This window comes from Anastrepha obliqua, chromosome 1 (assembly GCF_027943255.1).
Source record: "Anastrepha obliqua isolate idAnaObli1 chromosome 1, idAnaObli1_1.0, whole genome shotgun sequence".
Classification (NCBI taxonomy): Eukaryota; Metazoa; Arthropoda; class Insecta; order Diptera; family Tephritidae; genus Anastrepha; species Anastrepha obliqua.
The window spans coordinates 49,962,607-50,077,497 of NC_072892.1; the positions used below are offsets into that span (position 1 = coordinate 49,962,607).

Sequence of the window (114,891 nt, forward strand, 5' to 3'; positions counted from 1 at the left end):
AAAAAAGTTTATTTTTTTGGTTTCATCTATCACTTCATCTTCATCACTTCAAAGCGTTTTTTGAAGTTTTGAAAAACTCTTCGCTCTAATAAATTTCTTCTCAGTTAATTGCTGAAAATTAAATATTTCGAAAAAACTATTTTTTTTAATTTAACGTTTTTGAGAAAATTTTGTTCTAGAAAAAATTTCATACTTTTGTAAAAGTTTAATTTGATTTGTTAAAAAAGATTTTTTTCCGCTTTGAAAAAAACCCCCTCGAAAAAATGTATTCTCTATTAATAGTGGAATATGAAATGCTTTGAAAACACCATTTTTTTTTTTAATTTTGTTTGGTTTTCAGAAAATTTTGTTTTGAAAAAATTTCATACCCTTGAAAAAGTTTTATTTTATTTGTTTAAAATTTTTGAAATTTTTGTTTTGTAATTTTAGAAAAACACCTCTTCGAAGAAATTTCTTTTATCTTTTTGAGGAAAATTTGGTTTTGAAAAAATTTCATGCTTTCGAAATTTTTTTATTTTACTTTATTTCTTCAAAATTTTTGAAAACAAGTTGTTTTATAATTTTCGAAAAACACCCCTTTGAAAAAATGTTTTCTATGTGTCATAGTGGTATTCCATTAACTTTTAGGATTATAGTCAAATACTTACAAATATCTACGCTTTCACAAATAGCAACAATAAACAAATTTCCTCAAAACCAAAAAATTTACTTTTTTTCTAAAAAAATTCTAAACAAACAACGTAATAAATTTAGAATTTTGTGTTCACGAAAAAACAGTATTGTTTTTATTGTATTAACTGAAAACCAAAATGTTGCAAAAAATCAAAACAAAACTAAATTATTTTTTTGTGTTCATTTGGTCCATATGTTCCATAAAAAGTTGATATGGTAAATAATATGCAGGGTCTGATACACGCAAATTTCCATTGACCATTATAGTGACAAAATTATTGATCACCAATTCCAACACGATTTCAAAATCAGAGTTGGAATGAGTTGTTGTGTAGTGTACTTCTGAAAAAATGAGAAATAAACAAAATAAATCTAAAAATTCGAATTCTAACTTTATCTTGTGTATGTTCTTATTACCTTTGAATTTTTCCAATGAAGCACCATTCATTTAAAATTTTCCAAGAATTTTTTTTATCATTTCGCGTTTCTTTCCTTTTTCATTCGATTCCAACATTTGTTCATAGCCGAAAACATCGTTTGCAAACGCATTCATTTCCATATAGAATTGGTCAAAGAAAGCATTGCTCAATTGAATTGAAACATTATTTTCATAAATACTTAGGACCTTAACTAATGCACCTTGGCACATACCTAACGCAGATATTCATCGCGACCTTGACATCGATACTATTGATGAAACAATACAATGCGCTAGCAGAAGACACATAAATAGACTATTAACGCATACAAATCCTATGATGAGAAGACTACCAAATAAAGAAAAATCTACCCAAAGTCGGCTTAACCGTCAAACACCAACAGATCTTGCAAAATCCTTGTAATCAATTGTCAACTAATCGTATATGTCATTGTTTGTTAACCACTTGTTTTTAAATAATATGTATATATTTCTTCTAAATGAGCTTGGGGGCATTGGCCCTTCAATATCACTCTCTTTTTGTAAATCAAATTACTTATTGTCTAACGACAGGTGTAATATTTTATGGAAGAAATAAAAAAAAAAAAAAATTTCATTCGAATCATTTGAAATTTCTGTATACAATAACGAAAAATTCAAAAAAAGTTGTACACATAAAATGAATGTCGATTCGAAACTTACTTTAATATAAGAATCGAGCAAGTTTTGTTTTGTACAATATTTTGATTTTTTCTTTTTTTTATATGAAGAAAATATTTAAAAGAAATTTTTTTTGCTAAAAACCTTCCCCTAGTGGATCCCTATAATATGAAAAAAGAACGAATAAAATTGGCCTCGTATCGGCCCAAAAAATGCGTACAAACGAACATCATTTCATTTTTATATATATAGATTTACTTATTAAGAATGACAATTTACAAAAATACCATATACTTAGTAAAGCTAGCTTTAGCTTTAGTTATGTCCAAATTAGTCCATTTGGAACAAAACTTTCGCTGTTAACTACACTCACTCTCACTGCAGTCGATTCACATTCGCATTATAACTGTAGAGTTGTAGAGTCCTATAGGTATGTAGGTTCGCTAGTTGGAAGAAATCATAGAGCTAGATTCTACATGATTCACATGCTAGATTCTACACGATTTTCAAAGTTCTACAGTTCCATTTTTGAGAGACATTTAAAAAAGTCTAGAATCCCCAACCAAAATTCCAAATAATCAGTACAGCAATTATCATGATTTGCGAATAGAAAAAAAACGGCTTTCACATATATATTAGTACAGAAAACAAACTAGTTTCTTGTGGAAAAAAGCTAGTCCGTTTAAAAAAACCTAAATATACAGTTTGGCTTAAGCATGACCAATATGAAAAAATAAAATACCTCGAAAAACATATATATATTATACCCTTTATTGGGTGCTGGGCCGAATTCCTCCGCCAATGTGTCTTGATATTTTTCCATAAATGGAGGGACCTACAGTTTTAAGACGACTTCCAATGGCAGACGCTTTTTATGAGGAGGTTTTTCATGGCAAAAATACATTCGGAGGTTTGACATTGTCTTCCGAGACGCGGCCGCTATTAAAAAAAACTTTTTCTATTATTTGATGTTTATGCACGGAAATTGGAGCCTATGCATTCCTGAATGGTAGTCACGCGCCAACCCATTCCACTACGGCGGTCTCGAAAAACATAGTAAATATTACAAAAAAATTACCATGCACTCACTTATGCTCGCCAGTGTACATTTACACATGAATACAAGGAGCTTGTAATGGTTTTGCGATACTAGATTTTTTATTAAGACTGTGAGTAGTTAGAGTTTTACCAAAGCTCAAAGAGGTAACTTTTAATATAAAAAAGGGGCGTATCCTATTCTGGTTCAAGGGATGCATCTTCTCTATTTTATGCGTTCTCTAGTTCAACAAAATACGTCTGACTATTAGTTGTTATTGTTGTAATAGCTAAAATGCATGCTAACAGAAATTTTTTTTAAAATTCCGCTAGAAAATTCTTCTTGAACGCATGGTTATCTCATCTAATACTGTAATTTTCATGAAGTATACGCCAAATAAGTGGTGCAGCTTTTAATCGTCGAGCGACTTCAATGGTAATTTTCAAAGTGTTGGCGGCAGATAAGAATTGAATAAAATAATTAAAACTAAATGCGTCATAATTTTTGCCATGGAACAAATTTTAGGGTTAGCGTCAAGAAAAAAAATATTTGGACATCATAATAAATATGTTTTATAATATAAAAAGAAAGTAAGTTTCTTACTGTGAACTGTGTAGATCTCATGTTCAATACTTAAAAACTGTCCGTGGGTTCTCACTACTGCTGCATTTCTATTTCCGCCTACTTATACACACATACATACGAGGTGTGTTCAAAAAGTATCGCGAATTTAGAATTTTCGCAGGTTACGTATATTCGAATATCGATTTTTTTGTGGTGATATGTTGGTACTCATATCTCTCACTCATGCCGATGAGTTCGGCCATTTTGAATGTTCAGTTAAATGTTGACAGCTGCTTTGCTTGCACGTGTTACGACTCGTCTTCGATTTTTACCTATTCAAAAAGATGGATCAAAGAACCTGTATCAAATTTTGTGTGAAAAATGAAATTAACGTGTCGCCGCAAAATTCGTATCAAAACTGCTCAATTTCAACCAAAAGCAGCATCGCATGAACATTGCTAATGAGATCGACCAAAATTTGCTCCAGATGGTCATAACTGGGGCAAATCGTGCGTTTATGGTTATGACGTGGAAATCAAAGCTCAATCATCTCAATGGAAGCTGCCGCACGAACCAAGACCGAAAAAAGCGCGCCAAGTTCGGTCGAATGTTAAAATTTTGCTTACCGTTTTCCTCGATTGCAGGGGCGTTGTGCATTATGAGTTCTTGACACAGGGTACAACGGTCAATAAGGAATATTACCTGCAAGTTATGCGCAATTTGCGCAAAGCAGTCCGCCAGAAACGCCCAGATTTGTGGAAGAACAAAAATTGGCTCTTGCATCACGATAACGCCCCTGCTCACACATCGTTGCTTGTGCGCAACTTTTTGGACAAAAACAACACACTAATGATGCTACAGCCACCGTTTTTCCCAGATCCGACCCTCTGTGACCTTTTCTTGTTCCCGAAACTGAAGAGGCCCATGAAAGGACGACGCTATGCTACGATTGACGAGATAAAGACGGCATCGAAGGAGGAGCTGAAGAATATAAAAAAAATTATTTTTTGAGTGCTTCGAAGATTAGAAAAAACGTTGGCACAAGTGCATAATATCTCGATATTAATGAATAAATAAATAATTTTTGAAAAAAACACAAAATTCGCGATACTTTTGAACACACCTCGTATATATATATATATATATATATTAGCGTGGCAGTTATTTGACCTGTTTTTTTATATACAATATTTTTTCGCGGGCTACCCTCCAGTTTGGTTCCATTCTATATAAAAATGACCTCTGTGAAATTTGGTGCCAATCGGATAGGGGAAAGGTGTGCCCCCGAGCCTTTCAATATGCAAAATTTACCCCAAAATGACAAAAAAAATTAATTTCATTAAAAGTGTGTTTCTTATTTTACATGAGTACCTATATATACAGCGTAAATAAGTAGTAAAAGAATTTAATTGGTAAAGTATATTAAATTATACATATATAAATTGAAGAAGGAAATTATTATCCATACAGTATTTAGCATACATATATGCATAAAAAAAAGAAATAACTCATTGAATAAAATAAAATAAATATTAATTAAAAATCTTTATTTTTAGGTATAGTTTGTTTATTGCTGTCTGGGAACTTCGGTCGATAGTCACTTACAACTTGGAGCACGTACTGCATTTGTCGCTCGTTTTTTGTATATAACTTATTAAAATCGTCTACTAGTTTAACACCTCTCTCCGCCGTATCATTTGTTACTTTAAGTTTATTAACTACTTTTAAAGCTTGGCCGAAATCTTCATGTTTGTGCCACCGGGCAGGATCTGTGCACAGGAATTCGTCATTTATGTTAAATCTTGCAAAGAATCGTTTTGTTTTGTTGGAGACAAATTATTCAAGTCCTTGCTTTAATAATTCAGGAACTTGGCTTGTTTTCACGGTTATCCTTTTAATACTTTTTTCACATTCAGCATCATTTTCACGATTCAACGCCTTTACCATTTTAATTTTTGATTCTGCCGTCACATTTGGGTCAAAGAAGGCCAAGGCGATGGATTCAGGTGATAAATACCACAAAAGATTTTTGATTTTTTGTAAAGCCAAATCGTTAACTGTCGGGTATTTATAAATTTTGGAAAGAACACTGAAATCCAAAAATGGTGCTTTGGCTGCAGAAGGTGCATAAAACCACGCTTCGATATATATACAGATAATTAAAATGCAAATATCACAAATTGCATTTTCCTCACGCAGTAATAATTTAAATTCGTCGCGAAACATGAATATCTTAAAGCAATAAATAGCCTTAGCCATCCACAAATGTTTTCTGATCTTCTTATTCACGATTCCGTTTTTAAAATTATTTACATTTATTTTAGGCCAAGCAGTTTGGAACTTTTTTAAGATTGGTACGGTTGGGTCGGTAGTTTTACCCATCTTCTCCTCGAAAACGGCTTTTAAAATGGTTTCGTATATGTGATGGCGGCAAGGCAAATATAAGAGATCTTTTTCTAGAAAGCTTTCAATCAAAACACACGCACCATTAAAAGCGCCCGTATTAGAGGCAGTAGTGTCAAAAACCAATGCTTTTACGTAGTCCTGAAGGCCCCATTCCGCAAGAGTTTCTCAAACAGCTGTTGTCTGTTCTTTTCCACTCCCTGATTGCAATGCAGGTACCCCAAGAAGTTGATCAGCACCGCAATTTGAAAGAATAACAGGAAGTCGGTCTACTGTCTCTTTACCTGTTAGTAATGGCAGTAATTTACTATCCCAATGTATCGTAGCGGCAGGCAATTCCTTATCCTTAAAGATATTTTTGATTTCGATAGTTTTCTTTTCGCGGAGTTTCTCACGAGAATTGAATGAATTTCTCCACATCTTGACCAAGGGCTTCAAGTGTAGCTATAAGAATATGAACTGCATTCCTGTCACTGGTCTTGCACTTATCCAAAGCAGCAGCAAGCTTAGGAGTTGTTATTATTTGTCGTCTTCTTTTTTGTTTTGCTGGTACAGACAATTGTTTTGAGCAATGCGGAATTTCCTCTGAAGCACGCGCTTCTAAATCTTCTCCGCTGCTTGAACTCGACGTCATCAGTATATCAGATTGAGCTAGAAATAGTATTAACAATATAAGTACGATTTAGTTCAATATACATAAATATTCATGCTAAATAGGTAGCTAGAGAAGAACTTCATTATTGCTTCGTTCTTTACTCTTCTCCTCTCGTAATTTTCGCTCAGAAACTCGAGTCTCTTTCGCACTTAGCTGGTAATCAATTCCATACATAAACCCCGGGCGTCCTTTCATCCGCTAATTGTTTAAGAACTGCTTATCTTCTTCAATGGATATGATATTCAATGCATTGGCGTGTGCAATATCGAAGAGATCCTCGAGTTTTTCAACGAATTCTTTTTCTTTTTTCTTATGATCCATCGTTCTTGCAGCATGAAGTTGAAAAGTTGCCGCCACTGCTGATAGAGACCTTCTAACTTTGGTATACAGTTCTTTAGTTCTTGCGTCGGAATTCGGGCTTTCTCACAATATCTCATCACTTCCCGCACAGATATTTTCATTTCGAATTTCAAAATGTGATCAGTTGATAAGTTATCTCACATATTTTAACTTCCGTTTTGTTTTTGTAATTCAGAAATTGAAGAAAAATGGAAAATTTTTGACAGAGTTGTCAAAAGGCAAGGGTCGAACGACTTGGTAGATTCTGCATTGAATATATTTTTTTTAAGCGTAATAATTTGAATTATCATTGTAATGTGATAAACTAAGTGCCCGGCTACTTTACTTACTACTAGTACTTATACTACGAATTTTCGGGTTTTTTGAAATTTTGAAGGCCCGGGGGCACACTTTCCCCTTACCAGATTTACTTCAAACTTTTTTTCCACCATTTTTATATATAAAGGAACCAATCTGGGGGGTAGCACCAATAAAAAAATAATCTTGCAAAATAACTGCCACCCTAATATATATACATGTATTCATGAAGAATTCACACTGTGGTGTCGCGAATAGTTAAAGTTATGAACTTGGATACTTGAACGACGCAGCTATATGAACGTAGTGCGCCTTACATGCCAAAGAGATGCATAGGCGCACGCATACATATTAATCGCATATTTTCGTCAAGAAGGATCTGCACGTTGCCACTGTCCATATAAAAGCGAATAATTGCATGTTTATGTTACACTAAAATACCAAAATAGTGTTCAAGCATTAATAGCATGAATTGTACATACCGACATACTCCATTAAGCATTGACCACTACTTTTGCAACCAAGTGGCACAAAAATGGTAACAACACAGGGGCAGTTGAATGTTCCGCTTTTGAGGCTTTTTAAGTAGGTAAGTGGTCTAGAGATCTACATATGTATTTGTATGAGTTGCCCTGCAGGAAATCTAAACTAGTCACAAAAATTAAATTTCTGAACTAATATACGAGGTCGTACCCTTGTGTGATGACTACGTCTTCTATTGCAATAATTTCGAAACGGACTGAAAGACGATGATGGAGTTTTTTTTTTAAATTCAATAAAAAAAAATTATTGTATCACATTGAATTCATCAATTGCTGAGAGAAAAAAAAATTTAATTCAATTTGTTCCAATAATCCACATTCCAGGTTTTCCAGACTGCTTTTCTAATGATTTTGGAGGCTGTAGATTATCTCGAAAAAAAAAACAGATCGTAGATCTGGACTCATTAAAATTAAATTCTTAACCTTCACTATACTGTCGTTGTTATCTGTAGAAGAACTAAATTGAATAAACTCCACCTAGATTAGACGCCAGGGCTTTGGGTCTTAGGGAGAAAGTGCATTGCAGATGAGCTGGCAAAGCAAAGTACGACAAAAAAAGATTAATTTTGGGAAACATCATATTGGTATGTCATGTGCCACTTGCTAAACTGCTTATTTGAAAATATCTATGAAGAAAATGGATGCAAATACGTCTTATTGGATTTTCAGTCAAGCGTAACCGAAATATAATAGAAAACAATCATGGAGCGTAAACTCTCTGATAGAGGAGAGAACAACCGCTGTCTTTGGAGCACTAACAGAGTATTTGTATTTACTAAGCCATCGCCGTGTCTAATTGGCCAGTTGCGTGTAAGAAATGGTTCAATTCCTAAGTTCGTTAGAAGCATTTAAATTCGATACCAAGGCGAATTGAGTATCGACAGTTACTTTATTTTTCACGATTTTGACAAATCTGACGTCAGTTCAGTTCGCAATACAAAACAAACAAAAGTAGAAAAAATTAAATGTTCGTGAAAATTTGTGCATGGCTTAGTAATATTGTGATTTGTGAGATAAAAACTAATCAAACTAATGGAAACGAAGTGCCGTGTGTTAAAATGTGAAAGCACAAATTAATATAAAGCCTCCAAATGCAGTTTTTTACGTTTTTATGCCGAAGACGCCATGGTTAGAAAGTGGGTATGTGTTCGTGTAATTTCTTGTGTTTGGTTGCTACCATTTCTTTCGCCTACTCGTCTTCTTCACAAACAAGTAATTCCCCTTGCTTTTGCTTGTTTATTCATCCGATCTTACGACACGGCGAATTTGGAAGGTGCAATCGTTATTCAATCATTCTTGAGTCGATACTAGCTAATTTTTCTACAGGGTTTTCATATAATTACATATGCATATGTTATGACATATATTTATCCCACTATCGTCTATTGGTGAGGGGAACTTTGTCTGCCACATCACTTGGGGATTCGGTTGTGTTAATTTGTTTCCGTATATCACAAAAAAAATCTTATCTGCAGCCGAATTCTGCACAATAATTTCACACATATTCACACACTCGTCCAATCAAACGTTATTCAGACGGCAACGAAGTGTCATTGGTTAATTTTTTTCGAATATCACCAACAAATCTCATTTTTTTTGTAAACACACCTCTAGTGAAGTCAACCTATAAGCTTATTTTGTCAAATTCGCTCAGAGCCGAATAACGGTCTGTTAAAGAGCTCCTATTCTCTCTCTACATTCTCTACACCGTAATTATTAAGGCCTTTGGCAGAAAAAAGAATGCCCCCTACTGCTATAAAAGAAGCCAGCCATACTTCAGAAACATTGAGAATTGCTTAATGATACTCACTAGTTACAGAACTTGTCAAAAACATTACTTCTTCTATATATATGAAGTAAACATATTTTAAGGGGACCCGGTGGTCTAGAAATTTCATAAAATCGAGTTTTTGTTTTTTCGATATTTTGAAAGTATAGTATCTTAAGAGTATACTGTGAAATTTTCATGCGAAAATTCCCAATATTATAGCTTCTACAGCCATTAACTAGGTAGCGAGCGGTCCGTGTGCTTCAGTACCTCAAACTTAAAACTCATTTAACTCGAAACGACTTTTTTCGGCCTGATGTTGTAAAAAAAAGGACTATTCAACCTAACCGAAAAATTTTAATATTTAGTTCACAACATCAGTGGCTATCGTACTAGAATCATGTTATTATTTCAATTATTTCGTAAATTTTTCATAAAAAAACTAACAAAACCGCGCCATTTTGTAATTTTTTTTTTATTCTGATAACGGGACATAGCTCCAGTTGTACTGATTTATAATTTTTTTGGTTTTTGTGTTTCAGATAAATAGAAGAGCCAAAATAGACAACACCATCCAAGTCCAATTTTTCGGGAGGGTCAACTTCACTTTTAAAACTAAAAAAATTAAAATGTGAAAAATTTAAATAAAAAATTTAAAAATCGTTTTTAATTTTTTATTTTTAAAAATACCAGAAAGTACCATAAATTTTCGAGCTTTAGACCACCAGAACCCCTTAATTAACAAATAAGTAGATAAGCCGAATGGGTTGGCATTTTTCTAATAGCGGTCGCCCCTCTGCCGTTCGGAGTCGGCTTGAAACTGTAGATCCCTCCATTGGTGGAACATACTATTTATATTGTATATATATAGATAAAACCAAACCTCGGTACAAATTCGTTTTATTTGTCTCTCTACCGCCTACAACTCTCTCCGAAATACTCTAAAAACTAGTAGGCACATAACTAATACATTTTTCTTTGAAGCTGTGGTATCATTTGCTTAGTTTTAATTTGAAAGTTTTTGTTAAAAAATTTATAAAGAATTTATGTTTTTTATTAACAAACAAAAACAAACTGATTATCCTAAACGAAAATAGTTTAAGAGGATGGCTACTTTTAAATTATTTCAAATGTTTTCTACCACACCACATGCTTGCAAGCCTTTCATGTAACTACGATTAGCAACATGGTAACTAGTTCTTGCTTAAATACTTACTTAAACTTGATTTCTTTACAAAATATTTACATACACAAATTTATTTGCCAACTATAATATACACATGTTCACATGCCTGTATACTCGTACATATGTACATACATACGTCTGTTTGTGTGAATAGTATAAAATGAATAAAATTCCAACATATGGCGTCAAAGATGTGAACGTGCAGCGAATACTTGAACTTGTTGATGTAATGTAATTTTGCTATGCAGTAATCACACTAATACCTACATAAGTACAAGTATGAAAGTATATATCAGAGGTGTTTACGTAAAGCGAATATGAAAGTGAGGCAATACATATGTATGTATGTATATGTATAGGAAAATACAATAAGTAAATCTTGAAGGAGCAAGCTTAGATGATAATTTAGTTTTTGTAGTCTGCCCAATGGCCGACACTTGGACTTAAAAAATCTTTTGTGTTCCACGAAACTTATATGTATATATAAGTATAACAGTTTATACTCAATGTTATTGAGAAACAATAATTTATGTTTTAGAAATAAATACCCTCATACGAGAAACAAAGTACTAATTGGCTTTGCACTTCATAAAAGATCAAGTATACAGTGCGTCACAAAAGTTTTGGCACACTCGAAAAATCAAATTTCTCAGTGCTATAACTTTTCTTCTAATGAAAGTATAAAAAATAGAAAACGCTATTTCCTAAATGTATTTACTTATTACGTATCTTAGGTGTACAAGCTCAACCTTGAAAGGTAATATAAGGCACTAAATTCACATCAAAAAAGTATTGGCACAGGTAGCGTAATCAGTTTGCTCCATTGTAGCTGTAATGCGCTAATACTTCGTGGGTCCTCCTTTAGACTGAATAACGGCCTGCAAACGTCTCTTCATACTATTCACCAGGTGAGATCGTAACCTCCGTTCCAGAAGATGCAACATATGCTCAATAGGGTTGATGTCCGGCGATTGGGGGTGTTTTAAGATGTTTGCAATGGTATATCCACCACTCCTGCACAAGATAAGACGACTGTTTTGGGTTATTATCTTGTTGAAATTGCCAAGTTGCCCCATTAAGGCCCAGTTTTTCGACACTTGGACTTAAATTTTCTTTAAGAATGTCGCGATACACATGCTTATCCATTGTCTCATCTATGAACACGAGCTCATCTATGAACACGAGCTTTCCGACACCAGAAAAAAAGTCGGGCTTATTTAAATGCCGTTTAGCAAATTCTAGCCTCTTTTTCTTATTTACATACCTTCGAAATGAAGGGTTTGCGTCGAGGAATCCGGCCATGATACCCAGCCTTATATAGGGTATTCCGAACAGTTTGGGGGTAGAATTTGCATGAATTTTGCAGGGTCTCGCACAATTTGACAGCCGTAGTTTTTGGATTTTGTGCTACCGTGGACACTACAATTTGCTCCTGTCGTTCGGTTAATTTTTTTTTTGCGGCCAGATCTGCTCTCCGGAGCTATTTTACCAGTATTGCAATAATGCATAACGATGTTTCGAACGCTGGACCAAGATTTATCGACAAGTTTGCCAATTGCGCGATAGGACTATTTTTCTAAATACAGTTTTATTATTAATTGACGTAGTTCTAGGGAAATTTCAGCACCACGGCCCATTTTGGTCTATGTCCGTTGAAATCGTGATCAAAAATGATTGCGACCGTATGCAATTCCTAAAACGTACGAATAAGTAAAAAGCAAGAGTGAACATAACGGGAGTTTACCGTTACGACGCCAAAAACATAAGCTAACATAAAGAATGTGCCAATACTTTTTTGATGTAAATTTGTGCCTTATTCTCAAGGTTGAGCTTGTAAACCTAAGTATGTCGATATTAATTTTGTTTTATCCAAATACCTAATAAATAAATACATTTAGAAAATACCGTTTTCAATTTTTTTATACTTTCATCAGAAGAAAAGTTATGGCACTGAGAACTTTGATTTCTCGAGTGTGCCAGTACTTTTTTGACTCACTGTACAAAGGTTGTAAGACAGGACGAATTGATCACAAAACTGCATTCTAAAATTTTTTAGTACCCTTCTTTCCACAACTAAATCTTAAAAGCCCATTTTCGGGTGGCTTGATGTGTCAAATTCATTTTAATCTCATAAAGGCTCTTTGAAAAGTGACGTATAGATGTTAGTAGTGAATAACTTCTAGACGGTACCTTTTTATGTTATCTTTGAAGTTTGTCAAGTAGACAGATGTACAATTTTACACTATAGAACAATGTATTAAAATTATTGAAACTCATTGTGGAAATGGTCGATCTTTAAGAACCATATATCGCTAAATTTGTGATTTTTTCGGTGGAAATAATCATCCGAATGACAATTCAAAGGCAGCATTTCAATAAACTGGTTCTGTCAAGATAGATCAAAAACTCGACGTTCTTCTGAGATTATCGCTGCTGGAGCACAAAATGTTGCTGAAGAACCTTCAACATCGATATCTCAACGCTCTCAATAATTAGGCATTCACGATTGACTGTTTGGCGGAGTTTACTTGTAGCCGTGCTCATGGTGGACATTTTAGATTAGATTAGATTATTTATGACGCTCGCACTTCGACCTCATGGCCTTTTGTGCCCTCTATTCGTTACAGTACCTCATCCTGACCCCATTCCCTTATTAAACTCAAGATGGAGCTGGGTTGGATTGAGCGTATATGCCTTTCTTCTGGCTACAATTGGCCAAGATGTCTCAACCTTCTGCGCGCTATAGTGCTGCATTCCAGGAGAAGGTGCATTGGAGTCTAGTGAGATTGGTCGCAGAAACGAAAAGTAGACCAAATCTCAATCATGTGCAGATGACTTCGCAGTCTGCAGTGGCCTGTGAAAATGCACGTGAGCATTCTCAGTTTATCCTTGTGGAGGGTTATGAGTTTTTTAAACCTCTTTTGATTATACCCTCCCTGTATAGATTTCGCCTAGCTTAACGTCATAATTTGGTGTCAGCTGGCCTCTCTTAGTCTTAAGTCTTCACTCTTAAGCTTCTCCTTGATTGTAGGTTGCCCCATAGCAAGGAAGGGCTCGGATCCTTTTAAAGGTGAGGCCGCAGCTCCTCTCACCAATGCATCCACTATTTCGTTTTTCGTTCCCAGTTATACCCCGTGTTCTGGGTCCCAATTTAGCCGGATGTATTTGCGCGTTCAGTTTCTCGAAGGACCAAGAAAAGATTTCATCTCACAGATAGGACCATGAGTGCCGCCTGACTGTCACTCAGAATGACACAGAATGGCAACTAGCTCCCGGTCTAAGTTTATCTCCGTACATAGACAAATGGCATACATCTCTGATTAGCAAATGCTTGAAAAACTACCCATCGGTACAGAGCGCTAGGTTCTGGGGACGTAAATTCCAGCGTATACCAGGGTACACTCCTGGAATTTCTTTTCAAATGCAGGTCTACTCCAGTTTAAATTGTTGTTCAGTTCCATTCTGAACTTCTTTTCGAATTTGTGCTGAACATTTAAATGGTGTTATTTCACACAAATAATGGTTCAGAGCCGTATTTTGATTGAAATAGTGAAGCCTGAAGGAATCCAAATATTTATATGTTTTATTATAAAACAACATGTAGGCACGTCTTTTGAAGAACTTATATTATATATGACTACCATTTGGTAGCCTCGTGTTTGAAACCTACTATAAAAATATGAAAAAACCCAAAATACCTTTTTAAACAATTATCGAGTTTCCTCTAGAATATGTTTTAGTAGTGCTACTGATTGTATCGCTGCCTTCTAATCAGGGCACCAGGTGGATACCGGTTATGCCGACTTTTCTAAAGCTTTTGATCGGTTTCCCATATAATATTAATTAAAAAATTAGCCTGCATTGGCTTCCACTCAGCCTTCTTGAATTGCATCTCATCCTACTTGCTCAATCGCCATTGCTAAGTTGTCGGCGACAATGTTAGGTTGTTGTTGTTGTAGCAGCATAAAAATTCCCCATACTTACATACGGGGAATCCTGCTGGAGTGGCAGTCCCTGGCCGGATATAAATCCGGGTCGTTTCGCTAACGTACAACCGACTGTCGTGGAAAAGGCGACAATGTTAGGTCTCTTCCTTTCGTTGCTTGCTCTGGGGCTCCGCAAGGTAGTATTCTGGGCCCGCCTTTTTTTTTTTTTTTTGATATTTGCTCTTGCTTCTCGTCAGCAAGATTCCTTCTTTATGCAGATGACGTTAAGATTTATTCGGCGACCACTAGCGATTCTGAATTGATTTATTTAATAATAATTTCATAATTTCATTTCTTTTCGGAAAAACAGGTGAATAATCCTATATTTGTCTGTCATTCTTGATTTGATCCAAGGTGCTGTGAACTATGCGGTGCTTCTTGAGAGGATTTTCTTTAATATTCTGGGCAGAGCTATGCATAATTCGGAATTCTTCCATGTTGGACGCTCAAAATCTCTTTATGCTCAAAATGCTCCTATATCTGGAGCTTTAATTGAGTTTAAAAATTTTAATTATTGAAATTTTTGAATATCTATATATATAAAAATGAAATGATGTTCGTTTGTACGCATTTTTTTGGGCCGATACGAGGCCAATTTTATTCGTTCTTTTTTCATATTATAGGGATCCACTGGGGGAAGGTTTTTAGCAAAAAAAAATTTCTTTTAAATATTTTCTTCATATAAAAAAAGAAAAAATCAAAATATTGTACAAAACAAAACTTGTTCGATTCTTAGATTAAAGTAAGTTTCGAATCGACATTCATTTTATGTGTACAACTTTTTTTGAATTTTTCGTTATTGTATACAGAAATTTCAAATGATTCGAATGAAAATTTTTTTTTTTTTTATTTCTTCCATAAAATATTACACCTGTCGTTAGACAATAAGTAATTTGATTTACAAAAAGATGGAATGAGAGTGATATTGAAGTTCCAATGCCCCCAAGCTCATTTAGAAGAAATATATACATATTATTTAAAAACAAGTGGTTAACAAACAATGACATATACGATTAGTTGACAATTGATTACAAGGATTTTGCAAGATCTGTTGGTGTTTGACGGTTAAGCCGACTTTGGGTAGATTTTTCTTTATTTGGTAGTCTTCTCATCGTAGGATTTGTATGCGTTAATAGTCTATTTATGTGTCTTCTGCTAGCGCTTTGTATTGTTTCATCAATAGTATCGATGTCAAGGTCGCGATGAATATCTGCGTTAGGTATGTACCAAGGTGCATTAGTTAAGGTCCTAAGTATTTATGAAAATAATGTTTCAATTCAATTGAGCAATGCTTTCTTTGACCAATTCTATATGGAAATGAATGCGTTTGCAAACGATGTTTTCGGCTATGAACAAATGTTGGAATCGAATGAAAAAGGAAAGAAACGCGAAATGATAAAAAAAATTCTTGGAAAATTTAAAATGAATGGTGCTTCATTGGAAAAATTCAAAGGTAATAAGAACATACACAAGATAAAGTTAGAATTCGAATTTTTAGATTTATTTTGTTTATTTCTCATTTTTTCAGAAGTACACCACACAACAACTCATTCCAACTCTGATTTTGAAATCCTGTTGGAATTGGTGATCGATAATTTTGTCACTATAATGGTCAATAGAAATTTGCGTGTATCAGACCCTGCATATTATTTACCATATCAACTTTTTATGGAACATATGGACCAAATGAACACAAAAAAATAATTTAGTTTTGTTTTGATTTTTTGCAACATTTTGGTTTTCAGTTAATACAATAAAAACAATACTGTTTTTTCGTGAACACAAAATTCTAAATTTATTACGTTGTTTGTTTAGAATTTTTTTAGAAAAAAAGTAAATTTTTTGGTTTTGAGGAAATTTGTTTATTGTTGCTATTTGTGAAAGCGTAGATATTTGTAAGTATTTGACTATAATCCTAAAAGTTAATGGAATACCACTATGACACATAGAAAACATTTTTTCAAAGGGGTGTTTTTCGAAAATTATAAAACAACTTGTTTTCAAAAATTTTGAAGAAATAAAGTAAAATAAAAAAATTTCGAAAGCATGAAATTTTTTCAAAACCAAATTTTCCTCAAAAAGATAAAAGAAATTTCTTCGAAGAGGTGTTTTTCTAAAATTACAAAAAAAAAATTTTAAAAATTTTAAACAAATAAAATAAAATAAAACTTTTTCAAGGGTATGAAATTTTTTCAAAACAAAATTTTCTGAAAACCAAACAAAATTAAAAAAAAAAATGGTGTTTTCAAAGCATTTCATATTCCACTATTAATAGAGAATACATTTTTTTGAGGGGGTGTTTTTCAAAGCGGAAAAAAATCTTTTTTAACAAATCAATTTAAACTTTTACAAAAGTACGAAATTTTTTCAAGAACAAAATTTTCTCAAAAACGTTAAATTAAAAAAAAATAGTTTTTTCAAAATATTTAATTTTCAGCAATTAACTGAGAAGAAATTTGTTAGAGCGAAGTGTTTTTCAAAACTTCAAAAAACACTTTTTAACCAAAAAAAATAAACCTTTTTTCAAAAACAACAGGAATGATAACATTGCCTAACAATTTCTGCACTTTTGCACAGTCTAAAGAGGCATTGATACAGAGTGTATTTCCAAACATAGTTCAACATTACAAAAACCATGATTGACTCAGCGAAAGAGCAATTTTAGCTGGGAAAAATAAGGACGTCAATGATATAAATTCAGCTATTTTAGATCAAATACCTGGAGACATAGTTGCGTATAAGTCAATGGACACTATTACTGATCAAAATGAGGTCGTAAATTATCCAACTGAATTCTTAAACTCACTCGATTTGCCAGGCTTACCACCTCATAATTTACGATTAAAAATTGGAGCACCGATTATTATGCTGCGCAATAGTAATGTGCCCCGACTTTGCAACGGTACCAAACTCGCTGTGAAGAAGCTAATGGGTATAGTTATCGAAGCAACAATTTTGAAAGGGAAGTACAAAGGAGAAGACATTTTGATACCCTGAATTCCACTGATTCCGGCGGATTTACCATTCGATTTCAAACGTTTGCAGTTCCCTATTCGCCTTGCCTTCGCTATGAGATTTAATAAGGCGCAAGGACAGTCTCTACAAATGTGCGGTATTAATTTAGAATACCCAATTTTTTCTCATGGACAATTGTATGTAGCTTGCTTACGAGTTGGCAAACCATCGTCATTATTCACGCGAAAGATGAAAAAACCAAAAACGTTGTCTACCAAAAAGTGTTACAATAAAGTTCGAATGAAATTGTATCAAAGAATTTGCTTTGTTTCGTATTAATTTTATTCTCTTTCAGCAAATCATTGAATTTATCGTCTAGCGAAGCGGGCGAGGGTACGCTAGTTTATTATAAATAGTTTAATTGTATTTCCGTTTTTAATGCCATTAACCTGCCTTAAAATATGTCCACTTAGCCTAAAATAATCTATTATTATTCATTGGCTTAATAAATAATTAAATAAATAAAGAAAATATAGAACTCCCGGTCGATTTCTATAAAACCCATTTAGAATGCTGGAGACGTCAAGTTAGAGGTATGTAAATACTTAAATACCTAAACTTTTAGTTCTGAATTTAATAATTCTCGCTTTTTAAGGTACTAACCGCATTTATTTGCTTACTTAACTTCAAGCCATGCACTTGGCTTACTTTTGAATTTTAATTGTTTTTTAATTTAATTTTATTTCATTTAAGAAAACAATTTACATAAATTAGAGGGAATTACTCTAGTTATTCTGACATATTTCTAACTAGATTTAACCCGCGGCCCCGCTCGCGTAGGAGTAGTTTTGAGGGATTTAGGATATGATATGTATATATATTATATAATTTCACAGAAAATAATTTTTTATTAATAACCATAATATTACAATACCCGGCATCCGTTGCTATGCCTCGTTGAATAAAATCAAAACAACCAATCAGAAAAACATCAAGAAAAATTATTTTTATTAATTTTCTATCTCAAATCGTTTTTGAACTTTGCATTTGGGTCATAGTTGAACAGCTTATGCGGATTACACAGACCGACAAAATTTAACCAACATTCAGACCCAGAAACCAGACTATATATTTCCGAAGGTTTATGATGCGCTGAATCCATCGAGATATCCTAACCTAAAAGTGCAAAAAACACCGTTTTGCCCATATTTGAGGTTATGTAGCCTTGCAGATGTTTTCTTTCACCAAAATTAAAGGATGGCATCTTTAAAAACAAGCCTTCTTTTTTCAAATGGCGTTTAGTTTGCTCAAATATCATTTTTTTTCGCTGAGATATCGCATTTTGAAATTTTCATGTTTCTAAATTTTCCTACACCTGAAAATCAATTGAGATAACATAGACATGATAGAGTCGATTACTAATTTTCTTGAATTGAGTCTTATTTTTCTTAAAATTTTATCTCACACCATAAGTGTGCTAACTCACCAAACCCCTACACTATCTAACCCACGGGTACCGAGTCACACACAGCCCTAACCCCTAGAAACCACCCCTACCATACCGCAAGCAGGCTAACCCACTTAACCCTGGAGACAGTGAGTTTAGTCACATATCTTTCTTGAAAAAAATCTTATTTTTCTTGATGTCTCATAACACAAGTAGGCTTAACCACTTAACTCCTAATCCACCAACCCCCACGTATCTCCTAATCCCTAGAAACCATCCCTACCAAACCACAAACAATTTAAGCCACCTGACCCTAGGGAAAGCGAGTTAAGCCGCATATTTTTCATGGAATGAGTGTTATTTTACCTGTAATCTCACACCAGAAGCGGTCGAACTTATTAAACTTCTAACTCACCGATCCCCACCTACCCTCTAAACTCCAAATACCACATCTACCTACTAACCAGGTGGTTAGTGTCGTGCGGGGTACCTTCACATGCCGGACATGTGTTTGGTATGTCGGGGTCGATTCTGGATAAGTAGGAGTTTAACCTGCTACAATATCCAGAACGTAATTGTGCCAGTGTGACACGTGTCTCACGAGGAAGCTGGAGTTCTTCATCTGCTGTAGGTGGCGATTGGACTCCGATTACGACATTCACAGGACAGGAGCTTAAGAAGGTGGTGACTGTCTCCCGGTGAATGTCGTTTATTGACTGTCTAAATACTGTCAGGTCCAGTAGATTGCGGTCAGTTTTGTCCTGGATTTCGTCAGCGTAGTCTAAGAGACGTCTCGTGACGTGCCTGGGAGGCGACTCAGGCTCAAGCAGATGTCTGCAGGGGTAAAACCTGCGGTAACATCCCAGCAGGAGCTGCTTGCTGAGCAGTTTGTTATGCTCCATGACTGGGAGCATTTGTGCCTCGTTGTGTAGGTGCTGAACCGGGGACATCAGTAGGCAACCGCTCGCTGTCCGAATGGCAGTATTTTGGCATGTCTGAAGCTTTGTCCACTGCGTGTCACTAGTTCCAGGCGACCAGACACGCGTTGCATAGTTTAGAACCGGCCGATCAATTGCCTTAAATGTCGATAGCAACAGTTCTTTGTCTTTGTCCCAAGTGCTGCCGGCAAGCGATTTGAGGACCTTGTTGGTTTTGGACTTTAGTGGCAATTGCGGTTGTGTCAAAGGTTACACCCAAATTTTGGGGTTGTTTACTGTCGGTATTGGTGTGTCATCGACTTTTACCTTAAGGGACAGTTTGACCTCCTTTGTCCAGGTGGTGAAGAGGGTCGCCGTGGATTTAGTGGGGGAAAGTTGGAAATTCCTCGCAGTGGAAAAGCGAGAAAGGTCGGTGAGGTAGTTGTTCACTTTGGAACACAAGCCATCGATGTCATTGCCCGACGCCATTATCGTACAGTCGTCAGCGTATGAGACCAGGGAAACTCCCGCTGGTGGTTGGGGGCACTTCGAGATATAGAAGTTGAACAGCAAGGGAGAAAGGACAACACCCTGCGGTACACCTTGCTTTATCTTCCTCTGTTTTGATGTTTGATCTCGAAAAGTCACTGACGAGTGACGACCGCTCAGATAGTTTGCGGACCACCTCTTCAGCCCTGGCGGGAGTGTCGACTGATAAATATCATCTAGTAGCGGGGAATGGCTGACTGTGTCGAAAGCCTTCTTCAGGTCCAACGCTACTAGGACAGTCCTCTCGCAGGGGCGGTTTTGGTTAAGCCCGCGATTTATCTGGGCGTTTATGGCGGTGGGTGCAGTGGTGGTGCTATGCACTCGTCGGAAGCCGTGCTGATGTGGGGCTGGGGCCAGGTGTTTCATGAAGAGTGGGAGTAGGAGGGCTTCAAGTGTCTTCACTACTGGGGAAAGGAGAGTTATCGGACGATAAGATTCCCCTTGGTTGGCGGGTTTCCCAGGCTTCAGTAGTGGGACCACTCTCCCTGCTTTCCACTTGTCAGGGATGATGAGAGTGGCCAGGGACAGATTGAAGACCCTTGTGAAAAATCCTATATTACTTCCAAAGGTCCCAGGTGCTTCAGCATCAGCGCGTTTAGTCCGTCAAGGCCAATGGCATTGGATGTTTTCGATTTGTTGATGGCCCCCTGAACCTCATCACCGGAGAAAGTAAGTGGCGCACTGTCGTTCGTCAGTTTATGCAGCCTTCTGGTAGCACGACGCTTGGATCTGTCGGCCGGAGGATGCAGTATAAAATCCGGCTAAAATAGCTCGCGCATCTCTTCGGGTCCGACGAAGTACAACCGTTGAAGGTGATGGTCACCTTGTCGTTGTGCTTCGTCGGGTTCGACAGGGACCTAACGGTGGACCAGAGCTTACTCACCCCAGAGGTGCTCAACCCATTTAATCCGCTTGTGTTGGCTACCAGTTGGCGGATCTCCAAATTGATATCCCTTAAGCGGGGATCCCCGGGATCGGCCTGGCGTAGGTGGTTATGTGGTATATTGTTTCTGTGTATATTTGGCGTCTTCGACATTTGTCGTTAGTTAAAATCGGATCTTTGATTATGCATTTTTGATAGCTTTTGGTGATTACTTGATCTTGAACGGTGATTATGAATCCTTCCGCTTGAGGATGAAGATCTCTTCTATGAAGCCAAGGTATAACTGTTCATTTTGTCAATACTTGGGTATTCTATAATGAATAGTTATACCTTTTGAAGTTTGGATATTTGGAAGGTTTTGGAAATCAATGAATTTTCTTCCTCCTTCTAGTCTTGGTATTGTAAGTCTTTGTGTGCATGAGTTGGGGTGAAGTTTTCTATATTTGGTAAATTGTCTTCTTGTTGTTCTTTCTTCCTTTTTTTGAGCCGCTTCAACTTGCACGCTTTCGCTCTTAAAAAATAAAAGCATTGCATTTTCCAAAGCCAGAAAAAAGTCAGAGTAAATAAAAAATTATAAATAGTTTTATTAACAGGCTTATTAAATGAAAAATATATATTTTGTAATAAGCGTTAATGCATACATATACAAGAATTGATTGTAATAAGATATTTTTGCAAGGAAAAAATAAGCCCGTGAGGTTCTGTACACTAGACAGGGCTAGTTTACTGGGGCGGCAGCCTTTGGTGGGGAAGACCCGAGTCATTCCGGTAACACAGAACCGGCTGCCATGGGAATGGAAGTCAATAATAACACTGTGCTTGGATTTTCAACTATTGTTCTAGGGTTTTGATAGTTGATCTAATATAGTTGGGGTCTTCTGAGTTCAATAGCTTTTCCAGTTTTGTCAGATTATATCGAGTTTTCGAGAAAACACATTAATCAATTATACCTGTGGAAACTATATATATAACTTGCTCGTTTCTTCGTATATTTTAAATGCATACAAATTTAAATAGTTAAAGTTTCAAAATGTATAGTGCAAAAATTATAATGAGCTCTCAACGCTCTGAAGGGAAATTTTCAAAGACCGTTTGTTTACATTCTAACAAACGGGGGCGCCATTTAAAGTCCCCAATTAAGTAAGATCAACAATAAAAGTATTTGATGTGTTGACGCTTCCAATATAGAACCACTGAGGTAGTTGTTGTGGTGGCATTCCAACAGAAACGCATGTTGTTGTTGTAGCAGTTTGTCAAGCCCTGGCGGACGCTATGAAGTCAGCGGCCAGCGTCATCAATCTCACCTAACGGTATGCCCAAGAAACATGTTGTCTCGACGGGGTGGATTCAAAGGCACAGAGGTGTTAGATGAGTGGGTAACAAAAATTACTTGATGAACATGATGCTTCATGCTCTTTAACAAGAAACATACACGCCTCACTATATAGGTGGTGTTCGGGTGACATCAGAAGTCATCCCGTCACAGATCTGAGTACGATTTCGGGCGAACTGTCGAAGTTGACACCCAGTAACTTTGGGTTGTTGAAAGTCGAAAAGGGTTTGTTTGTTTGTTTAACAGTATCATGGACTTGTTCTTATGTCCTCGTTATAAACAGCGTCATCGTAGATGTAATAGGAAAAGAGTGCTAGGCTCCATGCATAACAATTGTCAGAGTTTACTTATCCTCCTCTGTTTAAACGTTTGATCTTAAAATATTACGAATGATTGCCAATGACACGGATAATTCGCCGACCACCTTGTTGTTGTTGTTATATGAGCATGAACATTATCCATACGTGAACGGGGAATGTTGCAGGAGTGGCAGTCCTTGGCCAGATATAAATCCATAGGTAGAGTGAGGTGATTCGTGAAAAATGCAAGTAGTAAGACGTAAAGTGTCTTCACTTCTTGAGAAAGGAGAATATCGGACGACATGACTTCTCTTGGTTGGCAAGTGTTTTTGCTTTCCTGGCGGTGGTGGTGGGCATATACTTCAGGACCGGGGTTGAACTAATGCTAGCCCGGATCAACCATGCCGCTAAATGTTGCTTCAGAGTCGAGTGACTGACTTCACCGAACTAAACAGAGTTAGTCCACTTACGTGGGCGCTCGTGGTTAAAACAAAAAAAAACATAATAAATATCACGAACATAATTTTAAGTATGTATGTACGTCCACAATAGGTGATATATTATCTCCGATGATAATGGAGAATGATTAACTTTTAAACTCTACACCATTTCTTTCCAGCCTCGGATTTTGATGCGGAGAGCGTAACTCAGCTTGCAGTGAAGAAACAGTAATTTTATTTGCATATGTATTTATATGGATGTATATATACACTGTTCTTTTCATTGCATAACTTAACAATTTGGTTCAGTTGCATTTTAATTATAAAAAATGCCACCTTTCATTATCGTTTATTTATTATAGGATCACTTTAATTTCTCAATAATTCATTATTATTTTAAGTAAACTCTCGGCGCCGTAAGGTAAAATCGAATAAAAAATCGTATAAATTATACCTTAGGTATGTGTTTACAAACATGCCAAGATAGCTGACAGTACGAAGCTAATACCAAGGGTTACATAACCTGTCAAGTAGACCTCAGTGATTTTAAGAAAACGGCCAGTATCCCATAATAAATGGCGAACGCCGCAGCAACTGTGAAAAGCCAATGGAAAGGCCAAGGCAAACTTAAGTGCAACCAAAGTCGCAGAACCTAAATGCAGACCCTCAATAATAGTAACGTAGTGCGAAATATCATGCGAAGACATCAATGCACCCAAACCCAAGGCCCAAGCATAGCCGGTCAACGCAAAGCCTGTGCCGCGATGTGTAATGGACAACATTGATGTCAACTGTGGCTTATAGATGGTCAAATGTGGAGATAATTCACGTCCAAGACGTTGATTTTTCTCGTCAAATGTTTCCGTCTGAATCGCTTCACTTGCAGATACCACTTTCAAAGTGACTTGACGAGCCGGAACAGCAACCTGCATCTTTTGAATGCCTTGACGCAAGGCAGACGAACGAATAAGCGAACGAGTTATGGCATACCTGTATAGTGAAATGCAAATAAATTTACTAATATCAACTATTATTCACTGTGCTTACATTTTTGCAACTTTGATCCAACTTTGCTCAAATCTGTCTGTCCACTTTGCCTTTGCTGTCAATTTGATTAATGCTTGTTCTTCTCATCATACTAACCACCGTTCACAGTGAACGAAAACATTGCTGTAAGAAGAGGAGCCGCACTTCTGATCAATGATGCCATGCCTGGGAAAAAAATATCAAAAAAGCAAAAACTTACATGTTTTCCCCTTTTTCGAACATGAGAATCGTATTTTAGAACACTTTAACAAACCAATTATACAAAATCAAATAAGAGCCCGGACTGAACTCTACATGCCTACACACATTTTATTAAAATTAGTTTGAACTATCCGAACTTAGGTAATTCTTATTTGCTTAAAAATTTCTGTTATATAGGAGGTGGGCTCTCCAATACCAACCTACATTGTTTCCAACCAAGTTTTTTTGAATAGTATTCATTTTTGCTCGAGTTATCGTCCGCACGAACACGGTACGAACTTAAAAATACAAGAAACTACAGTCTCGCTACGTTCTTCTGACGAAACTAGGAAACTTCAACAAACAAAACTAATTGCTTCTTAATTTTTGTAATTGGTTTTTACTGGGTAAATTTTCGTAACCAAGTTTTGTTAACGAAACGGACCAGTACTACAACTTGTGTTTATACCTTTTCTCCTACCGCTTCTACAATAAATACTTGAACGACATTCACCATGCTAAGCCCGATGATTAAATTATACAGATGAAGTAACAAGAACAGTACAAGGTATTTGGCACTACTTATTGGAAGTGTGTAAAAAAATATTACCCTTTTTCGCTATTAAATGCGCAATTACTTTATTTTTTGTATATGTGATTAAAAATTACTTCTGAAGATATTTCCAACTATGAAAAATAACTAATTTTAAGTATATTAAAGAATGGTTTTTTAATCATATTAAATATGAGCTAACCAATTTTGTGGATTACGCTTGTATTAAGTATTGAAAAACAAACACTAGCTGTAACAAAAGGGCTTTAAAGATTTCACAGCATGTGTTATAAATAATAATTTTTAATATCCTAGTTATAAAATTTCACACTTTTAAAAGTGAAGTGATATTTTAAATCCGTCAAATAAATATACCGCCGTAAAAAAATTTAATTTACACAAAGATAAGCAATTTCAAACGAAGATAACGAGACCATTTACGTTGGAAAGATCCATATCCACGTATTCTTGATAAAACGTCCAACTACGGATTCAAAACACTCTAATAGTAAAAGGTTAGGTTAGGTAAAAACATCTATCAAAATAGTGAAACTAATGAAAAGATTTTTCACATTCCCATGGCAGCCGGTTCTACGTTACCGGAATGACTCGGGTTTTTCCCGACCAAGGGCTGCCGCCCCAGAAAACTAGCCCTGTCTAGTGTACCGCATCCCAAAAGATTTTTCACAAGTAATTCCACAACGACTTACAGCAATTAAATATATGAGATCCATTACAAGAAAATCGGTAATGCTATTACGACTAAATGAAATAAAATTAGTTAGTAATTTTTAAGATTATTCGATTATACGAACCTATTGTTAGACAAGCACTTACTTAAAGAATCTGCGTGGAAAAAAATAGGTTTTTGTTTTACATTTATTGTAAAGTATGCTTCATGGCTGTGGAATAAAATCTTAAATAAATAAATATCACTTCCAATAAATAAAAAAAGAAAAATTAAGCTCGCAAACTCGCCCGAACAAATCTATGTCTCTATCAGTTCACATTTTTTTGCAAAGTGTACAGCATGACTTACTACTGCGGACAAAAAGTAAGGTGAATTTATTTGTCAAACTTCGCGGGATTAAAATTTCGCTCTAGTTATTTTTTTCATGAGTTGGCACCACTGTTAATAACATCTGGGCCAACTTTCATATGAATGTCATTATCAGTAATATATTTACGCTTGTGTTTACAACCCGCCAAAGAGTGCATTTTTCGATTTTTACATTATTTATGATTTTCACAATGTCTGATTTGATTGAGCAGAGAAGTGCCATCAAATTTTGTTTGCGGAATGAAATTTCGGCTGCGGAAACGTTTAGCATGTTGCAGAATGCATTTGGTGATTCGACCATGTCGCAGAAAAATGCTTAGTGGTACAAAAACTTCAAAGAGGTTCGAGAACGTGTTGAAGGCTTGGAGCGCTCCGGAAGACCATCGACGTCAACAGATGACCAACACGTCAATAAAGTGAAGGAGTTAGTGCTCAAAAATCGTCGGGTGACTGTTAAAGACCTTACTGATGTGATCGGAATATCAGAAGGATCTGTGAAAACCATTTTGAAAGACCATTTGGGCCTACGAAAAGTCAAACCTCGTTGGTTTCGTTTTCAAGGGGATTGAGTTTGATGTACACGAATAAATAAAGATTTTTCATTTTTTAGTATGCATGTCTAATTTTTTATTCACAACTAAATGACATTTCACATATATTTTTTCACAAAAATTCAAACGGAAAATTAAAGAAACAAAGTTGCAAGCAAATAATTTGAATAACATGAATCCAGAGAAACACATGAAACATGCAACGCAGAAAGAAAACATTGTTGTGTGCAAAGCAGTCGAATGTTGGAGAAAGCTGTCTTATAACCTCATCTATTGATTGCGTCATAGTTAAATCCCAATTGCAGGATTTAACTAAAAACTATTTTTTATAAACTTCGATAGCAACATTTGCAATAAAATGTAGCAAAGTCGGTGCACTTCGCCTGTATAATTTTCCTTTGGATGGCAAATTGCTTGTATTCACAATGGTAGATTAATTTGCCTACTACCATTAGTTGATTAAAAGGATTATCCGGGACCAAAGATTCTATAAAAAATATATTTTCGCATGAAATTCTGTTAGTTGCGATATATAATTTTATTTCTAACCTTAGGTTTAGAAACATGCTAATCCAACAGCTGTAAGGATTGTAGCAACAAGTGCTACATAGCCACTCGTATAAATTCCTTGCAATGAGAGGAAGTTCCCAGTTTCCCATACCAAAATTCTCGTACTAGCGCAACAGTGGTAAGCAAATGGAAAAGCAATCATAAATTTTAAAATAAATAAAGAAGTTGAGCTTAATTGCAATCCATCCAACATTGTAACAAAATGCGCATTATCGTGCGATGATATTAAAGCGCCTATACCCAGTCCCCAAGTATACATGCTAACTAAAACTGAACTCGCCCTATTTGTTATAGATAACACCGAAGTCAATTGCGGTTTGTAAATACTCAAGTGGGGTGACAAAAATCTTCTTAGACGTTGATTTTTCTCCTCGTGTGTTTCAGTTTTTCTGGGTTTTATAATCTTCATTTGGCGAATGAATGTTGGTTGAATAATTCGAAGACTTTTTTGAAATACATTAAAACGGATATAATTATACTGTAATATATTCCTGAAAGTAAAAATATTAATATTTGCACACTTTTACTGAAAAAGTTATATAGTTACATTTTGGAAAATCTTTGGTACAGCTGGTATAAAGCCGTTTTTAATAGAATGATTGCTTTTCTATGACAAACTTCGATATTTAAATTTTTATATGAATATTCTACAGTTGTTCAGTGTTGAGCAACTAAAGCAAATGAATTACATTTGTTTTGTATTATTATGGTGCATGACGTAAACGGTTGTCGGAACCGCGAAAAACAAAGTAACGGTGTTCGGAAGGCGCCATTTTCTGTATTCTATTCGCCTTGGATATGAACGATATTCGTGAAGGCGATTAAGGATCACGGCGAATTGATTGCTACTACATTTAATGAATGCGCCTTGGCCATGCCGAAATGCAAAAAATTGGCAAGTTTCTGCTTTTGCGTTCGGCAAGTGCGGCAAAAATGACAACTGTTTAAAGAAGAACAATTTTGTATCGCGCATACTGTATCTGTGGTGTTTTTATTACACCAAATTAATTGCAGAAAATAAATGGATTTGAAATTCATTGAGTCAGTTCAAATGAACCCTTATCTTTTCAATAAAGGCTGGAAAGAGTATAGAAAAGGCGAGCCCTAATAAAGTGCTCCTGAAAAATTAATGTGTGTCTGATCTCAAAATTATGGTCGCACTCACCGACTACGACTATCTTAAATTCTATTAAAACCTTTTTCGCTTCAATAAGCATTAATTTTATAAGGGAAAACTTTAGTATAATGTATATCGCTTTGAAAAAAACGTTAAAACGGGAGGATAGAGGGGTGTATCCCCATCTTAAAACTGAAAACCGAACCTGACGGAGGCTTATAGTTTTAAAGTAATTTAATGTTAAAGTTAAGGCGAATTTATTATAGGTGATAGCAAACACATATAGGTAAAACCCTACATGTATTTGTTGTTGCGTTTGGTCCAAGCATCACGTCAACGTACAATCGCAAATATAAACATACGAATGTAAACATACCAATAAATACAAGCAAAGCATATCATTTTGACGTAAGCCATACCTACGGCGAAAAATTCAGCTAGGTGAATGCTGTCACCTTAATAAATCCACCTTGGTTAAAGTTCTCTAATTTAGCGAAAAGTTGGTGTTGCCATACGCCTGAAATAAAAACGAAATTCGTATGCAGGGATGATCAGTGGAATGTTAATTTAAAACTGCAGTATTTTTTGCTGTAATTTAAAATTGAGAAGTATTTTTGAAAATAAATATATACAACTCATTTACACTTAAAAACAATGATATTAGCGTATCACAAAAAGTAATAAGGTAATTAAAATTAAATTAAATTAATTAACACAGTATTTTTGCGTAGAACTCCTTTTCGCGTGGGCGGCCTTCGGCCGAAAGGAGTTCTACGCAAAAATACTGTGGATTGCGTAGACGGAGTTGGACTGATGAGGGTTATTTTTTTGAAGCGCGGCCGAAGGCCGCCTACGCGATAAAGAGTTCCACGCAAAAATACTGTGTTAATTAATTTAATTTAATTTTAATTACTTTATTATTTTTTGTGATACGCTTAATATCATTGTTTTTAAGTTCAAATGAGTTGTATGTTTATATTTTCAAATTTATTTCTCAACTTTAAATTACTTCGTTTTCATTTCAGGTGTATGGCAACACCAACTTTTCGCTAAATTATAGAACTTTAACATTAAATTACTTAAAAACTATAAGCCTCCGACAGGTTCTGTTTTCAGTTTTAAGATGGGGATACACCCCTCTATCACCCCCTTTTTACCGTTTTTTCCAAAGCGATAGACATTATACTAAATTCTAGCCGAAAATTTAATAATTGCTTTTACGACAAGAACGTCTGTTTTGTATTTAGCAATATTTTCAATATGCACCACGGTGCGTTATACATACCCCGTCAGTTAAATTGATGATGCGTTGACGCAACGGTTGAACAGAACCATTGTGGCACCCTATTACAAACGATGAAATGACATTTACTTGTTAAATATTCTATTACAATTCGCCTTGAATCTATTACACACTAATAAATTACAATACTTCATTCTTGTACTAACTTCATATTACTTCAAGAACGATAGAACACAAGTGTTGGCATTTACACATTTTATGGAATTTACAGCTTCTACCACTGCTATCACATATTTAAAAAAACTACCGAAATTTTACTTAATTAAAACTATTAGCTTAATTTAGCAAAATGTTACTTTCATACAAGTTGAACAGCTAATTTTCTCTTGAATATGAATTTAAATTTATTGTGCATATTGTGTTAGTTGAGCTGAGGATGCTGAAAAATTGTTCTCAGTAATGAAAGTAGTTATATCTCCCAAGAGAAATCGTCTTAAGCAGCGTTTATGGGTCTTAAATGCGCTTTTAGAACTTCCGAACATTGCTTTTTTCGAAATATGTTCATGGTGCCGCATTTATTAAATATTGTTGTTCTTGTTGTAAAATATTTTATCAATTCATACTTTTGAAAGCAGTGTAATTATATAACATTTTGAGCGATATGTGGTGAGAAGTCGGCTTGTTGCTGCTCTAACGCAGTGAAAAATATAATTTTCATTAGAGAAAATTGTGATTTTCAAAATACTTGCGTGTCTTCGAAAGATCTTATACAAATTTATCTCAAATTTAAATTTGTTGATGTAACTTTACATGTCAATAAAAATGTAAATAATAATGCATACTCTAACTTTTTTATAATTATAATGCATTGAATTGCCGAACAATACGATTAAATAAATAGTCTACCACACTGTTATAATACGTTCAGATATATATTACATAAGTAGATCAACTACTTTTTCGTGCTTAACTCCCAATCCGTAATTAAAAAGAGAGATTACCCATACAAAATTTTCTCTCCCGAAATCTGAGATTATTAAATAATCCTAGATTATTACCGTACATTTTTACATACAACCCTGTGTTTTCTGTGTAATATATCATTATTTTTACAAATGTAAAAAAAATGTCAAAGTAAAAATTAAATAAAATGGATGCCGGCAAAGAAAAATGGTTTTTAGACATAATTCTAATAGAATTTTTGGTAGGTATTATTAACCATGCATTCATATAACAGAAACAAACGTGTTTCCATAAACGCTTTGTCCTCTTTTTACTTATTATAAAATGTAATATCGAATTTTGAATGTGTATTACTGCCATAATTTTTTAGTTGACGGATTTCCCCCAACTGTTTATTACTAGCAGCCAATTGCGCATTCAATTAGCTACTACTTCTTCTTGTATTTTCTTCATATCGTTAATATTAATTAAATAAACCCAAAACTCAAAAATATTCCCCTAAACCAATTTCTATGAAAAAAAAAAAAAACCTTTCAAAGCTAATTGACAATTTTGGAGGTAATCTTCCTTACGTGAACTGGCAGATTAATTTTGTGGATTTTTGCTATTTACTGCATATGTGAACGTACTTTTAGAGAGCTTCGAGAATTTTTATTATTAAAGTACCACTAATTTCGATTCTGAAGTGACAACACTGCCCTGAACATCCAACTCTGTGTGTGTTTCTCAAATTCCAATTTCTATTATTATCACTCTATTACTTTTAGTTATTTTGTGGCAACACTTCGTGTCCATCCTTTCTTTTTGTTGTTTGCTGTGAACGTGAGCGCGTGGCTCGGTGTGACTAATTTTGTGTAAAAGTCGGGAGTCTCGAATTTTCCTAGTTTTTCAAACCGAAAGAACAACTGTAAATATGAAGATCTACAAGGATATCATCACTGGTGACGAAATGTTCGCCGATACCTATAAAATGAAACTGGTAGATGAAGTTATTTACGAAGTTTACGGTAAACTAGTAACCCGTTCTCATGGAGAAATTAATATCGAAGGCTTCAACCCATCGGCTGAGGAGGCCGATGAGGGCACCGATTCCGCCGTCGAGTCTGGCGTCGATGTGGTCTTAAATCATCGCCTGCAGGAGTGCTTCGCATTCGGTGACAAAAAGTCGTTCACACTCTACCTCAAAGACTACATGAAGAAGGTGCTGGCCAAGTTAGAGGAAAACGCCCCTGACCAAGTTGATGTTTTCAAGACCAACATGAACAAGGTAATGAAAGAAATCCTTGGACGTTTCAAAGACTTGCAATTCTACACCGGAGAATCAATGGACTGCGATGGTATGGTAGCCATGTGTGAATACCGTGAAATCGACGGTGCAAGCACACCCGTGCTCATGTTCTTCAAGCATGGACTAGACGAAGAGAAGTGTTAAAAAACAAACACCATAAGAAAGATTCACACCACACATATACACTAATTATTTTTTTGTTTAGTAAATACCGATTAGTTGCAATTGTAATGATTCACTTGACATATTTGTTGTGATCAGACACGAATTTAAGATTGTATCACTTGGAACTTGCTGCTATATATTTCGTCAAACTTTGAATATTATAAACTGTACAACCATAGTGCTGATCATTATAAAACTAAAAACAATTATGTATTTCATTTTTATACGAAATGTTAAGGAAACACTTCTTCTCATGTACGTTAATAACATAGCTTGTTCTATTAAAGGCGGCTATGACAGTCTAGTAAATATTGATAAATTCAATTTGCAGCATATACTCGAGAAATTTTTTACATACATATTTTGGTTTTTTTTTTATTAATTTGTTTAAGTAAAAAAGCAACAAGCGAAAAATACGCTTTGTAAAAAAATAAAAAAATACGCAAAAGAACGTTACGGACAAATTAAAGAAAAACCATAAACAAAAAAGTTGACTTCTCATTTCTTGCCAAATGTGTGTTGATACATAACCTCAAAAATATAATTAGGTCGTTGGCAAAAATCTTGATCTTGTATGCAATCGTCGGTGAAAACGCTCGTCATAGTTGCAGTATACAGCAGCGTAACAAAATGGCGTTCAAAAAAATCTTCGATTTTCGTTAAAGACAAGAGGAAAAATACATCTAACATTTAGAACTTACCTGTGTTGATAAATTTGCACAGCAAATTTAGGAAGGTCATTGCAATACAATATGGCGCTACAATGACAATGTCAGGCATTTGTATTTGTTTCCCCCTTTTACTAGTGTGCGTCGCTAAATATTTTTGCTTACATACAAGCAATTGCTGTATATAAAAGTGTTCTCACTTGAATTGATACACCCATCTGTTGCTTACGCCACTAAATATAATCGTACTGATGTATAATATTTATCAGTAGGTGTGAATGAAAAATTGTTTGGTAATTAGGTATGTACATATATAGGCGAGTGATGGTATTAGAAAAAGCTGATAATGTTTTTTAAACAAAAACTTATTTTACAAAGGTTTATGTTGTTGTTGTTGTATCAGCATAAACATACTTACATACGGGGAATGCTGCTGGAGTGACAGTCCTTGGCCGGATATAAATCTGGGTCGTTTCTGTAACGTAGAACCGGCTGTCGTGGAAACGAAAAGTTTATGTACATATAAATATGGTTTATGTACATATTTATTGCTTTGCCAGCTTCTACTAAACTCTGCTTAGCTATGCGCTCCGCTAAATTTAGTCGGCTAATTGTAGACCCAGGAAATATATTTCGACAGCGTCTAGCTAAAGGAAAATTAGTTGGTTTAATTGGTCATGTGAAAAGGTTCTCACGTACTGAACATCCGTTCAGAAAGTCGGAGTGTATATCTTACAAAAACTTTGACTAATTCTTTGATTAAAGTCGCGGAAGTTTCAACGAACGGTTCCAGTGCACAAATTAAAAAAGACCGCAAGTACTATTGCACACCTAATAGAGTAAACATTTACAATTCACCTTTCGTTAATTTAAATGCTGGGGTTTTTTTTATTTTTATGAGAAAAATATTTAAGCTTCGGGAGATTTAGAATCGATTGGTTTTCGAACGACAGTGCCAAATGCCGGGACTTTCGTAACCTAGAAATCTCTTGCAGGTCTCCCTTTAAAAGAAGATTCATATATCTGTAGTAATGAACATTAACAGCCGAAGTCGACTTACGAATATTTATTTATACACATCTTTGTATATACCTATGACCACATACTACAATCATGATTTTCGTCTTAAACGGTGATTATTTAAGTGTCTTTAATACATATTAACCTTCTCTAACAATACCCTAAGCGGTATTTTTACTTATTTCCTATTATATAGGATTATTATATATTTCCTATTATCTTGCAAAAAAAAAAAAAAATACTGCTTTAATGTTTACGCACTTAAACACGATTTAGGACAGGTGGTTCTACGTTAACGAAACGACCCGGATTTATATCCGGCCAAGGACTGTCACCAAAGCACAATTTCCCGTATATAAATATGGGAAATGTTTATGCTGCTACAACAACAACAACGATTTAGGAGTATATTTTCAAAAACAAGTTCTATGTATATTATTTAGTAACCTTGGCTTCACTCCATTCAAGGTAATTTTAAAATATGAATACAAATTTGGCTTAGGTTTTATTAAACTTTTATTAATTTCCGTACCTAAGACTACTTAAGATGTAAGTATACAAATTCAATCGCAATATTACATATTGTGTATTTTCCTTACAACACGGTTTTATAAACACTATTGTAATTCCCTCAAGTACAAATTTGCTGAGCTTAAAATAAAGCAAGCCCCTTTGTTGACATTCAGTTATATACCTAATTTTTTATAAATACAAACATACGTACATGTACTGCACCTTAAGTATAACTAAGGGATTTGATCATTCGTAGCGATTGGAAATTGATTGATCGATTTTTGACTAAATCTTTAATTGGAATGATTTCACTAATAGATTTTTTAATTAGGGTGATATATAAAGTATATATTCTCTATTGTTTTAAGTTCTCGAATTCATTATTTTGCACATTCACACGATTATATTAAAATAAATATCATTTTATATAACAAAAGCTGTTATCATCGTAAGTAAAAGATAAGTAGAAAACATGATTTTAATCTTTTAACAGGGTTTTGGAAGTTTACCTAAACTATCTACATAATTTAAACATAGAAAAAAGTAAGACAACAGTTTACTCATCCAGTTAATTGAAATGCACATTAGCTTACTTTAAAGGAATAATCAAAACAAAGATTTCGTTTTTCGCCATTTTGAATAATCCTCATGTCCCTAGTTGTTTTTTTTTTCCTTTCGCTTTGCTATTGATTCGTTTATAAAAATAACGGCAGAAGGACCTAAAAATAAAAGCGATACTAAATTCAACATCCCGGTCCAATCCGATACGTCATTGATCATCGCTATCACACATAGTCCAGCTGTATGTAGATTTGTTTAACCCCAACGGATTCAAAGATCATGCGCGCATGCGTAACCACATATTTGGGATCTACGTTTTTGGAAACCTCTAATTTAATGGCTCCAACGTAGACGTCCGAACACAATGTCCAAAAATGTGGATCTTGTACAGCGTAAACGCCAGCCAAGCCAGTCACTTTCTGATAGCATTGTGGCAGCGCGCGATCCAGCGCTGACGGTTGCCGTTGCATTAATATCAATATTGATTCCTTTATTAGACCTAAAACACTCATAGCAATGAGCAAAGCAATGAAGATTGAACAAATTGGATCGGCAATCATCCAACCGAACATTTGCATCAGCACCGCCGATACGATAACGCCTACCGAGCCAAGCGTGTCAGCTAGAATATGTAGAAAGACACCACGCATAATTTGTGAATTGCTGCCAGCGATGTCGTCAATTCCTCCATGCGAGTGCCCATGTCCACCGCCATGGCTGTGACCATGACCTGTAAAAATGTGTTACATGTACAAATAGAATAAAACGTTTCAAATATACACTTACCACCATCCAATGTTATCGCTTGATGATTGTGATTATTCATATCAATTTGATTGTTTGTGCCGTGGGAATGACCGTGACCACCACCTCCATGTGAGTGACCATGACCACCGCCGCCTCCATGTGAATGCCCATGGCCGTGTTGAAAGGCGTAGATACCAACTAGATTAACCAGCAGCCCGAGTACAGATACCACAAACAATCGTTCGTGTTTCACCTCTGGCGGTTCAATTAAACGTTCCACACCCTCAGATAAAATAAAGAAAGCAATGAAAAGTAGAAAGAGGCTATTAACGAAGCCAGCCAACACTTCTGCGCGCACATAACCGTAAGAAAATTTATCATTCGCTTTCCACTTGGTGATCACTGAAGCTGCAAGACCAGCCAACAGACCAGTGCAGTCAAAGAACATGTGAAACGAGTCCGATATGAGGCCTGTGGCAACGAAAAAAATAAAGATTTATAAGTATGAATGTCAAAGAAATTTCTGTATGCATATTCTCTTTTTTTTAAATTATATGCAGGTGTATGTTTGTTTATCTGAAATCACTTAAAGTGCTTAACGAAACCTGCTTCTAAGCACAAGTCTTATGACCTAAGTGTCGAGAAGAAAAAAATAATTTAAGAACATTTACTTAAGAAATAACTTGTACTGGCCTTTCATTGCACCCCTTATTGGGAAAATAGGTGGATAATAATTGTTACATTTCTAAACTGTTAGGTGTGCGTTTTTATGTTGTACGAATATGGACCTGCAGTTTTCTACCACCTCCGAACGGCAGATGGTTTTAATGAAAGAAATGCATCGTGAGGCTTATCAATGCTTGCCAAGTCAAGAAGCGTCGCTTGGAGAGAAAGATCTTTGCACGTTTGTGAAGGAAAGTATCGTAGGTGATGGAACAAATAGCTGTACGAGCTTTACGCCGACATAGACATAGTGCAACGAATACAGAAACAGCGGCTTCGTTGGCTGGATCATGTCGTCCGAATGAATACAAGCGCTACGGCTTTGAAAGTATTCGATGCGAAACCAGCTGGTAGTAGCAGAGGAAGAGGAAGATTTACTCTGCGTTGGAATAATCAGGTGGAAAATGACTTGGCTTCACTTGGTGCGTCCAAGTCGCATTGTTAATCAAGAAGAAGAAAAGTGGTATAGGAAAAACGTTTTCTATAATTTGATTATTTATGCCCACAGTGGTATTCACTTAGGAACCAAACAATTGATAGGGCTAATGCTCATTAATCGGTTATCTCAAAATGGATAATTAGGCATTTTATTACTTTTTAACCGTATACTTTCAAGTCCTTGCACTTTAGTTAGCACTAAGTTAATCAGGAACTATTAATTTATAAATGATTTAGTTACTTAAATTTTTAAACAGGGCACGTGAATAGTTAGCGACAAGTTTCGCTTTATTGAGTTGATAACAATTTAGCAAGACCATTGCAGCTAAGATAAGAATAATTAGAATTATCTTGTAAAAAAAGTATTTACTAAACAGTTACTGTACAGTAACTGAAAGACAATTCATATCCCTGCTATAGTATCGTAAGCCCCATACTCACCTAAACTATTCGTCCATATGCCATAGAAAAGTTCCACGAACGCAAAACTCAAATTAAGTAGTAAAAAGAGGAACAGATTTCGTGAATTGCGATCCGAGAAAATGAGCCGCCTCCAACTATTCAACTTTTCCTTTATACGGTAGCTGAGATTGCTACGGTCCTTGTGCGTTAACGGTATCATTGTGAGCTCAGCTGATATATGTGGGTGTCACTTGAGTTTTTGACTGCTGAAATTACAGGAAAAAACAATTATACACGTTCTTCTCTGTACTGTACTCATTAATATTGTTTGTTGATTTGCATACGTGTTTTATTTATTAAAGCCTATGCACTAGTAGAGCTGGATTTCGTTCACAAAATCTCCCCAATTTGGATTATAGTATTGTATTCTGATCGAGTATTTTGTTACTTCTCTTTCAAGAGATGCTCTTTTTCAAATATCTCTCTCCATAGATTCACCAACTAAATATGTGTACTTTCAAATAGTTGTTTATAAATATTCGACAATTTTGTCACCCATTCTATTATAATTTCACTCTTGCCATTTAGTTCACATGGGATATTTTCAATAATATAAAATTTTAATTTATTTAACTAAAATGGGGTTATCAAAGCAATTTTATCGGGAATTTCGTTTTAACTTGAGGTTTTATTGTATCTGCTGACGTTTATGACATTTGTTATGTCGTGCATACTCTTCTTGAAAATATATTCACAAATGCAGCAGATAATAATAAAATTTAATAAACGGCGTTTAATGATAATAACCCTATAAAATAAGAAAATAAATAATATATGAAGAAAATGATATTTGAGCAAATGGTGATTATTAATATATTTCTATAACTACTTTTTATCCAGGGTCATTATGAACAAACGTTTCACAGATAAGACAGAACGTTATCTGGGATTGAATTAATTTATATTTACTATTCAAAGCAATATTATTCAGCAAATATGTTTTAAAATGAGTTATCAACTTTTATACTATTTATTTTAAGTTTCAACTTCAAGTTTCAGTTTTCAAGTTATCGACCCAATTAAGCGCAATTCGGCAGTATCTCGTCGGCCACCCTAGATAAATGTAACCCTCAAGTGCATTTCTGTCATAGAGGGTTCTTCATAAAGAATCACTGCCTTTATTAAAACATGTAAAAGCAGATATAAGCAATATTCCAAGAGCTAATGATTAGGATAAAATTTCTGCATTCAAATGTAACAACAACGATGTGATCCTGATAGGGATCTGATTCAATTCATGATCCGTTCTGTTTGTTTTGTTTCCCCCATGCATTTGGTGGCCCAACCTTTTGTAATTGTTAGCGCTGACAAATAAATGTATACATAAACATGAAGTTATGAAAATTAAAAAAAAATTATTTGAGAGATAAATCTTATGTTGAATGGAGTTTTATGTATAAAATTGTAATGCTATGACGTTAGGCATGAACTGATCAGGCGAATTCCTACGAAATCGATTCTACGTTATCGGAACGACCCGGATTCATATTCGGCCCGGGACCGTCACTCTAGCATTTGTGGGGAAGGTTTATGCTGCTACAGCAGCAACAGCGAATTCATAACATTTGAATTGATAAGCACTTAAAAACTTTTTTCTGAAAATTTAAAGTTGTAAATCGATTTGTTGAAAATGTGTACTATTTAAAGGTTTTCTTCTATTAATGTTTCATCTTCAATGCTATCATGCTTCAAACAGCACATACATACATATACATTCACATATAATAATATTTATTATTACTATATTACCAAAGTAGAAGTTTTGCCACATATTATCATTGATCGTTTATTGTTGCCAAGAAAAATGCATATAACAACTCTGTCAATTTATTTAGCTCAACCGTGAACAGTCCTTTTGACTGTCAATGGCTACTGCGCTTTGGCAGCACTGTCAATTTCCGGCCTCCATCTTTTTGCTCTTGGTTTCTCACGATGGTGAGTCGTTTGCTCCTATTTTTTGCCAAAAAGTTTTGTTTCTATGTGTGAAAGTTGTTAACAATGAGGGAAATAAGCAATTTTCTAATTTTAAGCAACTTGCTTTACATACCGTTTCGAATACGCCATTTACGTTCATTCCGTACTCAAATTTTGGTTTGATCGGTATGCACATGTTTGTGAATTTTGTTAGTGCGCTAGGTATGCGGTGATAGAAACAGAGCTTCCTTAGGCAAATTGTACTCAAAACACAATAAATATTTATAAAAGTAATATTTGAATTTACAGCCACCAAAGAAGGACGCAAAATCGTCGGCTAAACAGCCACAAAAGACACAGAAGAAGAAGGAGGGAAGCGGTGGTGGTAAAGCCAAGAAGAAGAAGTGGTCAAAAGGCAAAGTCAGGGACAAGTTGAACAACCAAATTCTGTTCGACAAAGCCACGTATGAAAAGTTGTACAAGGAAGTGCCACAATATAAACTGATAACTCCTTCAGTGGTATCGGAACGTTTGAAAATTCGTGGTTCTTTAGCCAAAAGGGCGCTGGTAGAATTACGTGACAAAGGTTAGTAATTTACTTTTTTCTTTGTGTATAAACGTCCCTTTTAACAACTAAAAAACACATTTAGTAAATTACAATTTCTAGTGCCCATATACTAGTAGAGATGCAAAAGATTTTTAAAATTATTTTAGTAGTTACATTTTCTTATATCTACTTGTATATACATTATTAAACCTTAATAAATAGGGATCTTGCTTGGAATTTTCGTTTCTAAAATTATCGTTCAAATATATTCGTTCCGTTCTAAATATTAAAAGTAAATTTCATTATATGGAAAAAATGAACTACTTGGCATTTAACCATTTTAAATTATTCATCATTGACGAGATTTTAGTTCGCTCGTGCGTTACGAATAAGCGTTAATATCACATTTTCATAAAATTATTTACTTTGTTTTTACTTGTTACAGGTCTGATTAAGCAAGTTGTCCAACATCACTCACAAGTGATCTATACACGTGCTACCAAGGGTGATGATGCGTAAATGTTTTACCATACCGGCAATAAGTATACTAATGCTAAAATGTATGATATGGCTTTAATGGTAGAATAAAATAATTCGTTTCCTTTTTAAATTGGATTCTTTTAATTGGAGATAAAATAATAAAAACTGCAGGTATAGTGTATTTGAAAGTTGGTTAAGAGAATCATTAATTCATTAAAATGCCTACTAGTGAGTGATTGATCGGTAAGGTACCACATAAAAAATCTTTGATCACCGCTACTAAAGTGGCAGTCCTGATCTTTACAGTAAACATTTGTTTAAAAAAGCATGTAAGATGAGATCAATAAACTTAAATTTACATTTAATGTCATGTTTAGTTGAAGAGTGTACATAGTTTCTGTGCAGATAAATATATTGTTTTGATATAGTGCCTTTGAAATAGAACAAAAGGAGGAAATTGTAATTTCAATAAGCTTATCCAAACACCCAACAAAGGCTGTACGTTCCCACGTCAGTCGGTTCTACGTAACGTTCCGACCCGGATTTATATCCGGGGGAATGTTTATGCTGCTATAACAACAACAACAAGCTGTACGCGCAAATTACATACTATAATTAAAGAAATATATTTAATACAAAAAGATTTTAAAACATACTCCAGAGGACAATTTGCAAATTTTAGTAAACGGTAGAATACTTCTAGTTTTCGTCCTAAAATAGCCTATCATTACAGAGGTAATTTAAATACTTCTACTTTTGTATAAGTTTTTGAGAAAATAAAGCTTTTGCTAAAAAAATTACATAAAACGATCTAAGAATTAAAATATTTAAATATAATTATATATACATATGTAATATATTCTATTACTTTTAAATTGAAGTACCTATGCCCATTTTGCTTTTGATTCCACTTTAACCTTCACTAGCCCAACTTCAGTTAAGTTCAGCTCCCAGTATTTCCTCGTAGTCAACTCTTGGCCAACATGGCAACGCTATTATCACACATAATAATGCTATATATACAATCGTATATATATGAGTATACACTTGTACCAACCTAATTAAATTTTTTTTTTGTAAAAAGGTTGGAGCTTGGATTTACACAGTTTTCGTGATTCTATATTTTTAGGAAAGAATAACGAAAACGAAACCAAAGCCTCAAAAATATTTTGAATAATTGTATAAAGATGAAGTTACTTAATTATTCGAACTCAAGTATATATATATTCATTAGGGTGGTCCAAAAAAAATTTGTATGTTGCCGCCCCCCAAAATAGTAAAGAATGAAAAATAAAAAGACCCGTATTTTTTTTTTTTTAATCAGACCATATTTAATGGTGCCGCCGGGGCTTTGAAATATCCCATGTATTTTGCATGGGAAAAAAATACTTTTTCGTAGATTTCATGTAAAAACCTGGAAAATGAATATATTTTAACCGGATAACTCAGTTTCTCTTCATAATTGGTCAGGGAATAACAACCAATTATGAAATAATTAATTTTTTTTGTATTAACTATTTTCATAAAAGTAATATAAAATATTGTTTTTCGATTTTTTCTTAGATTTTCGTTTTATGGGGGCTTTTTGGGGTTCTATAAAAAATAGTTAATACAAAAAAATTAATTATTTCATAATTGGTTGTTATTCCCTGACCAATTATGAAGAGAAACTGAGGTATCCGGTTAAAATATATTCATTTTCCAGGTTTTTACATGAAATCTACGAAAAAGTATTTTTTTCCCATGCAAAATACATGGGATATTTCAAAGCCCCGGCGGCACCATTAAATATGGTCTGATTAAAAAAAAAAAAATACGGGTCTTTTTATTTTTCATTCTTTACCATTATGGGGGGCGGCAGCATAAAAATTTTAATATAAATTTTTTCCCATGCATTTTTGGACCACCCTAATATTCATATACTAGCAAACCCCGCCCCCTTCGCTGGGCACACTAAAATAGAATAGATATGGTTTAGAACAGAAAATATATGGTTTTCATATTATTTATTTCTTTATTCTTTATTCAATCGCTTTGGCATAAACAATATTTTTTGTTTTTCTATTTGTTTTTGAGTAAATATAAAATACAAATTGAAAATCAGGAAAAAAGAAGATTGTTTTTAAATTTCAAATCAACGCAAATGAATAACTAAGAAACAACCGTCTTTTTCCTGATCATCCATGAATTTTTCGTTTCAATTTATATGTTTTATTAAGCATTGGAGCTTTTTTAACCATTATCCATTTATATTTTTCAAAAAAAAAAAAAACGAAAAAAATTGTTTTTTCCACGAACACATAATTTCATTCGGATTTCACATTAAATTCTCAAATTTCGTAAGAAATTATTCACTGTTCCAAAATCCACTCCAAAAAAATTCACAAACAATTTTTACATGTTGCACTTACGCTTTTTCCTTATGGCATCCAAATCAGAAAGAAATATTGACACATTGTAACTCACACTGTCAATTTGACAGTTCAGTTCCGCCCCAAGCGTTAAAAAAGTAAGCGACATTATGGCTGGCTCAAAAGAACGCTGTACCCGTTGCCAGTGCTCCGAATTACAACCAAACTTTACGAAACCCATTTTCAATACTTACTTAACAATGTGCGTAAGTTTGGTTTAATTCGGTGCAAAGACACGGCGGGTCCACGTTTTGGCATATATTTCGAGACCCTAGTCATCAATAGGTATGAAAATTACCCCGTATTAAAGCACTTATCAACAGCTTTCATTTGATACCTATATTGTGCATACACAACCAAAGGTTACACGGGTCCACGTTTTGACCTATATCTCGAGACCCCAGTCACGTAGCGGCATGAAAAATACTCTGTACTAAGGCATTCACCAACAGTTTCAGTTTGATATCCATATTGTACAAACACATTCTAGGGTCCACGTTTTGGTCTCTATCTCGAGACCCTAGTCACGGAGCGGATGGAAATACTCTGAACTAAAGCATTCACCAACAGCTTCCATTTGATACCCATATTGTACATACACATCCGAAGGTTACCCGGGTCCACGTTTTGACCTATATCTCGAGACCCTATCTACCAATAGGTATCTATACTATACGGAAACCATCTTCAATACCTCCTTAACAATGTGTGTAAGTTTGGTTTAATTCGGTGCAAAGACACGGCGGGTCCACGTTTTGGCATATATTTCCAGACCCTAGTCATCAATAGGTATGAAAATTACCCCGTATTAAAGCACTTATCAACAGCTTTCATTTGATACCCATATTGTACATACACATCCGAAGGTTACCCGGGTCCACGTTTTGACCTATATCTCGAGACCCTATCTACCAATAGGTATCCATACTATACGGAAACCATCTTCAATACCTACTTAACAATGTGTGTAAGTTTGGTTTAATTCGGTTCAAAGACACGGCGGGTCCACGTTTTGGCATATATTTCCAGACCCTAGTCATCAATAGGTATGAAAATTATCCCGTATTAAAGCACTTATCAACAGCTTTCATTTGATATCCATATTGTACAAACACATTCTAGGGTCCACGTTTTGGTCTCTATCTCGAGACCCTAGTCACGGAGCGGATGGAAATACTCTGAACTAAAGCATTCACCAACAGCTTCCATTTGATACCCATATTGTACATACACATCCGAAGGTTACCCGGGTCCACGTTTTGACCTATATCGCGAGACCCTATCTACCAATAGGTATCCATACTATACGGAAACCATCTTCAATACCTCCTTAACAATGTGTGTAAGTTTGGTTTAATTCGGTTCAAAGACACGGCGGGTCCACGTTTTGGCATATATTTCCAGACCCTAGTCATCAATAGGTATGAAAATTACCCCGCATTAAAGCACTTATCAACAGCTTTCATTTGATACCCATGTTGTACATACACAACCAAAGGTTACCCGGGTCCACGTTTTGACCTATATCTCGAGACCCTATCTACCAATAGGTATCTATACTATACGGAAACCATCTTCAATACCTCCTTAACAATGTGTGTAAGTTTGGTTTAATTCGGTGCAAAGACACGGCGGGTCCACGTTTTGGCATATATTTCCAGACCCTAGTCATCAATAGGTATGAAAATTACCCCGTATTAAAGCACTTATCAACAGCTTTCATTTGATACCCATATTGTACATACACATCCGAAGGTTACCCGGGTCCACGTTTTGACCTATATCTCGAGACCCTATCTACCAATAGGTATCCATACTATACGGAAACCATCTTCAATACCTACTTAACAATGTGTGTAAGTTTGGTTTAATTCGGTGCAAAGTCACGGCGGGTCCACGTTTTGGCATATATTTCGAGACCCTAGTCATCAATAGGTATGAAAATTATCCCGTATTAAAGCACTTATCAACAGCTTTCATTTGATATCCATATTGTACAAACACATTCTAGGGTCCACGTTTTGGTCTCTATCTCGAGACCCTAGTCACGGAGCGGATGGAAATACTCTGAACTAAAGCATTCACCAACAGCTTCCATTTGATACCCATATTGTACATACACATCCGAAGGTTACCCGGGTCCACGTTTTGACCTATATCGCGAGACCCTATCTACCAATAGGTATCCATACTATACGGAAACCATCTTCAATACCTCCTTAACAATGTGTGTAAGTTTGGTTTAATTCGGTTCAAAGACACGGCGGGTCCACGTTTTGGCATATATTTCCAGACCCTAGTCATCAATAGGTATGAAAATTACCCCGCATTAAAGCACTTATCAACAGCTTTCATTTGATACCCATGTTGTACATACACAACCAAAGGTTACCCGGGTCCACGTTTTGACCTATATCTCGAGACCCCAGTCACGGAGCGGCATGAAAAATACTCTGTACTAAAGCATTCACCAACAGCTTCAATTTGATATCCATATTGTACAAACACATTCTAGGGTCCACGTTTTGGTCTCTATCTCGAGACCCTAGTCACGGAGCGGCATGAAAGATACTCTGGATTAAAGCATTCACCAACAGCTTCCATTTGATACCCATATTGTACATACACATCCGAAGGTTACCCGGGTCCACGTTTTGACCTATATCTCGAGCCCTATTTCCAAAATAAAATATGATCCATGTTACTCGTGGATGATGTAGCTTTCGAATGGTGAAAGAATTTTTAAAATCGGTCCAGTAGTTTTTGAGCCTATTCGTAACAAACAAACAAACAAAGTTTTCCTCTTTATAATATTAGTATAGATAATTAATATGTATTTTAAATTTTCATATTAATACATTAAATTCTCCAAAAAACAGAAACTTTTTTTCTTAGCAATAATATAACGCAGTTAGATTTGGTTCAATGAAGGATTTTTTTTTTAAGTGGAATCAATGAAAAATTTAAATTTCGTATTTATTAATAAATATTTTATTTTCAGAAATACTTAAGTCTATAGATAGATATTTTAAAGGATGTACTTAGAGTTTTTAAAATACGTAGAATTTATCTTTGGCCTACGGTATTTCCTTCAATTTTAGTTTCCGCATAAAAATTTGAGTACCGCTGTAATTACATAATTATATCGGACCTAATTTTTGAAGTGAAACTTCTCGTCGATGAACGAGCGCGAATGGAGAATAAAATTTCAAGGCCATGCAACGTTTTGGACACTTTCACTCCGCGAGGGAGAAAAAAGATATAAAGTAGAGGAAAAGGAGAGAAAGATGCTATACCTTATATATATCTAAGATACACTTTAGGCTATTTTTCTTGAGTTTTTCCTTGTGGTTGCTAATTTCTAGTGAGAAATAACACTGCCTACTTTTTGGCGCTTGATTGTTGGTGCAAACTTGTAGGAAATAGATTTATGGTGCCTACTTTTAGGCGTTATATTTCCTTAGTGCCTACTGTTTGGGGCGTTTTTTGGTCCAAATTTTTATGGCATTTTTTTTTTTGCGCTTATTTCCGTTTCCTGGCTAGTGCTCGTGCGTACTATAAAGTGCTATCCATTCCGGCGTCGGATTTACTGGTATTGCCTTGCGGTAATTTGTGCCGTTGTTGAGGTCGACCCTTCTCCATTTTTTGTGAATTTTGTCTATTTGTATTATCTTCCAATGTTGTGAATTTATTTAGATATATATTCTTTCTCTCTCTCTCTCTCTCTCTCTCTTTCTCAGTCTCTTTCGGGTCTCTCCCTCTTTCTTTGTTTGCCTTGCAAGTTTCACTTCTATTATGTGTACTACGCTACACGCACTTTTTAATTTTTTTTTCTGTACGTACTTGTCATAGATGACGTACTTGTACCAAAGGTGATAATACACATGTGCTATCCGATAATGTGCTTTCGTGCAAAAAATTACTAATTTAACTCCCTCTCTCTATGCTTTATAACTTTGACGATAAACCCGAGCTTTCTAGCCCTGGTCGGAAAATACCCACTTCTTTAATTATAACTGAGGTTCCTGCAAGAATAGAAAAATTAAACGAACATATGATCAATTCAATAAGATGGCAACCCAGTCGGCCAAGGCATTAGACCAACAACAATATTTTGTACGTTTGATTGTCAAAGCAAAGTATTGGAAAAGTAGAAAACAAAAAATTAGTTCGCCTTGATTCATTCTGGGCTGACAGCCACATGGACACGGTGAAAGAAAAAAAAAAACAAATCAGCTGATTTGCCGATACCACCTTTACTAGATTCGCCTTGCTTGATGCTATGTTCCCACGTCACACGAAGTATATATGCGTAAGAGTAACTTTAGATTTACACAAGACAATGCCCAGCAGATAATTGAAAATACATATTAACGTATCGCGCAGAAGCGTGGACGATGACAACATCCGATGAAGCGACGCTTGGAGTGTTTGAGGGAAAGATTCTACGCAAGATTTTTGGACCTTTGCACGTTGGCAACGGCGAATATCACAGACGATGGAACGATAAGCTGTATGAGCTTTACGACGACATAGACATAGCGCAGCGAATTAAGATCCAGCGGCTACACTGGCTGGGTCATGTCGTCCGAATGGATACAAACGCTCCGGCTCTGAAAGTATTCGATGCGGTGCCAGCTGGTGGTAGCAGAGGAAGAGGAAGACCTCCTCTGCGTTGGAAAGATCAGGTGGAGAAGGTCTTGGCTTCACTTGGTGTGTCGAATTGGCGCCGGTTAGCACGAGAAAGAAACGACTGGCGCGCTTTGTTAAACTCGGCAAAAATCGCCTAAGCGGTTATCGCGCCAATTAAGAAGAAGAAGATAAACGTATTGGAGAATAATTGTTTGCGCAGTCTAGATGTTCAAACAGTTATAAAAATAATTAATTTTTTAGTAAGCCTCGTTAGTATCGTTTCGTACAAATTACTTGCCTAACTTTGATTCATTCGCTAATTACAGCGAAACGTCGCCGAATTGGGTAGCTACGTGAAACCATTTACCAAATTTACTGTCTTCGAAAAAACATAAACAGTGACGAAGACAATGAGAGAATTGTTAAGGTAGTGTCCATTATAATAACGTCATATCGATTCAATGCAAATTGTTCGTTTGTATAAATCTTTTTATGTGTATATATTCACTATTCAGAGCAACCAATTACAATTGATCCAGATGTCTATTAAAAGCAATCGATGTTGTATTTGCGTACAAAATTTTTATCCGGATCCCGATGGAGCCTTGAAGAAGCAAATGTCACCCTGTATGAACACCGTTTTAGGATTCGTAAAAAGCTTAACACTATGTACACTTTGCAACCCTGCATAGAGTTGCAAGGCCACATCAAATAAAATGTTACCCTATTTAGCTGAAGAAGGGCAGCACTGTTCGTCTGTCATGTGATGAGTAAAGTTTTTCTCGGTCACCTGTCACTGAAATAGACTTCATATTTTGTGAGTTTTTTACATTGGTTTTTCAACAATTTTGCCTTTGACTTCTGCGCAATTTGATAATAAATAATAAAAATTTAACCATTTTTACAGACTAACCGTGAAAAGCTTGCAGAATGGCACAAATACGCGCTGTTGTTCTACACACATTTGGATGGCTCTTTTTAGCCACCAGCATTGTTCTTATCTTCCAGTTTGTACTGACTGGCAAAGGTGAACGAGTAAGTGTTGGTTGGTTCTTGGCCTCCACATCTCCTTACATGTGGGCCTGTCTGGGAATTGGTCTGTCAGTGGCATTGTCCGTGGTAGGAGCTGCTCTGGGCATTCACACAACAGGCACCAGCATTGTGGGGGGCGGTGTAAAAGCTCCACGTATCAAGACAAAGAATTTGATTTCGGTTATCTTCTGCGAGGCTGTAGCTATTTATGGCCTTATCACTGCCATCGTTTTATCCGGTTTGTTGGAGTCGTTTACGATGGCAACTGCCCTAGAAAACCAATCTGTAATGGATAATAATTGGTTTGGAGGATATGTAATGTTTGGTGCTGGTCTAGCTGTCGGTTTGGTGAACTTGTTCTGTGGTATTGCTGTCGGCGTTGTAGGATCCGGTGCTGCACTTGCTGATGCTGCAAATTCGGCTTTGTTCGTGAAAATTTTAATTGTGGAAATTTTCGGTTCAGCCATTGGTCTTTTTGGTCTAATTGTGGGCATCTACATGACATCCAAAGTGAAAATGGGTGACAAGAAAGATTAAACTAAAAGAAGCGAATAAGTAAAAGGAAGGTGATATAACCAAGCAGCAGCGCAGATGTAAGCAACAAAAAATACCATAAATATAAATACATATATGTCTAATTAGCCAATATGCTCTTAATAGTTTTCAAAAATTCCTGTTAAAAGCATTGATAAGTTCATTGGTTCGTTTCTTGCTTTGGCATCATTTTTAATATCAAATCGAGTCATGTACATATTTCAATTAGTAATCTAGAGTTAACCTATAAAAGAACACAGGATACTTAGAAATTCAAAATATTCTTTAACTTCCCAAGTCATTCCATGTTAGACAAATATTTTATGCGCTATTAATTTATTTTTTCATAATTTTGGTGCGCACAGTTCCGCGAAACTAAAAGAATAAAATGCTGAAGGGCCAAAATGTTGGAAATTAAAGTTAAATATTTTAAAAATGAAAATGAGGTTACAACCAACGATCAACTATATTTCTCTCGTTGGAGGCAAGCCATTATTTCTGCTACAAACGGTATCGACTTTCAACGGCGTCACACCAAGCAGCGCAGCGACTTCGCCTTAGTGTTATTTAGTATTGATTTAAGTTTCATTATTCTTTAAACTAATTAAGCTAAGGTAAATTCGGCCGGTCAAGTCCGATTCATGCAAGTTTCAATAAGATTGGTAGGTAATTTGTACAAAACTCTCAGCATCAAATAATATCTAACTACATACATTTATACATTTTGGATAAATCATATGTATGAATATCAATTTACTTCCTAAACTTTGAAATTTGCCTTGAATCCACTTCAGGCACGAATCCGATATCAAAAACTACCTTTAAATATGTGTGTGTTACTTTTTTGTAAAAGTATTTATTATTAATGTATGGTTATTTAATACTTTTAATTGCGTATTATGATTTATTGTATATATGGAATAATCCACTGTATAAAATGCATATGTTAAAGTGTAAACAAAAATTTTCCAAAAGTATTCCACAATAAATTTATGTTGTTCGTTCTCTTTAACAAATGTTTCTTTCTGTTTAATTTTGGGCAGGTATTTTCAATAACTATTAAAATAAAGTTTGTGGGGAGTAGTTCTGCAGAAAATAAGATAATTTGAAACTTGACCATGTCACACATCCCTTGACAAGCCAAACCAAATACAAACATTTTATTCTTGGGCTCAACGATTTAACCTAGACAGACTTGGTACATACCGTTGATTTGAAGCGCTATTGAATTCATTCGTTAGGCGATCATTGCGAGATCTTAACGGAACTATGTACACTCGGTTTTTTATGAAAAAGGGCGCGGTTAGTGCTACTTGGGGAGTGACAGAGTGCTAGTTCAACCATTTAAACTAACGGAACTATACACAACTATTGATAGTGGATATGGAAAATCGGATAATATTACAACGCAAAAAAACACAAAGTTATATTTCAGTTATGCGATTATTTTGAAAATTTGTCAAATTATGCCCCGGGTATTTAAGGTTTACGGTAGATATATTTTTATTTGTTGAATATATTTTTGTATACAAAAACATTCACATTAACTAAATATCTGTAACTCATATTTCCTCAACTATGAAATCATTCCACGTAAGATCTTGGTTGGATTCACTCAACGGCTGGACTTCCTCAAATGATAAATCACAAAAACCGCCTTCGGCAGCTTTCGAAAGAAAATAACTATCTCCTTCTAAAATGTTCCCCTCAAGCATATACTTTACAGATTCATCTTCAATTTGTATCACTGTTGACTGTTCAGTTCCATTATTTGCATCCTCAGTCTCAGTATCGCCTTCTGGGTTTAGCACAGCATGTCGTTCCAAATGTGTTCTGAGCGCATATCGTTTTATAAAAGCCTTTCCACAAATAGTGCATTTGTATTGCCTTTCGCCCGTATGTATTCGCTCGTGATTCCTTAGATCACATAACTGTGCGAAACTGCGGTTACAAGTTGTACACTGATATGGTTTTTCACCGGTATGTGTTCGCATGTGTAACTGTAAAAGGAATACACGTGAAAACCGCTTTTGACACAAGCTGCAAGAATGTGGTTTCTCGCCGGTATGGATCCGCATGTGCGCCGTCAGATTGCTGGTCTCATAGAAAAGTTTATTACATATCGAGCAAGCATAGTCTGGCTTTCTGGCGTGGCGTTTCATGTGCATTGAGCATGCCGATTGTGTTTTGAAGGCCTTAGGACAGTGTGTACATTTATATGGACGTTCGCCGGTGTGTGTACGCAGATGCATATTAAGAGCGAAAGCGGATTGCAGGTGTTTTCCACAGTATACACATTCTCTTTCGCTTGAAGAAACTGATGTTTTGGTCGATGAATTACCTTTAACGCATGAACCAGGGGCTTTCGATTTTACACAGCAGTGGATATGGCTTTTATATGACTTCTCCAAAGAAAAAGCGTGACCGCAATTAGCACAGACATTTGGCTGTAGAAGTAAGTGTACTTTTTCTAAATGCCGTTGCAGGTTGGACGCTTGTAGGAATGCTGCGCCACAGGAATCGCACGTGAATAAGTCTTCATGCTATATAAAATTTCCATTTATAATAATTATATTTCCAAAAATAATTAATATCCATACTTACATTCTGTTGTGTAACTATATTTTCTGTACTTTCTTGTTCATCTGCTCCGTCGTCGACAATGTATTCAAAATGTTCCATTTCATTTTTTTCGTGACTACTTTCTTCATTCAAAAAATTATTGCAAGGCATTTCTAGACATGTCATTTCTTCATGAACAGTTAATATCGCATCTTCCAAATGGTTTTCTTCCGAAAAATCGTCTTCAATTGGTGTTTCACCAAAATTAATTTCTACCCTTTCCCCTGTGGGTACTTCCAAAACATTAAATAATTGCATATCAGATGTAATCTCAGGCTGAGATAAAGCAAGTTCTTCTGGTCCCACGTCGCTCACGTCTATCGGCAAAGCTTCCTCTTGATCTGTGGTATCCTTCCACGTTGTCATTGAGAGCAATTCTTTTGTTCGTTCGCATTTTTCGCGAAACTTGGCAGCCACAAGTAATTCACTAGTGCATTCTTTGCAAAGAAATTTTGGAAGACTGTCGGATTTATCTACCTACTTACAAATGTATTTGCATGAGAGGTTTTAAATATATTTAATATATTTACCGTGATACCACCACAGCGTTTTAATAGGGTGATTAAATCTGATTGAAAATCTTCGACTACGCCACTATCGTATATGTGCACCATTAAATCCTCTAATTGCAGGCAAACACGACAACAAAGTTCCACTGCACTGCCATCTGGGGCACCAATATTATGCTGGGAGTTCATTCCGGATTATTTAACTTTCAACTTTATTTATTTATACACAAGGCGCATTCATACATAAATAATGGATGCGGCTCAATTCTCTACAACGTGGATTCGCCTTTTTTATACATACATACATACTGTTACGTTTTTCTCCACGATGGAGAGAATTAGATTGCTAAATAAAACTCAAAAACTAATGGCAAGGCAACTTGCTTATTTTATTTAATTTCAATATTTAGCCTCACATCTACACATTCTACAAATTATGCTAAATAAGCTTTGTTAGAACAGAAATATCAGGTAGGGACCTCTAATTTTACATATCTGTTCTACCGAATTTCTTGATGCCATTTTGAAAATAAAATGTTAAGACAGCAAATTGCCCACATGAGAACAAAGAGAATTTGGCGATAGTAAACTTGAATTTACATAAGACAATACTCTGAGGACAATTGAAAATTATTACTTTCCAACGATAATTAGCTGTAAAAAAGAGAATATCTGTTGGTGTAGCATAAACGTCCAGATAGAACCATAGACTACAACAATATTATAATTATGTATATGTATATATCAATTCCAATTGGTGAAACACCAAAATTAAGAAAACGTTTTTTTCTAATAGCGGTCGCCCCTCGGTGGCAATGGTAAACCTCCGAGTGTATCTCTGCCATGAAAAAGCTCCTCATAAAAATATCTGCCGTTCGGAGTCGGCTTAAAACTGTAGGTCCCTCCATTTGTGGAACAACATCAAGACGCACACCACAAATAGGAGGAGGAGCTCGGCCAAACACCCAAAACGGGTGTACGCGCCAATTATATATATATATATATATCAATTCCTATTGTTCAGCGGGGTAAGATAGGGCCATAATATTTGAATTACACTTTCCAAACCTCCAAGCAAGAATATATTTCTTTGAATTGCGCGCTCCTTTGTGATCAGGTTTTACTTCCTTTCGTAAGGTACAAGGAAACGTCAAATCATTTGGCAAATTTACTGGCCTCGAAAAATCGTAGACAACGAAGAAATCATTGAGAAAGTTATGAATGTGTTGGAAAAAAAGGGTTAATGCCTTCTTAAAATTGTTCCGTATAGACGCCAAGTAAGACACACTTAATTGGCGGTATAGATGTGGGGCAATCTTTTTATAGGCGTCTTCGATTCACCACTTTTCTGCTCGCTTGACGAAAAATTTTAGTGTGAAAGCAGCAATTACGTTATTGAACAAAATTCGCCACTACCAAGTATGGGTATACCTCATAAAACTGATGTTTGGCGAGTTATAATTAGAATGCGTTAATAAAGGGGGAAACTTTTGTTGCTTCAACTTTGCGAATTCTTCGTTGATATTCACGTTGTGCTCACATATCTTACAATTGCTAGTTTTTAGTCTACAGTAAACCACGCTGTATAAGCACGGTCTTACTAATACTCAATATGTGGTTCCAAATAAATGCATTTTTTGGCAACTCTTTGCCAGTGCTGCCATAAATATCGTAAACAAACCGCTGTCATGGCCTCGGTAGCGTCAGCCAATCAGTTGATTCTTTCAAATTCACTAAGAGCCGGTTGGCCACACCTGAATTCTTTCCACCATGTGTTTTGTGGAGCTTTTACTGATGAATGCGTTGAATTTACAAAACATCGGCGCAAGCATTAAATCATCTGTTAAATAAGCATGAGAAGGATATATAAACAAAATTGACAAAAAACATCCTAAACTCAGTTCTATTTAGTATCAAAATTTTTAACAAATAAAGTCATTTCCATGCCAACAATTGATAAATCGGAGGACTGCTTAGCTTGTCGCTTAATAAGCGGCTTTGGATTAATTGCAATGGGTGCTTATATTTTATCACATTCAAAGAATCGTAGAAAGATAGAGATGAATGCAATGCGCTTGCTTTCAGGAAGTGAGTAAATTCCCTTAACTGTACTGCAAATTAAAAATAACTAACTTTTTGCAATTTACAGGTGTGATGTTCCTGGGAATGGCGCGACTATCTAATGCAAATTTTCTAAAAAGCAAATGAGACTTGACGTATTAAATAAAAAATGCATAATGGTTCTTAAAAATTAGCCTTTATTTTTCATCATCGCTCTCTTCGCTTGTGTCATTATTTAATGTTTCATCATTTTCTTCATCATCCTCTTCATCCCAATGTTTAATTTTTTTATTTGTCATAAAATCTTCACGAAGCACGCTCCACTCCGATTTCCTTTTTCGAGGATCTGACGACGAATTTTCTTCATCTTCGCTATTGTCTTCTGCTTTCATGTTTTCAGATTTTACGGGATTGTCCACCGCTTCTGATTTAGCACGACTGCCACTCATTAAAACGTCCAAAAATTTTCGTTTATTTATATTGTTCAAAACCGCTTCTTTTCGGCTGTCTAGTGGACCTGCTGCGTCCAATTGCACCTGTATATTTTTTTGTTGTATTCGTACTGCATTAAAAAGCTGTACAACACCACGCGTCGCGACCTTACGTAAAGTGCGTTCACGCTCAATATCCCTCCATGAAGGTTTCACGCGTAATTCTAGATGCACATTCTTTCGTTTAATTTTTTCATCAACCTCCTTTTTTATTGGCTTTTCATCTACTGTCTGCTCGCCCTCAACTTCGAAACCATAATCCACAGACTTTGTTTTTGCTTTATCGTCTGGCTTAACTTTTTTGGCGCGTGACAACACTAAAGTTTTCTTAGTTTTTGGCTTGGAAGTGTTTAGAACTTTTGCTATGCAGTCAGCCCATCCTGCGTTACCTTCTGCGTCATTTTCGGATTCGTCTCTACTATATTCAGCCTCAGAGTCATCCGAGCCGTGTGCCGTTGGAAAACCTATTGAAAAATACATACATATATGATAAATTGGTCTTTCAAAATCAATTAATCAATTATGAAAACTACCACTTTTTTCCTTATTTCCCTTTTTTACGCCATATAATGCCATTCTTGAGATATTTATATTTGAATACTACACGTTTTCTAGTTTATTTACCACTGCCTAAATATGGACGATATACATCGATGTATAGTTTACTTCTTTATTATAAATTATCGATAATTTCAAGGTATCGATGTTCGTTAACTCGACACAACAAATTTTGGGAAAATTATAAGAGCAGGGTCTTAAAACGAAGCTTAAGTCGAGCTTAAGTTCTAGTACCCACAGCTTAACTAAATAATATTTAATATTGCTGTAAAATTTGCATTTCATAATGCATATTTAAGTATGGAAAATATTTAATTCAAAAACATGGTAGCTTCATCATTCAGTTATCGGGAACAAAAATGTATTAATAACACCGGATTTACACACGGAGACATCTGGAAGGGAGACACTGGAAATAATAAATAATTGTTGTTTTTTTTTATTGAAATATATTTATAAATTCTTGTACTTGAATAAAAAAAATTAAATTAAAAATATTTCATATGTAAATAATTAACTTAAAATTAACTTGAGTATTTAGAAATGCAGGGAAAAATTAGAAATCAACATAAACATGTCCCATAACTATTTTAAATTATTTCTACTTTACTAGCAAAAAAAATCGTGAATTTCCCAAGCAGCGTTCGGATGTTTGTCATCGTTGTTATCTTCCGTTTGATAGAAAACCACCACATAACTTGGAACTTTCTTCCACAAAAGAAGAAAATGAATGAAGCAGCTGTCAAAAATTGCTTTAAGATAAGAAATACGAATATGAAGAGCAAAGCGTGTTGCCAGTACAGGAGACAAATTCCCTTTTCTCTTCCGCGGCCGTCCTTCTCCCTCGAACAAAATGTTTCCCTTTCAAATGTTTCCGTGTGTAAATGGGCACTAACAATGCGAATTGAATACTATAGATGGCCCAAAACAATTACTTTATTTTTCGGGATTTTGACAAGTCTTACATCAGCTCCCTTTTCAATAAAAAACAAATTTAGGTCGCGGCTTGGTAATATTCTGGTTTGTGAGACTTAAACTAAGCAAACTAATAAAAATGAAGTACCCAGTGTAAAATTGTGAAAGCACAAATGAATATAAACCCTCTAAATGCATTTTTTTTTGCGTTTTTATGCCTCGACAAGAAAGTGTGTCTGTGTATAATTTCTTGTGTTTGGTAGTTTCGCCCACTTTTCTTCTTCAAAAACAATTAATTTTTAAATCTGTTTCCTTTTGTTTGTATATTCTCGGAGCCTGGCATCACAGCGAATTCTGAAGTTGCCATGTCATATTCTATCGTTTTTGGTTTTACCCTACATCTTCACTTTTTGTATATTATGTTAAAAAAGCCACACATGCTAGGTGGAGACCGCATTATAATATACATCTTTAGCATTACTTAAATATCTATCAATGTTTACAATTGCTTCAGTGTTTTTACTGCACGAGTGAATCGATCTGATTTGGTTGAACCCATTTTAAAAATGAAATGTTAAGATAGCAAGTTGCTCTGCTGATGAGAAAGCGGTTTAAAGTGAAAAATGAAATTTGACGCATGTTAAGACACATTTCGTAGAAGGTGAAGTTGTGAGGCCAGGAAATTAATAATAAATAATAGGAAAAAATTAATAATTAAGAATAACATTACCCAAGAGGCCAATAGGGCATGGATAGCCTTTCAAAAGAGGTTATCTCGAATGTCGTGGCGTGTATAACAGGTCATTAGCTATTTGGCAGGTATTCCTGGAGTTTTCTCCAAGGAATATTGTAGAAGTTGTAGAGATGAGGAAGAGACAGTGGGATACTTTCTTTGCAATTGCTCACCCTTAGCTTTCTAGGTAAATATAATATTTTTCCAATTCTCTTATGGAACTATCATATCTGGCATGGGGATGGGACCAATCCCATGTCGTGCAGTGGTATTACAACGGACCTGTAAAGCCTAAGTGAATTAGTCGTACAGACCAAGTACCACCATAATCCGAACCTACCCTCTTTCCACGGCACATTCGTAATTCACTTTGGCAGCTTTCCTTCTTTTTTTTTTTATTATTATTTGTTGAGAATATCGGAGGAATTAGAGGATTTGAAGAAACTAGTATCCAATTTGGTCACCTCCACTGTTCTTGAGGTGTTCAGCAGCTTCCTCGACATATTATTTCTTAGAATACCTTTTTTTGCAACCAGCATTAAAATAAAAATTTTTCTGGCAATACTCAACGTTTTTTTAATTTATTTTTGTTCAGTTTAGCTTAGCAATCAACCCTCCACTGAACATCTCTGCTTACACCAACTTTTCGCAAAATTACAGAACTTTAACATTAAATTATTTAAAAACTATAAGCTTCCGGCGGATGTGGTTTTCAGTTTTAAGATGGGGATACATCCCTCTATCCCCCCTTTCAACCTTTTTTTTAAAGCAAAAGACATTATACTAAATATTTCCCTTTAAAATTAAATGAAATAAATTATTTTTGCGTATGTACTTATTAAAAACAAATGAAGTAAATTGAATTTATTTATATATTCTTATAAAAGGAAATTATGGGAGGCTGTTATACCACATTTATGGCTTGGACCAAGTACATCCTCCACCGCAACAAGTACGTATTTAAAAGCACATTTGTCCATTCGGAATAAAATAAAATAGTTAAACTTAAAAAAAAATACGACATTTTTATTTTTTATAACGACTGATCGTCTAAATTGAAGGCGCATTTTGCGCTCTACTTATAAACTCCTATTTGTCTAGCTTCTTCTTCTACCAGCAAGAAAGCAATGAAATCCATTTTAATTTTAAATGTCGTGGTTTGCCTTAATTACCTTTTTAAAATAATGCATTCGAAACGAAAACGTCGGATATACTAATAGCATTTTTCCGGAATTCGTGACGAGAGTTCCGCTCACGACGGGAGCGTAATACTCCCACTAACTAGAAAAGGGTATATGCACAGCCTGATCTTGAGATGTTTCATTCTATTTCCCTTCAGTTTGATAAAATATTTCCGAATGCAAATTTTAATATACCCATATATTTTTCTTCGAATACTCACTCCCAAAAATATCGCTTTAAAAGTATCGACTAAAATTACCGGTATCGAATAACATAAGTATCGATTCGGTATCGAATTTTTTGCCCCCAATTGGTATACTCTAACTTAATTGCAGCCGGTTGATTTTGTGAAATTTGTTCAATTTACTTAAATAGCAATAGCTTAAAACATAAATTTTGAATATGATAAAGTTGAAATTAGAAGCACTAGAACATCCAGCTCCCAGCAGTGTAGATATTAATGGTGAGAACTTTAATTTTCGTAACTTAAATAGTCGCACATTTAATCTTTCAAATTCTCAGATCGTAAAGTGTTTGCTAGCACTATCCTCTGGTTGGAAGACCAAAAAATACGCCAATATAAAATAGAAGACCGCGAAGACCTCCGATTGGTCGACCAGCCTGATATATGGGAACAAGCTTACGACAATTACAAAACTGATCTTTGTATGCCACAATTCTGTACGCCACTCGAAGAAATAACATGGTTACTTGGTTACGCTATACGTCTGGAATTCTTGGATTCTCCCGAGAATTACAAAGCTATTAACTCAATCGAAGTGAGCAAGCAACAAAATAAATCTGTCACCCCCAGCATAAAAGCTGAAAATTTCTTCGACAATATGGATTGTAAGTTTGGTGAAGTCATTCGTTTGTAATTTGTATGTTGACATTTTTTATTATAGTTAACCATAAAGATTTTATAGCCGGTATACGTTCAATGGCCAACAAGCTCAAAGTACCGCACCATCCAAACCATCTTGTACAATTAGAAGCCATTGCACGTATTGTACATGAAAGACTTTCCCCTTCTGCTCAAAATCGTCAGGCGATAACTGGAACACCCTTTCCCTTTGAAAAAGGTAATGATGTGGTGGTGACGGATGACTCTGCTTTGGATTACCCTGTACGTATTTTACGATTATTACAAATACAAAGTTTAAGGCAGTTGCAAACGAAAATCAATGAAGCAATTGTAGCTGTGCAAGACTTGACTGCGAATCCCAAAACCGATACTAAGCTCGGAAAAGTGGGCCGATAATCGGCTAATATCATGCATTGGAAGAGCCATTTAGTTGCAAATATTACAAAAATAAAGCTCCATTAATATTAATCTCTCAACGAAAAGCTGTGTATGATCACACGTATACATCATTTCAGGATCTAAATTTACAATTTGATTCCACGAATAAAATAATGATGCGTAACTTTGCATACAAGTTATGTATGTTTATTTATTATGATTTGATTATTAAAAATACAGAGGGAACACAGTCCTTTACTTAATAAATATATTATGAGTTTGACTTGGGGAATATATTTGAAGAGGATTAGCAGCGTATATTGCCGTAATTGGCAGATTCCAGACCATCGTTTCGACAGGTATTTCTGCGGGAGCTTTAAGTTCTCCTTCTGTTGGATTAGGCGTACCAAAGTTCATCATTATGCTTGTGACGAATTCAAAGTGTAATCGCCAGCGTAATTCAACTAAATCGGTGTGAAATGACGGTGTCACATGTAATGGAATGGGTATGATCACAGAGGTCTTCGTCATGGCATAGCAGACCTGGTGTATCGTGGCAAATGTGCTCACTTTTCCTATAGGCTCGTCTACTTCTGCATTGCGTGTACTACCGGATGTCTTCGATTTATGTAGATTGTCGACTGCTGTACCGCTTGCAATACTTGCCAAGTCGAGTGAATTTATTGACGAAGCATCGTTAAAGTCCCCGCCTACCTGATTGGTGATGCTTTTTAGATTTATTTCTTGTGATTGGAGCTTCACTGAAAATTGTACACAACGTACTTTACAGTCACTAAAGTCCAGACTGCCAACAATGTCTTCGCCAATTTTGTAAGAGGACTTAAACAAGCAAAAGCGGCCCACAAATCCACGCTTGTTAGAAATACGGTAATATTTAGGTGCACGACGGGCGGTTACGTTCTAAATTAATACTAGCACATTATTTTAAAATTACCATGGTCAAACCTTGTCTTAAATCTTACCTTAAGGTGATGCCATGATATCTCCAATTCTGAAATTTCCCGTTTTTCTAAAAAAGGGTTTGTGGGCGCTAGTTCATCATTTGTTTCTTCTGTACAATGCATCTCATCTGGGCCCGCAAAAATTGGAATAGGTAAAACACGTATAGGCACTGTAAGCATTTGCACCTTGGATTTCACTCGTTGCGTGGCTATTGTAATCTTGTAGAAATACTTAATATCATGCCCTCGATATGTTGGTGGCCCGTTACGAGGTAAAATTTCATTAAAGAAATCTTCACACAAGAATTTGTTAGCTTTTGAATTACATATTTAAATTTACTTACATATTTTTGTTTCCCCGGGCAACAATTTTAAATCACAGAATAAAATCTTAGGCTTTGTAGCGATTATGATGTCCCCACTCGCTTGTGTTACAGCATCCAATGCCGTTTTTCCTACTAGTTCCGCCAATTCATTTACTTTGTCGCCAGTGGTAACATTGTAGTGAGTTTTGCGATAACAGTGCAACTGTGCAGAAGCCCAAGCTAAATTTTCCACCCGACTGTTTTGTATAAACGAAAGACGTATATTTTTAAAATATATAGTAAATTGGACGAAACCGTCAGAGCAAATTTATACCTGTTATCGTCACCAATCATGCTACTGTGTGTAAATTCAATGAGACATTCTACTCGTTCCCCTGTGGCATATATTGCCGAATCAGCGCGTACTAACTTTGCTTTTATCTCAATCATTTACTTCAGTATTTATTTAAATGTTATTTATTTTGAAGTCTCTAGGGACACTATGCCATACATATATGTATATTTGGCGACTTTTCAGGTGGGCGACTCAGCTGTAGTGTTGCTTCGATGCAAGTAACTACGAGAAAATAATCGATACTTTGTTGAAGTACTGAGTACTTTCTGTATTCGAGTTCTTCACGCAAGTATTCAATTCGGTATCGAGTACTCGGTTAAAGTATTTACTTGGTTTTCTTTGAAGAATTTTTATTTAAAAAATACAGTACGGTAATCTATCTGCTATTTGTGTTTGGAAGTTCAGATTATGAAGACAAGTGGCGGGCCGTTCCGCTAACAAAACTCTAATCAATTATTGTTCAGATGGCAACGAAGCAACATGAGTGGGACTGTGTGACTTTGTTCGTATAATACCAACACAATCTCAGTTTTTTAGTAAACAAACCGATTCATAACTCTTGCTACATCAGCCCATCAGCTGGTTTATTAAATTTGCTGAGAGCCGTTGAAAGGCCTGATATTGACCACACCTGTAAAAAGCTTTACACCATGAAAACCGATTGGGAAAACTGGTGGCCTAATTAGTTTCAATTAGTTTTTGTGTAATGAATGATGCCACCTCCATAAGGCAATATCTATTAAATTCAATATGTTGCAAGTTGTATCTATGCATTTATGCTAGCTATATATTTAAAAACTTGATTAATTTATGACATTCCTAGGCTGGAATTTAGAACAATGCCGATCTTGGAATTTCTGGCAAACTATAATGTTTTTTTTAATGAAACTTGGTGGAGATGTTAGTGAGGTGTTAAGGAACACTCTTTATAACTTTAAATTAATCGGGAAATAATAATTTTTTAATTATTTACATTCAAAATGCCCTTGGGAACATCATTATAATTTGCCACATTACACTCTATATTTTTTAACATTTCACTATAAATCACCAAATATACACTCACACGCGTGTACGTACCGATTTTTATGCTAATATTCTAATTATATCTATTAAAATTAAATGCAAATTCATTTGCCTATGCAATCACATTCCAATTTTAAGCGCGAACAAGAAGAAGATTGGAATTACAACAGTATGGTGTTGCCGGATGCCTGCAAATGAAAACAAAAATTAAGTACTTGAGTTTAGTGTTAATGATGGGAATGGGGGTTATTGTGCCTGCTTACTACATACACGCATATGACGTTTTAATTTTGGGTTCAATGGTTTTAACACGGAAAGGAGTTTTACGCAAAAATACTGTGCATTGCGTAGCCGGAGTTGGACTGATGAGGGTTATTTTTTTGAAGCGCGGCCGAAGGCCGCCCACGCGAAAAGGAGTTCTACGCAAAAATGCTGTGGATTGCGTAGCCGGAGTTGGACTGATGAGGGTTATTTTTTTGAAGCGCGGCCGAAGGCCGCCCACGCGAAAAGAAGTTCTACGCAAAAATACTGTGGATTGCGTAGCCGGAGTAGGACTGATGAGGGTTATTTTTTTGAAGTGCGGCCGAAGGCCGCCCACGCGAAAAGGAGTTCTACGCAAAAATACTGTGGATTGCGTAGCCGGAGTTGGACTGATGAGGGTTATTTTTTTGAAGCGCGGCCGAAGGCCGCCCACGCGAAAAGGAGTTCTACGCAAAAATACTGTGGATTGCGTAGCCGGAGTTGGACTGATGAGGGTTATTTTTTTGAAGTGCGGCCGAAGGCCGCCCACGCAAAAAGGAGTTCTACGCAAAAATACTGTGGATTGCGTAGCCGGAGTTGGACTGATGAGGGTTTTTTTTTTTTTTAAGTGCGGCCCAAGGCCGCCCACGCGAAAAGGAGTTCTACGCAAAAATACTGTGTTAATTAATTTAATTTAATTTTAATTACTTTATTATTTTTTGTGATACGCTTAATATCATTGTTTTTAAGTTTAAATGAGTTGTATGTTTTTATTTTCAAATTCATTTCTCAACTTTAAATTACAGCAAAAAATACTGCAGTTTTACAATGAACCTTCCACTGAACATCCCTGCGTGCGAACTTCGTTTTCATTTCAGGTGTATGGCAACACCAACTTTTCGCTAAATTATAGAACTTTAACATTAAATTACTTAAAAACTATAAGCCTCCGCAGGTTCTGTTTTCAGTTTTAAGATGGGGATACACCCCTCTATCACCCCCTTTTTACCGTTTTTTCCAAAGCGATCGGCATTATACTAAATTCTAGCCCATTCCTATATTTATTAGATATTTTTGATAAATTTTGGCACAGTTTTTTTTTTTTTGGAGATTTAATTTTCCAAAAGCATTAAATCTAGTACTGGCAACTATGTATCTCGGTTTTTCTTTTTCTTTCATTCTTTCCATTAATAAACTTAGCGACTCTGGCAACATTGTCTGTAGTGACAGTCGAATTTCTGCATTTTTTGATTGGAGCGAACGCAAAGAGCACGGTGGAGCAGAATTTTCGGTTTTTTGGATACCTGTGCACTTTTAAATAAAAAGTAAAGTGTTTAAAATTAATTAGTTGCAGAGTGTGCTAAATAAAGTGTAAGTTTTATTTTAAACTTAACCATTTTAATTACTAACATATGGAAATGAAATCGTTGCAAGCCAATTGGATTTTTTTCATGTCGGCTAATTTCATTTTCCATTCCCTTTGTGCCGACTTTTTCTGTGACTGCAGCAATGGCGGTGCTGGCGTGGAAAGTGCAAGAGGAAGAAAGAAAGAAACAAGAAAAAGAAATTTGCTGCCTACGTTGCATTTTCGCTGCCAGGCAGCAAATAAATTAAAGATTTTAAGTGCTAAACGTGAAATTATAAGTTGGTCGAGGTAAGATGTTTCGTTGTGGGTAACATTTATGAAACTGAAATTCTGGGGTGTTATGGATAAACCTATTTCCTTTCTATGAGCCAGTATCTGCGGGAAGGATGTTGTGAAAGTTAGCATACTCGAATTGGCTATCTAAATTACATTGGGACCACATAATGAATGGCAAAATATGATAAACGAGAGAAAAGAAATTGGTCTTATTAGTATCGACGTTTGGAAATTTGGAAAAAAATGCAAGGGTTTCTAAAATTAAGTGTCAATGGGTAATAATACAATCCTCCTTCCCCTGAAGAAAAAAGGCGGAAAATCGGTTAAAGAGAAAGCTGTATTTAGATGGGCGTGGTCTAGAGCAACGAAGCGGTGCAGAAATTAAGTTTTAAAACTAATTTTTAAGTTAAACATTTACCGACAGTATATACATATTTTTGATACAATTTACATACCAGTTCATCGTATATACCCACATTATAATGTTTTTAATGGGCTTTACAATTTTTGACAAGATACAAAATTTAAAAAATCTGAATTCACATTTTGAATTCTGAATTTCTGTGCATTTTTAATGACCAAATACAACGTAGGTTTGTTTTTTCATATTCATTAATTTTTGTATTGTATCCGCACACTTTTATTCTTTCTCGATTTCTATTGGCTCAGCAACGCTAATTAAGCAGTTTATTAACATAATTTGCTGGTAGTGCACAACAGAAAAAAAAAACAATTGGTACTATTTTCAAATATAATTCGTAGTTTTTAGAAAATTCTGCCAAAACTTTGTGCCTATCCATCTATTTGCTTGTCTGTCTGAAGGGAAAGGGATGTTCAGTTGGCTTAGAGATTTGATCATTTTTTTCTCATGTAGATATGTACTCAGGTATTCGTCCTAAATAGCGAAAACAACATTTTTTTTTAATCATAGTTTGTTTTAATTACATGTGTATGTAAGGTGAGGTGGTCAGTTTTTATGTTTTCTTATGAATGCTTCGCATTTAAATATTGCCTAATAGCTTGGCCGTCACACATCGCATTTGCAATTTACAGAAAAAAAGTAATTTTTCATTCACTAATAATTTCGGACTTTGAAAAATAATGGTATCGTATTGGATCATCTTTGAAATTAATCAAGAAAAAGCTTAAATATTATAAAATTGCTTTCAATGGTTAAGGCTTTTATAAGTAAATGAACACCTGAAATAAGCACAAATATTTCGGGGAAAAATTTGATCTGATTGATAGTCCTTGGTCGGTTCGATAGCTGTCATGGAAGCGGTGCGTAAACTGTTAAAAGAATGCACTCTCTTAGCCAAGGAATAAATACTATCGCTTATTGTCTAAAACAGAAGCGTGTAGATTAAAATATTTAAAATTAAGGGTCATTCAAAAGTGACGTCTAGATGTCAGTAGTGAATAATTCCTAGACGCTACCTTTTTGTGTGTCATCTTTAACATTTGTGAAGAATTTTACACGATAGAATAAGGAATTAAAATTATTGAAACTTGTTATGAAAATGGACGATTTTTAAGGACATGATTTTTTTGGTGGCAATAATCGACCAAATGAGTCCACATTTCAAAGGTTGTTTCTGTCAAGAATAGAAAAAGGGCCATCAGACCAAAAACTGGACGTTCTGTTGAGAATATTGCTGCTATAGCGCAAGGTATTGCTATCACCCTTCAACGTCGATATCTCGACGTTCTCGACAATTAGGTATTCATGAATCGACTCTTTAGCGGATTTTACCCGTAGACGAGCTCATGGTGGATATTTATGTGATGTAATTTTCAGGCGACCACCGTATTCGAATGGGTTGGTGCGTGACTACCATGCGGAATCGGTGAAACACCAAAATAAAGAAAACGTTTTTTTCTAATAGCGGTCGCCCCTCGGCAGGCAATGGCAAACGTCCGAGTGTATTTCTGCCATGAAAAAACTGCTCATAAAAATATCTGCCGTTCGGAGTCGGCTTGAAACTGTAGCTCCACCCATTTGTGGAACAACATCAAGACGCACACCACAAATAGGAGGAAGAGCTCGGCCAAACACCCAAAAAGGGTGTACGCGCCAATTATATGTGTATATATATAACTTTTCATATATAATTGTTAAAAATAGTGAAACGTGAATTAATCTAAATTTTTACGTTTAGTTTGAAAATAATATCCAGCCGCGTCTTTTGAAAGATTTTTTATGTCCATTAAAAATTCGGAACGACTAAAATAGGAAGTGATTTTTTCATTGTGAATCACTTATTTTATAGCTATATTTCAACATTCAATTTGCACAATATATGCGTATACGTTCATGCATATGTACATATGCAAGAAAAAGTGAGGCACAGTAGATATTGTTGTGACGTGTTTTGTTAGTTTTGCAATAATAATCAGAAATGTAAATGGGTAGCGACATTTCAGAAACAACTTATCATGTTATACATACATACATATAAGTAAATACGCGGAGAAAGTCTTCACGGTGACTTAGGAGTCTATAGTTATATCCGCTAAAACGAATGAGTCAACTACAGTGCAACTTTTATTGGCCTTGACTCCCCAGTTATAACAGAAACGGTTCGACAGAAGAGTTTTAAAATCCTTATATTTCCCAAAGAATAAATAGCTCGGGGAAGAGTACATGTTCACTATAAACCAATCTGCTCTTATACTATGGTTTACAAGAGCATTGTGTCTAGATGACTTTATACAATATATACTCTTTTTATTTTAAAGAAAAGAAGATTAAATTTATGGAGGCGTACAATCGCATTTGGCTCATATGGGTCCTGGGGCATAAGTGCATACCCGGGAATGAGGTAGCGGATGCATTGGCTGGAGAAGCTGCGGCCTCGAAACCAATAGATCCTGATTCCTGGCCATGGAGCAACATGCCACCAAGGAAGAGCTCAGAGAAAACGTTTCCACGACAGTCGGTTGTACGTTACCGAAACGACCCGGATTTATATCCGGCCAAAGACTGTCACTCCAGCAGCATTACCCGTATGTAAGTATGGGGAATGTTTATGCTGCTACAACAACAACAGCTCAGAGAAAAAAAAAATTACGAGACGTAAGCTGGTACCAAACTATGGGGCTACGCCAGGCCAGGCCTTCCTGGCAGGAAGGACGTAATAATTGCAAGGAGATTTAAACATCTCATAAACCTTGTTAAAGTCACAGAATGCTTACAGGCATGTGAAGATTTCAAATTGATTTTCATCAGAAAAGGGGTCCCATACTTGCAACTGTGCTTTCTTCTATTTGAAAGATTGTATAATATATGCTCGTGCATTCGATGTATAGAAAAATGCACAAGACCGCTTGAAAAAAAAGAATAAAAAAATTAACGCGATTTTTAAGTCATTTCAAGTTTGCTCCTTCAATTAATTTCTTTTTTTTTTAATTTAAACAACGTTTGAAACATGGATTTATATGGTTGTTGTTGTATAGCGAACTATATTTTCATAAAAAATTCTTAAAATTAAATAAGAAAGATATAAATTGTATAAACATGCCAATAAGTCTCTGTGCTATATTTGTGAAACGTCCTTTAGTTGTTGGTTGTAATATTAAAAGAACTCAAACGTGCATATTACATATGTACACACACACTGTTATGAAGGTAGTATATTAAAAATAAAAAATGATTTTAAGACCGAGCGATACGTAATAGTACTTTGAGTATATTATTTGGAAGTACATATGATCATAGAAAATGACGGCAATAAAAGCAATGTCGACTAATTGAATGTAATAAGCGCCAAGTTTATGAAATATAGGCCAAATATGCTTTGCAATTGTTAGTGTGTCTGCAGGCCCCGTCACTTCGGTTACCCTGTATCTGCTATTATGTCCCTCGATAGTTTGGTTTTATGCAGCACACAAGTGCGGCCGCTTGTTGATTTCTATGCAAAGATCTACCTATATGTAAGTTCCATGTGAATGTGTGTATTATTGGCACCATAAATTTGTAGATATATATTGCTTACACGTTAGCAAACACTGACAAAAGAACAACCAAAAAATTGGCTCCAAACTTCTTGCACGCATTGGATTTACCTTATCTTAGTATGAATTAAAAATTAAAAAAAAATCGTCAGCAGATACATAGGCAATACTTTATTAACCAATAGAACAAAAATTATTCAAACGAAAGAATATTTAAACGAAATTGAAATTGGTTTTTGTTCTTTGAGTTCTATTTAGTATAGTTTATTTAGCTATGTATGGTGTTTATTTTTTTATTTATTTAGTTTTTACGGTCTTAAAACCTAATAATATATGCTTATATGCTAAGTAGTGCAATAATAATATTCCTATGTGTACAGTAAAACAAATTATATTTTACAGTTATCAAGTTTTATGGAAATGGTCAGGCACTATAAACAATTTTTTTTATTTCTCATTATACTCACACATTTTCATTCAAGCAATATTTATGAATATACAGATTTTTTGAATTTTTTGCCCTATACGTTTTTATATTAGAAGTCAGTTGTCTCTCAGTTCTTTCCGCTCTCACTGCGTATGTCGGTATATTGTATTTACCTCGTTTATTGCACATGTCCACATACCCCTAACTTGGTGTTATTTCTTAGCGTTCAAGCGTTCATATATGTATGTATTGCTCGTCTTGCCTTGATTCCATCAATGCACGTGTGCATTTGAGAATGTGAATATGTGCATACATAGTGCATAAGTGTGGCTGTGTGTTGTGTTTTACGTGACATATTGGCACACTAAGCTTCTTTGTGATTTATTCTGCTAGTTCTTAAAAAAAACGCAACAAATGGAATCAAGAATTAAAAATAAATTGAAGCAGAAATAGTAAATCAACATGTAAACAAAACGTAAATTAGCAACAAATGCGTGCAGATGGGTTCGTGCAAAATTGTTTCGAGCGCCAATTTCAGCCAACAAGGTCGTAAGAAAAGTGTGACGCCTACTCTTAATTCACAAAATATATTTCATCGCTCTGCGCCCACTGATCATTAATGGTAATGATAATTCTTCGTTTCTTTTTAAGCTCTAACAAATCCAACTGTCCATAATCCCGTCAAATTGCAATTAGTTGTGAATAAAATTAGGTCATTTATTAATATAATACAAATATAAAGCTATACAAATACTCAATGACCTTTGGTCAAACAAAATGACCTAAGTGAATATCAGGCATGCCCAAGACCTAAAAAATTGAAACACATTTCAATGTAAAGGGAGGCCATCAGCGGAGACTATGACAATAAATACGATACGGGCATACTATATGTATGTATTTATGTGAAGCTTCTGTGCTATGTAAAATAAATGAGCTGGCAGTGGATCGGGCGATTTTGACACAATTATTTTTAACTTATGACACTTGGCTGTTTGGTTTAGCTTTGCCGCGCCTTTGCCTGCTAACTTTTGTTTTCGTCATTATTGTCTGAGTTGTATTCATTGAATATATCGGCTGCATATGAGAAGTGTCAATTAATGGTGCCATCAGTGGCAAGAGTTTTGGAAGTGTTTCCTTTAGATAACTTTGTGGCAATAATGTACAATTTAATCTTCAATATTGAAAATATTAATATTAATATTGTTATTATTTCTAAACTTACAATTCTAATAATTTTATATATTAATTTAGCGTGCAAGTTTCGGTAACAATTCTAATATTTCAATGCACGCAAAATTCATATTAAAAAAAATTATTGAATTTAATTGCTTTTCTAAAATATGTGTTCTATTCATTTGTGATGGAATTGGTGCAATAGGTTATCTGCTATGTATTATTATTATCATTTAGAAGATAAAGTAAATGTTGCGAAATAAAAATGGCAACTGTTTTAATTTTTCAGTTAGTTGATATTTGATTTAATTTTCCTGACACAAAAAATGTTCACGTAAGCATAATATTAGTGCCGATAAAAAAGTGTTAACGAGCAATTAAATTAGGAATTGGCAGATGAGGCTGCTGAAAATTTATGTTCAATGAAGTTCTGACATATTCTATGCGTAGTTAAAAAAATAAAATAAATTGAACTTTTTATGACGGAACCGAAACTGACTGCAACCAGACAAAAAACTCTCAGTTATTTCACACAAAAATTTCTGTGCCATATTTTATACAGTAGTAAGTGCTCATATTAACTTTAATATTTACATTTTCTTCGTTCCAGCCGAATACTTTTTATGTGAATAGCCAAAGAAAAAACTTTAATTATGATTAATAATCGTATCCATGCTTACGGACCCCTATATTATTTTGTATTTTTACATCTGTTTAATTAGATTTAGCCAAGCTCAAGACTTCGTTCCGCAATCAAACTCTTCCGGGTAATGACCTTTACCGGCATTTATGCTTACATACAGTTCAACATAGTTGAAACTGATACATTTACGCATATTTTGTTTCTTTGCTGTTGGTTTTTTTTCGCTTTAGCAGCAGAAACGAAAATGGAACACGCTACATTTACGAGTATATGTATGTATACGTATGCGCAAATGAAACTACCAATATACCGGCCGGCGAACGATCGTTTTCCTCTCTACGGTGCCCCTTTTCAGCCCATTCCAAATTCAATTCATTAGACCGAGCCGCCCATCCGGCCCATGCATACACATACCAGTAAATATGCATGTACGTATATACATACTAAATAAAATACTCGTGTACATATACTCGATACTCTCGTTAGAGTCGTGAGCATTAATCGTTTTCATTTTCGATGCCGGATCTCTATGAACTCGCATATTTGTGTTCATAAGTATATATATAAGTAGTACATGTTTATATAGCACTGATATTATATGTAGTATATATATTTGTGCGTTTATGCACACATATAAAGTGGAGCAATGCGTATTGTGCTGCTAGGCTTAAATTGTTGTTGTACTCGTTAAGAGTAACCTATTGATAAATATTTTTATGAATTACTTGTACTATTGTACCGAATTTAATGCCGCGTTGACCACCAATTAATTTGATTAATAATTTGAGCTAGAATTAGGAGGTTAGGAATTTCTATCTCTAGTCTCTGGAATTCCTACCAAAGTATCAGACTTGCTGTGGGACACCAAAACACCCCCGAAATTCTGCTGAAAAAATTACAATCTAGTCGATCGAAAATAAAATTGTGAGTGATTGAAAGAATGGATTCACTTATGTAAACAAGAAAATGTTCAATTAGCAGATAAAGTTTTTTCATTACCGATTTTTCGACACGAAGACTTAAGATTAAACGAGTAGAAAAACCATTTAAATTAAGAAGCTATCGGATATTCAGTTCACTCCATCACCAAAGAACAGAATAGCCATAGCCAAAAATAGGAGACCTTATGTTGTCTGAGAATTCCATTTTAAACCTGAAATATAGGTCTCGGAGAATTTTAAATCGTTTTTTGGATTTTAACTTATTAAAAGATGTGATGAAAATATGCAAGTACACAAATTCTATGTTTGCAGTGTGCCAATTCTAATTTTTGAGTAATAAGATAAAAGTTTTTGATTGGGCGGCCGCCCATTCACCTGAACTTAATCTTGTTAGTGCTTCGTCATTATCATCATAGCATCACAGTTCGGGGTAAACCATTGCCCCCGTTACAATTCGCCTCCACGTCACTTCGGAGAATGTGACCGTACCATCGAATCTTTTGCGCTTTGAGGTACCTGATTACATTTGCACCCCTGCTAAACGTGTCTAACTCGTCGCTGTACCCAATGCGGTAAGCACCGTCCTCAAGTCGTACACCTGTTTATATAGTTTTCTTAAAATCGTTCTTTCAAAACCATTTAATTGGTCGGCGTCATTGAATTTCAACAGTTAGACTTCGCACCCGTATGTGAGTGTAGGTCTTAAGGCCGTTCTGGTTTCTAGAAATTAATCTCGACTTCATCAGTTTTATTTGCGCGAAGTAAGACTTATTTGCAACTTGTTTTGTATGGCAATAGATGTATCTTTGTGCGCTCAGCACAACGCCTAGATACCTAAATTCATTAACAATTTCAAAGCTATAGCTGCCGATTTGTAAATTATGTGTTACGTTGCGCGCCGCACCTTCCATATAAGTATTTGGTTTTTTCTTTAGTACTTGCCTGATATTATTAAAATGGAAATTGTCAGAGAATTTTGTAAAGCTAATTAAGAAGATATGTTACGCTGTGCAAGTGTCATCCAGGTAAACGGTGCGCTACTGGGTACTAAATTCAAAAATTATTTTTTAGATTTTTGTATAAAAATATATAATCGCTATTCTACCTTTCCAGTAATGAAATATTATAATTTTCTGTAATGTTTTTTGAATTGGATAAAACATAGCAAAAATAAAAGAAAATAGGAACAAAAGAAATGCGAAATTACTAATAATAAAAAGTAGTTTGAAAAAAACTAAAAACACGCTTTTATTGCTAATCGAACTAAAAAGTAGAAAATAAATTTTAATGACAAAGAGACCTATAATGAAGTAATAGCAAATCGAAGGATCAGTCATAGTCAACTACCTCAGAACAGAATTATAGCAAAAATTAAGATACAAATAGAATAATTCGAATTAGAGTTAAAAGCGTGGGATGCTTGATATAGTAAATATTACAATGATTCTATTGTCAACTACCTATGTACAGAAGGTTATGAAAGTGAAGCAAAATGCATCCCACGCTTTTAACTCTAATTTGAATTATTCTATTTGTATCTTAATTTTTGTTATAATTCTGTTCTGAGGTAGTTGACTATGACTGATCCTTCGATTTGCTATTACTTCATTATAGTAGGTCTCTTTGTCATTAAAATTTATTTTCTACTTTTTAGTTCGATTAACAATAAAAACGTGTTTTTTAGTTCTTTTTAAAATTATTTTTTATTTTCTACTTTTTAGTTCGATTAGCAAAGAAGCGTGTTTTTTAGTTTTTTTTTTAACTATTTTTTATTATGACTGAAATTTATTGTTATCATTGCAGTCAGTGAATTAATGATTCGATATATTCGTGTTATATTTAATGCCTTTCTTATCGACTGTGAGTCTAAAGCTATGCAGTTATCGGCCGTGATAAAGAAGTAATCGGGATGAAGAACTTATTTCGTCGAGGGAGCCTGAGAAACGGCTACCCCACTCCTGAAACGGAGAGGTAACAACAAAATATACTGACATAATCAATATGTTACATACTTTTTCCCATATAGATCATTGATTGAAGGTCGAGACCTGTTTTTCTGAATGAAAATTATTGTTTGCATTTAGTCAGTGATTTATAGTCCGATTTAATTGTGTTATATTTAATTCCTTCTTTACCGACTATATGTCCAAAGAAAGGCCAGCATTGGCCTTGACACAGAATAGATACTCTCAGCACAGAAAAAGGAGACCGTGGATTATATTGACACAATCAAAACGAGATGTAAAGTTCCAGTTTGGTTTTTTTAGTTAATTTTTGTTGTGAATTGTACTTTAATCGATAAAATTTTATAAATGAAATTATGGTAATGATAAATTCCTTCTTTACTTGCTAAAATTTTGTTCCGTAAAATAATTTCAAAATTTATGTTTTGATTATTTTATTTGAATTAACAAAATTACATCTTATATGAAAATTATTTCATCTTATATGAACATTGAATAGAGTAAATTTGCGTGTATGAGACTTGTATTATCTACGCATGTGTAAAGACTATACCAAGTGAGAATGCAACTACCCTGAAAACGTTTTAGCCTTCTATTCGTACTGCAGTGCCGCGTGCTCGAGCAAGTTCGAATTCGAAAAAGTAAGTCGTAGACTCCCGAAATGAGTAAGAGTAACTCGGAGAGTGCAGGCATGCGCAGAGCGCGCGTTAGCTCTGTCTTTCTTACTCTTCTACAGAAGATCTAAAAAAAGAAAATATTAATCCTGGCATCCCTATTAAGGATAATGGAAAACTTTTATCAAATCATTGCATTGTCATCGGTCCTTGATAGGTGTGCAAAATTCCAAGTCGATCAGATTTTTAGAAGCCAGTGAAAATCAAGCTCAAAGATTTCGTTACATACCTCCATACATACATACAACCCGAGCTAATAAAAGTGTGTTAAAAATGAGAACTAGTTCGATTACTAATTTTTACCAAAATATCTATGAACAATAACGCGATGTTGATTAACCAATGATTTTATTTATTTTCTTTCTTAATTTATATTGAATACATTTTTTTAATTTTGTTTTAAATATTTTTTTTTTAAATCTATTTTATTTGCCTACAATTTTTTCTTGCCAACTAACTTTTTTATCCAAAGGGTACTGTCTTGTACTGTCTTTAATATGTATATTACATATACCTACATTCGCTGGTGTTAATTAATTCTGTTTGGTGTTTAAACAACATGCCGCAGTAAATACAATAAAAACATTCAAATGTATACCGTAAAAACGAATACTCGTTGTTGAAAAAACGAGGAAAGTAGGAAAACTCAGTGTTGGATACGCCATACCAAAGCTTTATCTGTTTGGTTGTATGTATGCGAAGATTTGAAAAAGGCAAAGACATCAAGAAACAGTTGAACACTTCAAAAACCAGTCCCACGTAATCTATCATGACTTGAGCAAATTTCACAGAAAATGAAAATAAACCTAAAAAGGCCAAGAATTTGGAATAACCCAATGAAATGAAGAGAAGAAGTCAATCCAGTGCTTACGCACGACTCCACAGCAAAGCGTACATAAATGACTAAACATGTGTTTAAGGTGCCGAAGTGTGGGAAGAATCTTCGCAGTTATAGGAGAAAATTTACATGCATACATATGTAGTAGAAGTATTCATGCATTTATTGGAAAACACTGAATTTAATTTGTTATTAAAATTTAGTAGATTTTTCTTGGTCAGTTTGGATGACCGTCATCTTTATTAATGATTGCATCAATAATAGCCGATCAGCATACTGATGTATATACTCGTTTTTATTCGTCTTCTTTTATACATAACTACGTAAAAGTTGAATTCCTTAGGAAAATGAAGCGAAAACTACAACTATTCGATTATTTGTAAAACATTGTATGTACGTACATACTAGTAGTAGATATGTATGCTTCGTGCTGACGACACTCAAATTTGTAAATTCAATTCAAGGTTGTTGCTCCGTCATTTCTCCATGCCAAAGTTTTACCTTTGTTGTTAACGGTTGAAGCAGCAGCCGTGCTGCCGGGCGATTGTGAGCCGGGACGTGCTCGTTATTTTTCGGCCGTCAGTCGCTTGCCAGCTCAGCTTAGTTGGCCATCTAAATATATGTACATAGGTACATGTACCGATTCTTGTTGAAATATATTATTCGAATGCGCAACTAACTTTTGGCGTTAACAATGACCTGATCAACAGCTCACAAGGTGGCAAGAGGAGAATGGTGCACGCTGATACATGTTACTTTGTTTTTTGTTGTTTGAAAACAATGAATATAACAACGATAATGTATACTGTTAGCCTCTTATAAATGTGTATTATATTTCTAACGGACGTTCCTATTTTTTTCTTCGATAACGCGGTAAAAATTAAGATCTTCATTTGAATGAGTTTTCTAAATTTGAGAGTCTAATAGGCGTTAAATGTCTTATAGAAAATATATACATATGTACATATACATATTTGTGAAAGTGACTTGGAAAGCGAGTTAAAATCTACACAAGGAATGGTGTTTATTTCTATGTAGGTACATATGTATGTATGTATGTGTATACACTTGTATTTTGCATTTTATTGTTTTCGATTTTTCAGATTGAAATAGCTCAAATAGTAACTGTAAATGGCACATAAAGCACACAGTTTTTTGATAAATGTTTTCATTTAATGAAATAAAAAACTTGATTAGAAGTAAGAATGTGGAATGACTCAGCTGCGATCGAAGTAATCTTTCAAGGTTAAATTTTTTCGGTTCGAATAGTAGATAAAAAATTATACATACATTTTTTTAGAACTTTTGTGACTCTTGGTACTGCAAAAACCACTCAATTTTATGCGGAAAAAGAAAATTGTATGACACCAAATCTTGCTTAAAATCATTTTAGAAGTTTACTTACTTTTATACAAGACACCTTCAATCGATGGAATGGGATTTTGAGTTCAAATGCCAGTCGTTTTCCCCCGTGCTAGTTGATACAATAGATCAGCATCGGATAATAGCTATAGTAGTAAGGAAATGCTTAAATTGTCAATAAATAGAAATATACATATCTAAATTTTATATTCAGAAATATCAGAGAGGAGTGAGTGATTTTTTTGTTGTGAGAAATTTAGAGCAGGCCGCATTTAGATCTCTTTAAATATACTTATATAATAAAAGCTTTGAAAATGGCATACATTTTGAAAGGAAGTAGCCGAAATTGATCATTCAAAATGCCGCAGTAAAGGTTTTGTCAAAATTTAGACAAAATATATTGAATATTGCCATAAGTTGCACCGTCTTCTTGAATGTTTAGTTGATTAAATTTTGGTAAAAAAAATCCAGTCGGCATGGCTCGACAGCGCTCGCTATTCATCGTAACGTCAGTTTCTTGCTCATTTCGAAAGAAATAAAGACCAATGATGCCGCTTTGTGAACTTCGCGAACAGATTTATTATTATTATTTTTTAAGTATATTTCCACAATTTGGAAGAGTAGTTTTGGCGTTTAACGATTCATGATGACTTATAATACGTTCACATATAAGTAGATGATCTACTTTTTCGCGCTTGATTACAAAATTTCTCTCCCAAAATCTGAGATTATAAAATAATCCTAGATAATAACGATACTTTTTGACATACAACCCTGTGTTTTCTGCGTTATCGATAATTATTAAGGGGAAACATCAAAATAAAAACTAAATGAAATGAAACCAAATACACCGAAATATTCCACCAAAATAATTTCTATGAAGAAAAACCTCACAAAGCAGTATTGACAACTGATTGTCAATTTTGCAGGAAATCTGCCATATGTGAACGGGTAGATTAATTTGGTGGATTTATAGGTGATTAATGCATATGTGAACGTATTTTACCTAACCTTACTGAACCGAAATGTCAACACAGTTTGCCATTCTCAGCTGTCAAACTGTAGTTATCGACAAACAAATAAAATATAAATACTTTGGGTTTTATTGACCGGAATATACATATAAACAATATGTATGTATGTATTACAAATAAATGTATTGAAATAATATTACTACCGATCGTCCCCGCCTCTAAATCGCCATGAATAGAATTTTCCACCAGAATTCTTGATTTAACTTTTTATATATTCATTAGTATATTTTTGTGTCGTTTTCCAAATGTTCTGCTTTTGATTTATTCAAAGTATATTATTTATACATTACTACTCGATTTCCTTGTGTCTTTTATGTTTTGAAGTTTTTAAGAAATTTATATTGCCTACAGATAACGAGACGGCATTAAACTGCTAACTTGACGTTTTTTAAGACCAAGATAAGAGTAATAAATAAATACAAGTAGATGTGAATATTATAGGGACTTGTGTAAATTTATAAATAGGTACTTTGATATCAAATAATTAAAAAAAAAAAAACAATTAAACAGTCATCAGTAAAAAAATATGAATTCATAAAAAGAAAATGGTTAACTTCGTTTAACCCGGGGTTTGTCGCTAGGCAAATACAAACACAAACGGTCGCAACCGGGTAAAAATTACCATATAATATATAGGTGTATAATTAATTATTTATTTATTTTACGTAGGGAGCGCGTCTTTTGTTTCTATGCAGAAAGGTACTTGAAGCGACAGGTCACGATATTTTGTAGAAAACAAGTTTACCTAGCAGCGACGAACGCCGGGTTAAAGAAATTATAAAACAATTAATGTTATTAAATTCTTATCAGAAATTGTGACGAAATCCGTTCTAGTAATTTCTAACCTGTGTGGGATATAATAAACATTATAGCTTTATAAGTAGACCGCAGTATTTTTTTAGTTTTGTAGGATGGTAAGAAAAATGTAAGTAAAAAGCCTTTGGGTTGGTACAACTAAGAGTTTCTGACTTTGTGACTTGGAATGCAACTATTTAACAGTTTTGAGTGTTAATTAATGGGTCATATTTATATTTAGTTGATATATTATATTAAACAATTTATATTATATATTAAACTAGCTTTAACCCGCGGCCCCGCTCGCGTAGGAGTAGTTTTGAGGGATTTAGGATATATATATAAAAGAATTACAAACAATAATTTCATAGAAAATATTTTTTTATTAATAACCATAATATTACAGTACCCGGCATCCGTTGCTATGCCTCGTTGAATAAAATCAAAACAACCAATCAGAAAAACATCAAGCAAAATTATTTGTATTAATTTTCTATCTCAAACCGTTTTTGAACTTTGCAGTTGGGTCATATTTGAACAGCTTATGCGGATTATGAAGTTTAGAGTGTGCTATAAATAGTGGGAAATAGGAAACTCTGAGATTTTTTAGATTCAATTTAAGCCAATATTCGATTATTAGTGACGAATGAGAGTGGTGGCGCGGCCTGGGGGCTGTAGGAAGGGAGTTCCATCATAAAACATGCCTACAACCTTCATTGGGTGAAAATATGAATGTATAAAAATTTTTACGTCATTTGGTGTTGTGGTTTCGTAGTGATGCGCGGACAACGTACAGACATTCACCTTTATACTATAGAAGATTAAACAACATATATTTTGAACTTAAATAAATATAACACATTACTTGAAAGAACTATATCATCTCAACATTTTGACAAGTTTTGACCACTTTTATAATTTTTTAATGCATTTTTTATATGGAGAAATTGTGCAACAACATCAAGGAAAAATGTTAAAAAAATTAACTGGATTTATTAGCAACTTTAAACTGGCACTTCATTATATTATTATATTTCATTTTAATGAGCTATAGAACTGCGGCGGAACTTGGCGGCCGCCATAGCCGAATGGATTGGTACGTGACTACCATTCGGAATTCAGGTTCAAATCTCGGTGGAAGATCAAAATAAAGAAAAAGTTTTTTCTAACAGCGGCCGCCCCTCGGCAGGCAATGGCAAATCTCCGAGTGTATTTCTGCCATGAAAAAGCTCCTCATAAAAAATATCTGCCGTTCGGAGTCGACTTGAAACTGTAGGTCCCCCCCATTTGTGGAACAACATTAAGACGCACACCACAAATGGAGGAGGAGCTCGGCCAAACACCCAAAAAGGGTGTATGCGCCAATTTTATATATATTTATGTAGAAAACCAAAAAAATGTCTAGAAACTCTTATTTAAAATCCAAGAAATTGGTTCTACGTTTTGTATAAAGTTCGTAATTTGAATTTATAGGGATTTGTTTGTTTAAGTGATTTCTTTGTTTGGCAATGAGTTTTAGTTTTATAAAAAAAAATTAACATTGTCAAAATTGACCATAGTCGATCATGAGCTTTGTATGTACCCTCCAAAAATATATTATTAGTTAAATATATTGCGAAAAAACAGGATGAAAAAATGTTTTCAAGGAAAAAGATAGGTTATGTAGATATTTTGGATAAGCACATTACATTCGCAATGAGCCTGGCCTGACTCGTTTACATTTATTGTAGAAAGTGTGTATACAACAATAACATAGTTTACCAAAGTCATTGACCGGCAACGGTTTTAAGTTTTTTTTTTTAATTATTTTCGTACCTTGATATTTACATGTACATACTCGTATGTGCACGTTCGTGTTCATCATCGTCGATCTACCCGATTCATTTAGTTATTGGCGAGTTGTACACTTTCTCACTTTTGTTAATTGCAAAAGTACACGTCATCTGAATACCATAATAAAGCGTACTGAATTGTTATAAACGAAGTAAAAAATGCGAAATGTCAAATTGTACAAAGTGTGTATTATTCCTTTTCGTGTATTCACACATGCATGTATGTACATATGTACATAGATACCTAAATATTATTTTAAATGTGTTATTTTCAGCAACGTAGTCTAAAATTTTTTGCTATTAAACTGAACTTTGCTGTGCCAGGCGTCATCAAGAGTTGAATCATTGCTTTATTTATGAAACGTGTACGTTCCATTTAGTTGATAAGATGACTTATTACCACTGCACACTTCATATGCTTGATAATCTCTACTTGTAAATGCATATTTGTATTTAACAATAAACAACTTTTATGAAAAAATTCAAATGTAAAACGAAAAAATATTTCGCACAGCACCTGATAATAGGCACTATTTATGTATGCAGTGCAAACATACATATTATTGGTATATACCTTCTACTCAAATATAAACGAGACGGTATCAATAAAACGGTCCGCGGATGACATATGGCAAAAATAAATCTTGTTTTTTGGTAGGACTGTTATAAGCTTACATGGCAAATTTCAGCGTGATAGGTCACATAGTTTGTTTTCTGTGCTACTGTAAACAAGTCAAGCTCGAGTGTGTTCTTCGAATTCTCTTTTATGACTTCAATTGTCTCAAAATGTTTTCCACGGAGCGGCAACTTGAGCTTGGGAAACAGGAAAAAGTTACATGGAGCCATATCAGGCGAATACGGTGCTTGCGGAACGATATTAACATTATTTTTGTTCAAATAATCGCGAACAAGACGTGATGTGTGAGTTGGTGCATTATCGTGATGCAAGAACCATGACTTGTTGTCCCACAATTCCTTCCTTTTAAGACGAATGTTCTCGCGCAAACGTTTTAAAACGTCTAAATAATATTCAGCGTTAACCGATTTTGCGATTTGTGTGATTTTCAAGCACAATTTCCTTTACTTTTCCGATGTTTTCGTCGTTTACTGATGTTGCTGAACGACGTTCATGAGGCAAGTTTTCAACCGATGCACTGCCCTCTTTGAACGATTTGTACGACTGGAAAACACGTGCACGCGATAGAGCAGAGCCCCATAGATTGTCTGCAACATTTTTAAGGCGTCTGAAGCCGAAATTTTGTTGGAATAACAAAATTTCAAACAAATTCTTTGTTCAACTTGAATTTCCATCGTTAAATTCGAAGAACACACTCGAGCTTGACTTGTTTACAGTAGCACAGAAAACAAACTATGTGACATATCACGCTGAAATTTGCCATGTAAGCTTATAACAGTCCTACCAAAAAACAAAAAAATTATTTTTGCCATATGTCATCCGCGGACCGTTTTATTGATACCGTCTCGTTCATATTTGAGCAGAAGTATAGTACTTAGATAAAGTACATTGTACTTTGATTTAAGTTATTAATTTTGCAATAGATTATTGCTTAAACAACATGACCCTAAATATTTTTTATGTGTTGAAAAGCTACAGTGTCGTTTTCGGCAGATTGTTTCAAACGCGCAACAACTTTTAACGCCTCATCGTATGATGTTGTGGGCTCACTTATTTCTTCAATCGATTTTCCCTCTTCAAATTGAATTTTTATATTGTCGAAATCATTCGCCAAACCGTGTCCTTTTTGAAATTAAACATAGATTATCAGTTGAATGTCATCTGCAGGATCAAAATCGGGAAGGCTCTCATCGATTTCCGAAAATCCAGCTTTACGGAAGTAATTTCGAATTGTTGTTGCTACTGCTTTACCCCAAGATGTTTTGATCCATACACAGCTTCAATTACATTTACAGATTTTGACAGCTTGAAGCGGAGCTAGAATTCCAATTTTTAGTAAATACCAAGTTTTATAAAAGTAAGCCTCTATAAAAAAGTTTAATATGTTGGATTATACCGCTGTGTTTGGCGGAAATGTTTGTTAGTGAAGGTGAATTCACTGTTATTAAAAAAAAAAAATGTTTATGTTAGTTAAGTTGAATTCACTTTTATTAGATGCTGCGTTATTCAAAAACAAGAGAATTTTTCGTTTCTGGGCTTTAATTTTTCATTGAACTGCTGCAACCATTCACTCATTACTTGGCAGTCATCTATGTATACTTTAGATTTTCAATTCATTGGTGCTTCCGTGCTTTGTTTGATGTGTGAAAGATTGATGGCGGGCTCTTTTACTTTCATTTATAACCAAACCTTGCACCAAATAAAATTGTTAATACTTCCACGACAGTCGGTTCTACGTAACCGGAACGACCCGGATTTCGAACTGAACTGAACTGTGACTTCAGCAGCACCCCCCGTATATATATGTATAGGGAATGTTTATGCTGCTACACCAACAAACTACTAGCTTTTCCTTGGAGAATTTACCGCCGATACATTTTCCGGTTTTAAGAGTAAACGTTTTGTCAGGTAATGCGCGAAGGAAAAGCCCGCTTTTATCTGCACTGTTAATGTCTTGAGGACTGTATTAGCTCAACAGAAATGGAAGTTTTGCCTTGAACTGCTCGAAATCTTCGTATTTCAAATATGCAGCTTCACCTTATGTGTCATCTGTTTAACCGTTTAATTGAGATATCTTTTAATTCTTGGGACTTCTTTAATGTCTGTTTATCAGAGATTTTCTGATAATTTCTGATGGTTTGAAATATACTGTCCGTGTCCGGCTATTGAGATTATATTTGTATGTAAAAATTAATGAGGAATGTGGGAAATCTGTCCCGCTACTGAAGCTGTCCAGTTGTAAGAACTGCCCGTAATAAGGAATTTTATGGTATATAATTTATTGAAATGAATGCCTCTTATTAAACTCAGACCTCACAAAACAAGTATCAAAATAAATACTGGGGGTTTAAAAATTAAATGATTTGCAGAATTCTCAATCTGAATTTCAGTATTTGCCACCTCCGAAGTACTTCATTCATATTAATCGACTATTCAAACATACAAATACCCATACAAAGTGCATGCGCAACGGAGCTACTATCTGTTATATACATGCATACATATATACACATGAACACCAAATTCACCACAATTTTTTATTCACGCTTATAAACATACATATGTATATTCTACATACATTCGATTCGCTAACGAAATGAAGGCACCTATTGATATACCGTGCAATGTACATATGCACATTCATATATAACTACATGCCTATACTTTATCTTATCCGGGAGCAATGCTGCTGAAAAAATGTTCAGTTGGTTTCGCAACGTCAACAACGTCTGTTAGACCTTTGAAATTTACTTAGTCTTGAAATATAAAACGCAAAACTTATATATGTACGTATATTTAAAATCCTTAGACACAAATTTTGAGTTTTATCTTTTTAAATTTTCCACAGGATCTTTCGGTAAAATTATGCAATGATGGACTTGCACTTATTGGTTATAATCACCTGCGTCTTTCTCGCTTCTCTTTTGTCGCTTCTTTTTATTAACAAATTTTTCCGTCGCAAAACATTCGAGGAGATCGTTGCCGAAAAGAAGGCACTAACTGATAAAATTTATGCTCAGAGCAAAGTCGCTACAAAGAAGTCAAAAAAACAACAACCTACAAAGAAAGATCTGAAACGTGAAAAGAAAAAGCTACAGCGTGAACAGCAGAAGGAAAATACTGAGCAAGAGGACTCCGATGCACAATCCGAACAGCCATCCGTGGAGGATGAGCCTCAGGGCTTATCTAAATCTCACGTTGAATTCGATCCGGATCCAGAAGTGATTGTTGGCGCTACACCAGAAGCTGTAAGACGCTCTAGTATGGCTGAGCGAGAGAAAGAAAATTTAAGTGGTGGCAACTCGAAGCAGAAATCGAAGAAGGAAAAGAAGGGCAAGTCATCAGGTATTTTGGTCAACAAGAATGAGCCGGTGGTAGTGCGTGAGAATTTGGTGATCGAGGAGCCCGCAAATACGTTCGAAGCGAAACAACCCAAGGATATACTTGAGTTAAAGAAGCATGATAAGAAGGATACTAACAAGAAGGAGAAGAATGTCAAGAAAGAAAAAAATGTCGCAGTTGAAAAACCAGTTTCAGTAGTTGTTGAACAGCAACAACAGCCAGTAGTCGAACCCATTGCACATGCGCATGTGGCTAAGGAGCTGAAACAGCAGGATGATAAAACTCGTCAAGGTTCACCGAAGACGCATGCATCACAAAACGGTAGCGGCAGCAACAAAACCACCAAGCAGCAAAACAAAAAGCAGAACAAAGAAACTGCCGCCACCAAAGAGTTAGTACTTGCACTTGATAAGCTCTCCGAATCTGATACGATTGGCGTTTCGTTGCTCATGAATCTCTTCCGCCGTGCTGAACTCAATCGTTCAGAGATCCAGATCCTTATCGATTATCTACTAAATAAGCAGCAGGACACACCCGCAACACACTCGGAGTGGTCGGATGACATATGCCAGAAATTGAAACGTCAATTGGAAGAAAAAGAAAAGGCTTTAGCCGAAGAACAGGAATCTTCTATGGGAATACAGGCCAAATTGCGTGAATTACGCACGGAAATCAATGCTGAACGCGCACAGTTGAATGCCACGGTTAAGGTATATGTTGATAAAATCCAGTCCAAGGAGCAAGAAATAACCGCACTCAATCAGGAAATGCAAGTTTTGAATGATAAATTCGCTCAGGAGCGCAAACAATTCCAGGCCAAGCTTCTACTTGAGAAACAAAGCGGTTCACAAGATTTGTTCGCACAACTGCAACGCATTCAAAGCGAGTTGGGGCACAAGGACAAATGTATCAATGATCTGACTTGCTTGGTGAACGCATGTAACCAGGCAAACGAAGAGCTTAAACAGCAAGTAAGTCTCCTCGAACAGCAACGCGAAGAACTCGAACAAATCTCGAATAATCGTATTTTTGAACTAGAAAAAGCAAAAGCCCTTGAAATCGAAAACGCCGAATGTAAACTAGAATTACATAATTTGCAAAACGCGCACGAATCGGTCAAGACCGATTTGGCGCAAGCACGCCAAGAAGTCGAAACGTCTGCGGCGCGAAACACTGAATTGGCAGACAATCAAAACCAGTTGGTTGCATTGCAGTTAAAGAACGATGAGCTGTTGCAGCAATTGGCCGGTATCAATAGCAAAGCAGTGGAGCAGTCCATGGAGCAATCTGGTTTGCAGACAACACTCGATGCACTCAAGTCGCAATTGGCCGACAAGGAAAACCAATTGGCTGATTTTAATGCAAAAAATTCTGTTTTGCTACAGCAATTGAAAGGATTAGAAATGCAAACGCAACTTAATACACAAAACCATTATGATTTGCAGAAGTTTATTGAGACTTTGCAACACGATGTCGCAAATAAGCACCAACAATTGCAACAGGTCGAACAGACGGTGGAGAAACTAAGCAGCCGAGAAAAGGAGCTCCTGCAGCAGCTACATGAGCAAAAGGAAAAGAATGATGTAAGTTGGAGAACTATTATACATATGTGTGTGTAATGTAGCAGGTAGCGAAAAGTGAATAAGTACCACAAATAGCATATATAGGGTTTTCCAAATAGAGGTGTTAATTTGATATTCAAAGAAAGAAGTTTTTTTTTAATATAGTATAAATGATAGGATGTTTATTTCATTATAAAGAGGAAGGTATGCCGTTAATAATGGAAAATAACATCTGGCAAATGACCACCACGACCACGCTTACAGGACAATATCTTTTTCATGAAATTTTCCATAACCGAATTGCAAAGTGGCTGCCCTATGTCCTCGATAGCCTTCCATCTTTGAGGTCTTGAATCGACCCTGGGCTGTTGGCGTAGACCTTCTCTTTCACGTGGCCCCAAAGAAAAAAGTCACATGGTGTTTAATCACAAGATCTCGGTGGCCAATTGTGATCACCTCTACGAGAGATAACAGAGTCCGGAAACTTTCCCCATAAAAGATCAATGGTTTCGTTGCTTGTGTGGCACGTAGTGCCGTCTTGTTGAAAATAAACGTTGTCCAGATCAATACCATCCAATTGCGATAGCGCAATCCATTCACTTGTAACACCTGTTATTGGAAAACCCTTTACATGCGTAGATATGTGCCATGTTACAATAATTTAAGCATCCTGGTGTTACAATAGTTTAAACATTGCGCACATTTTTCTTGATCAATAACCAGATTTTTTTTATCACCATATTATCGTTAAAAAAGTATATTAGAGTAGATTTACCATATAACACCAAGCAGAATCTATGCATGGCGATGATGTTTTTTTTCTTTCGCCTTAAATATTAGGATGTCAGCGTACTACTTCTGTCGTGACATTATAATGTACAAAACGTTGTTGTTAATATAGTGCCACCAACTTAAATAGATTGACCCTTCATATAACAGTGCGAACAACAAAACGGAGGTATTCTAATTTTGTTCAAATAATGATAACTTCTAATAAATATTAGGGAATTTCTGTCATAGGTGCAAATAATTATTTTCCCTTTATTGTGTTACCGATCGCCAAGCTTACTAACTGTAAAGTGTGCACAGCCGTTGGCACAGATGGTACCCACCGAGTTAGTGTATGCACTCGGCTAATTTTTTGTATATACCATTTTCTAGTCAACATCGAAAATAATCAACTTCGGTACATTTTGTAAGAAAAAAAAATCGTTAATATTACAAAATTTCCCCGATTGACGAAAAGACAAAATTCTAATCTTTCTGTTATTAATAACTTGATAAAAAAAAATGTGATGATGCACAATTAGAAAATTTCCAGTTTTCTTCCGATCATGGTCGTACCACTTGATTTCATTTGTTTACCGCACTTTCAAAAACATTTTCAGTTATTTTCTTGCTTTCTCCGATTATTATTCTCCTACTAATCTGTTTTTCGTATTTCGCTTTAGGATTTGCGTAAAAAAAACTGGAAGTTGGTTGAAGCTTTGCAAAGTGCTGAAACAACAGCTAGACAAAATAAAGCGCCTACGAGCGCAAATGCAAGCTTAGTTGTAAGTGCATGTTTCAATCGTTCACTTTTACAGTTAAAATATTTAAAATACATTATATCTGATATAATTTCTGTTCCTTGTACAACAATTAAAAAATCTTTTGTTTTTTTATTTCAGCAACAGCAGCAACTTTTCGCCGCTTCACAAAAGCAGCAATCCTCCGCCACAGCCAATGCCGCAGCAGTTTCCTCTAATGAGGAGAAGCATGTGCGTGAAATATTCCAGCGTCTATACCCAGAGGCCGTTAATGCTTGTGCCAGCACAGCGCTCAGTGCATCTTTCGAACAGTGGGTGGAACAGGTTTTAGCCACACAACTAAAATTGGCAGCAGCTAGTAAAGCTGCTGGCAGCAGTTTCAACAAATCTACACAATCAAGCAGCAGCAACAGTAGTAGCGTTAATCACACCCCTTCAACCCACATAAATAACAATTCACATAATGATAACTTAACAAATAATAGCAATAATCGTATCAGTAATAATAGTAGTGAGGAAGGCGGCAGTAGTGGTGGTGGCAACGATGACGATGCCGGTGAGCTACGTCTGCAGAATACTCAGCTCCGCGCCAAGGTGGATGAGTTAACCAAACTTGTTACAAAAACTGTAAGTTAAAAACATAAATGTATTAAAAAGTGTAGTTAGTAAGCGAAAAGTGTGTAATATTTCGTCGTATCGAAAATTATTTGATGTTTATTACACATGTGTGCTTTTCAATTCCTCAAGTTCAAAGGTTAGGTTAGCTTTTCTGATAAATAATGGTTTCATCTAACCTTAGGTTTAGTCTCTTTGGGTTACTCAGAGAAGGGAAGAAGTCATAACATTGAAACGTGAACTACCCACACACATCGTTGTGTATTGTTATCGATGGTGCCAAGCAATTGTGTCCTATAAAGCTAATAATTGTTATTGTTCATATAACATCTTTTCAACTTTTAAGGTATAATCCTTCTGAGTTCTATGCATTCGCACTAAAACCACTATGCTATCGTTTAGGCGGCAACTGCCTTTAATTCTGCTCTAATCGGTTTAGCTGTATACTATTAATGAACGCGAAGGGTCCCCTTTTCCTCAGTCTTAACTCAAAGATTCTAAAATACTGTATGTCAGGATAACGTTTAGTATCATACATTAGAGGGAAAATGGTCGTAGTACACCTTGTTATCCATACACCTGCTAAGTCTTGTCGTTTCTTATTTGTGGATTATATGATGTGATAGGTATCAATAATTTCCACAGATTTTAGAGATATTTTAACATATTTATACATTTTTGGCCCTATGCTTCACTATGGAGTAAAAGGAATAAAAATATATACATTTCTTAGATGCAAAACTAATATATGTACATATAATGTATTTTTCGCTAATTATTCCTAGTATCTATTAGGAGTGCAATTAACTTCCTGTTTCTTTTTAATTCATTTAACTACAGAGCAACACATTGTCAGCTCTTGAAGGACACGCTCGCCAAGAACATGAGAAATGGCAAAGCATTTTGTTATCAAAGGAAGAAGAAATTTCCAGGTTACAGCATTCAAATGGAGCGCAGGTGAGTTCTACCAGACAGCCAGATAATAACTAGCTACGATTAGATTTATTCTTTTCTTTAAAATTTTACTTACAGGACATTTAATGTCGCATAATTGAAGTTTGTTTAAGCGTTAAAGTAAAATGCAGTTAAGATGTAATGCCTTCCAAAAAAACAACAGAACGTTTAAAAAATATTGAAACAACAGCAACAGCATACTACTCACCCAAAAAGCCGGACAGCCAAGCAATAAATACCAAGTATGAATTGCATGACTTATGCCAATTGCATGGGCCGCAAGCAAAGCGGAAATTAATGAAAATGCTTGCCGATTTTGCAATCAAAGGAGTTAGTTAACATTGAATTGCAGAATAAATTGCAGCAAGCAAGCACGCGAGCCTTTGTTCGAGCGAGAGGAAATAGTAAATAACAAACAGCAGCAACATGAAACATTCTAAACTTATGTTACAGTGCATAAAAGAAGCAAAAGATATTAGAAAACATAAAGTAAATCTACAAATATAAACAATAATAATAAGCGTGAATAAATATTAAAAAAAAACAATAACAACAAAAATAATAATTTTTAGTTTAAGCCTAAAATCTGTGCAATGTTTTGATGATCGATAAGCAAAGCGAAAGAAAACAAAAATAAAAAACGGAAGTAGAATTTATAAAGAAAAAATGCAAATTATTGCAAGAAAATTTCACAGGATTTCGAACATAAAATGAAAGAAGAATTTAACAAAATAAATGCATAATATTAGTTTAAAACAAAGGAAATACTAATTAAACAATGCGTTGCGATGTGGTGTAGGGACGAATAATAAGAATAAGCTGCTTAACTGACCGCATTGTGCTGCTTGTGTTCCACAAACCTTCTTTGCATTTATTATATATAACATAAAGCGTTCATACACATAAACCATTAACATTATTTTATACGCTACAAATGATCGTGAATAAAGGTAGAAAAAAGTAGAGGTATTTAAAAGTATTGAAAAATCATTTAGTGGCTGCAAGCATGAAAATGTATTGGAAAGTGCAACGAGCCTACCGCTTGTTTTTACATTTCATAATAGAGTGAGCAGCACGTGTTTGAGAAAATTGTGTTTTTTTTTTTACTTTTTTTCGTGTATCATCAGTATCAGTTTTAGTGCTATAAATTGTAGAAAAAAATATATGCAATTAAATAAATTGAATAATAATCAAAAATATTTGTGTGTCTTTAAATAAAATTAGTCTTGCTCTATCTATTCCTCACACATGTATATTCACATATCACAAATATTAATTTTTAAATTTGTTTATATTAGGGGCGACTTGAATCTGAAAGAAAAATTTGTATCATAATTCAAATTAGTATTGAAATATTGAATACAACAAAACACAATCAAACTTCCGTGTTTTATGGTATCAGTTGAAAAAAAAACAATGCGAAGTATGCCATGAGTCATAAATGCATCCTGATATTTCATAGACAATTTAATATATTGGTTTAATGAAAGTTCCGAGAATTTTTTTTACCATTAATTTTGCTCTAAGTCGTGATTAAACCCTTTAGACAGCCAAATATTTGAATTCAATTATTATTAAGATGAATTCTCTGAGTGATTAATTGTTTAAAAGAGTTTACTACACAACACCAATTTGAAGTTGACGTCTAGAAAACGTTAAATCGTTTCAAGTTGTTGTATTAAAAGTTTTTATTAAACAAGGATGAAAAGAAAGTAAAAACAATTTGATACAGTAAAGGATGAAAAGAAAGTAAAAACAATTTAATACAGTAAAGCCACGGAATTTCGTGTAATTAATTAACGGAACTTTATATAATATACATATTTATTTGGGTTGTTTTTAATTTTTTTTAACTGAGTGTAAATAATGTACAACAATATATACTCATTTATTTTATGTTTTCTGTTTTTAATAATTGTGATAAGATTTGAAATATTTCTGTTAAATTGTTCATGTAGTTGTTAGAATCGTGGTAAATTCATCTAACATTTTTTTCTTTTAATATCTGGCATTAAAAATTGTTTTTATTTAATTTCGTATTCTCTAATTAAACTTTATTTAGCACCTTATAAAACTGATTCTGAGTATACCACAGCCAGATGCGGGCAGGTACGCTGCTCGGCTGTTTGGCAGGCATAAACAAATTGATAGAGAAATGCGATTGAAGCGTAGCTTATAAACGTCACTGAGTTAACGAAAAGTATTGGTTAGATAAATCTTATGTAATTTTTACTTAAATACCTACAATAATTATTCAAATTTTGTTTACATTTAAATTTTTGCATTTTAGCTAATAGTTTTCATTTCTTATACGGCAATATGGCTTTTGAGGAACACACTTAGATTTGGCATGCGAAATAAAAATTTGTTTGTAATTTGAAATTTTGCGCCAAACAATAGTTGCATATGAATTTTATAAAAAAAAAAATGTATAAAACCCCTTTTTTTATGACTTTTGCTGAAAACTGTAATCAATTTACACTTATTATTTCATCTTGCCGACTTGAGAGATTACTGCATTTGTCCTTAAACAAGATAATGTATTAAAACAACATGCAAAGGCTCACAGACAGCAACGACTGACAGACCAATAATCAAGCAAACCACATGAACGCCCGCGCATACTAAAGCATGCACAGCGTATCCTTAGCAACAGCAATATTTACTTAAGCGTATAACAATGAATCTATTTTTATATAAAATACTTAAAAAAGAGAAGAGCTGAAGGGCATTTACAATTAAGCTGAATATATTAAAAATTACAAAGATTATGAGTATTACGCCTATTTTGAGCAATAATAAAATGCAAAAACCTAAATATAAAAGAGCTCTTGCAGCAATTAAAAATATATAAACGAAAAAATAGGTGAAAGGGAACTTCGAAAAGTATGTATGGTCCCGATAGGTAATTTTCGCTTAACACAAGTAGACGATTGTTTCATTTTAATTTTATGTTCTTAAAAGCTGGTGAGGAACACACGTTGTTGCGTCAAAACAAGTTTCCTTATGCGTATTCGCATCAACAAAATAATAAGAAGAAAATTGCGCTAATTGCAAAATATTTCAAAAAGCTGCGCGAAAGCATTCCGTTTCAAGCTAGCAAAACAAAAAATAAAACATTCAAGAAAAAACCTGATTTCGGAGGAGCAGAAGAAATACAAGTAAATAAATAATTAGTTTGCCAACAACAAACATCACATTTGGGTTGGCACGCCGTCACATTTGCACTACAAAACATTTGACAGCTATTAGAAAAGAAATAAAAAAATGCAATTAGCAACGTGATCGGCACTCAAAAAAATGTATAAATAAAAAAAATCTATTAATAAAATAAAAATAAACTCAGCAACAAAGCAAAATGTAGGCAAACAGGTAAATCTAAAAACTGAAGAAATGAGCTGAAACGATTTAGCATTTAGAAAAATGACGGCGTCGTTCAGTCGTTGACTTTGTGGCGGTTGATGCATTGCAGTCTGCTGCTTAGTTTGCATGGGATTAGCAAAATAAACAAATATGAGATATGCAAGTAATTTATGCAGTATTAGCCGCGTTAATAAATAAACATGTTTTTGTGTACGTACATATGTATGATGAGATCAGTGTTGGATTATACATACATATATAAACATTTAGTAATGATTAAACTTTTCTTGATGACGCATAAGCTGAGGTCATAGGCGAACAGTTTGAGGAATTTATGACGGTATATTATGATGATAAGCGAAAATAAAAAAATAATAAACATATTTAAATTATAACGGGAAATATATGCTTTTAATTAATTTTTTTTTCTATTAGGAAGAGATTTGGTAAGATGAGCATTGGGAGTTAATAAATTTATGCTTGAGTACAATCGCCACAATCCACGATCTAACAGGAGCATTCTCCAAAAATGTATGGAGAATGTTTTATGCATCGTCTACGATGGGTGTTGGCTGGACTCCAATGATGACATTCTGTGGGCGGGAGTTTAAAAATGTGTTAATTGTGTTCCTGTTCCTGTATTATCATCCTTGCAGGAATTACTTGCTGTACACGCTACTCTGTACGAGTACTAGACGACCAGATGAGTCCTGCATAACTCAGAACCGGCCGGCCAATTGCTTTAAATGTCGCCAACATTTTTTTGTCTTTACCCCCAAGTGCTACTGGTGAGCGATTTGAGAACCTTGTTTTGGTTTTGGGCTTTAGTGGAAATTACGGTTGTATATGTCAAGAAGGAGAGCAAACTAGGAAAGGTGACGCTGGGGTTGTTAACTGTCGATATTAGTAGTTTGATCTTTAGTCGTTGTTTGACCTTCTTCGTCCACGTGCTGAACAGGGGCGCCATGGATTTAGTGGCGGAAAATTGAAAGTACCTCGTAGTGAAAAAGCGAGAAAGTCTGAAGAGATAGTCGTTGCTCTTTGAACACAAGTCATGATGTTGTTGTTGTAGCAGGATAAACATTTCCTATATATGTACGGGGAATGCTGCTGGAGTGACAGTTCTTGGTCGAAATAAATCCGCGTCGTTCCGGTAGCGTAGAGCCGACTATTGTGGGAACGAATACAAGTCATCGTCGTCACAGCCGGACGCCAACATCGAGCAATCGTCAGCATATGAAATCAGTGAAACTCCCTTTGGTGGTTAAGGAAGTTTCGAGAAGTAGAAGTGGAAAAGCAAAGGGGAAAAGGACGACACATTGCGAGAGATCGCCATGGACGGATTTGTTTGGCTTGGTCAGCGAAGTTAATTATCTTTGGGGGCGATGCGGACCTGTCCTACAACTGCGCACGCCACAAATAGGAGGAAGGCTTCGGCCAAAGACCAAACGGTTAATTATTATTACTATTATATTTTTTTTCAATGAAGTAATCGATGATGAACCTGACGAAAATAATACTAGTTTTCAAACTGCAGCAACCCTTTCTGGGTGTTTGGTCGAGCTCCTCCTCCTATTTGTGGTGTACGTCTTGATGTTGTTCCACAAATGAAGGAACCTACAGTTTTAAGCCGACTCCGAATGACAGATATTTTTATGAGGACCTTTTTCATGGCAGAAATACACTCGGAGGTTTGCCATTGCCTGCCGAGGGACGACCGCTATTAGAAAAAAACGTTTTCTTTATTTTGGTGATTCACCGAGATTCGAACCTAAGTTCCCTCTGAATACTGAATGGTAGTCACGCACCAATCCATTCGGCTACGGGGGCCTACAAATACTAGGGACGATCAAATTTCCCGTGTTTTCTAAATTTGTAACCGCCGTAGCCACTGCTTCGCGGTTAAAAAAAAAATTAAATGGCGATTCCGATTTCTGGCATGTGCCAGATCGTTGCGATTGGATGTTCGAAAACGAAGTAGTAAACAGCATACATTCAGTGCGTTTGCGGTGGCAATTTCATGCGAAAACGAATTGTAGCACACGAAAGATAGACTTTTTTGTTTAGGAACATTTGACTTTGTACTTATACAGCACAACTGACTTTCAGGAAGTCAGCCATTTTTTCCTTCCGATTTGCTAGTTAGAACGTCAAAGTGACCTGCTTCGTTGTTTGCTTATATTCTCATTGAAATTTTGACATTCGGACGGTCAAATTACAGAAACAAAAAACATGGAAAAAATTATAGAATACAAGATTGCACCTTTCCATTTGCCGTGACGTCTGTACAACGAATAATAAACAAACAATAAGAGGAGAAAGAGTAAGGGCAAGCTAGTGGAAACTGTCAAACACAAAATATGATCGGCGAAAAAACTGAATTTGAGGTATTGCTATAATACGTGATTCACAATTTAACACGCGGCTCTTCATTTATATTATTTTGTTAATTTCAAAGCAAGGCGAATCTATTAAAGGTGGAGTTGGTAAATCAGCTGAGTTGTTTTTTTTTTCTTTAGCTGTATCCATGTGGCTGTCAGCACAGGAAAAAAACAAGGCGAATTAATTTTTTATTTTCCACTTTTCCAATACTTTGCCGTGACAATGAGATGTTTTGCGCCAGAGCAAATCGTTAGCGGAAGCCAATTTTGTGGGAATTAATTAATCTTTCTTTTAATCAGAAGCTACCGGCTTATTCCGACGTTTTTCTTCTAACAAACGATCAACTGTAAGCTAGTGAGCCAAAACCTAGAGTAGTGAAATCAAACAGAAATATATTCTATTTTATTTAATATTTTTATTTATGAAATATATAAGGGCGGCAATAAGTTTTACTTGCTTACGTTTTGCTAATAAAAACATGTTTCATTTACGGTAGACAAATGACATTTGAAGGATGCAAATGATTTTGGTATCTCTGAAAAGGCTTCTCAGTAAACATTTTGAACTTTATCCCATCACTCTTATTTTGTTATTTAACTGTTTCATGGATTTTACAGATTTTCACAGATTTTATTCCTAAAAACATAGGAACTGACTAAATATTTTTACTATTAATTTGACGATTATTTATATTTTCTCGCAGTAATACTTTTCCAATTTAAAAATTTAAACAAAGCCTTTTTATATTTAAAAATATATTGATTTTTCTCCGTGCACTTATATTAATAAAAAAATGTATATGTAGAAATTATGCGCGCTTCAATATGTTTGTAGCCTTAATAATAAACGATTAAAACAAACTAAAAACATAATTTAATACAATTAAACATTACAACTATTTATAGAGAGTGGTTTAGTTTGCCTCTTTAACCACAGATGGTACCGCTAAATTTTGTATCGGTATTACCATATTAAAAGGATACTGCAATAGTTCAGCGCAAGAGGGACGTTTTTTTGGATTATGCTGCAGGCAATTTTTTGCCATCTGAAACAAATGGAAACAAGACGATACATATTATTTTTTAAGAGCTTAAGCCTAACAAATTTAAAATATTGTGTATAGGGGAAACGGCTTTAATTTTAAATATTTTTATTTTAAGAGGATTGGATTGGAAGGGAATCTTATGTTTGCGATCACAAACAATGTTTTTTTTCAAGAAATCTATTTTTGGTTTAAAAATACGAAATAATAAATATTTTCAACAAATATCAGAATATAATTACAACATATATATATATATATATATACATATATATTTTTATATATATTATTTAAATTACCAATTTAACAACCAATCTTTTTTTCAAAATTTAAAGAATTTTCAAAAATATTTACATGGACAAGCATTGCTGGATAATAGAGTGGTATGGTTGGATACTCGATGGTTGTCGTCGGACTTGTAATTGCATTAATTTTGGCATAGATGTTTTTAATATGCGAGAAAGGTGTGCGTTTATAAAGTAGCAGGAATAGTATACAGCCAAGCGACCAAACATCAGATTTGGTTGATATCTAAAAAATCGCAGTTGGTTACAGTTGTAAAACTATGATTGTATTTATGCATTTTTAGGTTATATATTTTAGAATGTTTGCTACCTTTATCTTTGGCTGATTACTGCGCATCGGACTAGATCCAGTTGATGTGTCGGTAAGTGCTTCCGGGCTAATGTAATTAAACGTACCGGCTTGTGAGAACTTTATAATACTTGTTGAGTCCAGTGCAATGTTGCTGGCAATACCAAAGTCTATTAGTTTTAAACGACCATTAATCATCAAGAAGTTGGCGGGTTTCAGGTCTGAATGAATAACACCTTTAGAATAAACATATTGTTGATAAATTAAGATGCCAAGCAATACGAATTTTTTATCTTACCATTTTGGTGTATGTAGTTGACTGCTTGCAACATTTGATACCAAAAATTCATAAGTACGTATAATGGCAGGTTTGTGGTATATGTTTGCAAAATCTTGTGCAGATCTGAGTCGCCTTTTTCCATAACCAAATAGAGTCGAGATTCTTTCCGCAAAAGTTGACTATGTAATAGGCGTGTGAAAAATTAGATGTTCATAAATATACAAGGATGCCGGTTATATTTATACTCACTACTCATAGAGAGCCACCACACAGACATTGCCTTGAAGTTTTGCCAACAATTTGGTTTCGTTGAGGTAGCCTTCAACCACAACTGGATCACCCCGTAAATCAACGACCTAAAAAATATATTACATTTTTTAATGTACTGCTAATTAAAATCGTGTTTTGTTTTTAATTATCAATTTACTTTTAATGCGCACTCTTTTCCATCAGCATTTCTCTGCGCCAAGTATACAGAACTAGAGCCGCCACATCCAATTTTCTTCACAATTGTGTAATCTGCATTATTAATTCGCAAAATTCCATCTTTTTCATCTGCTGAAGCGCTCTTTTCTTGCGTTATCATGTTCGATTGCTGCTTTTCCTTTGATTCTTCAGGCTTTTCTGATGCACAGAATGCACTCTCTAATGACTTTTTTGACTTCACCTTTTGTGACTGTTGGTCTTTGACATTTCGCTGGTCACCGAGTGGCGTATTTTCAGCAGTATTAGGTGTGTTTCTCGTTCCGTTTATGCTATCACAAAGTGATAGCGTAATACTATCATTGGGAAGGCACATAACGGGTGCGCGCGTTATAGCCATTGGCGTTTGAAACAGCACCTTCTGAGAGCGGAATTCATTTGCTAGCGCTGAACGCGTTTTTTGCGATTGGGTTGAACACAAGCCACGAGGTCTCCGTTGAACAGAGAAAGAGCGTACTTGTGGGGTGGCGAATTGTGCGTCAGCAGTTTGGCTATTTGTGGGTGCTATGGAAACGTCAGATGGCGGACCAACTGATGCACTGTTATTTTTTCGAAGGGGAGTTTCTAAATCTACGGGCTTTGCGTGCTGCTGCGTTGTGGGATCCGAGTGAAAACGCTGCAATACACCCAATGCTCTGCTACCAACATTGGCACGGTTAACTTCCTTGCCAGTGTTTTCGTTAGCCACTATGTCCTCTTGTATGCTTTGCAGTGGACACGATGTATCTGTTCGACTTGGATGTGTTTTTCTGGCTGTACTGGCGGCATTTGGTTGTAAACTGCCAACCGATGGCAGCGGTGGCTCTTCTTCATTTTCTTTGTCCTCTGTACGAATATCCAACTTATGAAATTCCGAAAGGAATGATGGACTATCGACATCACGCTTTTCCTTAACTGCTGATTGTGGGCCAGGTGTTTTCAGTACAGAACTGTCGGCAGGGCTCATGATAAATGAATCGTTTAAAATAGCGCAATTGAGATTGTCAGTTTTTGGGTTCTCCTCTTCTTCGGATTCATCTGAATCCAGTGTTGGTAATTCCGAGCTGCGCTTGGGGCTGGGATAAATAACTTGTAAAATTAAGAAAAGTACAATTGTATTGCTTCACTTACAACATTCGCATATTACTGAAAGCCCCAAAGCTCTTTGAAGGAGCACCAACAACACCTGAATTATTTCGAGAGGTAACATTTTGGAGCTCATCTTTGCTCGGCTGTCTAATAATTTAATAATTATATGAGTAGGAGTAAACAATATTCATCGTGTCATATTTGTATTACTTATTGAGATCGTCTTCATCAGAGTCTGGTTCCAAGGCAGGCAAATCTTTCACTCTACGCGGATAATGAAAAGACATTAATATAATGTTTTAACACGAAATTTTCTTATAAATGATAGAGTATCAAAAATGATACAATTAATAGAATCAAAATCAAAATTAAAGAAATGACAGTTGATATTACAAATGAGATAGACAAAAGATGCAACTGCGAAACCTAGCGTGAAAATTTATGAACAGTTTGAGAGCCGATGAGTTCAATACTAACCCTTGCAGAATATGTCAGCGTTCTATTCTATAATACTGACAGAAAACATTGATGTCAATGAAATGATGTTGACGAAATAATGGATATCTGCACTGATGTGGTAAAAAACTATACCGCAGCAATCAAGAATGATAGATTACTAGCTTTGGCCAATCTAGTATGGTGAAAATCAAAATGGAGCCCGCAATTTTTGCTGCCACGGCATCAGTTTCTCGGCAACCGAATTCTGCTCGCTTATTTCACATACTCGCCCAATCACTCATAGTTCAGACGGCTACGAAGAACCATGAGCGAATATTGTGTTGATTTTTTTCGTATATCACCAATACAATTTCAGTTTTTTCGCAAACAAACCACTGACGTAGCCAATCAGCTGATTCTTTCAAACTTGCTGAGAACCGTTTAAATTCCTGATCTGAATTTTTTTCATCGTGGCAGCAATCACAATTGCCTGTATTTTTATCAATCCCTGAGCTCGGTACTCCTATCACTAAACTATTAAATTGAAATAATTATTTACAAGATCATTCGAATTTGTAAGAAATTAAAGATTTGAGGGCGCCTTTAGAAACTGAGCGTGATTTTTTTTAAATAAGAAAATTTAACACAAATGGAAGGAAGTAAGCAAGCGTGAAAGTGAAGCCAACATATAAAGGCTGTTCGTTTAATATTGGGAAACTTTAAATGTCTAATACAGCTCTTTGTAACTTTTTTGGTTTCGATTTTTTTGGCTTTTCAGTTCATCATGAGCACGGACAACATTTGAAAGTTGTTCAAATTTATTTTGGAACTATAACTCAATTCCAAATTATAATCCACAATCCATAAAAACTGTGACTTGTCTCCTTCAGATTTGTTTTTATTTATGGAGATATGTAAGGTCACATGCCTACGCTGGTAAGCCCGAACAATTGAGTAAATCATTAGTAATAATTGAGAGCTTCAAAGCCAGCAATCGAATTGTTATTGTCACTATACAGCTCGATTTACGGCGAAGCGTGTGAGCGTGTAAGCTGCTACTTTCTTTTTCGAGATTTTGACTATCCGTTGGCGTCAGCGCTGCAGATATATCACTTGTTCATAAATATTCAGTGAATGGCTTGGTAATATTGTAATTATAAGATTTGTGATTTTTAAATTAAGCAAACCAATAAGAATGAATTGTCGCATGTTAAATTGCGAAAGCAAGAGAGTATGTGTGGGCGTGTATAATTCATTGTGTTTGGCAGTTTTGTATTTTTCGTATTTCTGCAGCGCTGACGTCACAGCGTATTTGGAAGGCGCTTGTATTCTATCATTCTTACGTTTTGAACGCACCGTGGCGTCTTTCACATGATCGAAATAATATTAAAACTTTAACGCAATAAAATTATACTTTTCTATGGGAGTTAAAAATTTATTTATTGTTTTAATTCGATTTAAGCTTCATCGACTCTAAAAAACATCCTTCACAATATTATAAAAGTTGAATTGGCAACCCTGTTTAAAAATGCCGCTAAATGCGTATGACATTCATGAATAGTATACAAAACATGGTATATTACAAAACTAGAAATCGGTAAACAAAGAAAGAGTATTGGAAAAATCTTAATGCTTTTTCATTAAATCGTTCACACTGCACGTAATCAATCAACCAGCAAAGTGCGAAAAATAGTGCAGAAATAAAATAAAGCTAAAGACAATTGTAATCAATTTCCGTGCCTTTGTGGCAGCGATAAGCTAATGCGCACATAAGCCCTGTAAACAGCGAAGTTGAGTCAGCGTCTTTAGTTGTTCATATGGTCAGTTTGGGACCAAATTTCAACGCAAATAGGGTAAGAATACAAAGAAAATTGTAGACAAATTAGTTAGTGACACCCGTTTGATATGGAAGCAAATAATAGCATTTTGCGTAACCGGCAGAAGCCTGTATGTGTATCGTATTGGGGCAAAGGAAAGGCGCCCATGTCCAATTGACATACATTTATGTAGATGGAATGCATTTTTCCTCTTGAGATTCCATACCCTACATTACTTAAATTTTTATTCAGCAGGGTGCTCAGTACATGAATATGGGTGATAATCGAACATCAACTACTAGTGGCGCTATCGTGGGTGTGGGTGCAAGCAGCTTGGGAAATGATACACAGGAGCTGCTCGACCCAGTTTTGAGCTCGAACACAGATGGATCCTTTAAATCGCTTAAAACTATACCGTCTTTTAGGTAAGTTTTAAATTTGAAACAATAAAGATTGGATTTATCTTTACTTCGGCTCTATTTGGAGGAAATAACACTTAAATAAAACAATATCGATGAATGTAGTTCCCACGACAGTCGGTTCTACGTAACCGGAACGACCCGGATTTATATCCGGCCAAGGACTGTCACTTCAGCACTATTCCTCGTATATGCACGGGGAATGTTTATGCTGCTACAACAACAATGTAGTTTTAAGATCTTAATTACCAATATATGTATTGGTTACTGCAAAAGCAAAGAACAATGCCGGTACCGTGCGTAATACTAACAACATTCATAGAGCAGTAGGTGAATAGATTTGTATTGCGTACCGAATTATAGCCACATTTGATGTAAAGTGTTTCAACCCACTTTATCGATTTGATTACAAATTTGTATTAGATGTTGGTGAATCAAAATATATTATGACTCGAACGAATGTTTGTTTTTCTGCTTATTGTGGTTCTTCCGTTTATTGTCATTTAACTTTTTGATAATGATATTTTTGTAGTATGTAGTCAAGAAGAATAATGGTTATTTAACTTATTATTTATTTATTTTTTTGTTAAATATGCTTTGTTGTTAGTATTCAGTAAGAACAATTGTTCATTGATTTCAGAATAAATATACTTTTGTTGTCACTAAGATCAATTGTTCATTGGTTTCAGAATAAATACCATAAATAAATAGTATCCAAATGCATAGATAGGTGGCATCAACGCCTGTACACATCAAAAATGTTCAATAAGCATACATTTAAAAATGTATATTTATTCATGCTAAATTTTTGACGTGATAACGTCTTATAATTCGATTTAACAGGCTGCACGCACGAAAAAATGTGTCGTTACCTTGCTCATTACTGTTCATATGTAGTTACCTTGCTCATTACTGTTCATATGTAGTTACCTTGCTCATATTAGTGTTACCTTGCTCATTACTGTTCATATGTAGTTACCTTGCTCATATTAGTGTTACCTTGCTCATTACTGTTCATATGTAGTTACCTTGCTCATTGCATTGAATGAACTGCAAGCGAAAGAGCGGAAGGAACGACAAAGCAAACAAAGCAAACGAACGGCAACGTTCGACATCTTGCTCTCCCCTACTTAAGTGAGCGTATATATGTATGTATGTATATGCGCATATGTACATATATAAATTCACGTATTTGTATTGGCATATGCCTTCTTATTGATTATTATTATTTTGATTTACTTGAAGAATTTCAAATAAAACCAAGTTTGTTAATAATACCTGTTGTTTTAATGTTATTATTATTAAAAAATGTATGGTAATATTTACCATATCTATACTAATATTATAAAGAGGAAAACTTTGTTTGTTTGGTTGTAATGAATAGGCTCAAAAACTACTGGACCGATTTTAAAAATTCTTTCACCATTCGAAAGCTACATCACGAGTAACAAGGATTATATTTTATTTTGGAAATAGGGCTCGAGATATAGGTCAAAACGTGGACCCGGGTAACCTTCGGATGTGTATGTACAATATGGGTATCAAATGAAAGCTGTTGATAAGTGTTTTAATACGGGGTAATTTTCATACCTATTGATGACTAGGGTCTCGAAATATATGCCAAAACGTGGACCCGCCGTGTCTTTGAACCGAATTAAACCAAACTTACACACATTGTTAAGTAGATATTGAAGATGATTTCCGTATAGTTTGAATACCTATTGGTAGATAGGGTCTCGAGATATAGGTCAAAACGTTGACCCGGGTAACCTTCGGATGTGTATGTACAATATGGGTATCAAATGGAAGCTGTTGGTGAATGCTTTAGTTCAGAGTATTTCCATCCGTTCCGTGACTAGGGTCTCGAGATAGAGACCAAAACGTGGACCCTAGAATGTGTTTGTACAATATGGATATCAAATGAAAGCTGTTGATAAGTGTTTTAATACGGGGTAATTTTCATACCTATTGATGACTAGGGTCTCGAAATATATGCCAAAACGTGGACCCGCCGTGTCTTTGAACCGAATTAAACCAAACTTACACACATTGTTAAGTAGGTATTGAAGATGATTTCCGTATAGTTTGAATACCTATTGGTAGATAGGATCTCGAGATATAGGTCAAAACGTTGACCCGGGTAACCTTCGGATGTGTATGTACAATATGGGTATCAAATGGAAGCTGTTGGTGAATGCTTTAGTTCAGAGTATTTCCATCTGCTCCGTGACTAGGGTCTCGAGATAGAGACCAAAACGTGGACCCTAGAATGTGTTTGTACAATATGGATATCAAATGAAAGCTGTTGATAAGTGCTTTAATACGGGGTAATTTTCATACCTATTGATGACTAGGGTCTCGAAATATATGCCAAAACGTGGACCCGCCGTGTCTTTGAACCGAATTAAACCAAACTTACACACATTGTTAAGTAGGTATTGAAGATGATTTCCGTATAGTTTGAATACCTATTGGTAGATAGGGTCTCAAGATATAGGTGAAAACGTGGACCCGGGTAACCTTCGGACGTGTATGTACAATATGGGTATCAAATGAAAGCTGTTGGTGAATGCTTTAGTACAGAGTATTTTTCATGCCGCTCCGTGACTGGGGTCTCGAGATATAGGTCAAAACGTGGACCCGGGTAACCTTTGGTTGTGTATGTACAATATGGATATCAAATGAAAGCTGTTGATAAGTGCTTTAATACGGGGTAATTTGTTATGTTATGTAATGTAATGTAATGTTATGATATGGTATGTTATGTTATGTTATGTTATGTTATGTTATGTTATATTATGTTATGTTATGTTATGTTATGTTATGTTATGTTATGTTATGTTATGTTATGTTATGTTATGTTATGTTATGTTATGTTATGTTATGTTATGTTATGTTATGTTATGTTATGTTATGTTATGTTATGTTATGTTATGTTATGTTATGTTATGTTATGTTATGTTATGTTATGTTGTGTTGTGTTGTGTTATGTTATGTTATGTTATGTTATGTTAAAGTATATTATGTTATGTTAATGTTAACGCATTCTCTATATCCATACAAAATATCTATCAAACAAATAAAATTAAAATTTTCTTTTGAAAATGCAACCATTCAATCAGTATTTTCTTATGACGTTATCACGTTAAGCTATCGTCAGTAAACCGACTTTACAGACAACCTCTTTTTTTTCGTTCAGGTTTTATAAAATTATAGTTTTATTGTAGAACAAAAACTTTATAAATCTATGTTCAAACGTTGCTCAAAATTCACTATAATTAAACAAAATTCAAAAACAATCGTCAAAATATTCATCCAATTCAATTTTAGTGGAAAGTGTAAGTTGTAAGTCGCTCAAAAATCCCGTTGATCTTTGACAATTTTTTTCATATGGTTTGAGAATTTTCTTCCTTAAAGTACGTTCACATGTGCAGTAATTAGCAATAAATCCACAAAATTAATCTACCCGTTCACATATGGCAGATTACCTGCAAAATTGACAATGAGTTGAAATATTGTTTTGAAAGGTTTTTCTACATAGAAATTTGGTGCAATATTTTGGAGTTTTTGGATTGTTTAATTACAATTAATGATATGAAGAAAAGACAAGGAAAAGCAAAAGCTAATTTAACTGCGCAATTGGCTGGAGGAAATCCGTAAACGACGTCTACTGAGGTTGCAAAAAATATGGCGTGCGAAATCCGAGATTACATTTTATGATAAGCAATATAAGATCAAAGCGTCACGGCATACGCTTTTTTCTTTAATATGAATGCATAATTAGTAATATCTAACAAAAATTATATTAGAATTATGTATACAAACCATTTTTCTTTGCCGGCATCCATTGTATTAAGTTTTTACTTTGACGTTTCTTCTTCCATTCGTAAAAATAATTATCGATAACACAGGGTTGTATGTAAAAAAGTATGGTTATAATCTAGGATTATTTAATAATCTCAAAATTTCGGTAGAGAAATTTTGTATGGATAATCTCGCTTTTTAATTACGGATTGGGGCTTAAGCGCGAACAAGTAGATAATTTACTTATATGTCAACGTATTATTAGCACAAGTTTGGAAATCTTTCAAAAATTGAATAGGCACATTGAATACATATCCAGAATTATGTATTCTAAAAAGTCTGGTTAAAAATTTTGATCATAAAATTTCGAAATTCGTTTAATTTTTGCGAATTTGGTCCAAAATTTGGAACTTTGATTTATAAGGTACGACATATAGTATAGGTATAGGTACATATATTTTTTAATTAACTAAAAAAATTTACCATGAAAAATATTGCGAATTTAATTTAGCACTAGCAGTGCTATCGACTCTGCCATTTATCGTTTCCACGACAGTCAGTTCTACGTTACCGAAACGACCCGGATTTGTATCCGGTCAAGGACTGTCACTCCAGCAGCATTCCCCGTATGTAGGTACTGGGAATGTTTATGCTGCTACAACTACAACAACTCTGCCATTTATAGATCTGCATATAATTTATATTTAAAATTTTTAAATGTTGAACAAAATGTTATTCTTGCTGTAGTAGCATTTTCGATCATTCCCATTTCCTTCCATATGTGGCTTAAGCGCTTCTGGTGCCAGATACATAGTATTTTATATAGTTCGTTTTATTAAGTTCTTGTATTAGTGTTTTAAATTTTGTATTAAATCATTTTGTTGTATTACTAATGTAATTCTTTGTAGCTTTATGAGTCAGAAGTCAGAATATATATGTTCACTGTTGTTGTTGTTGCCCATACATAAACGAGGAATGCAGCTGAATGTTCACGGTCTATGTCGGCGGTATCAATATTATTGCACCTGCCCTGACCTATCCCACTGAAAATATGAAAACACAAATATATTTCTGATTGATATTTATTTCATATTGAAATTATATATTATAATCTTTTCTTATAGCATTCATTTGTTGATTTCGAATGTAATCTCATTTGTTGGTATTTTGCTTGCTGCTGCATGGCCGGAGGACAAACGTTGCGAAGCGTACTTTATTATGCTATACTTACGTGCTACGTTTTGGGTGATAACTTTTGTAAGTACATATAACAGACAAATGCACTCATTAAATATCATAATTAATGATGCCATTTTACAAGCATGCAAATTCACGCGATTGTATTATATAATTCTGCTTTTCATTCTAATGACAGCTATTCGATCACCTGATTAAAAAACAGCACGATGATTTGCGCATGAATGGCTATCATGAATTCCACCGCGCCACTGCCGTGCAGAAGGGTTTACCACTGATTGTGGTATCATTATGGAACTCCATGCTATTGGCTGTGCAAGCAGGCATACATCACTACTATGGCGTGAATTTCTGGCAACATTGCGCACAAGGTTTCCTCTCACCCGTCTCGTATGTTGTAGGCTTCAACATGCTCGAAACGTTTGTACTAAGTGCAACTCATGGTTGCTATATTTGTGAGTGCGCTGTTTATTTAAAACATCTGTCAACTTGAAAATTTGTTAATGGAAATATTGTTTAATTACTCCAGCTAAAGTACGTAAATTTAACAAAGCTGCACCACCGCCCGACGCACTACGCGGCGGTAATAACGCCTCCGGTTCTTTGGGACTAATGCAACCTGGAGGTAATACGGCTGAACTATTGGAGAAACAGGCAAGTCTTATCAAAGATAAACAAATTAAAAATTTCAATAATATGTCAATTTCGATTTTTACTCTTTTCCAGGCCGATCTCATTGCCTACCTGAAGGACCACAATCAGAAACTCAACCAGAAATTGCACCAAATGCAGCTGACTGCGCGCACTGTGAATTTGACACATTAATGCAGTTGAAGGGCATACAAAATATTCTAAATGAAAATTAAGTTAGTTTCGGTACATCTGCTTTTCTTTAAAGTGAATATTCTCTATAATGTTCAATACTATATACTTAACCTATAACTTGTTGCAATCTGTATTATTACAAAATGTTATTACGCACTAATTCAGTTTTACTCCTTTTATCGACTACTAACAATTTTATGGGTAACTATTTTATACACTTCAAATAATGTCGATTTTATCGAAAACAACACAAATTTGGCGTATCACTTGAAATTACATATATATATATAGTATAGATATATGTAATTATTATTTTTTGAATATATAGTAAAGAAAATATTACTAATACATATTTATCTATGCAAAGTGCGCATATGAAATTTATTACAATCACTATTTAACAAATGTAGTTTACTTGTAGTTACTTGCAAGAATTACATATTCGAAAAATTGGGACTGATGTTTTACTGTATTTAAATAAACTTATAAGAACATAATTTATGTTTTTTTTTAATTTAAGTTAAACTGACAGTCAATGAAGTGCTTAGAGCTAAACTTTTGTATCACTTATTATTGGTTATTCATAAACTTTACAAGTTTCTCTAGAAAGAAAAAAAAAAAAAAATAGTGGAAACATAATAATTCTTCATCCAAATCTCTATTCATACTTATTCAAGAGGTATTACATGTAAAGTGGCGAAATAAGCTCATTTTATTAGAAATATCAAAAATATACTAAAAATTCTATGAGCCGGTTAAATATTATATATTGTACCAAAAAAAACTCCCATTTCCATTGTCCTGGGCGATCGTCCTTTCGTTTTTCCTACCGAAGGTATCATCCCTGACACTTGATAGAACCTGAGCCAGCTCGCGGGTACATCAGGAGGCATCTCTGCAACTACCCTGACGAGATCCAGAAAAAAACATATTTACAACTACTGGATCGGACAGTATACAAACAAAACGACATTCATCGGGAGACACTTACCACTTAACTAAGCTCCCGACTCTGAATGCCGTCATCGGAGTCCAACCACCACCTATTGCAGACGAAGAGCTTCAGCAGCCCCGCGAGACCTGCATAACTTTGGCCCGATTGCGCTCTGGATACTGTAGCAGAATCGACCCCGGCATACCCAATATATGTATGTTCAGCATGTGAAGGCACACTGCATTACACTAACCACCTTTTCACATGCTCCTTCAAACATACTCACCTAACAGCTCTCTCCCTCTGGACCCAACCTGTCGTAACAGCACATTTTCTGGGTCTTAGATGAGTTAGGCGAAGATGACTGGTAAATACATCGCACTGACATGGTTTAGTAAGCTGCTAAAACAACAATAACATCATCCCTTAAAATTAATTACCTACCAAAAGCCTGAGCATGTTTGTTATAGCCACTTGGGCAAACCCTATTCAAGACTGTCAAACGCTGTAGGGAGTAAAAAACTGTATTTGTATGTATTTGGCTAAAAGAGGTACTATGTGGAAATATGGTTGCTGCGAAGCAGTTGCTTCACATACCTGCACATATACGCAGCCAGTTGGGGTCAAACACATGGGTTGAAAAGTGACGTTTTTTTTGGTTCAAAATTAGCTTTATTCACCAACGTAATTTCCGTCAAGAAAAACTGAATCATTCCAGCGCCGCTCTAACATTTCAATACCCCTTTTGTGGAACAATTTATCTTTTGCCTCAAAATGGGCTTCAGTTTCAGTGATAACCTCTTCATTCGAGCAAATTTTGTTTAGGTCTGCGAACTGCCAGTAGGAATCTAATCTCGCGAATACGGTGGATGTGGGAGCAATCCGAAGTTCCATTCATGTATTAGTTTTGTCATTGTTTTGATTGGCTTGCGATTCAGTTGTTTTTGGTCAACAGTGAAAAAACGAGGTACCCATTTCTTTCTCATAGTCAAATGCTCATGCAATATAAAGCCAACACATTCCTTTGATGTCTTTACGGTGTCAGTTAACTCACGCAACTTCACTTTTCGATCATTCAAAACGATTTTGTGGATGTTTTTGATCTTTTCTGGTGTTACCGCCTCATTTGGATGCTCAGTGCGTTGTGCATCTCCGATGTCTCTACGACCACGTTTGAAGTCAGCAAACCATAGTTTCATTTTTGTTTCTGATAGAGCGGAAACCCCATAACATTTTTCAGGTCATTGCTTCGTTTGAGTGGTATTTTTTCGCATCAAGAAGCAGTGCAAAATTACATAGAACACACATTTTTTTCGATCCATTGTTTTGAAAATGACATAAGTAGCGTCACTCTTAGCACAATAACTCACGAAATAATGAATAGAATATCATGAAATTTTAACAGCGGTCTTTTTAAGGTTAGTACTAACTGAAAAAGAGTTGAGTGTTAGGCGGGGGACTTCAGCCTATGTGTTATATAGTATCCAAGACATAATTTTGGTAGTGTCATGCATGCATCACAAGGCAACTCGGCTCTTCGTCTGCCACTATAATCTAACTTTGTGCAGACGACTTCTTAGCCTGCAATGAACTGCAAAGCAAGAGTCACACTTTGTTAATGATGGTCAGAAGAACGGTGTTCTGCGACGTTTCAACATATCGCACTTGTTACGTTAAAGCGTAACAACTCAAAATTTCCAAATTTTAGTTTTTTGCAAGAAAACAATGTACAGTGGTCATCTCTACACACTGTAAAAATCGTTCAGTGGTTTGTCTAGTCTTTCGTTAAAAAAACCGTTAGGACTCTCTTTTTGTTTTCAGAAAGACTTTTTTGTCTCAACTAAAGAGTTACATTTTTAGTTGTCTCCAAGTGTTTGAACAAATTTCTGTCACATAAACTGTAACATTTTGAATTGTGCCTGTTTACAACCAAACGGTTTGTTTAAAATATACCACTAAGTGTATAAAAAAATTTCAGGAAAAGAGTAACAACTCAAAAATGTGTTATTTTAGCGCAACTACTAAAAAATAAGAATGAAACAACCGATATATTGTTTTTAATGATATTTTCGTGCAGATACATATTTTTTTGCTTTTAATATATTATTAATATTTACGGAAACAGTTTTTCGTCTCTACTGAAAATGTTCAGATTTTGAGTTGTTACGCTTTAACGTAACAAGTGCGATATCTGTAGTTCTGTGCAAGGCAACTTATTAATGCACATTGGCGTTGTGTTATGTCAGCACCATTTCTTTATGTGTACCAAGCACTAACGGTTTGCGACTTGATTCTCTAATCAGGGTTCGTAATCGGTTTCGGGTATGAGAAGAATTGGAGTGTATTGGTATCTACTTACGGTGGTGATTGGTGCCCCACTAAGCTTAATGTGTAGCTTTAGCCTCACCTCCATCTCCGTCGCTAACGCCACAGGCTGGCTGTCCCAAAACATATGGCGTTAGGTTCTATGTTATAAATTAACGAGGAACCTTTTTTCAAATAAAACTTACCAATCTCATTTCAACGCCTAATCGTTATTCCATCAGCCGAGTCCACGTTATCGGAACGACCAGAAGTATCATTTCAGCAGTGAAAAAAATATGGGGCACGCGGGGGCAATGCAGTCTTGGTAGTGTTTAATATTTCGTTGTTGATCTTAATGCCTTTTAAAACCATTTCGATGGCCGTTCCCCTTTTCATTTAAGGACATAACTGATAAGAGTGTTAATGGTGTTTGGCGCTGCGGCGGTATTGCCTTATATTCTATAATTGGAATACATGCATTTATACACACACCTGTGTTCAAAATTATAGGAGTGCGAGAAATTACCAAGTTTTAACTTTTTTTGTATTAAATTATTATCATGTTTTATAAAAGTATGGTACATTCTACAACAAAAAAACATATAACTCAATGCTCCAAGCTTTGTATAATACAAAATTCACAAAAATTTAATAAATTTTAAAAAATACATAGGTTAGGTTAGGTTCGCCTGGTTGCTTGTCTAAGACAAGACACTTAAGGTTGCCCTAAGGTCCATTGTGATACCTGCATTTGATTTCCATTCCCTAACTAAATTGCTTAAACCACTTAGATCTATTTAAGAAGTCAACTAGTCCCTCCAGTGAGGCATTTTGCAAATTTCGCAGACCTTCAAAGTAAAAATCACTAAGATTTAGGCACGGCTTCTTGGAAATGCAGGACATTCACCATTCAGAAGGTGTTGTACCGATTACTCAATTTCTTCTTCATGTCCACTACTCCTGGAGTAGTCACTGTGGGATACACCTCTATTGGCTACGATGCTAGTTGTACAGTGACTCGTTAAAACACCTGTAAGAACGCTGGTAGCTGATCTGTCTGATTGTGCACTTTTACGATTCAGAAAAAAATACATACAAATTTAAAATTTTTTTTAGAAAAATTCAAGTTTCAAGTGGCTCAACATTCTCGTTGATTTTTGACAATTTTTTTCGCTGAGGTGCTAGGTTTTTTCTTCCATAAAAAAAGTTCCGAATATGTGCGTAATTTCAAACCCACACCTTTTTATACTAAAATTGAATAGCCTGTAAAACTGCATACGTTTTCTAAAGGCTGATTAAAAAGCTGAAAATTTTTATGCAATTTTTTTTTTTCAATTTTTCAGTTTTTCTGAATTTTGTAGGATGGTGCTTTGGTTTACATATATGGATTTTGTAGTATAATTCACTATACTTTTATAAAAACATGATAATAAGTAAATACAAAAAAAGTTAAAACTTAATTTGTCGCATTCCTATAATTTGAACTTATGTGTACATGCACATACACATATATCTATATTAAACTTTTAAAACAGGATAAAAAAGTTTTTTCTAATAGCGATCGCCCCTCGACAGGCATTGGCAAACCTTCGAGTGTATTTCTGTCATGAAAGAGCCCCTCATAAAAAACCATTCCAAGTTAGCTTAAAACTGTAGGTCCCTCCATTTCTGGAACAACGTCAAGACGCACACCACGAGGAGGAGGAGCTTGGTCAAACACTTAACAGAAGTGTACGCGCCAATTATTTATTTTTATTTTTAAACTTTTAAACTTTGCACGGTCTACTGCCAATGCTATTACAATAACAACAATACCAGGTGAAAGAAAATGAAAAATGTATTCATAAATTTTAATACATTATACATATTTAAGCAATCCATTGGGACAGTAAAAACTGATGAAAATAAATCTTAAAAAATAAATTACATTCATCATACATTTAATGTAATATAATTTTAACACTGGACTAAAAAATATTGTACACTCTTTATCATAAACTTAAATTTTAAATTCGTAAAGTTGCTACGAAAATTGAGCGTACATTTTGATTTTGAATTAAAAAAATTTACAAGTTGGAAAAAGTGAATTGTTTACCATTTTTATTGGTGATGATTTGATAGCAATCCATTAGTAAGTGTAGGCTAGTATTGCAATTCTCTATATTTGCTCTACTAACTGTCCGGGTCAGGTTAGGTTACCTACCATCCAGTTGAACGAATGAAAAAATTAAGCAAAATTCATGTCACAAAATTGAGCATACACTTGAGTATTTTTCAGTTTAAATCAAAAATCTACATATTCACGAGTTCCTATATTACAATTTGTTTTGCAAATTAGAAAATGTTTTAGCAAATCACCAGTGAGATAAGAGAAGGAATAATGAGAAACTGTGTTGCTAGAACAAATTATTAATAATTGGAAATATGAATAAAACTGTGCAGGGGAGACAAAAAAAATATATTAGCAAATTGTAACGGACATATATTTTAAGAAAAGTTCTAATTACTCCACAAATAACTGTGCCGAAATTAACACAATTGTTTCCAAAGCCATAAATACAGTGCATGCGCAATAATGTGAACACCGTATGGTATAAATACTCTAAAATGTGAACACTTTTTATTTTGCATTGACTACTCTAACGAGTGAGCAAGGCTTGAAAGCGCTAATATATAGATGAACAACATCTAGCACATTTAAGCATATGAAGCTGACATATTGAAAAAACATAAATGCATAACATTTTCGAATTTCTGAGTTCGGGGAATGCTGCACCGCAAAATGTGAGTTTTTTAATTACAAATTACAAGCTCACGCGTACTTAAGTTATACAAATTCATTCATGCTCATTTAGGTCGGGCATAGGATGCTTCGGCTTTTACTTTGAGTTTCAAAAAGCGATTATTGAATTTGAATTTGAAGAGGTCGAGCCAAGGAGCACCAGGAGATTTGGCGGCTCCTAAAACACTCAGGCTAAAAAGCCCATTGTATTTAAAGCTCTGGAAAGGGGGTAGATAGTCAAGGAGGGAGGGAGAAAAGTATCAGAGAAAGAGATAGGAAAGAATAGAGACAGAGATAGAAATAGTTAGCCCTGTAAGAATTTTCCAGATTCTTTGGCGAATCTGTAAATATCCTCCAGTTTTAGAGAACGAATATCACTCATTCCCATGACATCGGAACCCAATACCCGTAGTCGCGCTCTAGCAAAGGCAGGACACTCACAGAGAAAGTGCTCAGTGCTATCCGCCTCCTCCAAGCAGGACAGGCATACCGGGTCCTCGATGATTCCAATGGTGGTCATATGCTGACCCCATGGGTTGTGTCCTGTAATGATGCCGACCATCAACCGAATGTCTTTCCTTCTAAGTTTTAGTAGAAAGTTTGACAGTTTACTGTTCGGACTTGTCACAAAACACTTTGCAGTTCTGCAGCGTTCTAGACCGGACCATCGCTCTTTATGTAGATTGCCTACATAGTCGTTGATCCAATTCTTGATTCCTGCGGGACTGATTCCGATTATTGGCTCTGGCCCCTGTGGGGGCACCGCTGATCCACGGTTGGCCAATTCGTCGGCAATTTCGTTTCCTTGAACACCGGAGTGTCCTGGAACCCATATAAGTACAAGCCTGTTTTGTCTTGCGACAGAATTAAGCTTCTTCTTACATTCTTGAACAATCTTCGAGGTTTGCTTCGCGTTCTCCAGGGCCTTCAATGCAGCCTGACTGTCACTGAAGACTCCAATCTGTTTCCCGCTCCATCTCCTCTCGATTATCCATTCGGCTAATTTTAGGATGGCCAAAGCTTCTGTTTGGAAGACAGTTGCCAAATAGCATAGTGATACTTATTACCATCGTTTAAGTACCATCCGCCTCCAGACCCTATTTCATTCTTGAACGCTGGCAAAGAAAATATCCGTCAAACCTCTCTGAATGCATTCTGGATTGCTCCATTGCGTGAAATCAAATTTCCTTCCAAATGAAGCTATGGATATCAGGTCGTCTTTAGGTGCCAAAAACAGTGAATACTGTTTAGATAGCAACTTCATGATTTCTCTGTGCCCCGAAGTTCCGTCTTCGTGCCAGATACCATATTTAAGGAGTCTGCACATTGCTTTTATTGCTTCTTGTTGTATCTTAAGATCCAGGGGGAGCAAATCAAGCATAGCCTTTAGAGCATCGCCGGAGGTTGTACTCATGGCACCCGTAATGCATAGACATACACTTCTTTGCAGCCTGTATAGTTCCCGGATTGTGGACTTAACCATGCTCCGTCGCCACCAGACCACAGAAGCGTAAGTGATGATTGGTCTGATAAGTGCCGTGTATATCCATAGGACCACAGCAGGTTTCAGACCCCAAGTTTTGCCAAAGGCTCTACGGCATTGCTGAAAAATCTTCAATGCACGATTCACCTTCAGTGAAACGTGTGTCTCCCAGGTCAGCTTCTTATCCAAGATTACTCCTAGATATTTAACTTCGTTGGAAAGACCAAGTGTCACACCTTTCAGTGTTGGAAGACTGAGTCCATCCAATTTCCGTTTTCTCGTAAACAAGACTATTGTTGTTTTGTTCGGATTAACGGAAAGACCTTGTCTCATGCACCAATCATCGATTTTGTCAAGGACTCTCTGCACTTTCGTGCAAAGCCTCCTTAAGGATTTATCCGATGTTAGCGCACAGACGTCGTCCGCATATGCTTGGACGTGAAAGCCGAGTTCCTGCATCTCCGCTAATAGGGAGTCTACGACGAAGCACCACAGCAGCGGAGAAAGAACACCCCCTTGGGGACATCCTTGCTTGGGCCTGACTGTGATTTGCTCGTCGTCGCTCCCACCAGCGGTTAACAGCCTCTCAGAGAGCATGGAGTATATCCATTTTATAATGGCTTGATTAACTCCGTGTCGTTCGGCAGAAGAACATATCGAGCCGAAAGTGGCATTATCAAAAGCCCCCTCAATGTCCACGAACACGCCCATTGTGTATTCGTCAGCTTCCAGCCCAGCTTCAATCTTGCTAACAAGATCGTGTAAGGCTGATTCACATGATTTTCCACTCTGGTAAGCGTGTTGATTTCTACTAAGTGGACTTCTCGGCAATACCCCCACTCGAATATGTTTCTCCACCACTCGTTCCAGACTTTTCAACATGAACGATGTCAAACTGATTGGTCTAAAACTTTTTGCTAGAGAATAGTCATCTTTTCCTGGTTTTGGAATAAATACTACTCTTACGCGTCGCCATTGGGATGGTATATAACCAAATGCAAGACAGGCTGTGAAGATCCTTTTCAGGGCCTCAATCAGCCTGTCTCCTCCTTTTTTAAGCATTACTGGATATATTCCGTCAGGTCCAGGGGACTTAAAGTTCTCAAAGGAAGATATGGAAAACCTTATCGATTCCCTTGTCACTATCCGACTAGCAATATACCAGCTGTACCTAGAGGTTCCACCGTTGCTACCGTTATTGTTCATGCCACTCTCAGCTTCAGAGAGAGTTCTACTACCCGGAAAATGGGTTTCGAGTAGAGCATTAAACGTTTCCGATTTGGAAATGGTGTATGAACCATCAGGTTTTCGAATGGAATCCAGCCTTACTGAGCGGTCTAAATGAAGGACCTTACAAAGTCTCGCTGTTTCCCTCATTTCTTCGACGTTACTACAGAAATTTCTATAGGATTCAAGTTTGGCTTGCCGTACTTTTTTCTTATATTCTCTCTGTGTAAGTCGATGATTGGCCCAGTCCTCTTCTGTTTTGGTCTTCAAGGCCTTATTAAGAAGTTTCCTGGACCGTACACGAAGCTTCGACAGTTCAGAGTTCCACCAAGGAACCGCTTTCCCCTGTCTGCTTTGCCTGAGTGGACACAGTTCCTCAAAGCAATTGATTAAAGTACCTTCTAATTTCTTAGTAGCAAAAAAAAAAGCGATTAAGAGTGGAATAAAATGAGGATAACTTTTAATATAAGTTTTGACCTTGATTTGGTTTTAACTGGTTCACATTATCGAGTACACACTGTAAGTTAAGTTCTACGA

At 35.2% G+C, this 114,891-nt stretch overlaps 13 protein-coding genes across 20 annotated transcripts; 7 read left to right on the forward strand and 6 right to left on the reverse strand.

Moving 5' to 3' along the window:
- Positions 1-23,669: 23,669 nt before the first annotated feature.
- Positions 23,670-24,518, reverse strand: LOC129236260 (succinate dehydrogenase cytochrome b560 subunit, mitochondrial). Its single transcript, XM_054870534.1, has 2 exons — positions 24,418-24,518; positions 23,670-24,360 (listed from the first exon to the last, which is right to left on the reverse strand). Coding segments are annotated over exons 1-2 (525 nt in total). The 5' UTR covers positions 24,420-24,518; the 3' UTR covers positions 23,670-23,837.
- A 6,929-nt stretch (positions 24,519-31,447) lies between these two features.
- Positions 31,448-32,596, forward strand: LOC129236261 (translationally-controlled tumor protein homolog). Its single transcript, XM_054870535.1, has one exon. It carries the CDS (start codon positions 31,568-31,570, stop codon positions 32,084-32,086), a length of 519 nt encoding a protein of 172 aa, XP_054726510.1. The 5' UTR covers positions 31,448-31,567; the 3' UTR covers positions 32,087-32,596.
- Positions 32,597-33,038: 442 nt separating this feature from the next.
- On the forward strand, positions 33,039-40,310 carry LOC129236262 (40S ribosomal protein S25). Its single transcript, XM_054870536.1, has 4 exons — positions 33,039-33,076; positions 39,075-39,174; positions 39,463-39,739; positions 40,146-40,310. The coding sequence occupies exons 1-4, from the start codon at positions 33,054-33,056 to the stop codon at positions 40,217-40,219; spliced, it is 474 nt and encodes a 157-aa protein (XP_054726511.1). The 5' UTR covers positions 33,039-33,053; the 3' UTR covers positions 40,220-40,310.
- Positions 34,285-37,888, reverse strand: LOC129236259 (zinc transporter 7). 2 transcript variants are annotated; one of them, XM_054870532.1, is made up of 4 exons: positions 37,524-37,888; positions 37,219-37,442; positions 35,656-36,087; positions 34,285-35,599 (listed from the first exon to the last, which is right to left on the reverse strand). In XM_054870532.1, exons 2-4 carry the CDS (start codon positions 37,397-37,399, stop codon positions 35,094-35,096), a joined length of 1,119 nt encoding a protein of 372 aa, XP_054726507.1. In that variant the 5' UTR covers positions 37,400-37,442; positions 37,524-37,888; the 3' UTR covers positions 34,285-35,093. The 2 variants fall into 2 exon arrangements, with proteins under 2 accessions (XP_054726507.1, XP_054726506.1); XM_054870531.1 differs by having other exon boundaries at positions 37,219-37,445.
- A 7,648-nt stretch (positions 40,311-47,958) lies between the features above and the next one.
- On the forward strand, positions 47,959-49,808 carry LOC129253209 (V-type proton ATPase 21 kDa proteolipid subunit c''). 2 transcript variants are annotated; one of them, XR_008583700.1, is made up of 3 exons: positions 47,959-48,040; positions 48,131-48,848; positions 49,155-49,808. XR_008583700.1 is itself a non-coding variant. In XM_054891491.1 (2 exons), exon 2 carries the CDS (start codon positions 48,154-48,156, stop codon positions 48,790-48,792), a length of 639 nt encoding a protein of 212 aa, XP_054747466.1. In that variant the 5' UTR covers positions 47,959-48,040; positions 48,131-48,153; the 3' UTR covers positions 48,793-49,808. The 2 variants fall into 2 exon arrangements, 1 of the variants encoding a protein (XP_054747466.1); XM_054891491.1 differs by having other exon boundaries at positions 48,131-49,808.
- Positions 49,809-50,267: 459 nt separating this feature from the next.
- LOC129235645 (zinc finger protein ZFP2-like) lies at positions 50,268-52,205 on the reverse strand. Its single transcript, XM_054869590.1, has 3 exons — positions 51,942-52,205; positions 51,394-51,888; positions 50,268-51,332 (listed from the first exon to the last, which is right to left on the reverse strand). The coding sequence occupies exons 1-3, from the start codon at positions 52,107-52,109 to the stop codon at positions 50,352-50,354; spliced, it is 1,644 nt and encodes a 547-aa protein (XP_054725565.1). The 5' UTR covers positions 52,110-52,205; the 3' UTR covers positions 50,268-50,351.
- Positions 52,206-53,685: 1,480 nt separating this feature from the next.
- LOC129247929 (uncharacterized) lies at positions 53,686-54,171 on the forward strand. Its single transcript, XM_054887309.1, has 2 exons — positions 53,686-54,008; positions 54,070-54,171. The coding sequence occupies exons 1-2, from the start codon at positions 53,864-53,866 to the stop codon at positions 54,126-54,128; spliced, it is 204 nt and encodes a 67-aa protein (XP_054743284.1). The 5' UTR covers positions 53,686-53,863; the 3' UTR covers positions 54,129-54,171.
- LOC129247917 (RRP15-like protein) lies at positions 54,162-55,116 on the reverse strand. 2 transcript variants are annotated; one of them, XM_054887291.1, is made up of 2 exons: positions 55,006-55,116; positions 54,162-54,936 (listed from the first exon to the last, which is right to left on the reverse strand). In XM_054887291.1, the coding sequence occupies exons 1-2, from the start codon at positions 55,046-55,048 to the stop codon at positions 54,179-54,181; spliced, it is 801 nt and encodes a 266-aa protein (XP_054743266.1). In that variant the 5' UTR covers positions 55,049-55,116; the 3' UTR covers positions 54,162-54,178. The 2 variants fall into 2 exon arrangements, with proteins under 2 accessions (XP_054743266.1, XP_054743272.1); XM_054887297.1 differs by having other exon boundaries at positions 55,009-55,107.
- A 3,042-nt stretch (positions 55,117-58,158) lies between these two features.
- LOC129253104 (RNA transcription, translation and transport factor protein) lies at positions 58,159-59,372 on the forward strand. The gene is made up of 3 exons (XM_054891352.1): positions 58,159-58,323; positions 58,383-58,709; positions 58,766-59,372. Exons 1-3 carry the CDS (start codon positions 58,263-58,265, stop codon positions 59,119-59,121), a joined length of 744 nt encoding a protein of 247 aa, XP_054747327.1. The 5' UTR covers positions 58,159-58,262; the 3' UTR covers positions 59,122-59,372.
- Positions 59,285-60,923, reverse strand: LOC129253103 (RAB6A-GEF complex partner protein 2). The gene is made up of 4 exons (XM_054891350.1): positions 60,705-60,923; positions 60,410-60,627; positions 60,087-60,358; positions 59,285-60,024 (listed from the first exon to the last, which is right to left on the reverse strand). The coding sequence occupies exons 1-4, from the start codon at positions 60,818-60,820 to the stop codon at positions 59,359-59,361; spliced, it is 1,272 nt and encodes a 423-aa protein (XP_054747325.1). The 5' UTR covers positions 60,821-60,923; the 3' UTR covers positions 59,285-59,358.
- Positions 60,924-63,230: 2,307 nt separating this feature from the next.
- Positions 63,231-91,677, forward strand: LOC129239453 (ribosome-binding protein 1). Of its 3 annotated transcripts, none has more exons than XM_054874952.1 (6): positions 63,231-63,362; positions 82,759-84,835; positions 86,266-86,367; positions 86,485-86,970; positions 87,799-87,915; positions 87,991-91,677. In XM_054874952.1, exons 2-6 carry the CDS (start codon positions 82,781-82,783, stop codon positions 87,997-87,999), a joined length of 2,769 nt encoding a protein of 922 aa, XP_054730927.1. In that variant the 5' UTR covers positions 63,231-63,362; positions 82,759-82,780; the 3' UTR covers positions 88,000-91,677. The 3 variants fall into 3 exon arrangements, with proteins under 3 accessions (XP_054730927.1, XP_054730944.1, XP_054730937.1); XM_054874962.1 differs by lacking the exon at positions 63,231-63,362 and adding an exon at positions 63,544-63,645; XM_054874969.1 differs by lacking the exon at positions 86,266-86,367.
- A 2,421-nt stretch (positions 91,678-94,098) lies between these two features.
- LOC129235546 (dual specificity protein kinase Ttk) lies at positions 94,099-97,499 on the reverse strand. Of its 2 annotated transcripts, none has more exons than XM_054869442.1 (8): positions 97,335-97,499; positions 97,167-97,271; positions 96,001-97,111; positions 95,823-95,929; positions 95,592-95,752; positions 95,315-95,514; positions 95,054-95,230; positions 94,099-94,702 (listed from the first exon to the last, which is right to left on the reverse strand). In XM_054869442.1, exons 1-8 carry the CDS (start codon positions 97,409-97,411, stop codon positions 94,571-94,573), a joined length of 2,070 nt encoding a protein of 689 aa, XP_054725417.1. In that variant the 5' UTR covers positions 97,412-97,499; the 3' UTR covers positions 94,099-94,570. The 2 variants fall into 2 exon arrangements, with proteins under 2 accessions (XP_054725417.1, XP_054725416.1); XM_054869441.1 differs by having other exon boundaries at positions 95,315-95,529.
- A 1,649-nt stretch (positions 97,500-99,148) lies between these two features.
- Positions 99,149-105,890, forward strand: LOC129253406 (transmembrane protein 192). 2 transcript variants are annotated; one of them, XM_054891768.1, is made up of 6 exons: positions 99,149-99,415; positions 99,632-99,804; positions 104,727-104,859; positions 104,978-105,254; positions 105,329-105,453; positions 105,526-105,890. In XM_054891768.1, the coding sequence occupies exons 1-6, from the start codon at positions 99,380-99,382 to the stop codon at positions 105,622-105,624; spliced, it is 843 nt and encodes a 280-aa protein (XP_054747743.1). In that variant the 5' UTR covers positions 99,149-99,379; the 3' UTR covers positions 105,625-105,890. The 2 variants fall into 2 exon arrangements, with proteins under 2 accessions (XP_054747743.1, XP_054747744.1); XM_054891769.1 differs by having other exon boundaries at positions 99,635-99,804.
- The last annotated feature ends 9,001 nt before the right edge of the window (positions 105,891-114,891 follow it).

Bases quoted from the DNA above. Each gene is read 5' to 3' on its own strand.
- LOC129236261 (XM_054870535.1), top strand. From the start codon at position 31,568: ATGAAGATCTACAAGGATATCATCACTGGTGACGAAATGTTCGCCGAT.
- LOC129236262 (XM_054870536.1), top strand. From the start codon at position 33,054: ATGAAAAATTGTTTGGTAATTAG. The intron at 33,077-39,074 runs GTATGTACATAT...CAATTTATTTAG, and splicing joins AAAAATTGTTTGGTAATTAG to CTCAACCGTGAACAGTCCTT. The intron at 39,740-40,145 runs GTTAGTAATTTA...TACTTGTTACAG, and splicing joins GGTAGAATTACGTGACAAAG to GTCTGATTAAGCAAGTTGTC.
- LOC129236259 (XM_054870532.1), bottom strand. From the start codon at position 37,399: ATGATACCGTTAACGCACAAGGACCGTAGCAATCTCAGCTACCGTATA. The intron at 36,088-37,218 runs GTGAGTATGGGG...TCGTTGCCACAG, and splicing joins CATATGGACGAATAGTTTAG to GCCTCATATCGGACTCGTTT. The intron at 35,600-35,655 runs GTAAGTGTATAT...ACATTTTTACAG, and splicing joins AGCGATAACATTGGATGGTG to GTCATGGTCACAGCCATGGC.
- LOC129253209 (XM_054891491.1), top strand. From the start codon at position 48,154: ATGGCACAAATACGCGCTGTTGTTCTACACACATTTGGATGGCTCTTT.
- LOC129235645 (XM_054869590.1), bottom strand. From the start codon at position 52,109: ATGAACTCCCAGCATAATATTGGTGCCCCAGATGGCAGTGCAGTGGAA. The intron at 51,889-51,941 runs GTAAATATATTA...ATTTGTAAGTAG, and splicing joins AACGCTGTGGTGGTATCACG to GTAGATAAATCCGACAGTCT. The intron at 51,333-51,393 runs GTAAGTATGGAT...AATTTTATATAG, and splicing joins ATATAGTTACACAACAGAAT to CATGAAGACTTATTCACGTG.
- LOC129247929 (XM_054887309.1), top strand. From the start codon at position 53,864: ATGCCAACAATTGATAAATCGGAGGACTGCTTAGCTTGTCGCTTAATA. The intron at 54,009-54,069 runs GTGAGTAAATTC...TGCAATTTACAG, and splicing joins AATGCGCTTGCTTTCAGGAA to GTGTGATGTTCCTGGGAATG.
- LOC129247917 (XM_054887291.1), bottom strand. From the start codon at position 55,048: ATGGCATTATATGGCGTAAAAAAGGGAAATAAGGAAAAAAGTG. The intron at 54,937-55,005 runs GTAGTTTTCATA...ATTTTTCAATAG, and splicing joins GGGAAATAAGGAAAAAAGTG to GTTTTCCAACGGCACACGGC.
- LOC129253104 (XM_054891352.1), top strand. From the start codon at position 58,263: ATGATAAAGTTGAAATTAGAAGCACTAGAACATCCAGCTCCCAGCAGT. The intron at 58,324-58,382 runs GTGAGAACTTTA...TCAAATTCTCAG, and splicing joins CAGCAGTGTAGATATTAATG to ATCGTAAAGTGTTTGCTAGC. The intron at 58,710-58,765 runs GTAAGTTTGGTG...TTTTTATTATAG, and splicing joins TTTCTTCGACAATATGGATT to TTAACCATAAAGATTTTATA.
- LOC129253103 (XM_054891350.1), bottom strand. From the start codon at position 60,820: ATGATTGAGATAAAAGCAAAGTTAGTACGCGCTGATTCGGCAATATAT. The intron at 60,628-60,704 runs GTATAAATTTGC...TATACAAAACAG, and splicing joins ATGATTGGTGACGATAACAG to TCGGGTGGAAAATTTAGCTT. The intron at 60,359-60,409 runs GTAAGTAAATTT...TCTTGTGTGAAG, and splicing joins GCCCGGGGAAACAAAAATAT to ATTTCTTTAATGAAATTTTA.
- LOC129239453 (XM_054874952.1), top strand. From the start codon at position 82,781: ATGATGGACTTGCACTTATTGGTTATAATCACCTGCGTCTTTCTCGCT. The intron at 84,836-86,265 runs GTAAGTTGGAGA...ATTTCGCTTTAG, and splicing joins AGCAAAAGGAAAAGAATGAT to GATTTGCGTAAAAAAAACTG. The intron at 86,368-86,484 runs GTAAGTGCATGT...TTTTTATTTCAG, and splicing joins GCGCAAATGCAAGCTTAGTT to CAACAGCAGCAACTTTTCGC.
- LOC129235546 (XM_054869441.1), bottom strand. From the start codon at position 97,411: ATGTCTTTTCATTATCCGCGTAGAGTGAAAGATTTGCCTGCCTTGGAA. The intron at 95,753-95,822 runs GTGAGTATAAAT...CCTATTACATAG, and splicing joins GTGGTGGCTCTCTATGAGTA to TCAACTTTTGCGGAAAGAAT. The intron at 95,530-95,591 runs GTAAGATAAAAA...TTTATTCTAAAG, and splicing joins CAACTACATACACCAAAATG to GTGTTATTCATTCAGACCTG.
- LOC129253406 (XM_054891768.1), top strand. From the start codon at position 99,380: ATGGTCAGTTTGGGACCAAATTTCAACGCAAATAGG. The intron at 99,805-104,726 runs GTAAGTTTTAAA...CTTTTCTTATAG, and splicing joins AAAACTATACCGTCTTTTAG to CATTCATTTGTTGATTTCGA. The intron at 105,255-105,328 runs GTGAGTGCGCTG...TAATTACTCCAG, and splicing joins AACTCATGGTTGCTATATTT to CTAAAGTACGTAAATTTAAC.